Below are 108800 nucleotides of genomic sequence, written 5' to 3'. Positions count from 1 at the left end.
AGTTTTACAATTTAAAGTTTTTTACTTTTCTTAATTTTTCGGGATTGAACGGTCATGAATATTCAAAAAATTAAAATAAACATCTCGTATCTTAATGGAAATGCTTAATTGAAAATATCAAACAAAAATATGCAATGACGTACAAACAAATTAATTTTAAAAGAAAATTAATTAGTTCCCAAACAAACGAGATATGAATGAATTGAATAAGTTCAATTCAATTCAAGTTTTATTACTTTAATCAATATATAAACACTTGTTCACACAGGCTATCAGCAAGTCGTATTTTTTAAGGTAAGTCATTTTCTAACCACTTAACAGATTAGACTTTAATATTTATTAATCTCTTGCTAACTTTCCTAATAATGTTAACAAATTATACATAATTAAATCACTTCTGAACTGTGCAGAAGATCGATGTAATTTACACTTTTTTATCGTCCACAAGGTTAATTTACTTAAAGGTGTATTTACTCTGGTTTGCGCCCAGTATTTGCGAGAAATAGAGTTTTTATTTGCACAAGAAGTTTTTCATTATTTTTTATCTATCGCCTTTTATTTGTTCAACTTTACTTATTTTACTTGCTCAAGTCTTCAAATAAACTAATAAAACATTTACGCACTGAAAAAGTATTGTATATTTCTCTCATCTTTAAATAAGTTTCTTTTGATTATTTTCTCCTGTTTTATATTAGTTTGTTTACTTTTATCATCTATAATCTGAGATGTGTATTTACTGCTCTCTGGGAACGTTAATAATTTAGTGTTTTTGTTCCGTAAATAATCGTATAATAGAGAAAAATATGCTGAAATATTCGAAACGATAGTTTTATGAAATACGAATGGAATTCACAATACAATTATTCAATTAATTAAAGTGGTTTGAATTTTTAGTTTATTTTTTTATTTATTTTTGAAATACGCAGTGTGTTTTTTGAAGTGTGAATTTTCTGGATCAAATAGATTTTCAATGTGTTTTATTTTGAATACTTTGAACTCTAGATGGTCATTATAATATTTTAATTTGCTTTTTCTATATTAAATAGACATAAAGTAAACAACTTTTTATTTCTTGTAAAATTTTTATTTCCAAAAACATAAAAAAACATTGTGAGCGTTTAAACACTTATCATTCGCTTAATTCTATTGTTTAGAATCTGAGTCTGAATCAACATCAAGTTGACAACAAGCTAAGACTAAAAAGCACGAGTGGCTAGTATCTTCAGAGGTCTAATTTGGTTTGTGTCACTTTAACATCTGACATCTGATTGACAACTAAATGACAACTTAGACAACTGATGTTCTAGAAATTTTGTTCTGTTCTTTGGCCGTTCTTATCTGCTTAGCGATTTTGATGTTTTTGAGCACTGCTGTCCATATTTTATCAAGCTTCAGTGCTTCTTATTTTCTGTTGAAGTTGTTTCCGTGTTTAAGAATTTCAATTGTTTCCCTAATCCAGTTGTCGAGGCAAGCAATTTAACAGTGCATATACAGCTTCAGCAGAATTCACTATGTTGAATCTTCCTTGTTGGTATAAAAATCGTATGGATGTTATGTTTTAATAAGATTTTTCCAATTCTATCGGTAATTTTACATATATATGGGAAAAAAGCTTCACCAATTGTGGGCTCACTAGATAGATCTTTATTATTAGTATGAAGTTTCATTGTACGTCTTATTGTACGTTTGTATCCGTTGGCTTGCAGTGTTTTTACCAAGGGTTCTTGTTCTTCACCGAGGTGGTGTGTGGCACATATCCTTTTGGCTCGTTCGGTTAGTGTTTCAATGACCATTTGTTTTTGACTAGGATGATGGTTAAATAGTTTATGTAGATACTGATCGGCGTGTGTAGGTTTTCAGTATACTGTATGATCTAAATGTTCACCCACTCTTTTTACTAGGACATCCAAAAAATGTATTTGGTTCTCCTTCTCCAATTTCATTGTGAATTTGATATTGTTATGTAGAGAGTTCTTCAATTTCACATTCTCCCAGAACATTCGGAACGGCTTGGGTTCGATGTCATCCATAAATACTAAATTGATATCCACTCTCTGTCGTATTGGTTGTACAATAGATCTATGTAAATTTGTCCAATCACTGTTACGGAAACATGTGACAAAGCAGTCCTTTTTCCAAAGCAAGTCATTGCTAAGCACCTCTTTCTCTCCAAACTCCAATTCAACGTTCATCACTCACTAATCTTATTCTCTTTTCGTCCGAGAATAGTACATTTGACTATTGTGGCAAAAGTCAATTCTGATTAATATGGATCCATTCTAACCTTGATGTCCTCTGTCTAAGAAAAAGCCTAGGTACTCTTAAAAGTCTTCTAGATCATAATCGTCTAGCCTGACTGTTGTCACCTTTGGACGTCCGCTTCGAGGTCTAGTTTCTTTAGAACCCCTTCCACTGCTTCGTTGAATGGTCCCCGTATCTTTGAGCAATTTGCCCATTTGACAACAGTTAATGGTACATACAGTATTAGCAGAAAGTAGAGCAACATTTTTAAAATTCAAATCATTTTTGTCCAGGTTCTCTCTTCGGTTCTTGAAGAAACATTAATTAAGTTGTGTCTCAAGTAAACCTTTTATTTTGCTGGAACTCAGGAAAGGATCTTTTTTAGAGTGGGATAAAATTTGTTTATCTTGCAACTTATTGGTTTTTCTTGGTCTTCCAATTTAATTTTTTTCTTCTACGTTACCAAATCTTGAAAATTGTCGCAAAACATGCGTTACAATCGATTTATATTGATTTTTCTCTAATCGGATAGAAAGAACGATACAATCCGTAATTTTAAGTCGGAAAATAATTTCTTTCCACGAGGCATTATATTAACTCTGTTTACTTTAGTATATACTGTAAAATTAAAAATTATTGTGGATTTTGTAGAGATTAGTGACGTTTAGTAAAAAGTTGTTCTACTTTTTGCCAGCTGAATATTTAGTTTTTTGATTTTTAACTAACAGAATTATTTTTAATACAAAAAATATTCACCGACATGTTTGTATACAGTGTGTTCAAATTATATTAGATTCGCCTATACAGGGTGGTAGCAATTTAAATATTTTTAAAGACATAAAACTGAATATATTTATTACAAAAAAATGATATTGTATTGTTCAGAAATTTTGCAAGAATATTTTTGCTAAAAATAAATGAGTAGTTATTATTTCCTTTGATTAATGTACGGAAACCAAAATTAATCTTTAATAACATTAATTCAACTATAAAATAAATGTGTTGTATCCTATTTATTCGAAAAAAAAACATGACATCAATTTATCACGTAATTGGATCAGGAGACCGAATTTAACAGAGTGAAAATTGATTGGACGTCTCAAAAGAATCAATCTGAACAAAGGTATTGTTTTTATAATAAGGTAAGATTCCTCGTGAAACTCACAAAGTCCATCACGTTTCTATGTTACTACTGGCTTTAAATTTACGATCTTTGATTAAACCTAGGATGACGCGTTTAATTTAAATACACGGTTGATTGATCAAAATATATTAGTACTTGAAGTTAACCATCATTTAGTAAACAATTTTTGCCTAGTTATATATGTTATATAATATTAGTCAAACCATAAACTTTACTTATTATTGGGGTACATTAGTAAACAGTGTTATTCAATCCAAGCTGAAAATATGAATTTAATATCCGATTGGAATAAAGGTTTTTTATAAATGACTCTTGAAAGAAAATATTTATCTTTTTTTTGCTACACATTTCATCGCAGAAATGGATGTGGACTTCCATTATGACCATTTCCTTTCATTCATTTCTTTTATTTAAGTATCGTAATGGATGTTGAGAAAAACATGTTTTTACAAATACCACCGTCAAAACAAAAATTAACACAACAAAAGTTTTATAATGAATAATTTAAAAAGCAACTTTAAACCGTACAAAATTTTAACTAGTTGCACACATAATTACAGTTGCCATAAAGTGAAACAAATTTGTGTGCCACCATATTAATACAAAGTGCGTTGTTCCCCGTTAAAACAAGTTTCCAGTTTAATAATACACAAAATAAAATTATTTTGTAACAATCCAGCTCATTCATTCTGTTACAAAATTCACTTGTAAGCACTAAAACTAATGCTGACGCATAAAATTTTCAACGTGTCTGCATATTTTCCTTTTTGTTTCGTCGTCGATCGTGCGAATTGTGCGAAACTGTTTTCTTTTATGTGACGTGCGTTTAGTGAAAATACCGAAATGGGGCCTCCGAAGTTAAAATCGCAGGAGAAAGGCGAGAAGGCGCCGTCGCCCTTCAAGGAACCGGAAGGGATGATTAACGTGGACTTAAACTGTGGCGAATATAACATTCCCGGTATGTAGAACTGTGCCGATTGAGGCGTTTTTATCTCTGTTGCGGCATCGGGTATTAAATTCGAGGGGGTGCGAATTTAACAAATAACTTGGAGACGGGGGAAACTTCAATAATGAAAAGTTTCGCGCGACGAGGGTGTTTAACTGGTGGTAAATGCGTGAAATTAAGCCCAAAGTTGCATGGTCAGAGTTCACGACCTCAATATATTTATATGGGATAATAAAATAAAAGTGGCGGCTATATGAAATACTTTAATACGTAGCATTATTGCCAATTAGCCATAATTAATGTCTCTTTAAAAGTTACCATGAATTTTTATTGATACAAATATGCAAGTATTAAACAATTACGTGTAGTAAAAGGTTTTAGAAGGTTAATTAATGCGCAACTAATCAAATTTTTGTTTACAACTTAATGAATATATCGGGTGATTCACCTCTCACAACTTATTCATGACGAGGAGCCTGGAAAAAGATATTGATTTGAAATTTTAACAATTATGACTTGTCTTGAATTACACTCTTAATTTGTTATTATCGTGTATGCCAAAAATAACCTTTACAGCATTAAAATTGGTGACTTTACAGACAGTTTAGACCATCAATCTGTCAAATTTTTTGGTAAAAAATTAATGACTCAAAAACTATTTATTATTTGCAATTACATGTAGAATATAAAAATCAAAAAATATACAGGGTGTTCTACTAAAAATAACTAAGATGACACTTCCGGTGAAACCGAAAATGAAATTTTGTTCAAAATAAATTAGTAAAATATTTCAAATGAAGTTATAATTGCTATACAAATTTAAAATAATATTATATAATTTATATTTTTAAATAAATAATCTGTTAAATAATAATAACGTGACTAACAAATATATATATATATATATATATATATATATATATATATATATATATATATATATATATATATATATATATATATATATAATTTGTTAGTACTAATTGTATGTATCCCAAGAATAATCTTTCCAGTATCAAAATTTATAGACTTTTTAGTCAGACAATCAAACTGTCAACATTTTTAGAAAAAAAGTAATAACTCAAAAACTATTGAGATTAAATATAGGATATGGTATAAAAACTATTGGAATTAGATATAGGACATGGTATAGCCATTTTATTTGCAATATCATGTATAATTTAAAAATTCAAAAATATACAAGGTATTCCATTGAAAATAACAAAGTTTATGTCACTTTCAGCGAAACAAAAATAAATTAAAAAATAGGTCAAATCAAGCTATAATTTGAAATCAATATCTTCTTCCAATCTCCATATGCTTCTAAAATATAAATTAGATAAATTACACTGTACGTGGAATAGTTTGATATAGAATTTCATTGGATTAAATTTTTAAATATTTCAGTTCATAAAAATAAAACTGTAAGCAATAATTTTAATGTTTGAAATGTGAATTAAAGACGCAGAAAACTCATATATATTTGCAGGGTTATTCACCCTTAAATCCTGCATATGCACACAAATATGGGATACACAAAGAACTTCACCCAACTTCTATAAAACGCTTCTAATCGTATTTTTAAGGGTTCCATTTTTTACCCCCTAATGTGTTCGCACATACGAGTATTTGTTCTTATAAAAAATTCATTTAAGGGTGTAGACCTTTTTTTACCTAAGACGAGCTAGAGTTTGATACTTTTTTTAAGTTTCTTTCTTAATAAATATTTTTCGTTTGCTGATCTGAAAGTAAAAAGTTCTTGTTAGTGAATTTTTTTTTTAAAGTCTGGTATTTAACCTGCTGATATAAAATGCATCAAATAATTACACTTATTTTTAGATTTAAAAAAGAAGCATATTTGTGAACCAAGAAAACCTAAAAAAATGAATGTATCAAAATTAATCGTATACCTTCTGGGAATTGCGGCGTTGGGTGTTATGGCATTTATGGTTGCAGTACTCATAAATAAAGGTAAGTAACTTTTAAGTAAATTAGTTGAACCCTCTATAATTTTATTTTTCTAGAATACAAAGTTTATCATGATAACCATTTAGAATCAAAGTTAGTGGTAGATAAAACAGCCACTACTAGTACCACAGAACTGCCCAGACATGAAAACCTTTTTCGAAAAGGTGTTAATAAATTTTTAAAAGCTATAGATGGGAGCAACAAGTGGATTAGCAAAAAAATATTCCAAATAAGAGTGGAAAATGTGACAGATAATGAAGTGAAAACAGAAAAACTAATAGCTAAGAACACATTCAAAGAAAAACTAAAAACGAAGGCCCATATATTAAACGATTTTGAAATTAAACTGTCACTATGTAGAATAACACAAAGTTTGGAAGATTGCTGTGACATTTTTTCCAGCACCGAACTGTACAATATAATCGAACTTTGCACAGTTGCTGACGTCCTTGATGTTTTGATAGATGCAGAGGAGAATGGGAGTCGGTTTAAAAGAAATGCACAATATTATCCAGAACCTCTTCCGCCACAATACGGAAATTTGTATGGAGTAGACTACTCTAATTTTGAAAATCCAAGTAATGAATACGATGAGCAGTACCCTGAAATGCCTCCCAATGTTCAATATGAGTTTCACGATTATCCTCAAGGAATTGAATATGGGCAACAACTGCCACCTCCACATCCTCTTCAAGAGCCACCTCAAGAGATGCCCTACCAACAACCTCAGCAAGAACACCACGAAAATCCTCCTCCAGTTCAAAATTTACCCTATATTAATCCAAGCTATCAAAATAATCAAAATTTACCGAATTATTTACCCTATCCTGTTAAACAGGAAGAAAAGAATGAGAATGTTTATCGTATGTCCCAGGTCTCAAGCGATCCAAATCCAATAGATAGGTTGGATCTCTTTACCATAACTGAAAATAATGATGACTTAAAATTGCAACAAACACTTGATACAAGTGAACCAAGCAATAAAAAAATAGTTTCTAAAGAAGATAAAGATTCAATGGTACAACAAAAATTAAGTATAAGTCCAAATAACCTTGCTGAAGAATCGACTGCTTCATCTAAAGGAGACGTAGTTATAAACGATGATAAGTTAGGTTCTAGTGAGAAGAGTGATGCTGACAAAAGAAAAAATTATGAAATCATTGAAGATGAAATTCTGAAAACTGAAAATAATGAGGCTACTACAGAAAATCCTAGTGCTTTAAACAAAGATTTAAATTCAAATAATAGGGAGTCCTCACAAGATTTCACCGTAATTAGAGCAGACCAAACAAATCAAGACTTCAGACCCAAGTCCAAACTGAACACCTTCGCCAGCGAAGACGTCCAAAGCAACCAGCAAACCATGGTGAACCCATGTTTCTACCCCTACGCCCAACCGTATCCATTCAGACAAGCCTATCCGTTCGACGGCAGCCAAATGTTGAAGGTGGTACCAGTAACCCAGGCGAAACAGCCACAAATACAACAACCAGTTTTGATAATGAATCCACCCATGTATTCATTCGTGCCCGCTCAATCGCCCTACATGCAAAGTTATACTTCTCAGATGTCACAGGTGGCCAACAGTCCTTACGCCACAGTCCAAGCTTCGGGACCAAACGGGCAGTACTACATGTGTGCCCCCATTCCGGCCCCTTCAAACAACGTACCCAATGTCGCTGGCTTGCCTGGCGTCGAAGTCAGAACCACCGATGAGATTTCACCTAACTTCCAGGATTTAATGGAACGAGTTGGAAACGTTGAAGAAAAAAGGTTAGTTTTATTATTATTGTTTGTATAAATTCCACGAATAATTCCACTAAGCAAAACGTCATTTTATCGGTGGCAACATAAATAACCTATGACTGAATCTGGATCATTAATCTTGAAATAGTGGTATTATGTTCAGGACCAATTTAGATATCATACGTATTACAGGATCGTAAACTCCCTAATGGCTTTCCAAACTTCTGATAAGATTACGAACACACTTTCCCACCTTCCGTATAGGTGTTTTAAAGATAAATTTAAGGACTTTGCGCCACCTCAATTTGTACACTTCGATACACTGACCAAAGTAAAATAATTAAATGAGTTTAATTAATGCGGTAACATGACTTTGAACTAATTAATAAGTTTTAATGACGTACTATGAACTTCCTCGGAGGAGTATTCGGAATATAAATGTTTTATAGGTAACAAGAACTGAAAATGCATGCTATTGTAAATTCCAGTTAATGACCGCAAATTGAGATGAATGTAAAGAGGAATTTCAGCCATTCCGTAATTATATTAGGTATCTGTTGTTAGCCCATTCGGTTACTTGATTGAATCCTTTGCAACACTTACATCACTTTAAATTGATCTGAAATAAAATTAATTAAAATAACATTTCTTTCTATTTCAGGAACACCACAAGAGAAGCCATGGACTGTCCAGTAGGCGAAAGAAGTTGCACAGATGACAGCAAATGTATTAAAGAACAACAATTTTGCGACAACGAAGTTAACTGTGACGATGGAAGTGACGAGATGTTTTGTTCTTGTAAACAAAGAATTGGGGCTGTCCGTTTGTGTGATGGTTATGTAGATTGCCCGAACGGTGAAGACGAACTTGGCTGCTTTGGTGAGTTTAATTAAAGAAATCAAATTCTCAAAGTCACATATACAATATTGACAAGAAATAGAGCAATTTTTCTAAAATTTCAATAATTTTTGTTTTGGTTATGAAGTCCAAAAAATATATATTGAAAATTAACTTCCCTTTATAAATTTAACAATTATGTTACATAGTTAAACAATAAAAACATAAAGAGTTTAATTTTACTCTTTAATTACATCATGCTCTGTTTATTTTTATATTTTTAAATGAAATATAAATCAATTAAATAATAAAAAGTACACGTATGAAAATGAGCATTGTTTTAGATTTTTGATAAAATTTCTATTATTATTAATTTTATGTATAGGAAATACTCATATCAATCGAAAAGTTTATTAATATTCAATTTAATATTTAATTTAAAAAAAAAAATTAAAATATAGATGGTATTTCATTGAAGTTATTGATATTTTAAGACGTTCAAAATTAAATATAATTCACGAACACACTGTATAAAATTTGTATAAATAGTGATTCCTTATAGGGTGGTTCTTGAGTAAGGTAAAAAGTATTGTGATTAGGTATTCAAATAATTCATAAACCAAAATGCAAATTTTTATTTTGGATTAAAAGTTTGGTCTCTTCTTAATGTTGCTAAAATATTATAAAAAACAACATTTAAACAGTTGTATGATCCATAAGTATTTCATCTGTACATTTAATTATAAATAATTATACTTTTGCACTCTTATTAGTATGTCACATTAATGATAAGTTAATGTTTGTTTTCCTGTTTTTATTTAAAATAATAACCCACATTATCTATTATACCACATAAATACGAGATGTGTGATGATAGTATGAAATAAATTAATAATTTTATCAAATTAATTGTTACTTTACAGTATTAGCAGAAAGTAGAGCAACTTTCTTAACAGTAGGGCAACTTAATTTAAATAATTTTGGTCCTGGCTAGTTTTTGAATTTGTAGCTAACAGAATTAGTTTTAATACAAGAAATATTCACCGATATGTTTGTATACAGTGTGTTCATAATTGGTTTAAATTATATTAGATTTGCATATACAGGGCGGTAGCAATTTATATATTTTAAAGTTCCTCTACTTTCTGCCAACAGTGTATATAAAAGACCTATACAAATTGCACTTCTTAAAAGTTATCAATGAAGTAAATAGTTTCCCTTAAAACACGTTAATTTTAATTAAAGATAAAGTTCATCCGTAGATAAAAGCAGGCAAGAAAACTAGACAAGACTAAAAGGGTAAAAACATCACTGATTCATTTGCAGGATGTAAAGAGAACGAGTTCAGTTGCGACGACTGGTCCAGATTCAGAAGGAGCACGTGCATACCGATCGAACAGCGCTGCGACAACATAAGGCAATGCGAAGTAACTGGCAAAGACGAAGAGGACTGCTCCATCCTGATTGACGTAATCGGAACCGAAACTCAATATAAAATTTCAAATGCGGTTGGATTCCTACACAGGAATTACAAGGGCAAATGGTATCCCACTTGTTTTGGAACGGATATTTGGGCGATTGATGTCTGCGATATTGAAGCTGGACCCAGCACAATGTGAGTAATTTTAAATGTATGTTCCGTCGTTTACCAGCTCGACCTTTTTACAGAAATCCTCGGTCACACATGATGCTGCGTGCCAACACCTACAACGGCGAGTTCATCAACATCCTCCCCAACAACGAGGTGGCCCTCGTCCCGTCCTGCGTCCAGGACCGTGCGGCCTTTGTTGAATGTCCCCCGTTATTCTGCGGCCTCCGAATGATCATCCGCAACCCCTATCGCGCCGAAGAAGTGGACACCGACGCCGAGGAGATGCTTGACAAGTTCGAACGCGAGGGCCGACTCGGCGAGCCGCATCACTCAGACGAGAGCACCGAGGATGAAACGGCGTTTATGCACCAGAACGAAACAGATGCGAAGCTTGGAATTAGCAGGGTCGTCGGAGGGAAACCCAGTCAACCTGGCGCCTGGCCTTGGCTTGTTTCAATATTCCGAAACGGGGTGTTTCATTGCGGTGGAGTTATCATCAATGAACTGTGGGTCCTTACAGCCGCACATTGTGTTGACAGGTAAGAGTGATGGTAATTTGATGACATTCAGCTTATACAATATTGATTATGAAGTGGCAAATTATTTCCATTTCACATTCAAGTTGGAAATTGTATTACTTGCTTACGTCGGGAGTACGTTGCCTTCACATTGCTGATTCGACTGGAATTCGCACATTGTATGTCTGGAGTTCAACCATCCACATCTGAATTATAATAAAGTACGGGATCAGACTGCATCGTAATAAATTCTAAGTAAATCGCATCAATCATCTCTCCGTAGACGTGTTCGATTCAATACAATTGGATTCTGGAGGTAATAAAAACACCAGACAGGCCCAAATGGAAAATTGTCCACGTATAAATCTTCAGTTTACTCATTTTTATGTCAGTTATTCAACTATTGATATCACAATCCATATGTCTCTGAAACTTCTCTCTTGTTTAATTTGACATGAGTTCATGGTCAACTTTAACATAACAGAAAATTTAAACTATGCAATTGATTTGATAATCGGAAACATGTTTAAATTTATTAGATATTGGCAATATTACTACGAAATCCAGGCTGGAATGCTGCGTCGCTTCTCCTTTTCCCCCATGGAGCAGAGCCGATGGGCGGCGGTGGCCGTCCCCCACGAGCATTACGACAAATCCACTTTATCCGACGATATCGCTCTGATGAAGTTATCGTCGCCTGTTAGATACAACAGATACGTACGACCGATTTGCCTTCCATCGGAGACCACAGCGGGACGGGATTATTTACAGGGACCGGCACCCGGCACAATTTGCACCACCGTAGGCTGGGGAGCCACCGTCGAGCATGGAACTGATCGTAATTATAATTTTTTTATATTCCCCTCTTTGTATCGCTTTTAATTTACGTTTAACGTGTATTTGATTACTTCTTTTTGAGAATTCAAATACGGGTATTTACCTGTACAAAGCAAAAAATTAAACACAGTCAAAGAATCTCACAAATTTTAATGTATCTCCGATAAAATATTCATTCTTTCATTTCGTTGTCGGTGTTAATAAAAGTAACAGTTATTTCTTGTCTTGACATTCCCGGTTGAAATCCTAAAAGAATTTAATTTCGTTTGCTTAAAAAACATATGAAAAAATCAGACCCTATTATGTTCGTCTTTAATGTTTATCCTGTAAACAGTCCCATCTTTGATCCCCAAGAATTCCAGTAAACTGCATTATTAAAACCCTTATACAATTTTTTTCTTTTAAAGCCGACCATATGAGAGAAGTGGAAGTGCCCGTATTAAGTCAATGCAAACATCGCGAAGACGAGGCCGGAGATGAAATTTGTGCGGGACTTCGCGAAGGAGGCAAAGACGCCTGTCAAGGCGACAGCGGAGGTCCGTTCATGTGCAGAAATCCCAATAACCCCAGCCAGTGGTATTTGGCCGGCATCGTGAGCCATGGGGAAGGATGCGCCAGACCCGACGAACCCGGTGTTTATACCAAAGTCAGCAAGTACATTGCTTGGATCACCGAAAATACCAGTGAGTGAGTGAAAATTTATTAATGTGCATTAAAAATAACACGGTTTTTATAGGGGAAGACAAATTTTTAATACGTGTCCCTCTGCAAGCTTGTCCTGGTTACGTTTGTAAGGGTATTAAAACTTGTCTACCGAAGAAAAGACGTTGCGATAGAATTGTTGATTGTCTCTTGGGTGATGATGAAACTGAATGTGAGAATATGTTCCACAACATTTTCAAAAATGCCAACAGGTTCAATGGCATGCGATTGGGACAAGCTCTTAACGACTCAAAAATTATTGTGAATGGTACTGAAAAAGAAGGACCAAAACCTAACAATTTATTGTTAAATAATAGTTCAAATACTGACAACCAGACCACTACTGAAACACCTCTAGTTACCATTGAAAACGAAACCACTTCTGAAACTCCTTCAGTTACCATTGAAAACCAGACCACTTCTGAAACTCCTTCAGTTACCATTGAGAACCAGACCACTTCTGAAACTCCTTCGGTTACCATTGAGAACCAGACCACTACAGGAACTCCTTTAGTTACCACTGAAAACCACACCACTAGTGAAACTCCTTTAGTTACCACTGTAATTCCGGAATTGAAGGGAGATGAGAAAATTGATGAAATTCAGAAAATACCTTCGATTACAACTGAAACTCCACAATTACATAATGAAGCTAAGAACAATGCGTCCCATTCTGCAATTAAAGAACAAGATAAATCGAATATTGTACATATTCAAACCTTACCTACAAATTTAAACGACACAAAAGCCAATTATGTAACTGATGTTAACAACACTAAATCCGATCATAAAGCAGATTTTCTCCCAATTCATAAAAACACTACAGAGTTAAATAAAGATAACACATTTAATTACACAATTATCCCATTAGAATTCGATTATGGTGATATAAATAACCCATTAAGTGATGACTCAGAACCATCGGAAGAGCAACCAGAAAATTTTATTGAATCTTTCGTAAACGGCTTGGTTCCAACCATAGTCAATTTTGGAGATATGGCCAACAAATTAAATCCTTTAAAACCAAATCTAAAAAATCTAAATAAAAACTCGTATTCGACGATCCAAAACGGAGAACTTTCGAAGCAGGAACGCAGGAAAATATTGGACCATTTCAAGGAAGTCCTTAAAAATGCATCTGAACATTCACAACACATAAAAAATGAAGAACAAAAGGAGAACCTCGAAGTTTTTAAAGTCTTGGCCAATGGAAGAGGCAACAAAGAGTCTGACAATGAAGAAAACGGTAATGTCTTTAAACATTTAAGCAGTTTACTTCAACCAATCACGGAAACTACCACCGAGAAAGGTCCTGAGGAACCCCCAAAAGTGTTGCACGACTTTATTGATGTGTTAAAGAATGTCACCAGCCCAGAAGTTAATTCCAAAGTTGATGAATCAAGGAAGTTGCCTCCGATATACCAGTCAGGCTTTTTTAAATGTACCAAGTAAGTACACATTTGAATGGGAATATATACAGGGTGATTCATCTAACTTATTCATTAGATGGTTGAGAGAATGGGAAAACTTTTATAATTTAAGTTTTAACAACTTTCCTAAATTACTTTAAAATTCTCATGAAAATCATGATATAAATAATAACATAACACTCTGTATAAAATTTGACAATTCTAATAATGTCTCCTTGTAGAATGGTTAACATGTATTCCAAATATGAACTTTCCAGTATAAAAATTTCAGTTAGACCATCAATATGTCAAAATTGCTGAAAAAATAATAAGGCTAAAATTAATTAATCAATCTTACTTTGACAAAACGATTAATAACATTATATATTCAATAAAATGATAATATATCATCTTGTTATTCCAAAGAATATTATTGACATGCTGAATCTGAATTACTAAATCAAATTCCTGTAATTCTTTTTATGCCACATATATATTTCATTTTAAATCACCCCAAAGACCTTACAATATAAGTAAAACATCAGTGTTTTTTTTTAAAGAATGTTGCAGATAATTCCAGCCAAGGATCGATGTAACAAAGTACGAGACTGCGAGGATGGAACGGATGAGGAAGGATGTCGATGTGCAGACTACATAAAAAACCAAAACGCAAAGACCATTTGCGATGGAATTACAGATTGCTTCGATATGTCAGACGAAGATAATTGCTGTAAGTTACATTGTGACATAAAAATCTATTCAGTTGTTTCGTAAAACTTTTCCTAAAATATACAATAAGATCAAGTAAATCGTAATACAAATTAAATTTGGGTTTGCATAAATATTAAATGTATTTCCATATTTTTTACTCCACAATAACGTCGAACAAAGTGAAATATTCAAAGTCTCTCAAGTATACGCGTATTGAGAATATAAAATGTTTTTTTTTCCTGATTTCCATTCAGACTTGCGTGGGACCATAAACATAAACGCCTTAACACAAAATCCCAATTGGCATTAAATTTCGTTCAGGTACCACGTCAACAGGAGAAACAAGGGTTTTTATATTCGTCGTCGTAAAGGAAGCAACGACTCGATTAAATTGTAAATGAATTCGAAGAGCTTAAAATGAAAAATGTTAAATTGTGGAAGTAAATAAGTCCTTTATTGCGGCTCCTTGGATAAAAATCAAGGCCTGAATTCAAGACTATGGGAATTAAATTAAACGACAAAGTTGTCATTAATTTGTTTCAATACATAATTGAAATGATGTGGCGATACAATATATTAATAACACAGAGTCCAGACAGGCGCAGACATCCCAGCGATGGGCAAATTTAAAACGACACAGCTGGAAGTAGTAAAAAGGCAATTATCTAAAGTGGGTAAAAACGTGACGAAATGGAACCTATACACGGGCACCGCCACTTAAATTTAAATTGTTGCCAGCAAAAAAAAAAGGTTAACGATATGTCAGACCTAAGCAGAACTTGGGATTTGAAGGAATTAATTTGAATGAGGCCGAAAAAAATTTGCATTAGCCACAACCACAGGTCGGCAACATTCCACGTTTTTTTTGTAAGCTTTCCTGCAATTTTATTTGGGGTTGCAATAACGACCACGTCTTTATTGTGTATTCTTTTCGGCTCCGCCAAAAAAACGCTTTGAATATAAAGTGTTTCTTTGAGAAAGTTTAGAAGCAATTACAGTAGTTTAAGTACATGTTTGTTTTTTTGCAGCGAATTGCACTGCTGGAGAGTTTTATTGTAGATTTTCGAGGCAGTGTATAGCTTTATCAAAAAACTGCGATGGAAAGAAGGATTGTGTCTTAAACGACGACGAACGAGATTGCGGTAAGTGAAGTCTTTTGTATTGGAAGACCGAACATCTGTAAGTAAACAGATCAAACAACTTATATCGATGCATGAACTTTTCTAAAATAAATTGCTGTTGTAAATCTCTTTCTTGACTGGCATAACTGTTTAAAGCATAATAAATTTTTGCTGGAAAATTGTATCTAATTTTTATTTACGTAACAATAAATCTGAGCCATCCAGTTCATGTTTCCAGAATCGATTGAGCTAAAAGGGCATTTCCTATTAAATCCCCGACCATTATGTTGTAGAGGCTCTTACTAATGGGAAAACATTATTCCTGGACAGAGACACCCGACCCAAACTGACAAAGTCCGGCTTAATTACGGTAAATCGTTTCGGCGTTTGGCGTCCGATGTGCATCAATTCGACGCATAACGAGGCATCAGTGGCGACGAGTATGTGCAATTCGTTGGGTTTTGAAGAGTACACCGCGTTTCAGAAGTATCCGGCTTACGATAAGCCCGTCCGCATCGTTCAGGAAGGAACTGGACAAAAGGAAATTGTCGGACACAATAACGGTTCGAGGACGTGCGAAGGACTGTTCGTGGTTTGTTCGAACGTCTCCATCGACAGTGTTGTACACACCGTTTTACAGAAGAATGAAGTCAAAGATGTGGAGATGTACACTTCACCGTGGAACGCAGTTATTTACTCCGATGGTGTTTATACATGTATGGGCACCATCTTGGGGGTTCGGTGGGTTGTCACTTCAATGAACTGTTTCCAAGGAGTCACAGCGTAAGTCCTTTTGTTAATATTTAATTAAATTGTAAGAATTTTTGCTGATTTGGAGCTGAAAAAGTATCATCAGCAGTTTGGATTTACTGTTTAGTTAGAAAATAAGACAAGGAAAAGTATTTAAGATTATTTTATTGTTTCATGATATATTACACCGTCTCCAAGAAGAGCAATATAACTAAATATAATTATTATTTAAACAAATTGTAAGATTTTTTTTTTTTTGATTTGGAGCTGAAAAGGTATCATCAACAGTTTGGATAAAGGTAGGACGTACAGAAAAATATGTATATATATTAAATTTGTATCATCCTTCTTCAGATATTTGAGATAATCTTCTGGATTTACTGTTTAGTTAGAAAATAAGACAAGGAAAAGTATTTATTTAGTATTTTATTGTTTCATGAAATATTATACCGTCTCCGAGGAGAGCAATATTACTAAACAGTGATGTATTCAAATTTTGTGAAATTTTAAGCCGGATTATTACTCTGTAAACTATACCCGAATTATAATCCGGCTTAAATTCCCCTTCAAAACGTGTGTTTCTAGCGAAACAAGTGTGTGCTTAAAATAACAAGGTTTTATTAAATCTCTTAAAAACATTGTTTTGCATACACTTTATCAGCATTAAATAACTCACTCTGCATATTAACAAATTATATTTAATATGCAATTTAGTTTTAAACTATTCAATTAGAGCTGAATAAGTAAGTTTAATATTTGTGCGCACGTTATTAATTCGAATATTGCACTAAAATTTCATACTATCGATAATTTAAATTAATGAAATAATTTTAATAGAGTTGTAATTCAAATATTTAAATTTTAAAGTAATAAATGTTTTAATAATTAAATGCAAATGAAATTAATTTATTAACACGTATTTAATAAAATAAATTTTTGTTACAATTAATGAAATTTAATTATAAATCCTGTTGTAATTTATTATTTAAATTTTATAAAAGTTGTTCTTTTTTGAAGCGGATAATTTGAATTATTTCAAAAATTAGAACACCAATGACATCATGGTGTAACAAATATTGTTACCGTGATAAATTTTTAATAAACATGACATAATTTTATACATTATTTCATGTCGTACAAATATAAAAAGTAAAATAAATTTATAATATTAGCCTTCCAAAGCTGCAAATATTCAAATATTATTTGTGGCCAAAATAATACAAAGAAAATATTTTTAAATTGTGTATTACAAATTTCTCCAATGGTTGTGTTTGTTTAGGTTGAGCCACCACTACGTTACAGTTTTGTTAGGCAAAGGCAAAACCAACTTGCACGTCGAAGGCCCTCACGAGCAAATTCTACAAGTGGTCGAATTAATTCAGATCCCCGACACCGACGTAATTCTGTTGCGACTCAAAACCAAAATCTCCTTCAACAGATACGTGAAACCGGCCCATTTCGACATACGGTAAGATCGATTATCCACTCTCCCGAGTTGAGCCGGCAAGAAAATTACCCAGTCATAAATTACCACGTTTTGCCCCAATTAACTTCCGCCTTTCCGTGCAGACGCGACAGAATACAGACGGAGAAATGCGTCGCCGTGGGACTGGAGAACGGCAAAGCCGAATACGTGTCCCTGCACTCGGTGAAAAACTGTCCGGAAAAGAAGCGGTGCTTCGAAAGCAAAATCACCCCCTGCACGGAAATGTCCCCGTGGAGCGGAACCGTCGTCTGCGACTCGAGGAACGGCTGGTATCCCGCCGCCGTATTCACCGACAACCGGGGCAAATGCGGCTTGTCCAAAATCACCGAATTCACCAGCATCAATTATATCAAAAACAAGATCAAAGAAGCTATGAGTGAGTGATTTTAAAAATTAATAAATATCCTAAAGTGCAACTATTGAAGTAATGTCAGTAATTTGTTAGTAAAACTATCAAATTTAAAACAGAATTATAAATATTAGTCGTAATATTCTGGAGGAGATCAAGGAAGTAACAAGTAATTAAAACTTTTTCTTTTTGCAATTTAATTTGTTTTGATGTAAGATACTTTGACTCCTGTTAAAAGTCTCAAAGATAGATTTTAATGAAAACGTTTTTTTAGAAGATTGGGTTAATTTGCTACTAAAGCACTTTGCCAGTCTGAAAGTAGTCAACAAAAAATACTAAGTACATCCTTTTAAGTAAATTAACCGTCTACTCAATTCTAAACATATCTACATAAATCTGTTATTAAACTGTACATGTTTTTACAATTTTCACACTTCACAGGAAATTAATCATACTGATTGATCGAATTTTAAATGCATTTAAAACGCATCCATCAAAAATTATGTTCAAGATACAACAGATACAACTCAACTGAACTATTTTAGTTTTTGTTGGTTAACTTAAATAATCGATGTGTTTCTAGTCCAACATGCTCTGGAAATATAGAAATACATAATAAATAAAAGACTCAAAGAAATATTTCGGTTCAGTGAGATATTTCCAGACAAGATTTAAAAAACAAATTATTCCCTCAAAAAGAAATATAAATTTTGTGTATTTACAGAATTACTCATGTGTAATTTATAATTCCTTTTATGACAAAAAATTTAAATCTGCATGTAGAAGATAAAAAAAAACTAATTTATGTTTGGAGTTAAGGGATAACTTTTTGCTGCTTATTTTCAGCCGTGGCCAATTGTGTTAAAAGCAAATTAATTGCAGGAATTTTGGAAAATTTCCATAATAAGATAAAAGCTCCGCTATTGAACTTCATTAAAGAAACAAAATTTTGTCTTTAACGACGCAAATATCGGAAATTAACTTTAATTATAGGAACTAATTAAGATCCGAGATTCATTTAATTCAATTTATTTCAGCGAATTGATGAATCCGTGTTTTAATTGCTACTAATTTTAACCGAGAATTTCGAATAAATGAAATAGTTTTTTTATTATAAATTTAATATTAAATTAAATATTTGCATTTAAATTTCAATTTAATAAAATGCAGAATTATATCAAATCATATTTTTAGCACGCGCGGAATTCGTGTCCAAACCTCCGATTTGTCACGGCTTCCGATGCGACCTGGGCCAATGTTTGCCTGCTAATAAATCCTGCGACGGAATTCCTGATTGTAGAGGTGGCGAAGACGAGAATCCGCAGTTGTGCTACTTAAAGGAGACGCAGTGCCATCTCGCAGACAAGTGCGGTAAGTCGTCTTACTATAAACAGAGTCCTGCACTCAAATTACTTACAAAAAAATAATAATCGTAGAGGTGTCACCACTAACTTAGGTAAACATTTCCGCCGAGGTGTTTTCAAAATAAATTCAAAAACTTGTAACTCGATATTTCGTTTTCAGATTGTGCTCCTGACCAAATTAAATGCAAAAACCGCAAGTGCATTCCCAAATCAGCCTTTTGTGACAGAGTGAACGACTGCGGCGACTATGAGGACGAACCGGACGTCTGCTCCTGCAGGAACTACCTTAAGCTATCCCATCCGGAAAGAATTTGCGACGGAATACTCCACTGCAAGGACCGGAGCGACGAAGATCCACTGCAATGTCCTTGCTCCGAAAACAAATTCAAATGCCTCAAGTAAAACGTTTCTTAATGATTTATTTATTTTATTTTACTACTAGTCTTTTTTAGGTCTTCACGTTGTGTGTCTCACGACGTTATTTGCGATGGCGTAATTGATTGTCCTGACGGGGAAGATGAAGAACAGTGCTACAAGATTGAACTTTTGAACAAAAAGTAAGCACAATGAACGGTTTTGAAATTATACGGCACAGATATTATAATAATCATAAAATCGATTGCCATTTAAATGTTAACATTAAAAAAGGTACAGTTTGTGTTGATGGCATGAATACGTAATAAATGTTGTACCATTTCTAGTACAACCGTTGCATTTCAATTTTAATTAACAGCTCATATGAAAAATTATTGAACTTGACCGTCTATGGATAAATTTATGCTAATCGTGTTTCTAAATATTTTAATAATCAGTCCGTAAATTATAGATTGGTGTTTATGACATAATTATTGACGCGACCTTAAAAAATATGTTTTCGATTTGTTTGAGCGTGGGAGTTGATCAAAATGTCACATTATGCAAGTGGAAAGATTGAATATTATTTTTTAATTTTTTTATATTTTCAGAGATAATGCAGGTGAGGTAATATCCTGCACGTCAGGAGAATGGCATCCTGGTTGTTTTACAGAGAACCCTTCACCCACTGAACTGAAACAAATCTGCATGGATTTAGGCTTCAGGAAGGGTGCGGCTATGAAACTTCCAACTCCCAGTACCGCCAATAATGTGACAAGTTCGCGTCCTGTAATAGATCCTTTCAACGTGGTGTGGATTAACAAGAACGTCGGTAACAAATTACGTTTGGGAATGAGAACAGGAAACGAACCTTATGTCAGTTTTCAACCAGGAAGTGATTGCTATAGGCTGTTTATTGAGTGTCTGTAAAAAAGCTTTGTACAAATAAACTTATTGTAAATCTCATATTGTTTTAATTAAACAAGAAATTGATCATTTGGAATACACTAATTGGTATAAATTCTATCGCAGAATCTCACTTTTTAACGTGTTCCAATTCCGATGTGTAAAAGTAAACTCGTGACCAGCGAAAAAAAAGTCACTGGGTGGAGAAGTACATGAGAGCGTATGAGAAAAATTCAATTGTGACGCGAATCAAGTTGGACACTCGATCCGTATTTGGGTTAAGTATAGGGTAATGTGCTAGTAACCCTTGAGTGGTCCGCGATTGGCGCACATGTCCCCTGCAGAAGAATACAGCCACATTCCTGTAGTTGGCCGCAAAACGGTTTCTCAGGTCGATGGCCCAACACACTGCCCAGCCATTTGGCCGGCCGGCAGCCCGATCCGAATAATATGCGGACTGCGTTGCCAGCATCAATATTTGATTACCATTCTTAGTGCCAAATGCTGAATCACCCTTACATATAGTTGATTAATGTTTAGCTCCTTGCTATTTTTATTTTACAGTCGGTTGAAGTTCAAAGACAACTCCCTCATTAACAAAACATCTTAAAGTAGTTTGTCTTTGGTACAAAATTATTGGTTTAGAAACAATTCAAGCGTGATAATCTTGACAACAGTGCCTCCACATGGTAAATGGGCATGTGTAAATAAGCCGCGTGCCATGAACGTTAAATGCTAATTTGGATTTCGACTTTGCAGGCCGACCAGCTAAGGAATCTCTTCTCTTATGCCATCGCCTCCTCGTCCTACTTCCACTGTTGCCTCCTCTGCTTCCTTTGTGGCTGCTGACGAACTAGTTAAGCTAATTCAACGATAACCAAACAATTCAATATTTATGAAAAGAGAAACTTGCACGGTCTCGAAACTGATGATTTTTTAGAGAAGTGGCAAGAGTGGGCTTGGTCTTGACGGAATGATCTGCGTACACCTGTAATTCTGTAAAAGTAGGCAATCGTGACCTATGAAAGTTTACGACGGGTTGGTGCAGATGCCGTCACCGAGAAAAATTCCTCTTCGATTTTGTTTTACTGTTGTTTAAGTGAACTCGCCTCGTGATGTGACCACGGATCAACAATTTATTTATCTCTTAAATGCAGCTTGTCTAAATATTTCTGATTGAATATTTTAATATTGATTAAACATTCCATCAATTCATCAATTGTTAGGAATCTTTTTTGAATTTGAAAAAATATGAGTATAGTAAAATATTGGAACAAAATTAACATACATAAATTTGCCTTTATAACCATTTTAATTACAAACTTACTGAATGAAGAAGTGGAAGTCGGCTTATAATTGTAATATTTTTTGTTTACTTCCAACCATTTTAGTAGACAAAGTAGGTCTAAATTCTTTTTGGATCAACCATCAACAGTAAACAATATTTTGCACTTATCTTTATACTGTACGAAAAGAGTCCGTGATACTTACTCGTAAGTCTTCCGATAAATGTAGAAATGAATTTTAATTATCCACGTAGAACCGTTACTGTAGTTTATTACTGTTAAGACGATCGTTTAATATACAACTTAGATATTCACCAAGGAAAAATATTATATGTGGAATACATACTAATCGAATAACCGTTTTTTATGGGGTCTTGATTTAAAGGAGTAGACCACATACCGATTTTATAACAGTACATTTTTAATATTGTTTTTGCCAAGACAATTACAAATTTATTAAAATTTGAACTTTCGCTTCCACTTATGAAAGTCTAGGTTTAACATGTGTCATCACCATAAACGCATTTATCAGTAGTAAACCAAATTTACAACTTTGTTTATAAACTCAAGCAGTTTCTCTTATGATTAGAGTCATAATTTTACTTTTAAACACGCACAAATTGTAAATATTAATTGCTTTGTTATTTAAAGAACTCGTCAATTTTCTAAAGCAATTTCGTTTTGCTAATGGAAATATTCGCTCAAAGACTTAAATTTTCTTAGATGACCTCCTTAACCAGATAAAAAATCATTTATGTACATGTCCAATTTAATAATTGTTGGGAAGCATTCAAGCATATTGCATAATTATTTTTTAATACATCATTAACGTTTGTGATTAGATTTTATTTCCACTACTTTAAAATCTCACATCACTCTATTAGTATTTGACGAACTCTTTAATCCACTTAACATTTATAATTCCATTTTTGGTTTTATGACCAATTAACCCAAAAAACTATAAAATAACCAAATTATATAAAAAAATGTATATTATTATTTTAAATTTATAAAATTTTAAAAATCAATCTTAAAAAATAAAAAATAACCAATTAAATTAAAACAAATTTATTAATTTAAATTAGTAACATTTAAAAATTAATTATTTAAATTTTTAAAATTAAATTTATAAATTTAAAAATAAATTGTTGAATTTAGGTTTATATAATGAGCATAAAAATATATAAATAACAAATTAAATCTCAAATAAAATATTAAAATTATTAATTTAAACTTATATAATTTAAAGAATTAAAATTAAGAATAATTTATATTTAAAACAATTAAAATAGATAATTTAATTTAAATTAAACTTAGAAATTTAAGAATAAATCGTTAATTTAAAAAATCAAGCTTAAAAATTAAAAATAAAATAAATTTAAAAAAATTGTTAATTTGAATTTATGTTTATAAATTTAATCTTAAAAATATCTATTTAAATTTACAAAAAATATATATATTATTTTTAAATAAAAAAATTAAAGAATAAGTTTAACAAATTAAATTTAAAAATTCAAGTTGTCAACTAAATTTATAAAAGTTAAAAAATAAAAATACTAAATTGAATTAAAAACGTTAATTTAAATTTAAAAATTAAGCTTAGCAAATGATAAAAATTAATTAAAATGATAAATTAAGCTATTTAGGTTTAGAATTTTAGAAATAAATTGTTAATTTATATTTATAAATCTAAAAATTGTTGAAAAAGTTTAAAAAATAATAATATTATTATTTTATATTTATAAAATTTTAAAAATCAATCTTAAAAAAAATAAAAATATCTAGATAAATTAAAACAATTAAATTTGTTAATTTAAATTAATAAAATTTAAATTAACCTTTTAAAATTAATTAATTTATATTTATAAATTATAAAAAATCAAGTTTAAAAAATTAAAAATAAATTAAATTAAAAACAATTGTTAATTTAAATTTATAAAATTATATTTAGAAATTTAAAAATAAATTTTTATATTATATATAATATATATATATATAATACATTTTTGTTAATTTAAATTTATATTTATAAACTTAATCTTTAAAAATTAAAAAATGTACATTTAAATTTTAAAAAAATAGTATTATTTTAAATAATAAAAATTAAAGAATAAGTTTAACAAATTAAATAAAAAAATTCATGTTAAATAAATTTATAAAAGTTAAAATTAAAAATATGTTAAGAAATTAAATTAAACATGTTAACTTAAATTTAAAAATTAAGCTTAAGCTAATAAAAATAATAAATTAAATATAAAAAATTAAGATTTTTATTTTAAATTTATAAAATTTAAACTCAAAAAATTATAAAAATTATAAATTTCTAATAAATAAATTGTTAATTTATATTTATAAAATTAAAAATATTAATTTTAAAAAATTAAAAATAAATTAAACTAAAAAATTGTTAATTTAAATTAACAAAATTAAAATAATTATATTTGAAAATTTAATCTTAAAAAATTAAAATTATCCAATGAAATTTTAAAAAACTAATATATTTTAAATACATAAAATAAAAGAGTAAGCTTAACAAATTAAATTTAAAAAATTCATAAATTTATAAATGTTAAAAATTAAAATGATAAATTAATCTAAAAAAAAATTAAAAATACTAATTTAAATTTAAAAATTAAGTTTAACAAATATTAAAAATAATTTATTTAATATAAAAAAATTAAGATCGTTACATTAAATTTATAAAATTTAAAATATTAAAAATAAAAAATTAGGCTCAGAAATTTAGAAATAAATTGTTAATTTATATTTAGAAAATTAAAAATATTAAGTTGAAAAAATTAAATAAATTTAGAAATTTAAACATAAATTGTTAGTTTAAATCTATAAAAGTTTAAATTTAAAAAAAGAATATTATTACTTTAAATATGTATATAAAATAAAAAATAAGCATAAATAATTAAAAATAGGTTAAATTAAAAAAAAAAATAAAATTATTAAATTAAAAATAACCAATTAAATTTAAAAATATAAATCTTAAAGATAAAAAGAGATAAAAATTAAAATAAATAACCGATTAAATAAAATAGAAAAGTCATACAATGAAGAATTCGTCCATTCAGTCACGACTATTTTTAGAGTTACTAGGTTAATTGAATATTTTCGAATAGTTGCCGAATTTATGGGTATAGATCAAATTAAAATTTAAGGTGTATAATTGGATCTTATTGTTATTAATTAAAGCTTAATTAAATATTTGAAACCAACAGCGTGACTAAATAAAAAATAGTACTTAAATGATTTAAATTTATCGAAACAAAGTCCCATTAAATAGGCAAAAAGAATTTTAAAGTTAACTGCCTGTAATTAAACGTGCCCTAAAACGAAAATGGTGTAAGGTGATTTACAGGTTGGAAATTCCACAAATCCTATTAAAGGGATAGTTAACAATAGGTAGATGCGCACAAAATTATGGAAATACGTTGGCACAATAACGGCAAGTGTGAAAGAGTCATAAAATACACTTGCTGAAATATAACCTGTTAAAATTCATTTATCCTGTCACGTTTTCACCTTTCCTCCTGGTTTATTTGGATTATAAAAGTTTCCAAATTATATAAATAAATACCGGTAAATATTAGGAACAAGTGTTGACAATAAATATTTTATATGCATAACTGATGATCTGATTATTAATATAACAAGTCAGTCATTTATATTCTAATTTAAACTTTCAAACGATTCTGAAAAACCAGTGAAAGGTTATAAATTCCGACTGCTCACATGAATAAGACCAGTTTTGTCATTAGATTATGCTACAATGTAAACTTCATTTTTTACAACGATTTCAGCTGATTATTACGTCGTTGCATTTTGCAATGCCAACGATTGTTTTTAAATTTTACTATTTTACAAGGAAAAGAGAGTCTGTGAACTCATCGTTTGGATTAAATTATTGTTATTTTTAAATACAATAAAAGCAATCCCATCTTATTTTCTTTGGTGTGACTTTAGAATTCGTCATGCGTAATTAGTGATCTTTTATTCACGTTAGTCAGAATTACCTCAACAATAAGAAATTATTTATAATTTATTGGCTTATTTATTTACCGTGATACAACTTTTCATTGTTAATGGACGAATTGTGACTTGATGTCATCATTTTAAAATAAATTATTGTCGGCAAAAAACAATGTTAAATAAAATCAAAAAGTACAATAAGTGTCTTAGGAAATGCAACTGTTCTAAAACGTGCGTATAAATCAGAATTTCACACCAAATTCATCATATCTGAAAGTTCATCCAATTACAGTTGTAACAGTTTCTTTTTTGCTCCAGCCAGAGAAAACTTTTGGAAGTCAAATAGATAACAGTGACTTCACACCAGATCCATCAAAAGTTGTCTGATTGTCCAGTCCAGCATCAGGTGAGGGCAATTCCCATACAAATCGTGCACAGACATCTCGAAGAATCCTCAATCCGCCACTGGTGGTATCAATGGTACCGAGGCGCGCACAGAAATAGACAAAACTTGTTTCCCCCCACCGGGTTACCTGAGTTGGCCGCCACGAAGAACCCAATCCACCTGAGCTTTCAGTTTGTTCCCTGCAAGCGCAAGACCGGCAACCTGTACGCGAGTGTGCGGTGTTTTGTGGATTTACCGTTGGTTCAGTGGCTACTACAAATTGCACACGCTGGATTTTGAACGATCTCCACTACATGTGCCCAATCTGTTGAACTTCTAACTGGGTTTTGACTGAATAACAGGTGAGATTCGTCCGGGTCTTCCTAATTGATGAACTGATTTTTCTGTGGATCTTGAAATGATTTGTTTGTTAAGGCGGAAGCCGGCCACCACATTTTACTGTGGTTACATCAATTAGGATAATTTTGAAAGTTACTTGGCATTATTAATGGCATTGCAAGACCAAAGGCGTGAGTTTATATCTTTGACATTTAAGAGGATAATGGAATTTATGACAAAACTCCGATGTACGAATTCCAAGGACGCAATAAATGTTGGTTCAGACCATGAGGTTATCACATTCATCTCCTTCTTAAGACATTAATGGCACGATCTAATTTGAGGCTCTTACATATAAAACTCACTGTCACATTTCAGAGAAAGACTGTATCAAAATGTCCATCATCTTATCTTACTTGTAATTAGATCCTAAAATATGTCCCATTATAAATCCTCTAATAAGAATTCCTCAAGTTCCCTGTTCAAACAACCCTCCCTTTTGTTTTTTTTGTTTTCATTGTATTTATTATCCGGCTATTACGTCCATCTAAATTGATTCCTTATCTCCAGAAAACGTATAAAATCCATAGAATAAAGCCCCCGAAAAAAATAAACAATGACAAATTCCAAGAAGGATACCTGACCACCAAAGTATTCTTTCATGCTTGTAATCCGTGGCGGATGATTGGACCTCCCTTTTACCATTTATCATATCTAACTCACGGAAATGTAGGCTTTGAAGATGGTCGGTGCGATTTTTACGGAGACCTGGCAATTAGGCACGATTTGCCCATGAAGCACAAATTTCTAATTATAGCTCTAAATAAACCAAGGAAAATCGTTGATTGTGCCAGGTAAACTGCATTCAACTAAAAACACATGTTTTGTCACGTTTAAAATAAAATTAAAAATCCTCAACAAGTCGGTTACATAATCAGTCTTCTTGTTCTTGCATCGGTTGCAAGACACAAACAATTAATTCACTCGTTCGACACGTATTATTAATACTTGATAAAATAAGGTGCGGTACGGAACATTCCGAAGACAACATGCCACAAATTCCAGGGATCGTTTCCAGGAGTTTTCGCAAAGCCCACACGTTAATACGTTTATCTTTCCCAATCGAATTCCATGTCAAGGTACCGAAATTAAATCCTAATTTGATGTAAAAAATGTATGTTATTAATTTTTTATATAAAACCAGCAATTTATCTAACTAATATGTGGATAATTAAATTGTCCTTTTTTTAAGTAGGCTTAATTAAATTACATTAAAGTGATATGGACCGGTGTGTAAAAATTGAATAATTTACACCTTTTAAGGCTTATTATTTACAGAATAATTTTATGTGCGGTTTAAACAAAAACTACTGTTACTTTATTTACTATAATTAGCCATTTTTATGAACCGGCGTTTGGGTAAACAGACGTTGTCTTGCTGGATTTTCACAGTTTACAGTTAGACGCCGCAAGATAATGTTTAATTTCAAGCATTTTTGTTTTAATTTACTGTAATAACTGTAATTAATAATGGATAGTAATTAATTAATGAATAAATTAGCTGCAAATCTTGAAATGCATCGGAAATTCTGAGCCTCTTTCGTACAATAATCGTGTTCAACCAAATATGGCTCATACCAGAGTTACAGAAGAACATAATTATTGCTCATTACCCACCCTGTCCGGTTCAACACCCAAATCACAGTAATTAAACAACGAGGAATCTAATCAGCAATGGATTAACTTTCAACCGACACCTTTTAGACGTTCCAAACGGATGATAACATCTAAATCGAGGACAAACTATATAATTTGCCACTTTAGCCGTCGTACATTAGAAGGCATGTTTGGTAATTGTAACTGGAGCATGTATTAATAATATACGTTGCGTTGCGTTATTTGTGTGGAAGATGCAGATACTTGCACAAAATAACTGTTGGTTGTCCTACAATTCACACCGCAGACACGATTTTGCTTTAACTGAACTAGTCGGTGGACAATGCGAAGAGCGTCGGGAAAAAGCTTTTTCGTTTAACGGTAACGGACGTAGAAAGTCCAGGAAATTTGTGTAGCATGTGTCATTTGGGTTGATCTGCTACTGTTATTCCTCGTTCTAAATGCACAGTGTTGTGCCTTAATTGAACAACTAAAAAGCTCCATTTTGCTTAACAGTAAACAATGTGAATTGTTCTTGGTGACACATTTTCCAACCCATCTGCTCCGGACTGTGGGATTAAATTATTAATAATAAAATGGCTGATTTTCTAAACATTTTTATAACATGTGTGCAAATTACAAGGAAGTAGAGGAATGTCGTTTATACAACCTGGAGACAGTTCACCTTGAGTGTAACATAATCGCTGCTAAATTTGTGGTTTCGCACATTTTTCAGCCTAATTAATATTTTCTAACAACAGGTTTTGTGGGTTAAAAGCCGAAGAAAACGAAATATTTGTGTTTTTTTCTTAATAGATATTTAATATCGATTGCTAATTCGGCCTTGACTTTCTAATAGTTATTAAATTCAGGCGGAGCAGTTCCATTTCCCATGTTACAATTCGTACCAGCTAAAGCCATAAACTGCTAAAATTATGCATGGCAATGACATTGCCTGGATGTTTTCCTAATAGTCTTGTATGTTTACTAGTAAATTAAGGTCAAAGAGCATTGCAGTAATGCCAATTTAATAGCCAATTTAATTTTACGTACATTCACACACCAGTTTTTAACATAGTTAAGTGTTAAATCGACTTTTTTGGCTTATTTCCTTTCTAAACATTTCTCCTTATGGTTTTTCTGAAACTTAAATAATAATAACAATAACAATTTAGGATGTAAATTTAAATTAATTTACGTTTAGAAAATGCTAATAAACCACCGTTGACCGTCCTCATTACCAAAAGAGACCGACGTCACCTCTTGCATTCCATTGCCTGTAAAAAGAACAGACCGGAAGATTGTTGAACGTGTCACTAAACTTTGCCCATTATAGACGTCGTTTCCGTCTGATTTGAACAAATTAAGCATAGAATTCTTAACGGTACGATTCTGTTATGCCGACAAAACGCGGAAACTCCGACGCCGGATCAAGCAACGAACCTCACGGAATAACCTCACCTGTTAATTCTCTTACGCAGTCCAACGGAAACAAACTTTTTCAAATATCTTTTAAAAAAGATATGTTTTCCTTTTGATGCTGGTACCAAATTTCTAAATATCTACAATGGAGTACCATTGAAAATAACAATTATTGATGTTTTAAGGTGAACAAAATTAAACGTAAATATCAAATACTTTGTATAAAATTTGGGAATACTAATAATGGCTCCTTATAGGATGGTTCTTGGTTAACGTGTATGCCTAAAATGAACTTTACAATATCAAAATTGGTGGCTTTACAGATATTTTAGTTAGAAATTTTTGAAAAAAAAAAATTAATAACTCAAAAACTAAGCTTTAGATCAAGGACATGGTATATCTATTTTATTTGCAATTACACGTAGGATTGTAATATTTAAAAATCCAAAAATATACAGGATATTCCATTGAAAACAACAAAGTTATTTATATTTTAAGATAGACAATATAAATGTACAGTATTGGCAGAAAGTAAAGCAACTTTAAAAATATATAAATTGCTACCGCTCAGTATATGTAAATCTAATATAATTTATTTATATTATAATAACAAACAAAGTCTTGTCACAACAAATAATCATCAGAAAAATTGAACTATTTGAAGTTAATTTTCACAATATTTTACATTTTTTTAACATAACTTGGACATAAATTATTTGAATTTTAAAAAAGTTAATCTATTTTTTCTCAATACTGTAAATAACGTATGTATAAAATTTGAGAATACTAATCCTGAGAGGATGGTCCTTCGAAGGCTTTACAGATATTTTACTTAGATATGTCAAAAGTTGTAAAAAATTAATAATTCAAGTCAAGTCAAGTCTTATCACAATAAATAAACATCAGTAAAATTAAACTATTTGTTTTGTTATTGTTTTACTATGTAATTGTTAAATTTATAAAGGAAAGTTAATTTTCAATATACATTTTTTTTAACATAATAATAACCTGGACAAAAATTATTTAAATTTTGAAAAGGTTCCTCTACTTTCGGCCAATACTGTAAATAACGAACACTATGTATAAAATTTGAGAATATTAATTCTGATAGGATTCGATGGCTTTATAGACATTTTAGTTAGACATGTCAAAATTTTATTCAAAATAAATTTAAAAAATAGTTCAAATAAAGTTGTAAATTCTATAAAAATTCCAAATCGATGCCTCCATGATTAAATTTGGTAAATCATCCCGTAATAAAATTTAAATTATGCAATGGATTATATGAAATTATTCCTAAAAGTAAAAAGTTTATAAACAAGTATTTACGTAACCGTTACGTTTTCTAATAAATGTTTTTGTTATATAAATTGGTTTATATGATAATAAAATAAATAAAAACATTTTATTAATACTTACATTTTTCTTTTTTCCAGGTATGTAAAGCAACTCCCTGAAAAAAGAACCAACCGCTAAGTACAATAAAATTGTGATACGAAAACTAAAGGTAATCAATTAAAATTACAAATAATGCAGTGAGTGATGGTAAAAGTGAATAAGTAATTTGATGAAAACAGCCCGAAGAAAAGCACGATAAACATTAGCCTCTCAGTACTTTACCATTGCATTATATCAACTCCAACCCACACTCTCCGTCTAAAACCCAATAATGAATGTTATTTACCCTTTTCTTGGATTCCCTGGCGCTAATTTATTCCCGTAATGAACCGTTACATTTTCATTGTACCATTATTACTCTCCCGCGAAGAGACCGATCTCGGTGCACGTCTTTCATACATTTAATAACGCGTAATTTCGCGTTATCATGTGCCGATCTTTCTGGTGCATTGATTCCATGTAAATGGCAATTCTGCTGCGCCGTCTGGCCGATTCGTGACGGTGGTACGGCTTAAACGTACGTCCCCTGGACGTTTCGTAAAAAATCGTACCTGTTTGTCGTGAGCTATGCATGCATAACAGATTTTACTCGACCGCGACCATAAACGGGGGGGAAATATGTCTCGGTGCATCTTGGGCCCATAAATTTACAGGAAGTGCATTAGATGTCTATCAGTTTACCCACACGAACCTCCTATAATATTTGTCACATTTATTGTACGTGATGTTCGGCCACTCAGCAATTCAGCAATCTTCGATCGACCCGATCCGGTACGATTTCAGATATGAGTCATTGCGAATTTAATATCGAACGGTGGTTTTGAGGCAGGAACGAGGCGACTTGACTCGCAACAAAACGAACAAACGAATGTCAGTAGGTCATATGACTTGTCTTTACAAACCGGATATTAACTGAAAATACTCCGGCTTGAGCATGGCATAGTTGCAGGAAAGAGAATATGGACGTGCTGAGATATTTGCTTAGAAAACCGGTAACTGCTCCGTCAAGGTGCACTTTTACATAATTTCTAAAATTTCTAATGCAATTTTCTATTACGTTAGAATCGTATTTATTGCCTGTTTATTATTAAATGCTCGCTATTGTTTGGCTGTTTGTGTTTGTAAATATTCATTTCAGTTACGGTTATTCACAACCGTGTTAAACATTTCAGTTGTTGTTATACGATATAAAATAGTAAAACATCTTCAGAAAAGTACATTTTTAAGTTATTTTTTCAGATGAGAATATTATATATTTTCAAAAATATAAAAGTATCATTTTTCAAAAATTTATTGCATCAGTTTTTAACAAAGTTGTTAAACACATATAACTCCTAATTTTCTCTTGAATTGATAAAGAAAAATAAAGTAATAGTTAACATTAATTAATTAATAATTGACATTAATATTAACATTAACATAATTAGACAATAAGTAAAACACGTTTTGAAACATTTTATCAGAAGTAGGTTAACACATCAAAACAAAATTGTTTACAAATTTAACGGTTTATTTTTGATACTATTCCATATTTATTAGTTTAAAAAATTGTACAAAACTAGATGATTTTATGAATAAATTTTGAAATGTACTAAATCTTTTCACACAACTATTAATATTATTTTGAATTGATAATAAGAAAAAATGTAACAGTTATTTAGGTAATGAGTAAAACATATTTAGGAATAATTTTTGTTATAAGCAGTTTAATTTTGACAAAATTCCATTAAAAAATATATAAAAAAACTACACGATTATATAGTAAATTTTAAAAGTTACTCAATCTTCACACATAACTCTTAATTTTTGTTTTGAATTGATAATAATAAAAAATGTAATAGTTATTTAAATAATAAGTAAAACATATTTTGGAATAATTTTTATTATAAGTAGTTTAAAACAGCAAAACAAAATTGTATATAATTTCAGTTGTTTATTTTTGCCAATATTCCATTAAAAAATATAAAAAACTACAAGATTATATAAGTAAATTTTGAGATATTACTCACTCTTCATATGTAACTCTTAATATTCTATTGAATTGATAATAAGAAAAATCTAATAATTATTTAGGTAATAAGTGTTATATTTTGAATTAATTTTTATTATAAGTGGTTTAAAACAGCAAAAGAAAATTGTATATGGTTTATTTTTACTAATATCCCGTTTAAAAAAATATAAAAACTACAGGATTTTATGAATAAATTTTGAAATGTTCATACAACTTTTAATTTTCTTTTGAATAAGAAAAAAAATATTATAGTTATTTAGATAATAAATAAAACACATTTTGAATTAATTTTTTTATAACCAAAATAAAATTGTATATAATTTCAGTAATTTATTTTTACTGCCATTCTACAATTTATCATTTTCATAACGCAAAAATTAAAAATAAAAAACAGTGTGAAATCGCAAGTAAACCATTCTCATCCCATTTACAAGTAAACTGTCGCCCACTCTCCACATAAATTTGGCAATCCTAAACAATAAAGCGCCAGATTAATGTTTACATTTTCCTAATTGGAGCCGATTACAAAATTCGTTACATATACAATTTACATACAGTCGTCAGTCAGGCGATGAGAACGCGTCCATAATGCTTACATAAGTCGGCGTCGTCTTGAGAAGTAACACAATTAGGCATTATGCCTTTTAATTGTCATGTGAGAAAAAGCACTTGCATCAAACTGTGGCGTTAACAAAGACGGTTTCACTTATGCACCCAACTAAGTTTCGGAGTTGTCCACGCACATTCATCAACGTGATGGGGCGCCTTTTTTTTAATTGTACATTGTTAACTTTCTTTCGTGCACCGACAACTTTTCCACGTACGGGAAATATTGTGAATGTAATTGCTCGAATTAAAAGGGACATTTTAAATGTGTAATTATTTAATTTCACTGCTGTTTTTGTTTGTTCTGTTGATTGGGGAAAATGTAGGATATTTTACTTTCTAGTTTTTGCTGTTTATTATTCATACATTCATATTATTTCCCCGAAATAGATCAATTAGTAAAATGCAATTGTATTTTAAGTAGTACACAAATTAAAATATGTAAATTGATTGGCAAGGCAAAGTCAAATTTAGTAGAATGAGTCGATTAAAAGTGCAAAAATGATAATTAAGGCGAGATGCAATAGATCTGCCTACTTAGCGCATTAATTATAGTATACATGATTGAGAAAATTATTCAATGGGAAATTACGAAATATATGTCGTATATTGAGTGAGAAGATTGACTAACTGGAGAATGCAGTTAATCTATTCGATTATGGATTCCAATTAAATTACCGAATTAGGTATTACAAAACCAAAGCTCTTAAAACACATGCTGTCCACTTAAAGGAAATGGACAATTTGAATAATTACAACGTAATAGCCAAGCAGATTTAATTAACGACAAATTTTAAACCGTAACTCGACAAATTATGAACAATTTTAAAACTGTTTAAACTAATAATTTCATACTCTAATTTTCTTTCTATAATATACAAGCTTTGTATGTATCACATTCAATTACGAGCAGATAAAGGAATTCAATCGGTCCTTGAGTATGTTGCGACATGATTTAATTGACAGTGTTTATGAATATAAGGAGGAAATGATTATTGCAATTTTCCAGCGGTTCTATTAGTAACTTACCCAACACAACCTGTTGGCACGCGAAAAAATGCACATTCCAGTCCTGCATTATTTTATGAAGCCTGTGCTTAATCTGATAAAACCGTGGTAATGACGGAAGAGGCGAAGAATATTTAATTAATGAAGGAGTTGGTCGTTGTTTTTTTTCAACGAGTTTGATTGATGATGGAACTTATTGCGGTTAAAGTGATTTGATGTCTAAAGAGTGTGTTCAAATGAAAAATAACAATAACTTATTAATAGTAGTTTTATGTTAATTGGTATAGGCCTTGAACTACCAACAGTAGTTTATCGATAAATATAGATACAGCAACTCACTCATCAGTTTCCATATTTATAAGTGGGAAAAATTATCCTTGCTAAAATAATAACAGTGTTCAACCTTAGTTACTCCTAACGGTATATCATAAATACGACCGTTAAGCTCGTGTGTCATCGATTACTGCTTTTTGAGCTACACAATGTTGCTTAATTATTTGTATTAATTGAACTTCCTACACATAATATTATTAATAATAGAAATATCTAATTAATAGATTTATAAACGTGAATTAAATTAGTTTTTTAACTAAAAAAATTATAATTAATGTTGATTTGAAATTATTATGATAATTTTAACTTGACTGAAGACTACATTCCTAATTTTCTTTAAATAAAATTTTAAAATTCAGACTTTCAAAATGTTTGTAATATCAGCTTTATTATTTTCAATGGAACACCCTGTGTATTTTTTAAATTTTACATATAAGTCCAAATAAAATGGCTATACCATGTCTTATACCTAAACCCAGTGGTTTTTGAGTTATTCATTTTTTCCAAAAGTTTTGTCAGATTAATAATTTAACAAAAATGTCTAAAAAAAGTTACCAATTTTGATGCTAGAAGGTTCAATATTTGTATACGTGTTAACCAAGGTTCATCCTAAAAGAAGGCATTATTAATGCTCCCAAATATTATACAGTGTGTTCGTTGTATACGTTTAATTCTGTCCATCTTAAAACAGCAATAACTTTTCAGTGGATCACCATGTACGTTTTAGCTTAATTTCATTGAATATTATAGAACATTTCGATTGATATAAGCATTAAATATAAAATGATATTAATCGAGGTTTTACCATAAATGTAATTACAGTATTTTCAGATAAAAACAGATGTCATCCATAACACTCAATATTATCACTACACATAGAAAAATGAACGTTATTTTTACATTTTTATTAAGTTTTGTTAATAATTATTTAATGTATAGTGAATACCAATCGAAAGGTGTTTCAATATTCAGTTATTTATAAATAAAGAACCATTGAGAATAACAATATTTGAAAATGTACAATATTAATTGTAAATAACGAACACTCTGTATAAAATATTTAAATACTAATGATGACTCCTTGTAGGATGGTCCTCAGTTAACGTGTCTGCCAAAAAGGAGCTTTCCAATACCAAAATTAGTAGTTTTAAAAACATTTTAGTCAAACCATCAATCTATTAAAACATTTGGAAAAAATAAATAACTCAAAAGCTATTGGGTTTAAGTATAGGACATGTGGAATTCTAAAATACAAAAATACAGGGTGATTTACTAAAAATAGTAAAGATGATGGCACTTTCAAACATCAAATGAATAAGTAAAGTGGATCTCCCTCTATAATTTACATTTTTTTTTTTTTCAAAAAATTACAAAATTTGTATTTATTTACATTTAATATTAAAAAATGTGTTTATGTCGTTTCTCATTTAGTTACAGATGTTAACTTCTGAACAAATACAAAACATTGTGTTTTTGTTCACACCACTAAATTTTATTCAGAAATTTTCCCCTTATTAGTGTAATATTTATAAACAAAAGTATGGTGCTGATCTTTTGAAGAGAATCTCAACAAAAGCTGTATTGTATCCATACAAACGTATTAATTATTGTACAGATGTTATTTACATCAACACTTCTTGACAAGCCAGTATTTTTTATTTTTGTCATGTCACTTAGAACACCATAATTACAATAAATATTTGTATCTAAATTATCGACGCCGTTTTATGGTAGCACCACAATCGATCCGAGATAATACCAACAGCAATTAATAAAGCCTTATAAGCAGAACTGGGCAATGCACTCATAATAATTTTTAATAGAGACGTATCAAACCACGCAAGGAGGATTAACGTTATGTTTCACTTCCTCTTGCCGCTTTATCAAGATCCAGGGAGTTATTTTCTCTTGCTCAATTTACATTTAAATTATTTTAATTGTTTAATAATGTTCTTGTTCCAATTCTTTATGACACAAAGTATGTTAAGTGGACGTGGCTTATGATATCCGAGAGGGAAACAGTGTGATCGCACCTGTACACGTTGCTTTTCTTATCTCACCCGGTCTACATCTGAAAGAACATAGTTGAGCAACGGCCACGTAATAAAACTACGAGTTAACTTTCAGTCGGTTAAATTACGGCTCCGGCACCCAAATCAATCATCGTCAAAACAGATCTCAAACCGTGTCCCAAGGCTACGTCGACCGGGTTCCAACAACCCATTGTCATGTCCCACCGAAACCAAAAACTTTCATAGGTGTGGATAAGCGTATGCAATTTTTTGACGGCTCCAAGAGATGGAAGCATCAGATGCATGGACTTGCCAATAAATGAGCGGAGAGAAGTGGGTCAACGGTTGTGTAAGAATTTATTCGAGTATGCGCATTGTTGTCGGACCGTGCATGTGGGATGGATGCAGGAAATTCTTGACCAATATTGCCAATATCGATTGCTATCCCCGCAAATATTAAGCGAAGGCAAATTAATGTCACACAAGGAAAAATACTAAAAAACCATTAGCATAAACACAGATATGCATCTTTTAATGGTGCCGAAGCCGGCCGATAATTAATGATTTTCCTGTAACACGTTTCGAAACCTAATCGCATGTAAATCGTGATTTTTTTCTCTACGCTGGAACTCCACTTGTTAGCTTTGCGTAACGCACGTTGTAACCAGTCGTTCCAGAACTAAACAATCCGTGTAATGGCGCAAATAAACAAAATTTACATGCTACGTTGGCTTTTTACATTGCGCGACATAAAAGGAAATGATTTACAAGAGATTAGCCGATTTTAGCTTGTGTAACTATTAGGATAATGTCGCATTTGTATGCACGAGGGATGTTTGCTTAACGTTTTTTATTTTTTTACAGGGCGATGTTGATACGGATACGGGCGACCACTGTGGTCGCCTTTATGGCCCTGTTTAGTATAGGATTAGCACAGGTAAGCTGACTTTATTATTTATTATTCAAATAAGAGAGTAAATTAAAACAATAGTTAAATATTTATTACATTATTGCCATTACTGTATTTACTTAAAGCGGTACTATTTGTGGTGGAGCTTTGTAAAGACCTTCTAGGAACAACCTCTCTTATTTATAACACACAAATGTTCGTTAACTTAACAGGGCTTGACAACAAGGACTAAGCAAAATCCAAAAATAATCATCAATTCTGATCAAAAACCAGATAAAAATATTATTAATTGATTCAACTATAAAATCTAAATTAATTCAATGACTTTATACGTTTATAATTTATTATTGAAACTGAAATAATGAGGACATAGTATAGGATTAGCCCAAGTAAGACTTTATTATTTATTATTCAAATAAGAGGGTATATTAAAACAATATTTAAATATTTATTACATTATTGCCATTATTGTATTTGCTTAAACCCATACTATTTATGGTGAAGTCTTGTAAAGACCTTTTAGGAACACCCTCTTTAATTTATAACACACAAACGTTCGTTGACTTAACACGTCTTGACAACAAGTACAAAGGAATGTTGGAATTCTTTGTTATCAGTCTGAACAGAAAACAAGGTGTCACCGGTTTACGCCCCAGCAAAATCCAAAAATAATCACCAATTCTGATCAAAAACCAGATTAAAAAAAAAATAGTTAATTGATTCAGTTTTATCAACTATAAAAACTAAATTAATTCAATGACTTTATACGTTTATAATATATTATTGAAACTGAAATAATGAGGATGACTAAAACAATTTTCTCTTATGTTGATAATTGCATTGTGCAAGACTGCACACCTTAGCTTCATTGTTGCAATTGAAAAAGTTATTATTTAATGCGACTATGAATAAAACATTTGTACACTGAGAGGCGTAAAAGTCTTTGAAACACACGAAGAACGTTCTTATTTAATGCAAATGGCCGACCAAAAAGGAATGAAAAGAATTAATTAATTAATATGTGTGTGTACCAATAATTTCTACGCAATTTATCAGTTTATATGGTCGCTCATTAGAGGTGTAATTTCTCAATAAAAGTCCCTGTGTAGCAGCATCGTTTTACCGGTAAACATCACAGAGAAATTGAAATCATTAGAAAGGCATGCCTTTGAAAATTGACAAAGAAAACAGGTAGAAACGATACCTGCTACAAATTGAAAGCTTGCGGAAATCACAAATCAACCTCATTCGAACACTACGTGGATGTAATTCGCTTTAACAATTTCTTTTATGCGACCGATTTTGTGTCAATGGAAGCATGTCTGTTCTCACGACATCTTTACGAGAATTTCGAAGATTTTTAACTCGCAAATGTAACAACCAGCTCGTTAGAAACCAGGCAGCTGTTCTGTTGAGTTCAGTTTTATTTAACCACAGTGTTTATCCAACTTTTACTCTCGAACGTTTTTCGTCTTACTTGATTGTATACACGTTTAAACTGTGTATTGTTTGGGTGAATAATAAGCTCCTACACGAGTACAAACAAAAAAATTGTACGGAACATGATGGTTTCTTTAGATTGATACCACCAGTCTTTGTTGATTCAGTATGTCTTTATTGCTATTCACCCATGCACAATTACTTTCAAGACACTCATACTGTAGCCAACAAATAAATAGATAATAAAATTATCTTGAAGTCGTAGGAAGTATGAATTTAAGTATGTAGGTTCCTCTTTAGGAAACTTGCATGTACCAGTTTTTGCTCGCAATAAATGTCAGCGAAAAGTATCCAAGAAAAGTATTTATGTTGACAATGGTACGGGAAAATAAGAAAGCAATTTTACAAATCACTTTTGGCCGATATTTTTTCGTCTTGATAAAAGTCGATAACCTTGTAATTTGATAAATAATTTGTGAAATAAATATTTGACAAAATGAATAATTAAAACTCCCACGGACTGTTGAAGTAAAACACAGGAAACACTTATCTCGAAATCCAACCACTCAATTATCTTCTGTTATGAGTCACTAATTATATTTTTAATGTGTAAGGAAGCCAATTTAGTTGTTTTAATGGAGGTATTGAAATTTTGTTATTGCTTAACATATTTAATAATATTTTTTAATATTTTATAATCAGGAAGTTCAGATAACTTCTCAAACTACTCACCAAGTTCCACCTTATCCATATTCATTGGATATCAACAATTATTACTCAGAATGTATCAAATGAAGTGGATCAGTTTAGAATTTAAGTAGAAATTCTATTTGGAATACTCTGTGGTGCCACTAGGATCCAATGTTGAGTCCCTCCTTTTCCCTCTATTCATTAATTAGATTGCCCCAGTTTATTAGAATAGTTTAATTTTTTAATTCTTTGTAAGAATAGTAGACATAAGCCTACATTTTATACCAAGGAGGCCAGGGCAAACTATTCATTGAACACACCTCTTTCAACAACTTGATTAAAATCTGTTCTTTCTGTGATACAAATAATTATTTTCTTGATACTTTACCCAGTTACTGGAATATATACTGTTGGTTTTTATTATTATCATTATTATTTCAAAAAATATATTTCCTGAGATTAAATGTTTTTGGATTACGAGCTGTGTGAAAATGAACTTTTGTATTTGAGGCGAAAAGCACATTTTTCTAGCCAATCAAATTTAATAATAGTGATTTTGGGTCAGTCGAGAATGAGAATCGGCGATGGGAATGCTCGAAAACATGACCACCAGCGATAAAACTTGTTTACGGGCGTTTTCAAATTAATATGTGTGCCTACATGCCAACGTAGTGCCCGTGAATGCCGAAACGATTCCGATATACAGTTAATGGGACGGGTCACCAAAAATTTTACAGATGACTCTTCCACCGAATTTTTCAATGTGCTTACGAAATCTATAAACATTTTTTTCAAAAAGCTATTAATTATATAGGCGCTCAAGCGGTTAGAATTTAACTAATTTTATATTTTCTGTTTCAGAATTTGACTAGTAATTTATTCACATGTCCAAATGGTAAGTAATCAAAGTTACACAAGTCTGATGTATCAATTGAATCAATTAGGACACCTTGACGCTAATTATAAACAGATGATTTTGTTATTACGATCTAAAACACGGAGATTAATCAATGTTTACCGGTTGAATATAACATAATTACTTTCATGCACTTGACCAATTAGAAGATTACCACAAAACCATCTAGTCGTTAAGTAGTGCAAATCTGGCAAAGGTGGCTATTAAAAATAATTAACGAAGATGACATTACGTTATGACCTAAATAATTTTTCAATGAAACACGAGATGAATATAACTTCATTAATATAATAAAATGATTCATTGTTCGTCGCAAGTTTTTCGCGTTTACCGTTATACGAATACTGTTATGTTGATTCTTAGGATATCACATCAAATACGCCGATGTCGTTTTCACTGCTAATTCCCAAAATAAATAAGTAAGATAACATATTTGAAGGGGAGATTCTTGGGATCATTTTAAGCAAAAAGCTCCGTTTAAACTTTGAGATTCAAGATGATAAAATGTTCAAAAAATTATACGAGTGGTGATTTACCTAACTATTCATTTGAAATTGATGGAAAATGGAAAAAAGTACTTATTTCAAAATTGTATAGCCATAGTCACTGTTAAACACGGCGACAGGTCGGTAATGGTATGGGGCTGCTTTTCGGGATTTAGAATGGGTCTTCTCCTTTGAATAGAGTCATGGATCATTTTATATATAAAGAAATATTGAGGAACTACATGATACCGCATTCAGATAAAAATATGCCACTAAAATTTTATTTTCAACAAGATTATGACCCGAAGCACACTTCAAAATATTTGAAGCAGTGACCTTTAAGAGAAAAAAAATCTCCATTGAAAACTTATGAACAACAAAATAAGACACAAAGAGTATAGTAATCCATAAAAGTCTAATGAATAAGTTATGTGAATCACCCTGTATTTAAAGTAAATTACAAATAATTTTGTTTTAACATAATTTTCACTTTTTATCGTTTTACAAATATAGCCGTAAAATTTTACTTATAATAAATTTCTACCATAATTATCAACAGAAGGCAATTAATTGATTTTATTTGATTAACATCCTGCCGTTCCTGCTAACGATTTCAATAGCGGATCAGGCAATGAACTCAATTTTTATAAACCAAAATTTCACACACTATCCTACTTATTATACAATACATAATTTTGACGAGGAATGTATTATAAAAAACGTTTTGTTACAATATTTCACAAGAAGCACAGCATATTTACAACGTTGACCTGCATCTTTAAAAAATTAGCATGATAAGGTCTTTAAGAACAGTTAATTTATTCCAGTGTCACGAAGTTCAAAACAATAAATTTCGTTCGGACAAGACATCACGTCGATAATTTTTTTCTTATTCCATTCCTACATTTCTAATTAAAAACAAATGTAAAATGAGTTGATGCAACGAAAGACAGAAACGCAACAGCAGGTTAAATATGGAAGATCTCGGTATGATGCTGGACGTTACGTAAAAGAAGATGTAAACAACTGGTTACCGAGGAAGTCGACTGCAACTGCAAATATGTTACTTTCACATGCCTCTGCGCCTTAAGCACATGTCCATTGCATTTTTTCCACCGCCACAATCTCGTACCCGATCTATGACGGGCGCGAAATGACTTTGTCTTATTGCAACCACTGTTTAATGCGTCATGGTCATTTCTCAAGGAGATTGTTTGTATTAACGCTACATTTGCTGCATTGTATCGGTGCGAGTCGAAATTGGGCCGGACGTTACGTGTTTGATCTCGTTTATTGATTTTTGAAGTGAAAACTTCTTTAGCCACGTTGGGCACTTTTTGGTAGGGTAAAATCTCGCGCGTTCGCGTCACCAACATGCTTATACCAGTATATCTGTAGCTATACACTTGACGTATAGTGCTGTGAATATCTCATAAGTGAAATTGAATGGATTTAGTGAAAAATTTATTTAAATATGTCCAATGATCGAAAACTCACTACTACAAAACATAAAACGACAATAGATGCCGCTTTTGCGCAATACTTAGATAAATTTAAATCATTTTCATTTGTTACTTTAGTTACCATAAGTCAATTGTATCTTTTTAAGAACAAAATGAAATAATTGAAAGTACAAAAAGTCTAAGTATTGTTGAAATTAATGATGACAATGATGCAAACAATTAAAATAATGTTAAAAGTCAAGTACATTGAAATTTAAGTAAATACAAATACTATCCATAAATAATATGATTGTATATTAATTGTTATTTCAATTGAATTGTTTTTATATTTTGTCATGATCTTGTACAGTCCGTAATATATTTAAATAATAAAAAACTATATATACTTAGGGTATCAATATATGTGAAAGCCAGATTGATGTTGATAAATTTAATTCAAAGATTATGAAATTTCAAATTTTAATACTAAAAGTTCTAAGTTTTCACTTCTATCTTATCTTTTTTTCTTTATAATCGAGCCAACTGATGCTTAGGAATGAACTAATAGTTATGACTAAGAATAATTTAAATGAGGAACTACCCAAGACCATTGCACTGCTTATAATCTGACCCTGACATTTTTACAATACACTGCCAATGTAGGTATGCATAATATTTTCAGTGGAATTAATCTGTGGATGTTGATACTACGTATTTTCACGTTGAAGGTAACTAGTGGGCATAATTACAAACTTAACGATCTTACATCAACTTTCCTTTGGCCACATCAATATTTATGTGTGCACGCTGCCAAAAAATTTCAAAAATTGGCACATCTAAACTACAACTCATTTCCAAGTAGGTTATGATAGTTTTGGGTGCGTCGCCGTCGAAACAATGCGATAAATTTGACCCACAAATCGTCGATTATTTATTTATTAAACCCTTATCTTTCTCACCAACCAATATTTTACATAACACACACAATTCCTTTCAATTGCAATCGGCTTGCGCAAGCGAAATTGCGCAATTTACATCATTATAAACCGCAGATTAAAATAAAAAAGTTGCCGCGAAGAAAAAATTAATAAATCAATGTCTTTATGTATGTATGTATGGGGAATTGTAAATTCAATGCATAAACACTGACTCACAATCGAAATATGTATTCAGGGGAGTTCAAGGCTAGCTGAAAATATTATACCTGCTTTGTCTGGTTCTTGCATAAGAAGAAAAACAAGAAAAAACAAGATGTGCAGTCGCAATTCCTCCATTGTGTATCTGCATTTTTCTGCACTGGGTGCTTTATTGATGTAATTCGGTTGTTGTGGGATAACAATGTAATACAAATTTTTACTTTACTAATGGTTTATTGAATTAGAAAGGTCAGATAATCATGGACAACGACTTAACTTTCACTGCACGGATTCCTGCGAATATCATACGGAAAAATAATAAATACTCTTTATGACTGTAATTCAAATTACATCAAGATTGTTAGAGGAAGAAGCAAATCATTCAGATATACCAGAATTTCTTACTTTTTTATTTAGAACTAAGTGATTGGAAAGCTTGAAATAATCAGTAAACACACCATAAATAAAACCTATTTCTTTATTTGTTTAATGTTTTTATGACTCAATAAATAAATTAATAAATATACAAAGTGTTTGTAAAGTATCTGGTTAAAATTTGGGAGCAGTTAGAACACGTTCAATAACAAAAAAAAAAAAAATAAAACTTTTTTCACCTGAAAAAAAAATACAGTCCTTCAAATTTAATATAATTAATATTAGATTTCTTAGGTTCTTTAGATTCTTTCTTTGGATTTTTTCCTTTAGATTCTTTATATTCTGTGAATTCTATCTGTAGATTATTTAGATCCTTTAGATTATTTAGTTCCTTTAGATCATTTCCTTTAGATCCTTTAGATTCTGTGAAATGTTTAGATTCTTTACCTACTTTGTTTTTTGTACCTTTTTTAGATTCTTCAGATTCTGTAAATTCTTTGGATTCTCTGGAATCTTCAAATTCTTGAGATTCTTTAGATTCTTTATAGATTTTTTATTTAATTTTTATAGATTCTTTATAGATTTTTAATAGATTCCTCATAGATTTTTCATAGATTCTTCATAGATTCTTCATAGTTTATTCATAGATTCTTCATAGATTCTTCATAGATTCTTCATAGATTCTTTACAGATTTTTTATAAATCTTCAGATTGTTCATATTCTTAAGATTCTTCAAATTTTTCAGATGCTTTAGATTTTTCAGATTCTTCAAATTTCTCAGATTCTTCAGGTTCTTAAAATTCTTCAGACTCTTCAGATTATTCAGATTTTTCATATTCTTCTGATTCTTTAGATTATTCAGATTCTTTAGATCCTTTAAATTCTTTAACCAAATTTTTTAGACAGATAATATAGATATTCAAACTCTTTAGTGGATTTTACAGATTATTTATTTAATCTCTGTAGATCCCCTAAAGGCTTCAAATATTTAAAATACTTTATATTATTGTTTAGATTTCCTAATTGTTTTAATTATTCTAATTATTTATTTAAATATCTATACAATATGGACGTATAAAGACATACTTTTTTGTAATTTAATTACCTATTTTAGAAACACCTTGTATTAGAAAACATGTAAAATCTATAATAATGATTATTAACAATGAATAATATATTTTAATCACTTACCCTAAAAAGCTAGAAATCCTTTAAATTAATATATACTATGAAATGTATTAAAAATTTTAATTTGATTTAATTGCATATTATTTAACTATTACCTAACACGGTTTTTATTCATTTATCTCAACAATATTAAATATACTTTATAATTATCAATTAATATATGGAAATTCATAGGTAATTTACACATTACTACTTCAAGAAAGTATGTCAATTTGAGAAAAGGTTAATATTCTTGTTATAATTTATAATTTTCTATAAAATCTTAGTCAAGGCAAAATGCACTACGTAACGTTAAAATAATATAAAATTATTTGATCAATTAAATCGTGCACCAATTAAACGGATTACAAGGATTCATTATTTTTGATCCCATTTTACAATTGATGCTTTTATAACAGAAAATCAGACAATTATTACAAACAATATTTTAATGCGGTTTAATTTCAAATTAAACATTACACAAGTATAATTTTATTACGTCACAATCAGTGACAATGAGTCTTTAAAATATTGATCTTTCTGTACAGTGAAATTTTATTTATAACTATTTGAAAGTTTCTTGATTGAAGGACAATAATTACTAAATTGTGTAGTTACTGAACAAAGAAATATATCGTTATTATTTCTTAACCTTCGCGTAGTTTTATACGTTCAATTGACACAATATCATATTACCTACAAACTAGCAGTACCATATTTAACATTTATTTAAAACTGCGATGAAGCAACATTTCTGTCAAGAATGTTCGGAGTATGATTAACAACGGTTCTTAAAAATTGAACGTCTACAAAAATCTTCCTAATATTCATCAATAAATTAAAATTTCTCTTGTTCTACAACAAATGGGTTAATCGGATCGTTTATTCAACAGAACCGTATTTAATTAATTTTTTAAACTATAGGTCTGTGATTTTCGTTCACAGTTTCAAAACAAACAAAACCTAAATAGTTAATTTGTTTCCTAGACTCAATACGAAAATATAATCTGTCTTGTAATAAATACGATTTATTGTAGTGTAAACTATTATTAAGTTTAATTTTAAAACAGTTTTCAAATAAATTAAGCGCTACTTAGATTGGTGCCCGTAACGGGCTTTTTTCTTTCAGACACTTTATTAATATTTATGAGATAGAAAATCCTAGTTCAACCTTTTTCATTATATTCAAATGGGATTTTAGATAACACCACGAACATGTTAATTAAAATACACTAGAAAAAATGTAAACACAGTTATTGAAATTGGAGATTTAGATTGAAGCCGAGACGGATTGTTATAAAGTGAACCACTATATCCACTATAAAATTTATTAAAAATGTTCCTCTACAATTACGCTGTTCTTTTTTGTGCCACATAAACCGTAAACCACAAACTTCACACACAAAAGTTGTGGTAGGTAACATAGAACCGACAAAAATTGGAATAGTTCACCGTTAATTCCAAACAAGTATTTGAATGTCGTTGAAACTTTACAAAGCATTTACAAACGTTTTAATGGACGTATGTCAGAGACATGTGCCTTTATCTTTACATAATTGAATTTATTTATTATTCTGTCCCACCTTTTCTTAACTAGAGTTATATAAAGCCTTATGTAATCTAAAGTACGTTTATATTTATCCTTGATGTCTAATATTGGCACTAAGATTCATTAGTAGTACTCGTAGTTACCAAAGAATGTAATATAAACAACATATCTTATGTAAACCCGATGTATTTATTTTACAAATCAACAAGAATTAAAATACTTCACCTTTGACATTAACTCATCTTAATGTCAGACCCTGAGACATCGTAATATTTTTACAATGAATCGATTGTAATTAAAAAACATTTTGCCACTTATTAGTCATTGATTATTCAAAATTGCTGGAGGCACTCCTTTTTGCAAAAATACCAGTTCCTACATGAGCTCACTTTTGAAATTAAATCATTACCCAGAACTAAAGAAATCGATTTGTGCGCTTTCACAAAGCCTGCATCGAATTTCATGCTGGTATATTTGTCATAAAACCGTGTGATAAATGGTTGACGTAAAATTTCTATAAAAACTACGATAGGAAACATCGATAATTACACTGGTTTACAGATTGAAAGAAAAATTTGTCTTTTATATTCCACTATTCTAAGTATTGTCGTGTTTTTAAATTAAACCTCGAGTATGTGAACAAATCTCCTTCAAAATAAGGTGTGTCTCATCTTCATGGATTTCTAATTTCGAACGTAATTATGTTCTTAAGTCAATCTTTTCTGAGTGAAGTCCCGTTTCATTTGATGAATAAGAGTTTGATTTATTGCAGCTCACTTCATTGTACAATATGTAACTGTGTTTGTGACCACAAACATATGTATGTAGGAGAAATTATTTTATCAGTTTCATTTTCAAAAATCCGTTACATAAAAACTATTTAATTGCCAATACGATTTATCGACCATCAATAAAAATAAAAAAAAACTGTTAATTTAAATTAATTATGAATTAACTCGACTGTGACTCAAAAATGACTTGGGAGCTAATTGAATAAAATCAAACATCTCAACAACACTCTAATTGCCCTATATTTTCTTATGTTTCACAACTATTCATTATTCAACTTTCTTGTTTCAATCAAACTATTAAATCTGTTATCGGGCGCTGGCGATCTAGTCGTGTTGTTCATATTCATACATCCTTAACAAAACGGTTCAAACTCGAACAAAAATATTGCTTTCTCCCATTTAAGCACGTTGGACAACGGCCAATTTTTAAAAGCCTCCAAATGGAAACCACCGACCGTGTCATGTTGCACTCATCCACGCATATCTGGTTTTGTGTTGATTCCATAAAGTCGCAAGAAACTTTAATAAAATTAATATTTTAATGGGAAAATTGCGAATGTGTTTTCTCATGGCATTATTAAGTTAATAATTTTTATTAAGAAGATACTTTGTTCAAAAATTAATTGCGTTGCAAGTAAAAGTGTTCATTTGTGTGTGTTTGTAATTAGTTTAAGAAAGTGCAAGACAATTTATAGTTCACATTACGAAACGCCACTGAAATAATTTTATATACTCGTGTTGAAAATTCGTTGAATAATGCATATTTAAACATGAAATCTCCTTAAATGCCTAAACAAAATTATCTTACGTCTATGAACTTGAATTATGAACGACGATTTCTTGTATGTAAATTATTATTAATATTAATTAATAAAATACATTGGTGTCACTGAAATGATTTGAAATAAGTATATTGAAACTTAAAAATGTTTTTTAATAATAAGATAACATTTATAATTCACAATTTTATGGTTGTGAACATCAACAACTGCTAAAGTGTTTATAGCTTTTACTTTCTGTGAAATTTATGTATTTGACATTATTTTGAATATATTGTGTCATAATTACACACTACCTCTCATTGTTGTTACTTACTGGGATCACTTCGTTTGATAAAAGTTATTGTATAATCAACATAAATAAATCTAATTTATTTTTTTCAGGATGGGAATTACGAGGACTGAACTGTTATAAATTTTTTAACATAAGGCACTCTTGGGAGAAAGCTGCAGAACTCTGCCGAAGGTAAGATAAAAAGCATAACAAAATTATTATAAACAAAGGACCCAAGTTAAATATTAAATATTAATTCCGACAAATCGTCAACAATGAATCAAAAAAAACAAACCATATAAAGCAAAAGCCACAAAGTCCCGTAATTAAACATAAATATTTAATAAGCACAACAATGCATCATGAGTTTGAAAAAGGAAATCTGACTCTAGTATGCGGAAAAATGACTCGTTACAAAAGGCGATGAACTTGTAAAAAATTAACAGTCCACATACAAATTCGACCATTCCGTTAGACCGAGTTTAAATGCCAAACAGAATAACTAATTGATGAATGGGCCGAGGTGAACGTTTTTCTCACAGACGTTCGTGGGACTTAATTACAAAAAATGCCAAATTCAACATAATGAACAACAAATTACGACAATTTGTTACGATGTTCCTTCCTGTTTTTCGCAACCTCTTATTGTTCAACCCCCGTAATTCTGTCACGCCCTAACTTGCGTTCACCATTCTCAATGTCCCGATCTGGTTCCATTGTCTAAACGATTATTCCACCAAATTTTGATCACTTAATATACACAAGGTCGATTCGTTCATTAATTTTCTGATTTTACAAGTAATTATTTTTGCCAACGTGACTCACACAAGGTACGAGATAATCGATGCAAACGTTTGATTATTTTTTTGTCGAGTGGTTTCGTTAAAAATAATAAAGATGCATTAAAATTCTCATTGTATTGAAATAGAAAATCCGTGACCTAAGCGACATACTTTTGCAATGATTTAATCGACTGAACGAGTCACTAAATAGTTTGTTTGTTGATAGGAAGCAAAAGTTCGACTGTTTGCTTAGAAACTCGCTGTTAATTCGATAAACTGACCCACCAAAACACACGTACCTAACTTAACTGGAAAATACTTTAGTTTATCTCATTTATTATTATTAAATAGCTACTATACAGGGTGGTGCAGCTAACTTATTCATTAGAAGGGAAAATGATTTTGATTTGTTTCAATGGAACACCCTATGTATTTTTAGACGTTTAAATTCTACATGTAATTTCAACTAAAATAACTATACGATACTCTGTACCTAAATCCATTAGTTCTTTAATTATTTTTTTTTTTTTTTCAAAAAATTTGACAGATTGATGGTTTAACTAATATGCCTGTAAAACCAATTTTGACTCATTTTTGGTATACATATTAATCAATAATCATCCTATAAGGAGCTATTATTAGTACTTCCAAATTTTATATATGGTTGTTATTTATATTTAATTTTGAGCATTTTGAAACATCAATAACTTTGTTATTTTCTATGGAACACCCTATATATTTTTGGACTTTTACATCCTACATGTAATTGTAAATAAAATTGCTGTATAATGTCCTATTCCTATACATATTAATTTTCTAATTATTAATTATTTTCTAAAAATTTTAAAAGGTTGATAGTCCAACTAAAATGTACATAAACACCAGTTTTGAAACTGGAAAAAATATTTTTGGCATATAAGTTAACTAAGAAGGAGTCTTTATTAGTAATAGTAAATTTTATACAAGGTGTTCGTTATATACGTTTAATTTTGAGCATCTTGTTTGTTATTTTCTGTGGAACATCCTGTGTATTTTTGGATTATTACATCATCATTTTTACACATATTAGTATAATAATTTATAAATAAATTGTCAAAATTTTTGGGAAAAAATTATCTCAAAAATTATTGGATTTAACATTGCCTTTTTTGCAATTACATGTAAAATTTCAAAATATATATACAGAGTGTTCTTCTGAAAATAACTTAAGTTGATGTCAATTCCGACAAATTCAGAAATAAAATCTTGTTCAAAATAAATAAATAAATAGAAAAGTAGTTCAATTGCTATAAAAATATTAAATGAAAACCATTTTCCACAAACATCCAATATTCATTGGAAGACAGGTGTATCACCCTGTATAATACAAATGTTACGTTCAATTCTAACATAGTAATTTAAAACTATCCTTCTCTTTCTCATTATGCAAAATCTATTTGAAGTTATTGACTCCACTTTAATCGTAGTGAGTGGTTTAACAACTGTTAATTTACATTACTATTCCAAGCATTCATTTCTTCTTCCTTTGCTCTCAATACATGTTAAAATCAATCGATCAAATATTTATTCAAATGAAGTGGATAACCTTACATATACTGATTATTTAACGTTTTCAAAGTACTGAACATGATTTCTAGTGTTTAAAAAATATTTTTTATACGAATTAGTTGTGGTACTGTTACATTTCTTCCTTTAATCTCAATACATATTGATCTTATCGATGATTTATTCAAATCAACAACTTTGTCCACTAATTATCTGAATAGTGCCTATCTTCGCCTTAACCGAAGCCAACGTTCGACATAATCTCCTATTAAATCAGAATTGGCAACCGTTTGCGAGTGCCAATTAAAACCAGATGCGTACTGTCTTATTTACATTACAAACTACGTTACAAAAGGCACAATCGCTCTTTCCACGAGTACGTAATTACATCTGGTATTACGGATTTGCACCAGTCTAATTACGGGCCTCGATGCATATTGCACTTCTCGGTAACCTATAAAAATTTTTTATAATTGCAGTACCGTTATCGCTGCGATTATGTTCGGCTAAAAATGCTTATTAAATATTTCACGCTCATTCAAATCTGTCCGCGATTTCTGCGCACCAAGTAATAACCATTAGACGATTACTTTCCTGATCTCTGGAATCTGGGTTACCTACTAGGATACAAGCTTGTGGTATTGTTGCGAAAATTGTTAGTTGTCGTCATGTGCATCGATAAATAAATGGTAATGCTTATCAGAACAAGTTCAATGTCAAATGTTAAGGTTAAAAGTGAAAGATCCACAAGGAACTCATTGGTATGCAATGGTAAAGCGACAAAACCGGAGCTAAATTTACAAATTTCGTGAATCACATCAAAATTAAATTAGGCAAAATCCATGGAGAATGTTAATGGTTGAATGGTGGACTGACGTTAAAAAATTCGTTGAATTTTAAATGCTAATTAATGCATCAACTTGAAAATGCATTTGTACCAAACGACATTTTTCAAGTTGATGACGTGTACTAAAGAAAATTTCTAAACTCAATATACATAATTTTATTGGACATACATATAGTATTAAATCAATTGTTCAAACAATTTATTTGTGAATAGAAATTTCTGTTCTAAGTGCGACAAATTTATTCTTTCACAATACCACTACAAATATTTTTACGACTTATTGAGACGGCATTTTTTAAAAAGTAGGTCTTCGGACGTACAGGTGTCCATATGAAATCGTGTGTCGCGCCCGGAGGCAGTACCGTCCAACGTAATTACGGTCCACAAACCGTCCGATCAACTAGTTTTATCAAGATCGAAGAGAAAGAATTCCGCTCGTCGATCCCGAAGAATATCACACATATTTAGTGCCTTTTAATAAATATAACAAGGAAATTTACATTTCAAATTATGCTTTCATAACTTGTGATCATAGTTGGTGAATAAAAATGGTCGTGTATGACAAGTAACCGAACAAAAAGCGTTCTTATTTCCTGTTCATTATGAGAAAACAATTGTGAAGTAAGAAAGGTCGTGTAATGTAAATACTTCTCATAATTCATGAACTGGAGCAATGAGTCTGACTTATATAGATTAATTGCGTATAAATGTGAGCGGCTCGCATGCCTGCCCGGCAAGAAAAAGTACCGTACAAGTTACGAGAGCTGAACAAATTAATTTCATCCATCACATATACTTTTGCATTTTGCTCACTAATTTAATAACATGTTTACGGGTCGAACTCTAATTTGTCGAACAATTAACCATTAATTATGTGTACCAAGAAGTACCCAGTTTTAGTGTATCATTTGGACCTGTCTATAACTGTAAGATGAATGGAAGGGAAAGTCATTTGTTACGCATACTCATAAATCAGAGCATTCCAATGTTTCTAATTGTTCATCCACGCAGTACCACCTGTTGTAATATGTTGATAACTACCCAATTCAACTAATCCCATTCAATTTATTGATTGGTTGTTTATCTATTTCAGGTATGGCAGTGACTTGATGGCCGTAGAGTCTTACAGCGAGAACAATCTAACAGCAAGCATTGCAACGGGGTCCGTGCCCGTGGAACGACGCGGTCCCTCCCATTATTGGCTTGGTCTGGCCTCGCTCGACGATTTAAGAACAAACACCTTAGAATCAGCCGCTGGAACGCTCGTGTCACAATATTCAGGTAAATTTATCAATCGATAATTAACTGGCAGTTAGACCACACTGGACTAGTTATCCGGCTGTTTCTTTTTAGTACCATTCTATTCAATACTCAAAACTCGTTTCATCTTTAACATCTTACAATAAGTATAATTTCCCTGATCGTATTAAGATATAAACCTCCCGAGAGTCACATAGATCGTTAAGCATGTGTGACAAGGATGCGCTAGCTAAAAGTGTGTTACCAAACCCGATCTCAGCTGCACCGCAACACAGAAACGTTGACGAAATTGTTTTTTATAAACAATTTACAATTAAATGCGACTATACACATTTACGCGAATGGGTACTAGTTTTTAAAGTATGTTATTCAAGAATGATACGACGTTTGAGTTACTTTTCCCGATGATTTCTCTGACCTCTTACGCACCCGGCATACTAGTAGTGTTATTATGCGATTGAAAAATTGCCGATTCACCACGTCTGATCGATTTGCATGGGAATTAATTTATCAAAAATGTTACGAGCGTATTAATGGCGAATACGAAATTGCAGTACTTACCTCGTACTTGCCATGGCATGCGAGAGTTCAACAAGGTCAAGTTTACGCTAAAATGGTACCGTCAGCTATCACATTCTAGCGGTACTTAACGTACGAGTTGATATAATAAATAAGCAAATAGACGTTCTTAACTGGACATATTTTAACCCAAAAAAGTTAACTGGTACTTATTTATTTCCTTTGGTCCTCAATCTTCGTATTTTTTAAATTCAGCTATAATGGTTTTCCAGGTTTTTGGTCTCGAAATCAACCTGATCCAAAAGCTGGTGAATGCGTAGACGTGACCGTAACCGAAGACAACCAGTCATGGGAACTAACCACCTGCGAAAGCCTCCTGCCCTTCATGTGCAGGTCCAGAGCCTGCCCATCCGGATCCTTCCATTGTTCAAACGGAAATTGTATCAACGAAAAATTCCGATGTGACAAACAAGATGATTGCGGCGACGGGTCCGACGAAATTGACTGCGCTGCCAATTGCAACTACTACTTGGCCAGCAGCGGAGATGTTGTGGAAAGTCCGTACTACCCTCATAAATATGCGCCACTCACCAACTGTAAATGGACTTTGGAAGGTCCTCAGGGACACAACATTTTACTGCAGTTCCAGGAATTCGAAACTGAAAAAACTTTTGACACAGTACAAATTCTTGTGGGAGGACGTACGGAAGATACCAGCGTTAACCTGGCCACTTTGTCAGGTCGTCAAGATTTAACCAACAGGTCTTTCGTGTCTGCCTCAAATTTCATGATCATCAAATTCAGCACTGATGCCTCTGTGGAGCGTAAAGGTTTCAGAGCCTCCTGGAAAACTGAACCTCAGACCTGTGGAGGAATGTTGAGAGCTACACCTCAAGGACAAGTATTAACTTCCCCTGGATTCCCTGGACAATATCCAGGAGGATTGGAATGCCTTTATATCATCCAAGCTCAAAATGGCAAAATCATAACCTTGGAAATTGACGACTTGGACCTCGACGACTCTAGGGATTACATTCTAGTCAGAGATGGCGACTCACCCAGAAGCCAAACAATAGCCAGACTTACTGGAGCTCTAGAAAACAACCAAAGAATCGTTATGTCAACCAACAACAAGTTATACTTATACTTTAAAACTAGCCTGGGTGACTCCCGCAGAGGATTTAGAATTCGTTACAGTCAAGGTTGCAAAGCCACTATTGTAGCTAGAAATGGTACGTTAATGTCACCAGCTTTCGGACTGTCCAACTATCCGAGCAATCAAGACTGTCTTTACAAAATCCGCAACCCAAGAGGAGGTCCATTGTCTCTAAACTTTGACGATTTCGAAGTGGACAAATCTGACTTCGTACAAGTATATGATGGCTCCACCACTAGTGGTCTCAGACTGCACTCTGGAAATGGATTTACAGCAACGTCCAAACCTAAGATCACCCTCACTGCTTCCAGTGGTGAAATGTTAGTCCGTTTCTCCACAGATGCTTTACACAATAATAAAGGATGGTCCGCTACATACTCCGCAGACTGTCCAGTACTTCAACCCGGAATTGGAGCTTTGGCATCAAGCAGAGACACTGCCTTTGGTACAATCATCACATTTAGTTGTCCAGCTGGTCAAGAATTCGCTACAGGTCGCAACCGTATCACCACCCAATGTATGCCAGGTGGTAACTGGTCCATTGCTTATATACCTAAGTGTCAAGAAGTGTATTGTGGACCTGTACCACAAATTGATAATGGTTTCTCCATCGGATCTACCAATGTCACCTACAGAGGTCAAGCCATGTATCAATGTTATGCCGGTTTTGCCTTCCCAACTGGAGAACCCATTGAAAGGATATCTTGTTTGGCCGATGGTAGATGGGAAAAGAAGCCTACCTGTCTAGCTTCTCAATGCAGTGCTCTCCCAGAAGTGCCACACGCAAATGTTACTGTCCTCAACGGACTTGGCAGATCATATGGAACAATTGTACGTTATGAATGCGAACCAGGATACATTAGAAGTGGTCACCCAGTAATTCTTTGTATGAGCAACGGTACCTGGTCTGGAGAAGTTCCAGTATGTTCAAGGGCTAAATGTCCCACATTCCCTGAAATCAAGAACGGCTTCATCAACGAACCCAACAGGCAATACTACTTTAATGACGAAGCAAGAGTACAATGTTTCAAAGGTTATAAACTAATAGGAAACAGTATCATCAGATGTGGAGAAAATCAGGAATTCAATAATCCACCAAGATGTGAAGACATCAATGAATGTATCAGCAGTCAATGCGATGTGGCTTCTACCGAATGTGTCAACGCACCTGGATCATTCTCTTGCAAATGTCGCAAAGGATTCGCCCCATCTTTGGATTGCAGACCGGTCGGTGATTTGGGATTGATCAATGGAGGTATTCCAGACGAGTCTATCACTGTTTCCAGCAGCGAAGCGGGATACGATAAAACTGTAAGTTCTTACTAACAAAAATACATTATCTTTGTTCAATCGTATTATTATTACAGATGGCCCGTTTGAATGGCGCTGGCTGGTGCGGTAATACTATCGAAGGCGGAACCAATTGGATACTTATCGACCTGAAAGCACCAACAATCATCCGAGGTTTCAGAACAATGACAGTATCACGTCCCGACGGAACCGTAGCTTTCACCTCTGCGGTCCGCATTCAATATACCGACGATCTGACTGACGTCTTCAAGGACTACAGAAACCCCGATGGTACCGCTGTAGAGTTCAGAATCCTGGAGCCGACCCTGAGCATTTTGAATCTGCCCGTCCCAATCGAAGCGCAATATATCAAGTTTAAAATACAAGATTATGTGGGCGCTCCGTGCTTGAAGCTTGAGGTTATGGGCTGTACCAGATTGGAATGCGCTGATATCAACGAATGTGCCCTCGACAATGGTGGTTGTGATCAAAAGTGCATTAATAGTGCTGGGGATTACTCTTGTGGTTGCAATATTGGTTATGAATTGTACAATCAGAATGGAACAGCCGCATTTTATATTAAAGAATCTGAAAACGGGCTCAGAGATGGTGATGTGTACCAGGTCAATAAGTCCTGTGTACCTGTGATGTGTCCTTCATTAAGTGCACCAGAAAACGGAGTCATTCTATCTACGAAAGAGAAGTACCATTTCGGTGATTTGGTTAAATTCCAATGTGATTTTGGATATGTAATGACCGGATCTTCTGCCTTATTGTGTACCTCCACTGGCATTTGGAACGGTACTATGCCTGAATGTAAATGTAAGTATTATTGTAATTCATTATTAAGGTAAATTTATTTATAAATATTTATATTTACAGATGCTCAGTGCGTGTCGCTGCCTGATGGCAAAAACGAAGGTTTGAAAATCATCCGCAACGACGAAAGCAGTGTTTTGGTACCTTTCAGAGAAAACGTGACATTAAACTGTGGTTCCACCGGTAGACACTTGCGTGGTACTGCTACTTCCAATTTCAGACAATGTGTATACGATCCACAACCAGTAAGTATTTAAATCAAATATACGAATTAAATTAATTGCTCCGTTCTGTTACAGGGTTTCCCGGATTATTGGCTCAGTGGATCTATGCCTTCTTGTCCTAGAATTGATTGCGGTGTTCCACCACCAACCCCAGGAGCGGAATACGGTCAATATGTGGATACCAAATATCAATCCTCATTCTTCTTCGGTTGTCAAAACACATTCAAACTTGCCGGCCAAAGTAGTAAACACGACAACATAGTGAGATGTCAAGCAAACGGTGTGTGGGACTTTGGAGACTTGAGATGTGAGGGTCCAGTTTGTGAAGATCCTGGAAGACCCAGTGATGGTTTCCAAGTATCGCGAAGTTACGAACAAGGATCAGAAGTTTCCTTTGGTTGTAATAGACCTGGATATATTCTTATCAACCCCAGACCTATTACTTGTGTCAGAGAACCGGAATGTAAAGTTGTTCGTCCCCTTGGTTTGGCCTCAGGAAAGATTCCTGACTCCGCAATTAATGCTACAAGTGAAAGACCTAACTACGAAGCTAAGAATGTCAGATTGAACTCAGTTACTGGTTGGTGTGGAAAACAAGAAGCCTTTACATATGTCAGTGTTGATCTGGGCAAGGTATACCGAGTGAAAGCTATACTGGTAAAAGGTGTAGTCACTAATGATATTGTGGGACGTCCTACTGAAATAAGATTCTTCTACAAACAAGCCGACAACGAAAACTATGTTGTGTATTTCCCCAATTTCAACCTTACAATGAGAGATCCTGGAAATTATGGTGAATTGGCAATGATTTCTCTTCCAAAATTCGTCCAAGCTAGATTTGTCATTCTTGGAATCGTCTCTTATATGGACAACGCCTGTTTGAAATTCGAATTGATGGGATGTGATGAACCAGAAACTGATCCACTTTTGGGATACGATTATGGATACTCTCCATGTGTGGATAATGAGACTCCTGTTTTCCAAAACTGTCCTCAACAACCAATTGTTGTACAAAAAGATGCTAATGGCGGTCTTCTTCCTGTTAACTTCACCGAACCCACGGCTGTAGATAACTCCGGAAGCATTGCTCGTCTAGAAGTAAAACCAGCTAACTTCAAGACCCCAGTTCATGTTTTCGAAGACACTGTTGTAAAATATGTGGCTTTTGATTATGATGGTAACGTAGCTATTTGCGAAATTAACATCACTGTACCTGACAATACTCCACCACAATTAAGCTGTCCACAAAGTTACGTCATTGAATTAGTAGACAGACAAGACAGTTACGCCGTCAATTTCAACGAAACTAGAAGAAGGATTAATGCTACAGATGCAAGTGGAGAAGTTCATATTAGCTTCATTCCTGACAAAGCTACAATTGCCATAGGTGCTTTTGAAAATGTTACCGTGGTTGCCACAGACAAACATGGCAACAAAGCTCAATGCCACTTCCAAGTCTCCGTCCAAGCCACCCCTTGCGTAGAATGGGAACTGAAGCCACCAGTTAACGGAGCTTTAAATTGTCTACCAGGCGATAAAGGATTGCAATGTATTGGAACCTGTAATCCAGGATTTAGGTTTACTGATGGAGATACTGTTAAGACTTTCTCTTGTGACAGCAAAACTCCTTGGACTCCAACTTCAGTAGTACCGGATTGTGTTTCAGAAGGTAAACTTATTTAGTTTAATGTTCAAAATATATAATAATTTATTAATTGTTTTAGACACACAACAGGCCGATTATCACTTTACAGCAGCACTCAACTATCGTGCAAATGGTGCTGTCGCCACTTCCTGTTTAAATCAATACACTGAATTAATCGCTCAGTACTATGGTAATCTGAACAATATCCTCTCTGAAAGATGTTCCGCCGTTAACGTTAAAATGAACGTTTCCTTCATCAAAGCTGTGCCAACTCTAATAGAAGAAAATGTCGTAAAGGTGGATTACATTTTAAAAATTGTACCTGTCGTACGTCAACCACAATTATACGATCTTTGTGGAAGCACTCTTAACTTAATGTTCGATTTATCGGTACCATATGCAAGCGCTGTTATAGAACCTTTACTAAATGTATCAGCTATTGGCAATCAATGTCCTCCATTGAAGGCATTAAAATCTTTCAACACCAGAGGATTTACTTGTAGTGTTGGAGAAGTACTGAATATGGACACCAACGATGTACCAAGATGCTGTAAGTTATTAAGAAAGTTAGTTGATTAAAAAATATTTACTTTATGTTCTATTTCAGTACATTGTCCTGCCGGCACTTTCGCGGGAGAAAAACAAAAAGAATGTACTTATTGTCCACGTGGATACTATCAAAATCGCGATCGTCAAGGTGCCTGTTTGAGATGTCCACAAGGCACTTACACTCACGAAGAAGGATCTAAGAGTGTACATGATTGTATTCCAGTTTGCGGATATGGTACTTACTCTCCAACTGGCTTAGTACCTTGTTTGGAATGTCCAAGGAACAGTTACACCAGCGAACCACCAACAGGAGGTTTTAAAGATTGTCAAGCTTGTCCAGCAAATACATTCACATACCAACCAGCTGCTCCCGGAAAAGATAGATGTAGACCAAAATGTAGCCCAGGACAATACTCTCCTACTGGCTTAGCCCCTTGTTCCTTATGTCCAAAAGATTTTTACCAATCACAACCAGGCCAAACGTCTTGTAACGAATGCCCAACCAATATGAAAACGGAGGGTGCGGGTGCAACTGGACGCGATGAATGTCACCCAGTTCAGTGCACAGAAAATGCTTGCCAACATGGTGGTCTTTGCGTACCACTTGGCCACGGAATTCAATGTTTCTGTCCAGCAGGATTTAGTGGACGTAGATGTGAAATTGACATTGATGAATGCTCCTCCCAACCTTGTTATAATGGTGGTACTTGTATTGATCTTCCACAAGGTTACAGATGTCAATGTGCTCCTGGATATTCTGGAATTAACTGTCAAGAGGAAAGATCTGACTGTAGCAATGATACTTGCCCAGCTCGCGCTATGTGCAAGGATGAACCAGGATATAAGAACTTTACTTGTCTCTGCCGATCCGGATATACTGGACTTGACTGTGACGTTACCGTAAGTATCAAAGTGTTAAAAATATGGACAAGTATCTTAAAAATATTTTCTCTTTAGATTGATCCCTGCTCTGCAAATGGTAATCCGTGTAACAACGGAGCTACTTGTTTAGCTCTACAACAAGGAAGATTTATGTGCGAATGTCTGCCTGGATGGGAAGGCCAAACTTGCGAAATCAACATCGACGATTGTGCCGAAAAACCATGTCTCCTAGGCGCAAACTGTACTGATTTAGTCGACGACTTCTCGTGCTCCTGTCCACCAGGTTTTACTGGAAAACGTTGTCAAGAAAAAATTGATCTTTGTAGCCGCACGCCTTGTAAAAATGGTGTTTGCGTTGATAAACTTTTCTATCACGAATGTATCTGTCAACCAGGTTGGACTGGCGAAGCCTGTGAGGTCAACATCAACGACTGTAATCCAAATCCATGCGAAAATGGGGGACATTGTACTGATGAAATCGACGACTTTACCTGCGTCTGCGAACCGGGTTTCACCGGAAAGAAATGCCAACACAACATCGATTTTTGTTCTTCGGAACCATGCCAAAACGGTGCCACCTGTTCCGATCTAGTTGATGGTTTCTCTTGCAAATGCAGACCCGGATATGTTGGACTGCAATGCGAAGCCGAAATTGATGAATGTCTTAGCGATCCTTGCAATCCTGTCGGTACAGAAAAATGCGTAGACTTGGACAATAAATTTACCTGTATGTGCAGAGAAGGCTTTTCTGGACAATTTTGCGAAGAAAATATAGATGACTGTAGTTCAGATCCTTGCTTAAATGGTGGTTCCTGCAGAGACGAAGTTGGAGGTTACAAATGTATATGCCAACCTGGTTGGACTGGCGTCAACTGCGAATCTGACATTGGAAGCTGCCAAAACAGGCCATGTCAGAACGATGCCAAATGTATCAACTTGTTCCAAGATTACTTCTGTGTATGTCCATCTGGAACAGATGGCAAACAATGCGAAACTGCTCCAGAAAGATGTATTGGAAACCCATGCATGCATGGTGGTAAATGTCAAGACTTTGGCTCTGGACTTAACTGTTCCTGCAGCGACAGTTATACAGGAATTGGTTGCCAATATGAATATGACGCTTGTCAGGACAACGCTTGCAAAAATGGAGCTACTTGCACCAATGACGTTACTGGATTCAAGTGCAATTGTGCTCCAGGATTCACTGGTAAATTCTGCCAGGACGACATCGTCGACTGTAGGGAGAACTCTTGTCCACCAAGTGCTACATGCATAGATCTTACCGGCAAATTCTATTGCCAATGTCCGTTTAACCTAACTGGAGAAGACTGTAGAAAAAGTAAGCATGAATTTAATGCGTTTGAGATTTTATTAATCTTTATATTTTAGCTATCTCTGTGGACTACGATTTGTACTTCAGCGACGCTACTAGAAGTTCCGCATCCCAAGTAATTCCGTTCTACACAGGATCTAAATCTAGTATGACCATAGCCATGTGGGTACAATTCACCCAAAAAGATGAAAACGGTATTTTCTTCACTCTGTACTCCGTTTCGTAAGTTTTTTGTAGAAATTTTTTTCTTTTAAATAATATTAAATATAATATTTTTAGATCAAACCATGTACCAAAGGACAGACGACCAATTATTCAGGCCCACTCCAACGGTGTCCAAGTTTCGCTTTTCCCAGATCTTCAAGATGTATATCTTAGCTACAGAGACTACACAACCGTTAATGATGCCCAATGGCACCACATTGCAATCGTTTGGGATGGAGAAAACGGTGGAGAACTTAAACTTATCACTGAAGGTCTAATCGCCAGCAAAGTTGAAGGTTATGGTAGTGGAAGAAAATTACCAGAATAGTAAGTGATAATAGACCATAATAGAAATGTATTAATAATATTTTATTTCAGCGCTTGGGTAACACTAGGAAAACCACAATCAGGCAACCCCAAGGCTTACACTGAATCAGGCTTCCAAGGCCACCTTACCAAAGTTCAAATCTGGGGACGTGCTTTGGATGTAACCAATGAAGTCCAGAAGCAAGTCCGTGACTGCCGCACAGAACCAGTCTTATACAGAGGTTTAATTTTGACATGGGCCGGCTATGAAGATACAGTTGGTGGAGTTGAAAGAATCGTGCCATCTCATTGCGGACAAAGGAACTGTCCACCAGGCTATACCGGAAGCAAATGTCAAGAATTACAAGTCGACAAGATTCCTCCGAAGGTAGAATACTGCCCTGGTGACCTCTGGATTATCACCAAGAATGGATCAGCTTTGGTTGCTTGGGATGAACCTCACTTCAGCGACAACGTTGGAATTGTGAGAATTCAGGAGAAGAACGGACACCGCCCAGGACAAACTCTTCTATGGGGCATTTATCAGATCGCTTATGTCGCTATGGATGAAGCGGGCAACTCCGCTACTTGCACCTTCAAAGTATCAGTTTTGTCAGAATTCTGTCCCGAATTGGCTGACCCAGTTGGAGGTTTGCAAATTTGCAAGGATTGGGGTGCAGGTGGTCAGTTTAAGGTTTGCGAGATTTCTTGTAACCAAGGCTTAAGATTCTCGCAAGACATTCCCAAGTTCTACACATGCGGAGCAGAAGGTTTCTGGAGACCAACTCACAATCCTAATCTTCCTTTAATCTACCCAGCGTGTTCAAGTAAGCTGCGATAAAATTACCAAAGTACTTTATGTAATAATTTGCATCATTTACAGCATCGCAGCCAGCTCAGAGAGTTTTCAAGATCTCTATGTTATTCCCAAGTTCGGTTCTTTGCAACGAAGCAGGTCAAGGAGTTTTAAGGCAGAAGGTCAGAAATGCGGTGAACTCTCTGAATAGGGACTGGAACTTCTGTTCATTCTCTGTGGAAGGTACCAGAGAATGTAAGGATCTCAACATTGACGTTAAGTGCGATCACAGAAGTGGAAGACAAGTTAGACAAGTAAGCGATGATGAAGATGAAGGAACCTACGTCATCAAGGCTGATGTTCCAGTTGAAAAGTAAGTACTTAATTTGGTATATAGTAATTGATAAATGTGTTTTGTAAATTGTCTTAAATGTTTAGTTGTGATATAGTATTTTCTGTTATTTAATTGAGTAGTTACTATTCCTTAAATATGATTAAAACGACATTTATTCTTTCTATTATATTTAGTATTATGGTGCATCAGAATATAAAAACTGAAAACTAGCTCTAAAAACCTTTTAGACTTAAAGGCAAAAACTAAACAATAAATGACAATTATTCACTTTCCCAACTCTTGGAATACTATTTAAATATTTTAAGACGTAAAAGTTTTTGCACAAATATTCTTTGCATGCTCTATTTGTAGTATCTATTGTAGTTTAGTGAATGTGTAGACAGCATGTTGTTTGTATTGTAGAAATGCCCGCCAAGGAAGGCAATCCACCAGCGATACGTACGACATTGAAATCTCCTTCCCAGCAGTAAAGTAAGAGCACTTTTATAAGTTGATCTATTAGAAATTGGGCACGCGAAAACATCAATTTCAAGTTGTTCTAACATTTTTCGGGTGCCCCATTTCAATGGGACTAAGCATGCATGCCAGTAGATTTGAGCGTAAATTCTTGTAATTGTTTTTGCTTCCAAAATATAAATAAGCATATACATTTGTACTTTTGTAATAGTATATAAATGTATAGGCTTCGATTCAATTAAGACCAACAAAAATTAATTATCTTTCTTTACAAAGTGACCCAGTGGTTCACTCCAACACGAACGAACGCTCATCCGTCAAGCTGCTTCTGGAAAAACTCATCTTGGAAGAAGACCAATTCGACGTACGTGATATTTTACCAAACACAGTACCAGATCCATCATCCTTAGTTTTGGAATCCGACTACGCATGTCCCATCGGTCAAGTTGTTATGGCTCCCGATTGTGTACCATGTTCCATTGGTACTTACTATGAAAAGGAGAACAAGACTTGCATTCCTTGCCCAAGAGGATCGTACCAAAGCGAAACTGGACAGCAACAGTGCACCCAATGTCCAATCATTGCCGGAAGACCTGGTGTCACGGTATCGTTGGGAGCCAGAAGTGCTGCCGACTGTAAGGAACGTTGTCCAGCTGGTAAATTCTACGACCACGAAGCTGGATTATGCCGAAGCTGCGGTCATGGATTCTACCAACCGATGGAAGGCTCATTCAGCTGTGAGATCTGCGGATTGGGCAAGACCACCAGGACTAGCGAAGCCGTATCAGCCAAGGAGTGCAGAGACGAATGTGGAAGCGGAATGCAACTCGCTCTGGATGGCAAGTGCGAATCTTGCCCAAGAGGTACATACAGAATGCAAGGAGTTCAGGCCGCCTGTATTGGATGTCCGTTAGGAAGAACCACTCCTAAGACAGGAGCCAGCTCCATAGAAGAATGCTCGTTACCTGTATGTACGCCAGGTACATATCTAAACGGAACATTAAACAGCTGCGTTCCATGCAAAAAAGGATTCTATCAACCAGAGTCACAACAGACGTTGTGTATCGCTTGTCCACCGAATACCAGCACTAAAGGAACAGCTGCGGTATGTAACTTAGAAGTTTTGTAATTATGATGAAATTATTAATTTTCTCTTTATTTTTAGACCAGCAAAGCAGAATGTACTAACCCATGCGAGATGAACGGTGCCGAAATGCACTGTGACGCCAATGCGTACTGCCTCCTCATCCCGGAAACCAGCGACTTCAAATGCGAATGCAAGCCAGGTTTTAATGGAACCGGCAAGTACTGTACTGATCTGTGCGACGGATTCTGTGACAATGAAGGCACCTGTGTCAAGGACGTTAGAGGTCAACCATCTTGCAGATGTATCGGAAGCTTCACTGGTAAACATTGCTCCGAGAAGTCTGAATTTGCCTACATCGCAGGAGGAATAGCAGCCTCAGTAATTTTGATCATATTCATTGTGTTGCTTATCTGGATGATCTGCGCAAGGTAAATTATTGAGAATTTTTCAAAAATATACATTATATTAATATATTATTGCCTTTTTACAGAGCCAACCGTAGGAGGGAACCCAAGAAACTGTTGACCCCAGCAACGGACCAAAACGGATCGCAAGTGAACTTCTACTACGGAGCACCGACACCGTACGCGGAGAGCATAGCACCAAGTCACCACTCAACATACGCGCATTATTACGACGACGAAGAAGACGGCTGGGAGATGCCCAACTTCTACAACGAAACTTATATGAAGGAAAGCCTTCACAACGGCGTCAACGGCAAAATGAATAGTTTAGCGAGATCTAACGCCAGTATATACGCTACAAAAGACGATCTGTACGATAGACTAAAACGTCATGCCTATCCAGGCAAGAAAGGTAATGATGAAGATGAATAGACCATTTGCGCAACGAATACTAACCCCCACTAACTTTTTCAGATAAAAGTGACAGTGACAGTGAAGGTCAATAGTACCTAATTATCTGGTCAACAATTAAATGCTCAATTGTAGCACAACAAATGTCTAGTGAACAATTTTTTGTATTGTTAATGTTAAGCACTACCATAGTTGTTAAAATGTATTAGAAAATTCTCTTGTAAAATATTAACAACAAAAACCTTTCTCTTCCTGTTGTGTGAATAGTACTATGAATGTAATTTTTAATCCCCGTACCTTTTGCTTGTTATTTATAGTCATCGTACGATTTCTTTAAGACTTGTTGATTTCAAGAGACAATTTATTATATAGTTAGCTATTGTAATTATGAGTAATAATATTTAAAGTTATATTGTAATTATTTTATGTAATTAAGATGAATGAACGAATGTCTGGAACGAGTGTAGGAGTGATGTTTACATAAAATATTAAGAATGACTGAATAAACTTTATATAATATTTAAATTTTTCGTTTTATTTACTACGATTGTATATATTTTGTAATTACTCTCCAAAATATAATTAATATTTAAATCATTGACAAATAAACAAAATAATGTAAATATTCTCTAATACATAATTAATAATTTAAAATTATTGACAATTTGGCAGAAACCTAAATTAATTCAATAAATATTTAAATTTTGTTTGGTTTAGTATTCAAAATAATTAACAATTATCAATATTATTATATTTTTATGTAACAATAATAAATTTATAAATGATTTCTTACCCAATGAACTAGTCTTGGTATAAACCTGTAAATAAATAATGTTATTACTTAATTATGGATGCTATAAATTGAATTTTTCCAAACAACAACAACCAAAATTACTATTATTAATGTGTTATTCATTTAAATTAAATAAAATTATATATTAAAATGTAATAACTACACAAAATTAATTAAGTTTATATTATTTAAAATGTTTACACTATATTTTATCTCCCATTATTCATTTTATGCCTAAATCAAAATAATTTCTATTTAAATTAAGTATTAAACAAAATAAGTGCGAAATGTGAATGGTCACAGAAATTTTAAAAATTTCAAATAATTTGAAATAATTACATATAATTTCAATTAAATAATTTCAAATTACAAATTGCAAATTTCAGATTTCAAATTTTAAAAATTTAAATTATAAATTTTAAAATATTAAATTATAAAATTTATTTATTGATTTTTCCAATTTGTATATAAATAAATTCTAACTATTAAGAATATTGTTATATACATTGACAAAACGTAAATACGCTTGAATGTGCGTTTAAAGTAATATCCCCGACGTTTATAAGATTTGTAACAAAAAGAGCAAAAAAGTATAGAATACTGAAATATATTTTTTATACTGATTGGACAAAATTTTAATTAAATCTTTCTAAATATCTTATTGACTACTAGTGCCATCTGTAGAGTGAAACTGCAAATATACAATTAAACTTACAGGTAACTGTTTAATTTTGACAATTCAACAGATACATTATAGAAGCTTGTTGAATACATATATTATCAAAGGTAATTAAAAATATACAAATACATAATTTAACAGAAATTTTGATTAATAATAATAAAATAAATTAACTTACATTTAAAGCCTTTAATTTCCTTGTAAACCAATCGTAAATAAAGGTTATTTGATAATATTTCAGTTGTTTATCAAAAATTTATTATTATTTCAATTAAATACATGGCACATCATAAGAAGGTTTACTTTATGTCTATGAAACAATAATTATACACTATTATTCAATCATTATGAGATGACATGAATATCAAAAATCAAAATCTCAGAAGTGACACGAAATTTTAAGATTCCAAGAATTTACACAGTTATACAACCCAGTTAACACATCATATGCGCTTGCGTGGCTATATTGAACAGAGAACAGGTTAAAATATTTAAAATAAATCAAATTCTAAGCAGTTAAACACATAATCAAGTGCGGAATCACGGCGCCGAAACATCTCGTCATCGAAACACCCGATTGGATTTAGAAATCGTGCGAGGGTTAATGTTTATTAAACGATTAACTGGTCAGTGAGTCATGCGCGTTCAGTCGTCCCACGGCCATGTTCGTTGGTATACATTTCTGAAGTGGTGAACTTCTGTTGTTGTTTTTAAGAGAAATAGTGATTATTCCGGCCTAAAAATGGCAGGGAATGTGGGGATGGAACAACTGATCCCGATCGTGAACAAGCTGCAGGACGCGTTCACGCAGCTCGGGGTGCATTTAACGTTGGATCTGCCACAAATCGCGGTGGTGGGCGGACAGTCCGCTGGAAAAAGTTCCGTTTTGGAGAATTTTGTCGGCAGGTAAACACTCTTCAACCGTAACATTAATTTTGCGAGAAAAACCACCACAGCAACCCACACGGATATTGATTTCACGTCGGCTAAATCAATTTAAAATTTGACTTTTGACATATTGACCTGTACTCGAAAAAATACCATCGAACTTAATAAATAAAGGGCACGGAATCACCTGTTAATTTAATTCAATCAATTATGCAATTTAAAAGAATTTATCACTTGGCGTTTGACCTAGTGACATATCAGTAGGCATGTGGGTTGTATATTGATTTTTAAAACATTGTGATCAGTTGAATGACATTATTCTTTTGCAGAGACTTCCTTCCTAGAGGATCTGGCATTGTAACTCGTCGGCCTCTTATCTTACAACTGATAAACTCCCCCACTGGTAAGTTTTCACGTCCCAAATAATTAAATAAATCTTTGTTCTGGTATTAATGACAACAAAAAAATGTTTACATGATGTGTTTACAAACATTATTAACTCTGGTGGTTGTTTATCCTTGATTGTGTATATTTCATTAATGTTTGCTGCAATAATAATTAATTTGACATACACACAAGGGTCAAAAGAAAATCAATACATGTCATTTTTCTAAAACATCATATTAGCAGCAATTACACGTTTATCCAATGTTAATTTAATAATAATTTTATATAAAATTTAGTATTTTATATAAAATTTATTATTATATATTATTTCCAATAAAGAATAAAATCAATTAATTTTATTGTAGATAAAAAATTATCACAATTCTATGTAATTTCAATTAAAATATAATTATATTTTCCAAAATTACAGCTATTTAATTTTTTTGTTATCAGAATGATTGTAATTATGATAACTTATGTTAACACAATAATGATTATTTATTTTAAGATTCGCTTGTTTTATGATTCAATGTTTATTGATATTTTATGGTCTTAAATAATAAGAGAATATTTACGTATTTAATATCAATATACTAAGTTAATCAATAAACATTAGACACAAACATTTACTTAGGAAATATCATAGATAAATTAACTCTTACTAATTTGTTTTATGAAAATCATACTGGATTTCCATTAAAATTTAGGCAAAAAGATGATTTCACCAAAGTTTGTGTGTTTTCAATAGAACATCCTGTATAAAATTGGGAAGTACTATTAATTGTTCTGTATAGAATGGTCCTTAATTAACGTATGTCAAAATTTCTGAAAAAAAAATATTACGTTTAGATATAGGACATCATATAGCTATTTTACTTGCTATTACATGTATAATTTAAAAATATAAATATATACTGCGCGTTCTATTGAAAATAACAAAGTTGTTCAAAATATTAAGAGTAAGTTAGTGTAAATCACCCTGTATATATATTTTAAGATTATTTTGAAAAATTATTATTAGGAAATTATAGATAGATTAATTACAAAGATTCGCACTAACTTGTTAATTGAAGATGATAAAAAATTATGTATCCGCCTTGATATTGGATTTCCATTAAAATGTAGGCAAAAGGGTGATAAGAGTAACGAGAAACCAAAGTTTGTAGGCAACAATGTGATAAGCACAGCATCACTATGCATTCCTGTTTTCCATTCCTACGGAAATTCTCTTGGGAATATTGATGGAATGAAAACCTTTAATTAATATAAATATAAATAATATATAAAAACCTGAAATGTATTTATTACACGACGTATTCGCATTTGTTCGTAGAATATGCCGAATTCTTGCACTGCAAAGGTAAGAAATTCGTCGATTTCGAAGAAGTGCGGAAGGAAATCGAAGGTGAAACCGACAGGGTCACGGGAAGCAACAAAGGCATCTCAAACATACCAATCAACTTGAGAGTTTACTCTCCGAATGGTAAATAATAATTTTTCCGACAAGAATTCCGTATTAATTTTGATTAAAAATATTTTAGTACTCAATTTGACTTTGATCGATTTGCCTGGCCTGACGAAGGTGCCAATCGGTGATCAACCGGCCGACATCGAACAGCAAATCAAGGGAATGATCATGCAGTTCATCAAGAGGGAGTCGTGCCTAATCCTGGCCGTTACGCCGGCCAACACCGATCTGGCCAACTCGGATGCTCTCAAACTCGCTAAAGAAGTCGATCCGCAAGGTATCCGAACGATTGGCGTGATAACCAAACTGGACTTGATGGATGACGGCACCGACGCCAGGGACATTCTAGAAAACAAGCTGTTACCTTTGAGAAGGGGCTACATTGGAGTCGTGAACCGCTCACAAAAAGACATCGAGGGAAGGAAGGACATCAACGCGGCTTTGGCGGCTGAAAGGAAATTCTTCATCAGCCATCCTTCCTACAGACACATAGCCGACCGTTTGGGAACACCGTACCTTCAAAGGGTTTTGAACCAACAACTCACGAATCACATCAGAGACACGCTTCCCGGCCTCAGAGATAAACTTCAGAAACAATTGCTGACACTCGAAAAGGACGTGGAACAGTTCAAATACTTCAGGCCGGACGATCCGTCCATCAAAACCAAGGCTATGTTACAGTATGTCTCTTCTATTAGTTCGATGTTCGAGTGAGACTCTAAAACTTATTTGTGTTACAGGATGATTCAACAGTTACAAACAGATTTTGAAAGGACAATCGAAGGTTCGGGTTCCGCACAAATTAATACGATGGAATTATCTGGCGGTGCCAAAATTAACAGATTGTTCCACGAACGGTTCCCCTTCGAAATCGTCAAGATGGAGTTCGATGAAAAGGAGTTGCGCAGAGAAATAGCCTTTGCCATCCGCAACATTCACGGTATTAGGGTAAGTTTTTCCTCAAGTAATACAATTTAAAAAAAAAAAAAACAATATTTTAAACAATTTTTAGGTCGGTTTGTTCACGCCCGATATGGCTTTTGAAGCTATTGTCAAGAAGCAGATCTCACGTTTAAAAGAACCTTCGTTGAAGTGCGTCGACTTAGTCGTAACGGAGTTGTCTAACGTCGTTCGTTTTTGCACAGATAAAGTAATTATTATTTTTCGTCGTTGTTTTATATTAAAATTGATGTTTTATAGATGAACAGATACCCGAGGCTGAGGGAAGAGGCGGAACGTATCATCACCACTCACATCAGACAAAGAGAGCAGTACTGCAAGGAGCAGTTGTGCCTGCTGATCGATTGCGAACTAGCTTACATGAACACAAACCATGAAGACTTCATCGGATTTGCAAAGTAAGCCATATGAATTTAGTCAGTAAACTTTCACATGTGCTGATATTTTCAGTGCTCAAAACCAATCGGAGAATGCAATGAAGACGAGCTCACGCGGCGCCCTGGGCAATCAGGTGATCCGCAAGGGTTACATGTGCATCCACAATCTGGGCATAATGAAGGGCGGATCGCGCGACTACTGGTTCGTGCTCACGTCCGAAAGTATTTCGTGGTTCAAGGACGAGGAGGAACGCGAGAAGAAGTACATGCTGCCGTTGGACGGGCTGAAGCTGCGCGACATCGAACAGGGTTTCATGTCCAGGCGACACATGTTCGCTCTCTTCAATCCCGACGGCAGGAATGTATACAAAGTACGTTCACTTAATGATTAATTAATTAAAGATGTTTTAACTAAATGTTATTGTGGTTTAATAGGACTACAAGCAATTGGAGTTGAGCTGCGAAACGTTGGACGAGGTTGATTCGTGGAAGGCTTCGTTCCTGAGGGCAGGAGTTTATCCGGAAAAACAAACTGAACAAGTTAATGGCGAAGAGGTAAATTATTTCATGTTTTTACAGCATGAGATCACCCATCAAAAACTGTTTAAAGTGCATGATGTGGCATCACACACACTGTCTACTCTTTTTAATTTATCCAATTTTTTTACAACTGTGTCATTTTTGCTTTTGAAGACTGGATAATCTAGTAAATTATTATTTTCTCTTTCTCTATCATGTGATTAACAAGGTATAGAAAAGTTTTGTTAGTTAATTTTTTTTATTTAAAATTAAATTAATTATACAGTGTGATTCACTTAACTTATTTATTAAATGTTTAAAGGGAATAATGATAATGATTTAAAATTTTGATAACTACTTGAACTAGTTTTCTAAATTATTTTGAACAAAACAAATTAAGAGACTGCAAAGTGACATTGTTATTTTCAATGTATTGTTGTTTAAGATTTGGGAGTACTACTAATGTTTCCTTATAGGATGGTCCTTGGTTAACGTGTATGCTAAAAATGCACTTTCCAGCATCAAAATGGGAGACTTTAAATTAATATTAACTAAACCATCAATCCGTCAAAATTTTTGTAAAAAAATAACTCAAAAAATATGTCAATAACTTTTTTGTTCTCTATGAGCTTCTAATTAATAGGTTGAGGGGAATCACCCTGTATATTTTAACATTATTTTGAAACAATCCCACACATATAAATAATTATATGTATATCTTACAGAGAAGACGGGCAAGTATAATAAGGTCTTTTAAAAAACGGTCAGAGGGTTTGCATTTGATTTTAAAAATTCTCAGCATTACTACAAAATAATTTGATTGCACAAAAATATTTTTAACTACGTTCTATTTGTAGTAATGTCTGAGAATGTTTGAGGGTGACTTGTATTTAACTCTATACCTTGTGTAGGTAATTGCATGTATTAATTAGTGTGTTGTTTTACTTCAACGCTTCAGGGGGATAATTATCAGGTTTGTAAATTTAACAATGTGTTATGGTAGAATTTTACTGCCACAAAACACTTTTTATTAATAAAATGCACTATTAACAACTTTATTACAATTTTACGACTATTTCGTATTTTATGCTAATCCTTTCTACATCATAATAGTATATTTACGTATAATTTTAAGTTGTTATTGTAGTTTTTAACACCTTTGAATGTATCCCAGAACTTTTATAGCCAACCAATCTACACTTGTATACGTATATGTATATAATCCGAGCATGGCTCCATATTTAACTAACAAATAATCCCATACCTTCCTGTATTTATGTATGCGTTAAATTTTTCCACTAATATTTATTAAACACGCAATTTTCATTATCTTACTTACATAATTTTACCAATATAGAGTGGTGGCGAGAACGTCAGCAGCTCAATGGACCCTCAACTTGAAAGACAAGTGGAAACAATCAGAAACCTGGTGGATAGCTACATGAAAATCGTGACAAAGACCACCAGAGACCTGGTACCCAAGACCATCATGTACATGATCATCAACCACACCAAGGACTTCATCAACGGTGAATTGTTGGCCCACATTTACGCCAGTGGCGACCAGGTAATTGAATTGAATTTATAACATCTAACCATGTTAAACTGTACCGTATTTGTTTTAATTTCAGTCCCAGATGATGGAGGAGGCGCCGGAAGAGGCACAGAAACGGGAGGAGATGCTACGCATGTACCACGCATGCAAAGAATCGCTGCACATCATCGGCGACGTGTCGATGGCCACAGTTTCGACACCGGTGCCGCCGCCCGTCAAGAACGACTGGCTGGCCAGCGGTTTGGAGAATCCACGACTCTCGCCGCCCAGTCCGGGTGGTCCGAGGAAAGCGGCGCCCAACATGGGAACCGTCGGTTCCAGCGGTACGTATCATTCATTTCCATTACGTTTAGTGCACGTTTAACTCCTTATTAACTGAAATCACACAGCATGTTTCTCTATTAAACCACTAACCATTTTTCTCCTTCACCATTTTATTTTCGACTATCTGCAGTCCGGTCGACCCTACGAACCGGAAGAAGATGCGTAATTATGTAGCATTGCATGTAATCACTTGTGTATTTTGCACTGGGGGAAGAGAAATTGACAATTGCACCTTCCAATTAACGGTACAAGACCGAATCGACGACAATAAACGATTAACCAACAATTTCATTGCGTACATCGGCAGGTTCATTGGGTTCGAGAGCGCCTCCACCGCCGCCGAGTTCCGGACGTCCGGCGCCCGCCATTCCCAACAGGCCAGGCGGAGGTGCACCGCCGATGCCGCCCGGCAGACCGCAGGGGCAAGCTTTGCCCGCTCCCCTCGTGCCCACGTAAGTGAACATCAGTTTCTTTGTCTAACATCATTAATATTAATCAAACAGTGATTGAGGAAGTTGTTTTCGGCAATTATTTGTTCAAGAAAGGTTAGAATTTGTTAATAATACTTGCCTAAAATACTTTCTCCGACATACACCATACAACCACAGGTTGTGCTGACCTCGTGGTGTTTATTTTCAGGAGGCGTTAGGAAAAATTCTATTAATCCAACAATTAACAATACTTATAACTTATAAATATACTCATACATATGTCCCCCCTTACGGGTGGGAAGTATTTTACGAATACATTTTAACATGATTGATTTCATTGTCCAAAATAGAATTGCATAATTTAAAAGTGTATATTGATAAAGCAAGCACATTCATTACTTACATGTAAAAGTACAAAATAGATAAATGAATTGTCTCACCTAAAAGCATGTTGATTAATATAAATTTAACATATATTATACATTCATTAACGCAGAACGCTTTGTGTAATATATTAGTAGAGCGAGCACGATAAGATATAAATATTCATAAGAAATGAAATCAATTGTGTTTGTTTTGTTGAAAGTCATTTAAAAATAGGGTGCTAATGTTTGTTACACGCTTGCTTCACATATTATAGTTGTGTCTTGAAATACGTGTAAAACGTTGAATAATTGTATATTATATTGTTTTTATTTTACCCGATTTTACTGGGAATTGTTTGTTAAAAAAACAGTTGTACTTTCAAGAGAATGGTTTTGATAAATGTATTTTAAAAGTTTGTCGACGGATAGATTACTTGAACTTTCGTTCTATGAAATTGTTTCTTGGTAACCAGCTTTGTTTCAAACAAACATTGTTTTCAATTCATACATCAAATGCTTACCTCACTTTACAAACGTCTGATGTTTTAATCTGATTTGCTCGAAATGGCGAAGACTAAGAGAATTGCCCCTGTCATTAAAAGCTCTACTTCACTCAAAAAGAAAATGAAACCAGAGCAAAAGAAAAGCAGTTTGAAGAAAATTAATATTGCTTTGAAAACCATAATTGACAATAAGGTTGATGAAACTACTATAATTAAATCGAAAAATCCCCTGTTGTTCAAGCAAACCAGATACAATTTGAGACCCAGGAAGTATTGAACTGATTATGGAAAATTGGGGACAAAATATCAAGTATTTGCTCTTATACATTTATATACTATATTATATATTTATACATATATTTGGGGGGTTAAACAAAATAAATGCTTTCATTTAAATATTTAGTTTTCTTTCGAATGTGATGTAAGTAAATAATTTAATTCTCTAGTCTTGTCATTTTGATGGACGTACTGGAATGCCAAAAATAATATATTAAAGTATAAAATTCATGTGAGAAGTTCAGGTAATCTTAATTCGAGAGGTGCGAGCGATGGGCTGAAAGAACCCGATGTTTGGGTGGTCAAACAAAAATAAATAAATTGGGCCTTGTCTCTTGATCTCCTTCAGAAGAGTGGCCGGTCAACAGATGGGCGGCGTCCAGGTGCCGCAGCAGGTGCAGATGGCGGTAGGACGCGCCGTCACCAACGCCGCCATCAACGAACTCTCCAATGCCTTCAAGTTCCACAAGTAAATTGATATATTTTATTTAATATTGTAACTGTGTTATTACTATTAACACATGGTTTTTGGTTAGTTTTGGATTAATTTTCTTCTGATTGGGTACTAACAATGTTACGGTTTAGGTTTGTCGCGACTAGAATTTGAATGTTTTAATAGCTCTTGGTGTTTTAATATCTAAAGAGTGATTGCTCGGTTTGCGTGAAAGTATCTGGCAAAGTATGATTTTGGAAGGGGTTATCTATTAATTGTCAGATCCGTGTCAAATCGCCAAAAATTACGTTCCATTTTAAAGTTAAAAATTGTAGATTTGTATAAATATGTTGCACTCAATCAATTGAGTGAATCCCATACGAAACATTCCATTTCATACCAAAGTTAAAACGTAGCTTTAACTCTATACATCACTTTATCTCACCAAGAATGTGCGGTATGATGAAATGCGCACATTAAACAGTAAGATCTTCCGTGTAGGGTATATAAACTTATATCTAAATGTCTAATTATTCTACTACTATATAGCTAATCTCATAAAAATACAATTTCGATGTACTCACAAGTCCGCAGATCGCTTAGAATTCAAAAAATATAAAAAAAAAAATTAACATTTTGCACATACTAGTTAAAATTTATTTTGCATATCAAGCATTATATTAAAATAGTAGTGAGTTTTTAAAAAGTATATAAAAATCTGTTAAACGATGACGTGTATAGAGTATAGCAAGGTACAAAATAAAAGACATGATGTAGTCGTCACTGTATTTTAGAAAAAGTCAATTATTGGCGACGTACGGTTGTTTTACATCGTTTTCAATTATTTTATTTCGGGCAGATCAGTCAAGAAATTCCTTTGTTTAATACTCACCAAAAAAAAATCGTGTACAATTTTATTGTACTTGTTATATTTTTGACTGGTCGAATTTTTCATGTCATAATTATGACTTATGAATTGTATAATATAAACATATTATATAGAATATTATTTACATTATGCTTGATACATAATTCAAAGTGTATAATGAAGATTGTTGTTAAATATTTAGTAACCATAAGTGGAAAATTAAAGGAAAGCGTTAATAATATTCCACTTCAGTGTTGTTCATTGACACATTCTGTAGATACTAACCGTTTGATTTCGAAATGTTGCCGTCATCCAAACACTGCTCTATATTTAACAGTGCGATCCAATTGTGTTTATATGTTGTTATTGTATATAAAAAAGTATTTATAAGTCATTGGAGGGAGTCAACATTTTGAAAGGGCATTCGATCGTGCACTTGGTTTGCACACAATTTATGTAGTTACTCTTGAATGTGTAAATATAGACATACAATATCAGTTCTCTATTTATTAAAACCTACTAACAATCCTCTCCTCTCGTCTTTGTCTTGTTACCTTTCCCTTGCATATAATTAAATTTGCTTTATGCTGTTTTTATTTATAGTTTCGCCTTGTTTTGGCTAATTTTACTAAATTCTCAAATATTTTTATTTGCCGCAAAAACTTTTTTTAATTTTTCGCATGACAACTTTTTATTTTCAGTCGTCCAGTTCCCAATATCCCCCCCAGGATACCAGACAGACCGAATTCCGGACAGCAACATTGAAGGCTCTAGTCAAAATTTTAAGGTGTTAAAGTTTTGGGACCAACCAGGTGCAACTTACTCAGTGGAAAAAGCCTTCTACAATATTAAACTACTAGAAGATTGAGAATCTGTGATTGTGTTTATTAAATATGAACTCTTAATATTTTTGTTAATCACATTTTTTTTGTAAATTTATATTTAAGTTTTAATTAATAGTGGTACAACATCGACAACAGCAAAGTTTCATTTCCATTTTTGCAACTCAGAAACTAGTCTAATTGTATAGTATTATTAGTTTCCTTAATTATTTTATTTCGTCAATCTGTAATTTTAGTGTATTTAATTTAAATACTTAATGTATTTATGTGTATAGAATCATTAAAAGTATTTTTAATATTAGCTCTTTATTTTATTGGTGTATTAAATATTTTTATAAATATTTAAAAAAATAAATTGATTATTTATATTTATAATCACCTGCGTTTTTAATACACTTACACCAAATGGTATAAAGGTGTATGCAAATATTCCACTCAGAAATCACTTTTTGTTTTTTCAAATTAGACAATTTGTCTAATAAGCAAAAATTAAAGATTTCCTTTAAAATTATTTATTTTTACAATTAATATTTACAAATAATCTATTTATTCCTTAGGTTCAAAGGTGTAATGCGTTTTGTTGGGGTATTGTCTTGGTGTGGCTTGAGGGAACATCTTAACTTGTTCAAACAAACCATAAACAACAAAACAGCCGACCATCACACCTAAAAATTGGGTCCAGTAAACCCACATTGGATGTCTTAGTCGGGCAGACACATCATAACGATCCTCTCTGATCAAATCAAATTCAGAATGCAACTACAACATAAATTATTAATGTAAAATTTGATTAATGTGTGAAAGTGGTTTTTCATACTGTTTCACCAAAGTTGCGCTTTAATTCGGGGTTATCATATGGATAAAAGGGATCTTTTGAGTCATTTGAGATCAGTGGAAGATCTGGGTAATCACCACAACCTGAACCATCATCTTTGTATGGTTTGTACTCCTCTCTCGATAAATTATACTTTTTCGCAGCAGCTACCATTTCTTCCTCAGTTTTGGGGTAAGGTCCTGGTTTATAATCCTTATTCCAATCTTAAATATAACCAAAACATTATGTAACAATTTTTAATTTAAACGATATACGTACGTCCAGCATTTCGTAACGCAGTCAACACTACTGCATTAGATTTTAATATTTTGTTTGTAATTGCAGATTTTATTATGGAATTCATTTTTCAGAAAAATTTATTCTTTTTCAATACTGACAGTTGAGTGACATGAATCAGTGTGACCAATTGCAAGGAACGAAAAATCACAACATACTAACAAATTCTAACAAATCACAATTTAAAAATTGATAATAATCATATGCAGATACAGCTTGTATCACTCAGTCACTAAAAACTTGAAAGTAATAAATTAAAATGATGTACATCTTGGTTAGTTTTAAATTAAAATTTCTAAGTTTTGCCAACTTAAGTTCAGTTACTGTTTATTATGAATTGACGTTGACAAGTTAACCTTTCTAACCTGATTCTTGTTTTGCTTTTTATATTTCAACCAGAAAAATGATTCACAGTCTATTTATTATTAACTCTCAGGGGTATGAGAAATCGCAAATAAAATTATAATCGAATGAATATTTTTGTTTGTTTGTTTTAGTGATGTTTTTCTAGAAAAACATTGGAAAAGTATTGTATCTAGATCAGTATGTGACTATTACTTGGAAGCTCAACGAGCAAATCCTAATGATATAACACCTGTTATTGTTACACCTCATCATTATTTAATATCAATACAAAGAGGTGGTGTTAGCTTTGTTGCTGTTTGCATGGAGGAAATACCTCCCCTTTTTGTTATAGAGTTTTTGCACAGAGTTGTGGACACATTCCAAGTAATTTTACTAGTCCATTCATAAATAAAACTTACATTAAACTTACATAATTTTAGGACTACTTTTCAGACTGCACTGAGTCAATAATTAAAGAGAATTATGTTGTTGTTTATGAGGTACTGTTATAATTTTTGTTTACTGTATATAAATCAGTTTGTTGTAGCTTTTGGATGAAATGCTCGACAATGGTTTTCCTTTAGCTACTGAAAGCAACATACTCAAAGAACTGATCAAACCTCCAAACATTCTCAGAACAATTGCTAACACAGTTACTGGAAAAACAAAGTATTTAAATTATATAATATCTTAAGCACAACACAAATTATTACTGTAAAATTTTTAGTGTTAGTGAAGTATTGCCAACAGGCCAATTATCAAACATTCCATGGAGAAGATCAGGTGTAAAATACACTAACAATGAAGCATACTTTGATGTAATTGAAGAAGTTGATGCCATTATTGATAAATCTGGTGCTACAGTTTTTGCTGAGATTCAAGGATATGTAAGAATGATCATTATTAATATCAATTACAGTAACATTTCTTTTTAGATTGATTGCTGTATAAAATTGAGTGGGATGCCTGACTTAACACTATCTTTTATGAATCCTAGATTATTTGATGATGTCAGCTTCCATCCATGTGTTAGATACAAAAGATGGGAGGTAAAACAATTAAAACCAAATTAATTTTTTCTTCCCACTGTTAGTAACTGTTATGTGTTATAAAAATTTATATTTTAGAGCGAAAGAGTATTGTCTTTTATCCCGCCTGACGGAAATTTCCGACTCATTTCTTATCATATAAGCAGTCAAAGTGTAGTTGCAATTCCTGTTTACGTCCGACACAATTTATCTATCAAAACCGGGGAACAAGGTAGATTAGATTTAACTGTTGGCCCAAAACAGACTTTAGGACGAACAGTTGAAGGTAAAATTATGTCAAACCAATGATCTTGAGATTTAATATGAATTTTTAAGGTGTTAAGTTGGAAGTTTTAATGCCAAAATGCATATTAAATTGCGTTTTGACCGCGAACCAAGGGAAATACAATTTTGACCCTGTTTCAAAAATTTTGCATTGGGACATTGGAAAGATTGATGTCACCAAACTTCCAAATATTAGAGGATCTGTAAGTTGCATATTTTAATTAAAATGTTTGGGATACTCTAATAGTGGAATGTACACGAAACAGGTTTCTATAGCGACTGGTTCGAACGTCGCAGAAATAAATCCATCGATAAACGTGCACTTTACGATAAATCAATTGGCGGTGAGCGGCTTGAAAGTAAATAGGCTGGACATGTATGGAGAGAAGTACAAACCGTTTAAAGGAGTGAAATACATCACGAAAGCCGGCCGATTCCAAATAAGGATGTAAATAAAAACCAATTGTGTTATAAAGATTTTTTTATATTATTGTTTTGAATATCATATTTTGTATTGTATATGTATTAATTAATAAGTGTTAAAGTATAACAACTAATGTTTCATTTGATAATCCCCAGTCAATAGTTTATCAGCATTGGATTTCAATTTGTAAACAATATTTCTACGCTTCGAGTGATTAAAATCAAATAATTCACATTGCATTCATTGTATTCGATTTATGCAATCGCAAAAAAATTAAAACGGTTTTTTACAGTTACTTCTCAAGAATTACATAAATCACCAAATTCGCAAAATTCTTCATCCAACAGATTACCAATAATGATTTGTAACATTTACAAGAATTGATTGCTGAATAAACACGAACCCAATTTCCATAAAAACCACATGATAACTAATAATTGAAATGAATGTTTCCCATGTTTCAAGTGAAAAACGATGCTGTTATTTTTTGTTAAAACAACGGAAATGGTGAAGTGGAAGTAATTACATTTGTAGTCAGTCAACTATAACTAAATACCCACAACTTTTATGTAATAAAATCTATTTAAAACCGTAATAAAACATTACAGTTTTGAGATAAAGTAATGATACATTAATAGAATTTTAATAAAGGGTAATTATTCGATGTAACGTAATTAGTAAAATTAAATCGTTCGCTTAGTTTCTACTCACGGTGTTGCAGACTAAACGGATGGTATAATTAAGGTATCTACACAATTACTGGCAACGGAAACGAGAACCCGAACGAAAATGCGACAATATCTTAAAATATTTATATTCTCTGTGTGTTATAAATGTTAATGAGTTTAAATAAATATGCTTACTAAGTAATACCATGTACTTATATGTATAAAACTTTACCTTTAAATATCTTTAGCTACGTCGCTCAGCTATTTAAACTTGTTATTAAAAGTCGTGTGTAAAATAAACAATGAAAATACGTCTAAAAACTGAAATAAAACTCGAAGAATCATAATTTAAAATCAAATTAAATTATTGGAATATTTATTTTTATACCTTTTTATTAAATTTATCTTAATCTTATCTGAAAATTACAAATATAAATATTTAATTTTTATTTAAGAAAATAATAATATATATTCAAACAAAGCATGTTAAAAAATTAAAAATGTGGTACTAAAAAAGTTGCTGTTCAAACTAATGTGATGAGTAATGTAAGAAAACCGATGAACGACGACCAATATTATTTTCTGGTATTCGTCGACATTCTAATTTAAATTTTTTATGATTATAATATACAAGTTAAAATATTCAAGACCTTACTTGTTCATTAAAAGTTTATGGAGACTGGAAATTAACTATAAATAACGAACACCCTGTATACAATTGGGGAGTACTAATAGTCTTCTTATATGATAGGCCATGGTTAACGTGTACGCCGAATATGAACATTCCAACATCAAAATTGGTGTATTTGCAGACCTTTTAGTTAGACCATCAATCTGTCAACCATTTTGGAAAAAAAATAATATCTCAAAAACTACTGGGTTCAGGTTTAGGACATGGTATAGCCATTTTATTTGCATTTACATGTAGAATTTAACAAACCAAAATATACGGGGTGTTCCACAGAAAATAACAAATTTATGACACTTCCTGGGAAACAGGAGATGAAATTTTGTTGAAAATAAATTAGAAAAATATAACAATTTCAAATCAATACTTTTTTCAGTTCTCCATAAACTTCTAATGAATAAGTTAAGTGAATCACCCCGTATATATGTCTTAACTTTTATTGTAAAATTATTTCTTAGCACTAAATTATTATTTTTAACTTATCTTTAGTTATTTTGATCCTTAATTCACTTTTAAAACATAATTTCAAATGGTACTGTTTCGTCAGTGTTGCCACATTTAAAGTATAAAGGGGTAGGTTTATCTATATCTGTAATTAAAACACATTAATGTTGTCAAATGAAATCATAATGTGGAAAAATATTTAAATATATTGTGATATAACCATTTTCGAATTTTTCGTTTCATCTCTCTGTCGTTAAGTTACAGAACAAGGGGATAACGCCACCGTGCACGTTCCGTTCTCATAAAGTTCTGCTCCAGCCTTTAGTTCGCATACCCGTTTTGCTGGTTAATATTGGTCATTTATAATAGTCATTTTATAACAGTCGACTTTCTCCTTAACTGGTACAGAACAGGTAAACTCGTCTGAACATTCCGGCGTGGGGTCACGGCCAGGGGACTCTACTAAAATGTAAAGAATGACGAGCGATGAAGTCTTCATGTTCACAATGGAACACTGCACGGAAATTGCTCTTTGCCATCTATAAATACGGTTTTTGGCCGCGAAACATTTTTGCTTGTTGCGTTACACAGGTGGTTCTCGTGAAAGTGTAAAAACGAAATGATTCAATGGATTTATGGCAAAAAGTGAATGAATGAATCAATTTGTCTGGGACTTGCCGTTTAATATCCAATAAAATGCTTTATTTGTGACCGTAGTTTAAATAGAACATCTATCTATATATAGTCATATTCATGTCATGTCTTATCAACATCTTTCTGAGAACTTTAATCTAGACAGCGAGGCTGTTATACTCCTTACTTGCAACACAAGGCCACATCTGGAATCCTGCACTAGCCAATGTCAAAATGCACGCTATGAATATTATAAATTTCATAAATATCTATGGTTGTGCAACACGTGGAAATATTTTGATGTAAACAATACACTTTACCAAGATAAGACGCGTATGTTTAATTATGGTTAACGCATTAATATGCACCACAATATGTAACGATAAAATTTCTATTAAAGCAAGAAAATAGTAATAAATAATTAGGCTATAAAAGTGTAGTAATTGTAGTACTACGACAGTAGTGCGTGGAAAACAAGGTCACACAATAGATTTAATTCTTACAAATCTAATGTCATAATATACTTGTGGTTTAATATTAGAAATACCACAAATGACAATATTATCGCATATTTATAAATTGTATTTCATTATTTACATGTAATTCTAATTAGGTTTAAGATATGATATCATAAATGGCGAAAATTGATCCCAAAATATACTCATCTTGTGGGTAATTACCACATTTTAAATTAGCAGTATCAAATTAAAATAAATATTAAAGTGTTAACATTGTTTTAAAGCAATAACATATTTTCAAAGATAATACAACAATATTAAAATAGAAACACTGATATTCAAGAAGATAAAATTGATAACCAAACAACAAACAAAGTATCCAGATAAACAGTAGCGAAGCAAAGATGTGCATGTAAGAGCAAGACGTATGCTCAGCATGCTGTCTAACATTTATTAGACCTAATTCATCCAATTGAATAAATTAGCCGTTTGCTACTAGAACACTAACAGTAAGAAACTTCTGTTCTTGTTTTTTAGAACAGTGATTAATTACACCAAGTGAGCTCCAGTTATTGTCAGAACGCTTTAAGAAACGTGGAGGAGAAAAATACATTGAAGAGCAAAGTTTTCGAAACTGGTACGGGGTGTAGACCAGAAGCAAAACGGTAGTCGATAAAAGATCCACGTTAGGCGCGATCTCCGTACACGGTTACCTGCCAAACACGTAATCTAAAATTCATTAAGGATCAAGTAATTCGAAAAATTAGAAAACCCAGTCACCCGTCCCGTCGTCGGGCGCCCATTTCAAGAAATAGATTAGTGACCATTACGGCAAACACTTAACAGAAATGTCTTAACGACTTATCCATTTCTCACAATCGGACAGACGGGTCGTTCCCACCCACTTTATTCACCGTGTTACCCATTGTCCTCTTGCCTCTCCCACCGGTTTGGACCGAGAGAAGAAAAAAACTTACTTGAAGAGCCGGTCACAAGTGTATGCAGAATTCTCTGCGGCCCCGATGTTGCCGGATCGATGAAAATACCTGAGAGATCTCAGTCCTCCGGTGCAGATGATGCCTCTTGCATGGTAACAAGTTCCACAATCCGACTTTACGACGTCATTCTTCGTTACTTACCCATTATTGGGCGGTCGGCTTGTGTGGAAACGGAAAATGCGATTTAAATTTGATTGAGGGTTGAACGGGAAGTAATTACATTTCGGTATTTACCCAAATGTTACTTTAAATGCACTAGTAAGTAAATAAATACTGTCTGAGTATAAAAATGTAAGTAATTTTTGAAGAGATGTAAGAAATTCCTTATTTGTTTTCTGATGGGCTGCCATTTCTTCCACACTTTCTAAAATGTTGGGCTATCCAAGTTTAAACCTGACACAATAAATAAAAAATGGATGGTTTTAAGTAAGACATTGTTTAAGATAAGAGAGGTTTAAAAATTTAAAAGTCTTGTTCGTCTTAAGTTCTCAGCAATGGCAACGTGGTGTTTGGTAGAATAGTGGGAGAGTCTACCTGGAGAAGAACACTAAGCAATGAATCCGGTCCAGTGACGTGCTGGAATTTTTGCAAAACCACCAAAAACTTGTTAAAAAATTAACCACATCTTACACACACTGCTTTCTCCAGAAAATATCTTCCAAAAATAAATAAATCAAAACTGGTCGTAAAAATAAATGGGGATGAATTCAGGTTGAAGACCAAGTTTTGACAACAGTGCATGTTTAGTGTAGCTACGAGAACCACAAGAGTATATTTTTTGTGATCAAATGTATTCTAAAACACCTACACCCAATCAAATATTCTCTTCGAAATTCCTACATCAAAAATACGAGTTTTTAATTTTATGTCAAAAAATCTGGTTACATCACCTTGTTCTTTTATTACTGTTTGACTAAAAGTGATTTACTGTTCGCCATAACGTGTATCTGTGTAAATTTACATGACTTTTAATAAAATAAGCTGATGCACCTTAAAACAAATCTTTGCTTATTACAACATTTATCCGTCGATGTTTATAGCAAAAGTATCGTTATTAGAATGTATAACTAGTCTCGTGCATTTTCCGTTCAAGGCAATCTGCCATATACGTTAGGATTATCAAAAGAATTAATATTTATTAAATCTATTTAAGTAATTGATCAGTAACGTTCCCCCTTCAAGAAGACACGTTTTAATTTATAAATGTATTAATGAAATAATTGAAAAGCAATTATAAAACTATTAAAAAAACTGACACCAGATAATTATTCTTTAACAGACAAAATTCATTTAATTAGGAACAGAGAGTCATATAATCGAGACAAAGGCTTGCTTCAAAATTTATTGTTGATTCAGTCCTTTGTACCGGAGATTATGATATGGCAAGTTGTGGACATGTGTTTTTCATGTCGTGTGCAGTAAATGCAGCTATTTTTAGATGGTTTATTCTAGTTAGGGGATAAACGAGTTTAATTCCAAAAATAAAATACTTCCTGCAACATTTGGACATGTTTAAATGCCTTGTTTTGGTAGAAACTGAAGCTGGATAATTTTGCAAATAATATAATGAGTTTATGTATTAATATTGGTTGACAAAAATTTACCAGTTAAAAATATACCGTAGTCAAGAAAGAGGAAGTTGAATTTCCTGTTATGTTTGTAATGTTCATTAGACATTTAGTGGCTTCAATAGATATGAGTATGAGAATCAGTAGTTTTTTTAAAGTACATTTAAAATTTCACTGTATTCAAGGAATTTAATACCATTTATTCGATTTTTTAAGTTTAAATGTGACCCATTGGAAATTTTTATTAATCAGCAACCAAATTGAATAAGCAGATGGTCAAATTTGTAATTAAAATATAAATATTGTGACCTGATTAAGTCCAATTGTCTCCTCCTTAACCGCATTAAAATTTTTCACAATTCTGGTTAGTGACATGATTCACTTTATATCTATATCTGTCAAGAATTTCATCATGAGTAAATTGTTTAATGCAATGAATCACTCATCAACTATCTCTGAGGATTTCCTGAATTTTCAGGTAGAAACCGATTAAAACGGTTCATACATTCACCACAAGAATACAATTCTCATATGCTTTTGCAATATGAATTATAATTACATTCGAAACGATTACTGGTATAAAGTGTTGCGTGTGGTAATTTTCTTACTCTAAGACTTTGACCTTTGTTAATATTATATTATTGGAACTCTGGAAGATGTAAAACTCAAGGATGTGGTATCAAACTAATAATTTTTCTATTTAAATAAATTAGAATTGGGTTTAAGCGGCAGGTCAAATCATCTAATTGATTATAATGAGCGTGGAATGTTATTGTGTAAGACGCAGCCCAGTGTATTACGAATTTACAGACGATTAGGTCTCGTGCCTTCCTCAATGAAATGAAAAATATTCAAATTGAGCAAAATTGAGGTCAATAAGAAAAACAATTTCCTAATTGTGATAAACTGTGGGACACTAATTACTGATGTACTTTATTCTATTTTTGGAAAACGTTTTTTTTATACTATTGTAATTATTTGATTAGGTACTACTGTTGAACTTAGTGTATGAATTTTAATATTCAATATCGTCACTCAATTGACACGTCATAATGTTTTTATAATTTGCATTCAATTATCTTTTTAGTAACATTGTTGACAAGTTGCTGACGAACAAAAATTACCATTTAATGTAGAAAATTTATATAAGGAATCATTGACAAATGTATTATTAAATTAATTATTTTATAATTATTTTGATTTCGTGGTAATTTTTGTAGACGAAGAAAAATATGGAATTATATCACTTAGAATATAAATAATTTTTTAAACTTAAATAAAATGTTTAATTAATTTTATCTTTTAATTAATTAATAAAGGTACACATTTTTTATTTTTATTTTTGTTCAATTGTTTAATCGCTTAAGCTTTTTTTTAATTTTTGCTTTATTTAAAATTATTCATCAGTTTTATCTTTTGATATTCATTTGATTCTAATTAAATATTGTTTAATTATTAATTGGTTATATCTTTTGATTTAAGAATTAAATTGTTGATGTAATTTTTTTGTAAATTAAGAATACAAAATAATACAGAATACATAGAAACTATCAATATTATTTTAAAACAAAAATGTGTTTTTTTAAGGATAGGATATATTTTTTTAAATTGTTTAATTAATTTTATCTTTTAATTAATTAATAAAAGTATAAATTTTTTATTTTGTTTTTTATTAACTGGGAAAAATCGTGGACAGAAGCTACAAATATTTTTTTAATATTGAAATTTCTTATTAAATAAATTGTTTAAATTATTTTATCTCTTGATTTAAAAAAAAGTACATTAATTACATTTTTATTTCATTTTTGTGGTCAAGAAAAAATATTGAAAGAAGAGGCTATGAATAATTTGTTAAACTAAAATTATTATTATTAAATATACTATTGCTTTATTTAAAATTATTCGTCAGTTTTATCTATTGATTATAATAAAATAGTCTTTAATTATTAATTAGTTATAACTTTTGATTTAAGAATTAAATTTTATATTTATTTTTTTTATAAATTAAAAATGTAAACACACACATAAACTATCAATATTCTCTTAAAATATAAAGCTTAAAAGCAATTTTAATTTTATTTTTTGACTTAATAAATGTTTTTTTAAGAGAGATATAAATAATTTTTTAAAATTAAATAAATTGTTTAATTAATTTTATCTTTTAATTAATTAATTAATTAAAGTATAATTTTGATTTAAGGATTCATAATAAAAACAAATTTGTAAAATACTTAATTTATTATATAATTCCATACAAAATTTAAAGGCACTTTTGGTTTATTACAATAAATCTATAATATACAATATAATAATATAGTCTGAACACATCGTCTTTCATACAATTAGATCAATATAATAGTAAAATCAAATACACTCTTGCTTGGAATTGTACGTATGGAACTTAATCTAAACTAAAATCTAAACATCACATATGTATTTTAATAATGAAACTTAATTACAGAATTAGGGTGATATAAAACAAATAGGGCATATATCCAGATCTATCACAGAGAATGCGTTTTCGCCTGCGTCCAATAACTTTCATATCGATCGCACAAGTTGCCACGATTGCGGTGCCCGAAAAAACGACTATTAAATGGAAACGGAATCGACGTGAAAGTTTTGTGGGGAACAGCAAACATGGCGGTCCAAGAAGACAAGGCCATCTTGTGCATTGACGCAGGGAAAGCGGATTCTGTACAACTATAGCGCGTCCTATGTGATAGCCAATTCGATGATCCCACTATAGTCTGGCAGTGTGATTTTGATTGATTTGATTTGATTTGCTTTGATTTGATTTGATTTTATTAATTATGCTTGCGACTGACGGGCAATTTTGTGTGTGTGTGTGTTCTTGAGCTTGTGCAAAGTTATACACCCCTAATGTCACACGATTTTGTTTTGTATATAAAAAAATGACAGTCTTTTCTGTGATCACAGAACTTTACATTGGTCCTTCAGTTTAGCTCGATGAATCTTGGAATGATGCGTTAGTTCATGACTCTCTTAAGGCCGTCGTGCGCCTCCCAAGTATCACGGAAATGTTCGTAAAGGCAATCAATCAATTATTGTCGACGTAATAAATAAACAAACACAAAATAAATAGGGGGATGTTAGACTTGTTCTTTGCCCTCGAGCTTTTTCGCCAGGTCCGATATGATTTCCTTGAAGATGAGCGGATCAATGTTTTTACCTAGCTGGTAGAGCACGAACCAGTCCCCGATCTCACACTTTTCGGCTATTATTTCTATTTGATTTTGGGCCGCGATGCGACACCTGGCTCTGAGCAGGTAGAGACGGAGCTTGGGCCCGAAGATGACACAAACGCGGTAAATGATCGAGATGCAAGTGAGCACACTGAGAATAATGAACCAGAACCAGAGGAAGACGTAGATCTTTTCGTTGACAATGTTGACTGGGAGGACGCATAGGCCATCGAACGACTGAATCGATCCGGACGGACCGTATTTGCGGAAGGTGCATTTAGTGACTTTAGGGAACACCTTGGCCATGGGATCGCTCCGGTCTTCGGGTTCCATTTCGGTGAAGCGGAGCACGTCGCGTCCGTACGTGCTGAACTCGCCGTCGAGGAAGAAATCCATGAAGAATATTTGCCCTATTACGTTGATCAAGTTGAGGATTTCGCAGATGAAGAACCTAAACGCGTAGAAATTCTGCAGGTGCAGATTCGAGGTGAAATATTCGATTAAGAGTTTCTTTCGGTCGGCTTTGCATTCTTCGTTGACGATGGGACAATTGAGGTCGAGGACCAGCATCTTGATGCGACCGCCCTCCCACGTCTTCCACAGATAGCGCGGCACGTAGAAGAGCATGGCCTGGAAGAAGAGGGCGAAGCACACCCACTGGTAGTACTTGTGGTACTTGACTTCGTCTTTGCCGTCCACGTGACTTACAACCCCCGACGCCACCATGTCGCGGCCCACCTTGCCCACCATCCTGTTCGGAATCGTAAATGTCGAATAGATCCAGCAATACGTGTCCATGACGTTCAACGGGATCTCGTCCACGATGCAATCGATCGGGTCGCCTATGTACTGTCTGCTGGTGACCAGCAGGGAGAACGCCACCAGGATCACCACGGTGGCTTTGTAATGTAAACGGAACACATTGTTGTCGATGCATACTGAATCGATTTTCAGCAGCCCCTTAACGGAGCCGAACACGTCAAACATTTTGGCCGACTGTCCACTGATTCACTGGCGCACACACTGATTACTGATCGGCACACCGTAATTATGCAGGTAATTGTCCGTTGTACATTCGAGGCCTAATTTCTGTCTACTGTGTATTTAACTGTGTGCTCCGAGCGAAGCACAGAGACCGTACTGTGGATCTAGTCTGCTCAAGGGGCAAAGCGGGCTGGAGGGGATAGATACGGATCCCCTCTACTGCGCTCTTGCTCCTGTGGAAAGCAGTTTTGAAGACAGCGCTTAATGCACACACACACACACACACACACACACTCACACACACATACACGACTATAGTTGCAGTTATGTTATTAACATGGCATTAATGCACCCACATGTTTCCACCACTTGTAGAATACCAAATTATCAATGCATACCACACTTTACTTTTTTTTTACTTCTACTAATTTATTTAATCGCCTGGTGGATATAACGGAATCATAATTATGATCTATCAATACAATATACTTTAGTTATATATACAGTTCTTTTTTCGACATATTTTAATCCATAAAAACTAAATTATTCCATAAAATCAATTTTCTACTAGAAATTTAGAAAAAAACAGGAAATATTAATTAACTAAGTTTTTATTTAATTTTTGTTCTATTGTTCATTAGAAAAAATGTTTAAGCCGATTTATCTTTGTGTTTAAGAAATGTATATTTTTATTTATTTTTGTAAACTGGGAAAAAATATGGAATTGTTACAAATACAGAGGCTATAAACAATTTTTTAAACAAAAATTATTTATTAAATAAATTTTTTGATCAGTTTTATCTTTTGATATAAGAAATTAATAATTTTTTTATTTAATTTTTGTAAACTGATAAAAATATGGAATGAATAGACATACAGAGGCTACGAACAATTTTTTAAATTAAAATTACTCCATAAATATATTATCATTAAATATGAGTTAATCAGTTAAGTTTTTATTGAAAATTACTCATTAAATAAAATATTTAATTTGTTTTATCTTTGTGTTTAAGAAATGTATATTTTGTATATAATTTTAGTACCCTGGGAAAAAATATAAAATAGTTTTATCTTTATTTAATTTTTGTAAGTTGGTAAAAAATATGGAATGGATAGACACACATAAAATCAATTTTCTATTAAATTGTAAAGAATAACTGAAAATGACAAAAAAAAGGAATAAATTTTATTATCGTAGTTTCTGATAAAATAAAATTTTAATTTCTCATACTGTCAATTTAAAACGTTCAATAAATAAAATCAAAATGAAAAAAATTACAAACATTAATAAAAATTGAATGATATATTCTTTGATTTGATATAATATAAATAATATTGATAAAATATATTTTGAATTGTTTGTGTTGAAAAGTTTTGAAAATAAAGATATAATTAAGTAAAAAATAAGAATATAATATAAAAATATCTACTTTAATGTAACAAAAGAAACGAAAAAAAACTAATTTTTAATGGTTTTCATATTTTTAACATATACGAATACAACAATTTCAATTATTTTGTAGGAAGTTCCAGAAAGAAATCCAACAGAGAAATTAAAAAAAAAAACATCAGGAATTAAATGTTAATTTAATTTAAATTTAAATAAATAAGATCAAAGTGAAAAAAAAATGACACATTAATTAATAAAAATTAAATGACTTTTTTTTTGATTTAATATAATGTAAATAATTCTGATAAAATATATTTTTGAATTATTTGTGTTGAAAAGTTTTGAAAATAAGGATACAATTAAGTGCAATAAGTTTAAAAATATTTACTTTAATGTAACAATAGAAAAAAAACTAATTTTTAATGTTTTTGTTGGTTTCATTCTTTCAACATAAGAATAAAACAATTTCAATATTCCAGTTTCAGATGAAATAAAGTTTTTACTATTGTCAATTGGTTGTATTTTAACATACTGTCGATTTTTGTAAAAAACTATATAATAATATAATTAAAATTAAATAAAATCTTACATATTGTATATAATTTTATTATAATTAAGAAAAAAATACAATGATTTAAGAAATTAAAAAATTCAAATTTTTGTAGTTTCTAATAACACAAAATTTTTATTTATTGTCATATTATTATAATGGTAAATTTTGTAGAAGACAACAAATAAAATTAAAATGAAAACAAAAATTGGTAGATATTAAGAATATTTAATAGTATTCGAATAATTCAAAATTTAAATCTAGAAAATATAATTTCGGATTGTTTAGTTATACTTTCAGTTTGTATTTAAAAGTTTAGAAGCTAAACTTAAAATCTAAGTAACATGACGAACCTAATGACAAAAAATTATATATTATTAAACATAATAAAAAATTTCAATTATTTTGTTAGAAAATTAAGAAAAAAATATAGTAACCTAACATAAGTAACAATTTAAAAAATCAAGAATAAATTTTATTATTTTGGTTTCTGATGGAACAATAAAAAATGAGTAGGTATTAAAAATAACTACATAAAAAATATTTAATTATATTAAAAAATTAAATAAAAATATAAATTTATGAAATACAATTTCAAATTATTTTGTATTGCTTGTATTAAAATTTTGAAAGTAAGGGAACAATTAAAAAGGGACGTGAAGTAAAAGTATAAAAACATTTATTTTAATATAATGACAGAATGGCGAACAATTTTATTATGACAATTTGATTTTTAATATTAAAATTTCAATTATTGTGTAGGAAATTTAAAAAAATAAACTGATAAATTAAAAAAAATTCAAGAATCAAATCAAATTTTATTATTCTAGTTTCTGATGAAACAAACTTTTTAATATCAAAAATAAATATTATTATTTTAGTCTCTTATGAAACAAAATTTGTATTTAGTACAATTACTTGCATTTTTAATGTAATGACATTTTTTGTAGAATATTTGTAACAAAAAAATTCAAATAGAAATAATTGCTAGACATTAAGAAATAAATAAATTAATTGAATACGAATAAATAATACATATAATAAAATATAAATTCATGTTGCTTTTGGTTTGTACTTAAAAAATTCAAGAAAGGAACAATAAAAAGTGAGATAAAGTAAAAACATTTATTATAATATAAATATATAAAACATTTATTATAATATATTTATTATAATATATATATATATATATATATATATATATATGTTAGCTTACGTCATCACCTTCACCGATGGACCGATGCGACGTGCTCACATCTATTTAGACTAGTTTTGTTTCATAAGCAAATCTGAAGTATTTGTTTACATTTAATAATCGGGGCAGTTCTTAAGAAAGAACCGAGCAGTCAAGCTTTAGATGTCGAGGGTTAAACTACGTTTGTTGTAATAAAGCGTATTATTGTGAATTTAGTGTTTTAATCAAACTAAAAAGACAGATTAACAGTCGCTAATCTATCATCAGAACTGGGATATCTTCTCGTGAATTATTTCCGGAAGAAAGGACCTAAAAAAAAAATAAATTTTTTTTTTGTGTTTCTTTGTGAACGAACAATGGCAGACAATAGTGAAAAACGCGACCGCGCAGTGAGTCCGAACGTTGTGAACATTACCGAAAGTGTATCGGAGACAGACAATAATATGGCGTTGTTATTTAAAATGCAGCAAGAAAATAACAACAGTTTCCAAAAACAAATCATGGAAATTTTGTCGACAATGGCCAACGCCCAAACTACTCAAGCAACATTGAGGGTGACTGCGCAGACGCAACCTGTTTCCGCTTCAGTATCAGAAGGTGTAAGTGCCGCGGCGGCGCAGTTTCGACTTGCCAGTTTTGACCCAGATGATACACCGTTTACTATGGTTGAGTGGATGGATGATGTTACTAGGATCCAACAGGAGCTGGAAATATCCGATACTCTTATTGTTTTAAAAGCTGGTCATGCTTTACGAGGACGTGCAGCACGCTTTTATCAACATTGGAAACCTATTATTAGAGATTGGGCTTCTTTTCGACGAGATTTTGAAATTGCGTTTCCTGAGTTAGGTACTCCTGCTACTCGTATCAGAAATTGTTTAGCAATTAAGAGTTCAAGTTTTGATTCACTAGTAGAATACGGTAACGCCAAATTAACAGCAATTAGAAGATTTTATTCAGACTTTCCATGGAATGTTGTGTTAAGTCTTGTTGAATACGATATTCAAAACACAGAAGTGAAAAATCGAATCTCCTTGCTAGCTCCTACATGTGATTCTGAACTATTAAAACTGTTGGCTACCTGTGATGCGAATAAATTGAACGCTGGTGTGCGAGAGCGTGAATTGTCACGAAAACGACCGTATAGCTTTCGTGATCAGCGTTCGTTTCAAGGAAACTGCAGAAGATGTCAACGCTATGGACATAAAGCAGTGGATTGCAAAAATGCGGAAAAAATACAGAATATGTCGGAAAAGGTACAGCCGGGTCCTTCTGGAGTACATCAAAGAAATTTTTCGTCTGGCAACAACACCTCAGCAAATAAGAAGTTTTGTAACATCTGTGGAGTGAATGGACATTCAGAAGATACATGCTATAGTAAAAAACAATGACATGAGGCATCAAAACGAGTGCTCCTGGCAAAAAACACTCGTTTTATCCGTTCATTTCCATCAGCTAGGGTCACTAACAATTCCATGATCAGTTCAATATCATACTTAGTAGACACAGGTGCAGATATCTCAATACTTCACGAAAAAATAGCGAAAGCCTTAGACTTGCAAATTCAACCGGATTGCCAAATACTGTCTGGTGTAGGAAATTGTGTTATGAAGCCTCTGGGTCGCAGTAGTGTTGTGATGTGTACACCAACCATGACATTAGAAATTGATTTTCTAATTGTGCCAGATGGATCAATTCCTGGATGTGATGTTGACGCTTTAATTGGACTTGATGTTTTAAAACGACCAGGTATTAAAATTGAATTTAATGCAAACAGTGTAGACATTGTATATGATCATAGTGATAGGCAACGAATTTGTGCTATATACGCGTTTGAAGAAAATGACTTAAATTTGTCAGGACTGGACGAGTGGGTTATTAAGGAAATAAAAACAATAATCCAAAATGGAATAAGTCAAACACCGGCCGCAGTAACAACAAACAAGTTAAGAATAACATTACGTGATCTACAGCCAGTGGCCTATAAACCCCGTCATTTGTCATATGGCGAAAGATTACAAGTGAAACAAATAATAAAAGAACAAATTGAGAGTGGAATAATACGACAAAGTGAATCTCCTTATGCAAGCCCAATAGTCCTTGTCAAAAAGAAAAACGGAGACACAAGATTATGTGTAGATTATCGAGACGTAAATAAAAAAGTATTACGTAATAATTATCCTCTACCACGGATACAAGATCAGATTGACGCCCTTGCCAAAGCTGTATATTTTTGTACTCTTGATATGAAATCGGGATTTCACCAAGTTGAAATAGAAGAGAATTCAAAACATATAACTGCTTTTGTGACACCAGATGGACTTTACGAGTACAATCGAATGCCGTTTGGTTTTATAAACTCCCCATCGTGTTATCAAAGTGCCATCGATAAAGCCCTTGGACCACTTAAAGACGATATTGCGTTTGTTTACGTTGATGATGTGTTGTGCCCCTCTCGAACCATTCAAGAAGGTCTTAAGAACTTAAGAAAGGACATTGACGCCCTTAAATATGCAAAAATGTAACTTTTTACAAACATCTGTGAAATATTTAGGTGTGATCGAAAAAGGACTGGCTGGATATTTTAGACATCTTGTGAAAAACTTTGCAACTTTAACAGCACCGATATCTGCACTGTTACGTGAGGGAAAATCTTTTGAATGGACATATAAATGTGAAAATGTACGATTGACTTCTTATCCTATTTTCAACATTTTTGATCTGGAATTGTCAACCGAACTACATACAGAAGCAAGTTCGTTAGGATTAGATGTCGCTATTAGCTGTCGAATAGAGGAAAGTTGAAACCAAAGTATCACGGACCCTTTGAGGTAACGCATTGTTTACCTAATGAGAGGTACGCACTCCGAAGGATTGGCAGCCGAGGTAGAACTACAACAGCAGCGCATGAACAGTTACGAACCTGGCCAGATACAGAAATTCTATAAGGTATGATGGATATAGATTTATTTAATAAGATTGATGTGTGAATGTGTGTAAAGGTCCCTGCTTAGTAGGCTGTTTAAGGTCCCTGTGTATCAGGCTATGTGTAAAGGTCCCTGCTTAGTAGGCTATGATTAAGGTCCCTGCTCGGCAGGCTATTTTTAAGGTCCCTGCGTCGCAGGCTATGTTTGAGGTCCCTACTTTGCAGGCTATGTTTAAGGTCCCTACTTTGCAGGCTATGTTTAAAGGTCCCTGCTCGGCAGGCTATTTTTAAGGTCCCTGCTCTGCAGGCTTAGATTGTTGTGTTCTGGGTCTGTGAGACAAGCGGGTAATAGACCTGGTAGTGGTTGAACCGCCTCTGAGCTCCTGGCTAGAATATGGTATCTTTTGATAGCACTTGAGAGTCATGGGTGTAACAGACCTATTGATGGTTGAGCCGCCTCTGAGCTTCTAGTGATTGTTAACTGTGCCGCATAACAGTCTATTTTGTTAAATGAAATAAGGTTTAGACTTAGTTCTTCGAATATATTTTGAGCTTGTACTGCTGTTATAATGTTTACAGATTACCGGTGTCAGGTGAATCTTTGCAAAACTGTGGAAGGCGCGAGGACGCCGCACATGTCAGGAAGGCCGTGTTAGCTTACGTCATCACCTTCACCGATGGACCGATGCGACGTGCTCACATCTATTTAGACTAGTTTTGTTTCATAAGCAAATCTGAAGTATTTGTTTACATTTAATAATCGGGGCAGTTCTTAAGAAAGAACCGAGCAGTCAAGCTTTAGATGTCGAGGGTTAAACTACGTTTGTTGTAATAAAGCGTATTATTGTGAATTTAGTGTTTTAATCAAACTAAAAAGACAGATTAACAGTCGCTAATCTATCATATATATATTTCTTTATTTTATTTTTTTATTTCTATATTTTTATCGAATAATAATTATAAGAAAATTAATTTTTAATTAATATTAGAAGTAAAACGTACTTTTCAAACATTATTAAAAAATTTATAAGTTGTGGTTAATTAAATATTAATTACAAGTAAACAATTTGACTACTGAACATAATGTCTTATGTTTTATTTAAAAACATATATATATATATATATTTTTTAATAATCTGATACACAAATTTACACCTTGTATTTGTTAATTTTAAAAAAAAAAGATTTATCTAAAAATTAGCTTGTCAAACATTATTAATTTATTAAATTATTATATTGCAACGACGCATTGTCACTTCAAGTGCAGATAAAAGGGTGACACGTTTTCAATGGTTTGAAAATTTATAAATGGCTTGTTGAAATATTACAAATTAAAAAAAACATGTCTGAAACACTTTATGTTTGTTCTAGAATATCAAAATATATTGCTGCGAACTAAACAAAACATAAAATGTTTCTATTTATCTTATCTCGGAAAGACTGCGACAAATTTTGCTGATCGTTGGCATATTCATATCTTCATTATGCACAGCATTTCTCGTACTTCGACCCCATTTAGGAGTAATTGTAATTTACTTATGTTGCACCAGTTTATCTTTAGTTTAATTGTTAGAACCATTGTTCTACTCAGGTGTGCAAATATGCATAATATATAAAACATGAATTTTGTTTATTAAATTTATTAAGACAATAAATTAGGAAAAACCGTGATTAATTTAGCACTATTTATTTTAAAATTAACGTTGTGTTGGTATTTTCAAGTCGTAATTCTTAGCATTTAGAGTACTCGTAGAATTGTGCATTAATAATAGTTCAAATTTTATTACTGGGAAAACTACGTCATAAAATTAATACAATTTGAATAATTTAAAGGGCAGGTAACTTGTTTACAGCTCACCAAGGTAAAGGAATTCTGCTGTAAAATGCATAATTCTAAAAACGGATTATTACCTGCACAAAGCACAAAGCAAGAACAAATTCCACAGCTTCAAGACTATAAAGTCTTCAACGTGTAAAAATATTATTTAACATTGTACGATGGAAACAAAGATTGAGTTGGATATCTTATTACCCGTTTTGTGCTTAGTAATGAGAACTAAATTAAACCTGCATATTCTATGGTATTATTAAACCATCATCCACATTAAACACATTCGAAACGAACTGGCGTTTTATTGTTAACTTTTAATTTATTTTATTCGCTTGTTCCCAACGGTGAACAAGCTGGAGATGCCATATAATAATTACAGCAACAATGAAATTCTTGCCCGATCAATCCGATTGTTTCCTTTTACATTTCGTCTATTCAAAACACCCCAATTTCAGACTACATCTTTATTAATTAACAATTTATCGGGTTCATGGCCGTTTCTTACTTTATTCGATGTAAATTTTTTTAACCAGTTTATACGTAATTTAATCACTCTGTCTTCCCTGTACTCGACGATGAAATAAACACGAAATACCTCAAATGAGTCAACGATCACCGTGATCTCTTTGTCGAAGTTGATAATTATGCCGATGATATGTCACGTAAAGTAGCAGAATTTCGATCACATTTCAGCCGGTACCGAAAAAACGAAGTCTACTGGAGATTGGGAGAGATTGTCGGACGGTGAGGTGACTCATCACTTCCACAGACAAAAGCTACCCGGATTGATGGAACAACATTCCTACGGGGTTAGTTAGCAATGGCGCGGACAGACAAAGAGGCATCCGAACGTGAAACGGAGACGGTCTACGCCGACAAGCCACCTTGCGTCTAATATTTAAACACTTTTGGCTATCAAAATTTAAGTACGTCCTCTTGTTTTACTTTGTTAACCAAAGTACATTGTCAGTAATTATATATTATATATGTTATTATACATGCAGGGTTGTCCATTTGTCTGATTTTGAGAAATATGAAAATATGTACTTATTTACCCAAAACCAAAACCTACCAAAGGGATTTTTTAGGCATGAAAATTGAAAAAATCATACTATTAATTTTTTTTTTAATTTAATAGAAAATCTGACTCCACCACTGTATTATGTACCCTCTGAAATGGGTATAAACAAAATTTCATAACAAATATACATATTGATAATTCCTATGGAAAAATTATATTCTGTGAATTTATGTGGAAAAATTATATTGTGTGAATTTAATTTTTTAATCGCGTATAGAATAAACTGTCAAAACAGTACAAAATTATATTATTTTTGAATTTTATTTACTTCCACCGATCCACCATTCAATCGAATACATTTATTATATTTTTTTGGAAGGTTCGTGGTTATCTTTCTCAATTGTTCTGGGATAATTTCCCTACATTATTTATAATTTCATAATTAGTTTGTGTAAAAATTTTGAAAATAAGGGAACAATAAAAAAGGGACGTGAAGTAAAAGTATGAAAACATAACAAAAATAGCACAAATTATATCATTTTTCAATTTTACTTACTTCCACCAATTCACCATTCAATCTAAATACATTTATTATGATAATGAAAGGAATGGTAAACCAATTTTATTATGACATTTTGATTTTTTACATTAACATTTCAATTAATGTGTACGAAATTTAAGATAAAAATACAATAAATTGATACATTAAAACAAGTCAGGAATCAAATTTAATTTTTTAATTGTAGTCTATAGAATAATCTGTCAAAAATAACACAAATTATATTTTTCAATTTTATTTACTTCCACAATTCAATCCAATGCATTTGTTTTATCTTTTTGGGAGGTTAGTGGTCATCTTCTCAATTGTTCTGAGGTAATTTCCGTACACCATTAATTATATCACGAGTTACGAAAATTTGAAATTTAATACTATTAGTAGAAACATAATATAGTACCGATATTATTGAAAAATTAGGTAATTTGTGTTATTTTTAGATTACTTGATTAAAAAAATAAATTAAAAAAATGTTTCCGATTCTTAAAATAAAAATATATTATAATTTCGATTATTTTTTAGAAAAAAAACCAACTGACTTAAAAATTTTAAAAAATTATTATTTTAATTTAGTTTCTGATGAAACAAAACTTGTATGTATTATAATTTCTTGTGTTCTTAATATAATGCTACTTTTTTAGAAAATTTTTAACAAAAAATACAAATAAAATAATTGGTAGATATTAAGAATAACTTAATAAAATTGTCTTCGAATAAATAAAATTTAGGAAATATAATTTAAAATTGCTTTTGGTTTGTATTAAAAAAATTAAAATAAAGGAACAATAAAAAAGAAGGTAAGACAAAGTAAAAGTATATATCAAAGAGTAAGACAAAAAAATGTTTGTTATGACCGTTTGATTTTTAACATAAAAATTTCACTTATTTTGTAGGAAAATCAAGAAAAAATACAATTTACTTACTAATTAAAAGTACTAACAATAATACATATTTTTATTGAATAATAATTATTAGATAATGATTTTTTAATTAATATTAGAAGTACAACATACTTTTATTATTATTATTCAATTATTAGAATAATTTTTATTTTTTCCACAGGATGGATTTTCTAAAAAGAATTACCAGTATGATTTCTTTAATTGTCATACCTCAAAAATTACACTGTAGGTTTTTGTTTTGGGCCAAAAAATGTGACATTTTATCTAAAAGCACATATTTTCACGCCTTGTAAATAAAAAAAATGTTTGTTAAAATCAAACTTGAATATTCAAAAATCTTTTACATCTTTTCATTACTTTATATATGAATACTTTTCTTCCACAATAAACAATATTCTATTTTATACTTGATTTAATTGGTTTTATTCATGATCCAACCGTCTAAACTACATAGCTGGAAGGGGAAAACATCACATACTGTATTAAACCATTATTAAAAGATGTGTTTAAAAGAGTCACTTAATTATATCAAGAACAAAAAATAGGTATTTTTAATTATATATAATTTTAACAAGAACAAGACTTGAAAAAATATATTTCTAATTTGAGAAAAAATCTGTAAAAATATAAAAGTTACATTACAAATTTTTGTGATGGAATGTCTGAAATACGGGGTGATTCATTTAACACGTAATATTACCTGAACTACTTTTCTAATTTATTTTCAACAATTTAACTTTGCAATCACATGTAGAATTTTAAAATATACGGGTTATCTCATTGAAAATAACAAAGGACATGTCACGGCAACCGAAAATGAAATTTTGTTCAAAATAAGTTAGAAAAGTACTTGAAGTAATAATTGCTATAAAAATACCTTTTCCAATTCTTTAAATTTTAATAAATAAGTTAGATGTAAATATAAAATAAGACTAAAGCATTATTATATTATTAATTTAAAAATTCGTATGAACTGGTCAATTTTGATATCACGTAATGTGGTTTCGTTTTGAAAATGAAAATATCACTTTGTATCTGAAATTTAAGCACTTTGCAACAACTGAATCTTTTAGCTACCAACATTTAAAAAATTAGTCTTCACCTTATTTCATTTTGTTAACTGCACAATATTATTATAATTGATATAGGAATAATTTTTGTCGAAGAATTCTCTATTTTTGAATTATGTTAATAAGTTAATAATTTTGTAAATTATAAATAATAAGCGTTAAAATCATGTTTGTGTAAACAATATAGTTTATGTTCTTTTTTATTGCATAACAAACAATATTCCATTTTATGCTTGCATTAGTTAAGTCAGGTAAATTAATCGTCTAAATTGTAGAATTAAAAGAGAAATATACATATATCAACATTAAATTAAATTAAATATGACTAATAAAATATTTACAGTTTAATTTTTCATCTTTAAAAGTTCGTGGAATGAATAACATATTAATAAGTTACAACGTAAACGTTTTTGCGGTATTAATTTAAGGGAATTAATAACAAAAGATTTTTTCATTTTTAAACCACACAATTTGGGTTCGTTTCGAAATTGTAAATGCCAAGTTCTAAGTATTATTTTTATTCTTATCGGTTAAATTCTAATAAAGAAATGCATTTTTAGGTCAAAACGTTTATTTATTCTTTTGTTGAATACTGAGTAAACAAATCCTCAATTGCGTTAATTGAACTTAGTGAACAAACATTTTAAAATTGATTTTAAGGAAAATTACTTAAAATAATTTTGTAATATTTTATCACTTTTATAATATATTATGTCTATAATCTATATAGTTGTTTACCCATTGAGAAAATGTTCTTAGAGGCTTCATTAATTGAAAAAACTTTTGGTAATCCCTTAAATCTAAAACAATCATGTTATTACAATTTCAAATGTTGTTATATTTATTTCATATCATAAATATAATAAATAACATTTGATAAACCGTAAAATTTATATAACACAAACATTCCTTAACAACTAATTAACTCGTTAAATTGATTATAATATGAAAATATTCCTATTTGTATAATAAAGCAACAACCAAAATGTAGAGTTATTAAATAATTATATGTATTTCAGTTTTATCAAATTTTAAATGTGTTTATCTTAACAAATTTAATGGAAGCAAGTGGATAAATTGTTAAATTCATTAAAATGTGTTATCAATTTATAACAATTAATAAGAACTTTATTATTGTTACCTACTTACTAATACAATACTGTTATTTTTATCCTTCACGCGCCACAATCCATTGAAACCTAAATTGATATAACCTTTGTCTGATTAAACTGGTTGACCTGTAAATTGGGTTATCAAATGGGCTTATCAAAACGCAAGACATTACGACAAATTTTTCAAAGTTGAGTCTTAAATTTACGTTTTGTTGACAAAAGATTCACCATTTCGAGAAACGTCTCCTTTGTTATCGGGCTTACAAACGATTAAAATGGTGACAGTAAACTGTTTACTTTACACAGTCAAAGATCAGTGTTTGTGTTTTTTCCTTTTACAAGTTAATAGATTTATTTTGTCTATTAGATATTAAAAATAATTTTACGTGCGTCCAAATTAAATATGTATTTCGTGTCATCTAACACTGATAATGGTTTAATGGCACTTAATAAATGTCTAAAGAGTACACATGGAAGGTCAAAACGGTCACTTTACAACATCACTTGTTCGCTATCGTTTATAAATATTTGTACTGCAGCAACAACGAGGGAAAATTATTAAAAATTTTTATATAAGTATGTGTAATTTTGTTTTTAACACTTTTTTTGTGAAAGTGTTTTCGGAAAAATGATTCATGTGTCCCAAAAATTCTCTATTTAAACAATAAATATTAACCCAATTATTTTCTTCTTGTCTAATTGTAAGTAAAAATTTATCGGATGATCATAAAACAATTATGCAAGTACATAGTGAAACCATCAAATACGTTTGTGGAATGATGAAAAGCAAGATGAAAAATTCACATGTCAATACAGCATTTAGTCTTAAACAAACATAATGATGTATAATTATGACAGTTGTTCCAAAAATATTCAGGTAAATATATTACACAAACACTCAAATATTAACACAAAATTTTATTACCAGCTTGAATGATGTATGATTCACTAACGCCACAAGAACAAATAATGAATATTCATTCATGTTCCCCAAACTGAAAATATTGAACATTGCTCCACGCATCGCACCGTCTGAGCCTAATTAAGCGGGTTGTGTGTGCGTGTCGAGAAGGGTAATTTTTCCAAGTGCCATAAACCGCGACACCAATTAATGTTGCGGCTTTAGCGGGGCCGCAACGATTTGCATACGGTCGGCCGAAGGCGGCGACGGCCTATCGTATTTCCCAGCGTGCGCCCGGAGCGGTTAAAAAATCCGGTGGCTCCTAAAGACTTTAACGACAGTTCAGCGAACGGTAGGCTGGAATGTCACCTCTGTTAGCGGTCAACGCTGCCGCCACCCCTGACCCCAACCCGCCCAGCCGCCGGACCGAACGCTCTTTGTTCGGCGACGGGTCACATAACGTTTCTTTCGTCTCGCTTTCGTTGCCGAGTTTTCGTGGCCACTCGGAAAATACTGACACTTTTCAATTTTCTCGATACTAAATATTTAAAATTCTAATAATTTTTATCCTGGTAATTATGTTCAAAAAAATATATATTAAAAATTAACTTCCCTTCTAATTAGTATTAAAGATTAATTTTCATTATTATGAATATCTTCCAAACACCCTCTTTTTCATGGAAAGCCACAGATGGTCACTAATATTTGGATTCATATTTTGCCAGGACTTTTGCAGAACCGTGAATAAATCTTGCTGATTACTATACTTTTTGTGACTTATTTTGTTGTTCACTATCTCCCATAAGTCTTCGATGGAGTTTAGAGCAGGAAATTGACATGGCAAGTTCATAAAATTATTTTTTTCCCTCAAAAGCGACTCCTTCAAATATTTTGAAGTGTGCTTCGGATCACTGTCTCGTTGAAAATAAAGTTTTAGTGACATATTTTTATCTGAATACGGTACCATGGTGTTCTTCGATATTTCTTTATACATAAAACGATCCATGATACCCTCTATTCAAAGGAGAGGACCCATTCTAGATCCTGAAAAGCAGTCCCATACCATTACCCACTTGTCACTGTGTTTAACAGTGAATATGTTAAACTTTGGATTAAACTTTTCATGAATAGGTTGTCTTAAATATAAAATCCATCACTGTTAACCAGATTAAACTCGATTTCATCACTCCAAGTCCCTCGTTTCCAATCATTTAATAAAGTCCAATGTAAAAGGGACCTGGTAAACTCAACTCTGGCACCTCTGTTTTTCTCTGATAGAAGTGGTTTTGTTGACTGGCCTTCTCTCATGAAGACCCCCTTGTAGTAATCTATCTCTTACAGTTCTTGAAGAAACATTAATTCCAATTTGTGTTTCAAGTAGACCTTTATTTTGCTGGAACTAAGGAAAAGATCTTGTTTGGAGTAGGATAAAACTTGTTTAACTTGAATCCTATTGGTTTTTCTTGGCCTTTCAGTTTTTAAGTTTTTCCTTCTACATTACCAAATCTTTAAAATTGTTATAAAAACATCTGTTACAATCGATCGATATTGATTTTTTTCTCATCGGATTGAATGGACGATACAATTCGTGATTTTAATTCGGAAAATAATTTTTTCCACGAGGTATTATATTAACTCAATTTACCCTAAAACTAAAAATTATTGTGGATTTTGTGGAGATTAGTGATATTTAGTAAAAAGTTGCTCTACTTTTTGCCAGTCGAATATTTAGTTTTTTGATTTGTAGCTAATAGAATTATTTTTAATACAAGAAATATTCACTGATATGTTTATATACAGTTCATAATTGATATAAATTATATTAGATTTGCATATACAGGGTGTTAGCAATTTACATATTTTTAAAGTTGCTCTACTTTCTGCCAACACCGTAAATCTGAATATTTTTTATTTAAACATGTCAATGTTTAATTATGCCAATTTTATTGCCGTTGTTTTATTGTTATTATACAGGGTGCTTCAAAAGTAAAGTAAAATATTTAAAAGATGTACAGGCATTTTCAGAAAATTGCCTTTTTTCTCGACAGTTGAAAAAAATCAACTGATTAAATTTGCTCAGAAGTGAATAGCAAGGGGGTATTATACATTTCTTCAAAAATATTTAATTCAAATCCAGCAGGAACGTCATGGATGAAATAGGAGACAATTTTGTAAAACAAAAAATGCCTTTTTATGTATATCAAATTTGATTAGAATATGGAATGGTAATAAATCATAAATATTATTCAAAATAATATTTTTTTGAAAATTTCACTATCCTGTATTACAAAAATTAAGACGTTTAGGAAATAAAATTGTGAAGTATGAAAATATGTAATGTTTTAGACAAGGTAATTGAAGAAATCATATTTGCAAAATTTTTTATAACATAGTAAAATGAATACACACCAAATTTCATAAAAAAATATGCACATTTATAATTATATTCTTTATATTAACTTTATATTAAGTAGTAGTAGTGGAAACCATTGTCAAAAATCACAATTTATTTTTCAACAACACTGCAATATTATACTATACTTATACTGATACTCTTAAAACTCAAATTTTCGTAGAATTAATAGATCCTGGCCTAGTTACATTTTCTATAAATTTGCAGTATAATTTCCTCACATTTGATGCCCAAAATTACCCTGTAGGTTTTGGTTTTGGGTCGAAAACCGTAACGTTTTGTGTACAAGTTCCTATTTTCAAGCTAGATTTGAAAAAAAGATTGTTAAAGTCGGACAAACAGAAGAATCACACTGTATGAATTTTTCTTGTTAAAATGAATCCAAGATTAAGAAGAATACTTTAAATTTGTCGCTTTACCACATTCTTAGAATGTCACATTTATGAGATATTTACGTTTTAAATTGAATTTTAAATAAAAAAGTCACAGTTTGGAAAAATTTATATATAGTCATCTTTTCAAATAAATATAATCAATTAAACTAAAAAGGTTAGGTAATTCCTTTCTTTATCAATTGTGTAAGTGTGGTACTTAACAATTGAATTGAACATTAAGTGTTATTTTTTTGTTTATTTATAACAGATTATCTTATCAAGGAAAAAGAATAGGATTTAGATGCATGTCGAGTCATTACTGTTATAATATACTCCGAGTAAAATGTGTCGGTGGAAATTGTGTTAATTGCTTTAATTTGCTTACAAATAGTGAATTCTAGAGGATTTGTTCGCAGCATTATCAAGGTATCGTTATTTATTTAAATTAGCTTTGTATGTTTGGTACTCGTTTAACAGCGTATCGTTAAATAATTAATAATCGATCGTTAATTAATTTGCGACAAATTATTACGATTCTAATTAGCCCGTAATAAAGTACAATTTTTGTGTCATTTCCGAGATAACACACCAACAATTTTGTATTATCTGAGCTAAAATCAAGTCTGTCAGTGAATGTTTGACAATATAAAACTGTCGCGCCCGTTTAATTATTGCACTAATGTGGGCATTGATTAACAACCGAGCAGCCTTTAGTCGGAGTTCATTCTAAGATGATTCAGTCAATTTAAACTGCTCAGTCAAAATTGAATTGAGCATGTTGTGCTCCCAAATTGAGTGTTCGGACGGTTTTTGCTGCGAAATACGGTTGTAGTCTACACAACAGCTTAACTGGCATGTAAGTACGTATTTAAATTGTTTGTCCCAAAATTAAAATTCGTTGAATATTGTTTGACATTAAGATAAGACGTGCCAGTGATTTTTAAATTGTTTAGGCTAGATTATAAACCAGTATTAATTTTATAAATTTATTGTACTTGACACTGTGACTTGAGAATTTATAAATTAGTTAAAGTCAATCGTAATTTTATTTCCAGTCTCGCGATGTCGTTCGTGGCGTCGTTCCAAAGCATAAAAGAGCTAAAACCATTCAAGCCACCAAAATGCGACATCGACAACGGAGTCTTCAAGCTCCATTACAGATGGACCATGGCCATACTCATGGTATCCACCATTTTGGTGACAAGTAGGCAATACATAGGTGAACACATTAGATGCATCGCCGACAAAGGTGTCCCCGAACATGTCATGAACACTTTTTGTTTCTTTACCACTACCTTCACAGTGGTACGTTGCCTTTTTATGCATTTTTAAACGATTTACCTCCATGGATTGTAGATAAAACACATGAACTCGACGTCGTTGGACGCCAAGTCGATCCCTCATCCTGGCGTGGGACCTATGTCTTACGAAGTTGATCCCGTCAAAAGACACGCGTATTACCAGTGGGTGCCTTTCGTTTTGTTCGGACAGGCCTTGATGTTTTGCATTACCAAATTCATTTGGAAGAAACTAGAAGGCAACAAAATTAAGGCTTTGGCTGACGGTTTGCAAAGTGCCGCCTATGCTTTTCTCGAGAAACCCATGGTTACGAAAAAGGACGAAAAAGAATATAAAATTCCCACAAAAGCGGATAGGTACTAGTCCTGTTTAAAAGTTTTATTTGTTATTAATTAAACATTTCAGGCAAAAGGCGATTGAACAGATCAGAAAGGCCTTCATGGATCGAATGTATATAAATGGAAGATGGTCAATTTATCTCATAGGGTGCGAATTTTTAAACGTCTTACACGT

At 32.2% G+C, this 108800-nt stretch overlaps 8 protein-coding genes across 15 annotated transcripts in view; 6 read left to right on the top strand and 2 right to left on the bottom strand.

Annotated features, from left to right (window-relative positions):
* Positions 1-4185: 4185 nt before the first annotated feature.
* LOC109599860 (serine protease nudel) lies at positions 4186-21040 on the top strand. Its single transcript, XM_049965594.1, has 18 exons — positions 4186-4343; positions 6171-6302; positions 6356-8072; positions 8707-8924; positions 10209-10497; positions 10551-11012; positions 11531-11829; positions 12236-12511; positions 12565-13978; positions 14500-14669; positions 15679-15792; positions 16065-16554; positions 17801-17989; positions 18091-18383; positions 19551-19727; positions 19881-20118; positions 20173-20277; positions 20686-21040. Exons 1-18 carry the CDS (start codon positions 4229-4231, stop codon positions 21002-21004), a joined length of 7017 nt encoding a protein of 2338 aa, XP_049821551.1. The 5' UTR covers positions 4186-4228; the 3' UTR covers positions 21005-21040.
* A 5813-nt stretch (positions 21041-26853) lies between these two features.
* On the top strand, positions 26854-66764 carry LOC109599873 (sushi, von Willebrand factor type A, EGF and pentraxin domain-containing protein 1). Of its 2 annotated transcripts, XM_020015922.2 has the most exons (21): positions 26854-26991; positions 38279-38351; positions 41316-41349; positions 49480-49561; positions 53637-53824; positions 54595-56789; positions 56846-57590; positions 57651-57832; positions 57887-59480; positions 59536-60006; positions 60064-60905; positions 60963-62226; positions 62277-62442; positions 62500-62751; positions 62803-63557; positions 63614-63899; positions 64284-64352; positions 64614-65442; positions 65503-65852; positions 65915-66240; positions 66303-66764. In XM_020015922.2, exons 2-21 carry the CDS (start codon positions 38283-38285, stop codon positions 66332-66334), a joined length of 10731 nt encoding a protein of 3576 aa, XP_019871481.1. In that variant the 5' UTR covers positions 26854-26991; positions 38279-38282; the 3' UTR covers positions 66335-66764. The 2 variants fall into 2 exon arrangements, with proteins under 2 accessions (XP_019871481.1, XP_049821510.1); XM_049965553.1 differs by lacking the exon at positions 64284-64352.
* Positions 66765-68104: 1340 nt separating this feature from the next.
* Positions 68105-78208, top strand: LOC109599872 (dynamin). Of its 5 annotated transcripts, XM_049965563.1 has the most exons (15): positions 68110-68617; positions 68929-69002; positions 70320-70469; positions 70528-71134; positions 71195-71402; positions 71467-71604; positions 71655-71812; positions 71865-72162; positions 72227-72346; positions 73269-73283; positions 73668-73877; positions 73942-74188; positions 74497-74641; positions 76114-76233; positions 77767-78208. In XM_049965563.1, the coding sequence occupies exons 1-15, from the start codon at positions 68454-68456 to the stop codon at positions 77828-77830; spliced, it is 2718 nt and encodes a 905-aa protein (XP_049821520.1). In that variant the 5' UTR covers positions 68110-68453; the 3' UTR covers positions 77831-78208. The 5 variants fall into 5 exon arrangements, 4 of the variants coding, with proteins under 4 accessions (XP_049821522.1, XP_049821523.1, XP_049821520.1 ...); XR_007547623.1 differs by lacking the exons at positions 76114-76233; positions 77767-78208 and adding an exon at positions 74320-74434 and having other exon boundaries at positions 68105-68617; positions 74497-74636; XM_049965565.1 differs by lacking the exon at positions 76114-76233 and having other exon boundaries at positions 68107-68617.
* A 195-nt stretch (positions 78209-78403) lies between these two features.
* Positions 78404-79157, bottom strand: LOC109599870 (NADH dehydrogenase [ubiquinone] 1 beta subcomplex subunit 8, mitochondrial). The gene is made up of 3 exons (XM_020015920.2): positions 79001-79157; positions 78725-78945; positions 78404-78666 (listed from the first exon to the last, which is right to left on the bottom strand). Exons 1-3 carry the CDS (start codon positions 79083-79085, stop codon positions 78454-78456), a joined length of 519 nt encoding a protein of 172 aa, XP_019871479.1. The 5' UTR covers positions 79086-79157; the 3' UTR covers positions 78404-78453.
* Positions 79158-79346: 189 nt separating this feature from the next.
* LOC109599864 (AP-3 complex subunit mu-1) lies at positions 79347-81197 on the top strand. The gene is made up of 9 exons (XM_020015911.2): positions 79347-79456; positions 79516-79747; positions 79804-79863; positions 79911-80032; positions 80091-80250; positions 80299-80412; positions 80491-80677; positions 80728-80879; positions 80943-81197. Exons 1-9 carry the CDS (start codon positions 79422-79424, stop codon positions 81126-81128), a joined length of 1248 nt encoding a protein of 415 aa, XP_019871470.1. The 5' UTR covers positions 79347-79421; the 3' UTR covers positions 81129-81197.
* Positions 81198-88776: 7579 nt separating this feature from the next.
* LOC109599865 (innexin inx2) lies at positions 88777-90903 on the bottom strand. The gene has a single exon (XM_020015913.2). It carries the CDS (start codon positions 90748-90750, stop codon positions 89671-89673), a length of 1080 nt encoding a protein of 359 aa, XP_019871472.1. The 5' UTR covers positions 90751-90903; the 3' UTR covers positions 88777-89670.
* Positions 90904-94198: 3295 nt separating this feature from the next.
* LOC126265076 (uncharacterized) lies at positions 94199-95783 on the top strand. The gene is made up of 2 exons (XM_049965579.1): positions 94199-95631; positions 95684-95783. Exon 1 carries the CDS (start codon positions 94239-94241, stop codon positions 95271-95273), a length of 1035 nt encoding a protein of 344 aa, XP_049821536.1. The 5' UTR covers positions 94199-94238; the 3' UTR covers positions 95274-95631; positions 95684-95783.
* An 11522-nt stretch (positions 95784-107305) lies between these two features.
* The window catches only part of LOC109599869 (innexin inx7), a 2291-nt gene continuing 796 nt past the window's right edge, over positions 107306-108800 (top strand). The window contains exons 1-4 of one of the 3 annotated variants that reach the window (XM_020015917.2): positions 107306-107414; positions 108044-108293; positions 108345-108643; positions 108693-108800. The exon at positions 108693-108800 is cut by the window's right edge and continues 121 nt beyond it. In XM_020015917.2, coding sequence (XP_019871476.1) covers positions 108051-108293; positions 108345-108643; positions 108693-108800 — 650 coding nt within the window. In that variant the 5' untranslated portion in view covers positions 107306-107414; positions 108044-108050. Of the gene's footprint in view, positions 107415-107678; positions 107849-108043; positions 108294-108344; positions 108644-108692 lie in introns of those variants that run through there. The other 2 variants (XM_020015919.2, XM_020015918.2) reach the window with 2 other exon arrangements.

Source organism: Aethina tumida, chromosome 3, assembly GCF_024364675.1.
Source record: "Aethina tumida isolate Nest 87 chromosome 3, icAetTumi1.1, whole genome shotgun sequence".
NCBI classification, from domain to species: domain Eukaryota; kingdom Metazoa; phylum Arthropoda; class Insecta; order Coleoptera; family Nitidulidae; genus Aethina; species Aethina tumida.
Note: the sequence above shows the minus strand (reverse complement) of the source record. Positions and strands in the feature narration are given on the sequence as shown.

What these genes read in the sequence shown, in the direction of transcription:
- LOC109599860 (XM_049965594.1), top strand. Translation starts at nt 4,229, where the DNA reads ATGGGGCCTCCGAAGTTAAAATCGCAGGAGAAAGGCGAGAAGGCGCCG. An exon ending in TGCAGTACTCATAAATAAAG is followed by an intron (nt 6,303 to 6,355) that starts GTAAGTAACTTT and finishes TTATTTTTCTAG; the next exon opens with AATACAAAGTTTATCATGAT. An exon ending in CGACGACGAACGAGATTGCG is followed by an intron (nt 15,793 to 16,064) that starts GTAAGTGAAGTC and finishes ATTATGTTGTAG; the next exon opens with AGGCTCTTACTAATGGGAAA.
- LOC109599873 (XM_020015922.2), top strand. Translation starts at nt 38,283, where the DNA reads ATGTTGATACGGATACGGGCGACCACTGTGGTCGCCTTTATGGCCCTG. An exon ending in TTTATTCACATGTCCAAATG is followed by an intron (nt 41,350 to 49,479) that starts GTAAGTAATCAA and finishes TATTTTTTTCAG; the next exon opens with GATGGGAATTACGAGGACTG. An exon ending in ATCTCCTTCCCAGCAGTAAA is followed by an intron (nt 64,353 to 64,613) that starts GTAAGAGCACTT and finishes TTCTTTACAAAG; the next exon opens with TGACCCAGTGGTTCACTCCA.
- LOC109599872 (XM_049965563.1), top strand. Translation starts at nt 68,454, where the DNA reads ATGGCAGGGAATGTGGGGATGGAACAACTGATCCCGATCGTGAACAAG. An exon ending in TTTACGCCAGTGGCGACCAG is followed by an intron (nt 73,878 to 73,941) that starts GTAATTGAATTG and finishes TTTTAATTTCAG; the next exon opens with TCCCAGATGATGGAGGAGGC. An exon ending in CCCGCTCCCCTCGTGCCCAC is followed by an intron (nt 74,642 to 76,113) that starts GTAAGTGAACAT and finishes GATCTCCTTCAG; the next exon opens with AAGAGTGGCCGGTCAACAGA.
- LOC109599870 (XM_020015920.2), bottom strand. Translation starts at nt 79,085, where the DNA reads ATGAATTCCATAATAAAATCTGCAATTACAAACAAAATATTAAAATCT. An exon ending in TGCGTTACGAAATGCTGGAC is followed by an intron (nt 78,946 to 79,000) that starts GTACGTATATCG and finishes GTTATATTTAAG; the next exon opens with ATTGGAATAAGGATTATAAA. An exon ending in AGCGCAACTTTGGTGAAACA is followed by an intron (nt 78,667 to 78,724) that starts GTATGAAAAACC and finishes TTTATGTTGTAG; the next exon opens with TTGCATTCTGAATTTGATTT.
- LOC109599864 (XM_020015911.2), top strand. Translation starts at nt 79,422, where the DNA reads ATGATTCACAGTCTATTTATTATTAACTCTCAGGG. An exon ending in ATTATGTTGTTGTTTATGAG is followed by an intron (nt 79,864 to 79,910) that starts GTACTGTTATAA and finishes AGTTTGTTGTAG; the next exon opens with CTTTTGGATGAAATGCTCGA. An exon ending in TTGCTGAGATTCAAGGATAT is followed by an intron (nt 80,251 to 80,298) that starts GTAAGAATGATC and finishes ATTTCTTTTTAG; the next exon opens with ATTGATTGCTGTATAAAATT.
- LOC109599865 (XM_020015913.2), bottom strand. Translation starts at nt 90,750, where the DNA reads ATGTTTGACGTGTTCGGCTCCGTTAAGGGGCTGCTGAAAATCGATTCA.
- LOC126265076 (XM_049965579.1), top strand. Translation starts at nt 94,239, where the DNA reads ATGGCAGACAATAGTGAAAAACGCGACCGCGCAGTGAGTCCGAACGTT.